The sequence below is a fragment of the Magnolia sinica genome, chromosome 5, assembly GCF_029962835.1.
Source record: "Magnolia sinica isolate HGM2019 chromosome 5, MsV1, whole genome shotgun sequence".
Lineage (NCBI taxonomy): Eukaryota > Viridiplantae > Streptophyta > Magnoliopsida > Magnoliales > Magnoliaceae > Magnolia > Magnolia sinica.
The window spans coordinates 32,525,049-32,669,227 of record NC_080577.1 but is presented as its reverse complement, the minus strand read 5'-3'; the positions used below and the strand labels follow the sequence as shown (position 1 = coordinate 32,669,227).

Here is a 144,179-nt window from a genome sequence, read left to right as displayed (position 1 = left end):
TGGCCTTGTTATGGCCGACATCATTCATGCCTTGCATCGCATAGCCTTGGTACGGCTAACGGCATTCATGGATTCATCAGCATTTCTGCATCACTCTGATACTGCATAATTGTAATACTATCTTATGCACACACTTACACCACCCTCTAAGCTTTCCATAAGCTTATACACGACCGTTGCGTGCAGGTGACATTGGAGCGCAGCAGCGCTGAGGCAGGAGCGCTTTGCAGATCATCTTGGAGCTTTTTGTTCATTATCATTGTATTTCCTTTTATGCTTATTGTACTTGTAAAGTTTTTTATCATAGTAGAAATGTGATGGAGTTTTTGGTTATTGTTTGTGGGTTATGCCTTTGGTTATGCTTATTACGAATTAAACTGATGTTGAAAAATCCTCCTCGTAGCATCCTAGGATCGGAACCTAGCGAATGGGCGCTGGGAGCCGAGAATGGGGTTCTACGGAGGCTGTCGGCGCCGAATTCGACGATCGGAAATTTTGTGAGCCTGGTTTCCGAGTTTGGGGCGTGACACAACATGTCTTAAACAATGGCACCACTATGGCCAATTATAACTCAACCAAGCATGCATATGATGCGTATGGGAGTGGGCCATGAAGATGAATAAAGGTGTCTATGAGGTGAAATGAGAAGGTACACTCTCTAGTGGTAGCCCACGAGACTTCACATACAAGGCTTCGGCCTAGATAATATAGAAACGGGCCTAGCAAAGAACTAAGGTGGGCATTCAACCACCCTTAGATACTAATGGGCCTAAAGGGGTCCAAATGGGGACTTTCATGTCACACAAATGCGAGATGTATAAGTCACACAGTCCAATCATGCATCAATCCTACACATGTTGTGCTCTCATGTGGGGCAACTCCGCCTATCAGGAAGCCCCATGAACAACCTACCATATAGCATATACAATGATCACTCACATCTCATAACAAACATGCAGATGATGTGTATGGGCATGTATCATGATGCTATGCTGTCATTCACTCATAATCGGTATCAAGAACCGGCATCGACAATCGATCTCGTCAATGTGGACATTTACCCAACATTACCCTCAAGGAATGACCCACATAAAGCCCAATATATAGTAGACTCATGGCCTCACACAAGGACCTAATATATAACACCATGGGCCTTACTCAAGGGCCACATATACACAACAGGTGGGCCCTGCTCATGGGGTTCAAATACATGAAATGCGAGCCCTACACATGGGCCACGAATACATCAAATGCATCATACATGATGGGCCTAATACATATCATAATGGCCTTGCCCATAGGCCACGAATACACCACAATCGGCCTTACCCATGGGCCATGAATACATCACAGTAGGCCTCGACTACGGTTCACATATACATCATATAGGTCTCGACAATCGGAATTGACACTCGGAATTGGCCTCAACAATCGGAGTCGGCCTATACCATCGACCTTGACAATCGAAATTGGCTCCAATACTCGGCCTTGACAATCAGGATCGATCGATAATCAAAATCGGTAAATCGGTCAAGATAATCAGCCTCGATCGCTAATCAGAATCGGTAAATCGGTCACGACAATCGGATCGATCGATAATTAGAATCGGCAAATCGGTCACGACAATCGAGATCGATCGATAATCAGAATCGACAAATCAGTCACGACAATCGGATCGATCGATAATCAGAATCGGCAAATCGGTTACGACAATCGAGATCGATCGATAATCAGAGTCGGCAAATCGGTCACGACAATCGGATTGATCGATAATCAGAATAGGCAAAGGGGGTCACGGCAAGGATCGATCGATAATCGAGAGTCGGCAAAGTCGGTCCGGTTAACCGACTATCGATAATCGGTCCGCTACAACGACCACGATATTCGGATCGATCGATAATCTGAATCGGCATCGGTCACGGCGATCGGGATCGATCGATAATCGTAGTCGGCAACCGGTCGAATCCAAGATTGATCTATAATCGATATGCAAATCGGCAAGGATATCGATCGATCGATAATCGCACCGCAATGGCTTGTTGCCGACAATCGGATCGATCGATTATCGGCAAATCGGTCATGATAATCGGTCGATCGATAATCAAATCAACAAATCGGTCACGATAATTTGGACCCCGATCTATAATCTTACACCAATCACCACGACTTTCGGATAATCGATAATCGGACCGTAATCGGTCACGTACATCGGATCGATCGATAATCAGAGTCGACAAATTGGTCGCGACAATCGGATCGATCGATAATCAGAATCGGCAAATCGGTCACGACAATCGGATCGATCGATAATCGACCTCGGCAAATCGATCACGATAATCGTGATTGATCGATAATCGAATCGGCAAATCACCACGACAATCGGATCGATCAATAATCGAAATCGAAAATCAGAATCAGCAAATCGGATCGATCGATAATCAGAATCGGCAAATCGATCACGACAATCAGGATTGATCGATAATCAGAATCGGCAAATCAGTCACGACAATCGGATCGATCGATAATCAGAATCGGCAAATCGGTTACGACAATCGAGATCGATCGATAATCAGAGTCGGCAAATCGGTCACGACAATCGGATCGATCGATAATCAGAATCGGTAAATTGGTCACAACAAAAGGATCGATCGATAATCAGAATCGGCAAATCGGTCACGATAATTGGATCGATCGATAATCAGAATCGGCAAATCAGTCACGACAATCGGATCGATCGATAATCAGAATCGGCAAATCGGTCACGACAATCGGGATCGATCGATAATCAGAGTCGGCAAATCGGTCACGACAATCAAATCGATCGATAATCAGAATCGGCAAATCGGTCACGACAATTGGATCGATCGATAATCGACCTCAATCGGTCTCGACAATCAGATCGATCGATAATCAGAATCGACAAATCGGTTACGACAATCGGGATCGATCGATAATCAGAGTCGGCAAATCAGTCACGACAATCGGATGAATCGATAATCAGAATCGGCAAATCGGTCACGACAATCGGGATCGATCGATAATCAGAGTCGACAAATTGGTCGCGACAATCGGATCGATCGATAATCGAATCGCAAATCGGTCACGACAATTGGATCGATCGATAATCAGATCCGCAAATCGGTCACGATAATCGGGATTGATCGATAATCAGAATCGGCAAATCAGTCACGACAATCGGATCGATCGATAATCAGAATCGGCAAATCGGTCACGACAATCGGATCGATCGATAATCAGAATCGGCAAATCGATCACGACAATCAGGATTGATCGATAATCAGAATCGGCAAATCAGTCACGACAATCGGATCGATCGATAATCAGAATCGGCAAATCAGTCACGACAATCAGGGTCGATCAATAATCAGAGTCGGCAAATCGGTCACGACAATCGGATCGATCGATAATCAGAATCGGCAAATCGGTCACGACAATCGGATCGATCGATAATCAGAGTCGGCAAATCGGTCACGACAATCGGATCGATCGATAATCAGAATCGGCAAATCGGTCACGACAATCGGATCAATCGATAATTAAAATCGGCAAATCGGTCACGACAATCGGATCGATTAATAATCAGAATCGGCAAATCGGTTACGACAATCGGGACCGATCGATAATCAGAGTCGGCAAATCAGTCACGACAATCGAATCAATCGATAATCAGAATCGGTAAATCAGTCACGACAATCGGATCGATCGATAATCAGAATCGGCAAATCGGTCACGACAATCAGGATTGATCGATAATCAGAGTCGGCAAATCAGTTACGATAATCAGGACCGATCGATAATCAGAGTCGGCAAATCAGTCACGACAATCGGATCAATCGATAATCAGAATTGGCAATTCGGTCACGACAATCGGGATCGATCGATAATCAGAGTCGGCAAATCGGTCACGACAATCGGATAGATCGATAATCAGAATCGGCAAATCGGTCATGACAATCAGATCGATCGATAATCATAATCGGCAAATCGGTCACGATAATCAGGATTGATCGATAATCAGAGTCAGCAAATCAGTCATGACAATCGGATCGATCGATAATCAGAATCAGCAAATCGGTCATGATAATCGACCTTGATGGCTAATCGGTCAATCAGCCACGACAATCAAAATCGATCGATACTCAGAATCGGCAAATCGATATCGGTCGATAATCAGAGTCAGCAAATCGGTATCGGTCGATAATCAGAGTCGGCAAATCGGTATCGGTGAGAATGGGCCTAATAAGGCCTAAGGGAAGGTCACAATGTGGACATCCAACTATCATTACCCATCAATGTGGACATTCAACCAACATCAATCCCAAGCAATGACCTACATAGAGCCAAACATAAAATAAGCCCATGGCCTCACACAAAGGCCTAATATACATCACAATGGGCCTCACTCATGGGCCACATATGCATCACATTGGGCCCCACTTATGGGCCTCAAATATATCACAATGGGTCACATCCCCGGGCCGCCCCATTGGGCCTCATATACAACAAGTGGATCGCCTCCACGGCCGCACCAATTATCTATCTATAGAGATCATTTTAGAATATTATCAAAAAAAAGAATTATATCAAGAGATCATATGGACCATACCACACATAACAGCGGTGATAATGATTTCCACCATTAAAATCAAGAGGGCCCACCATAGCGTTTACCTTCCATCTGGTCTGTTCATAAGCCACAAAGACCTGGATAAACAAATATCATGTTGGTCCAAAACTACTGTTACCCAAAGGGTTTCAATGGTAGACATTCAATCCCACTATTTCTGCAGCGTGGTTCACTTGATACTATATCTGTCTTACTTTTAGTCTCAAGCCTTGGGACGTGACACCAAACGGATGAACGGTTTAGATGTAACACATACACCAGCGGGCCCTACAGAATTGCTGGTGTCGTGGGGCCCATCAATGGGCGGTCTAAGTGCAGCACATGCATCAATGGTGGGGTAGCCAGCACATCAAATGGATGGACGGTTTGGATCAAATACATCTAGCAGAGTGAGGGGTCCACGAGAGTGAATGGACGGTTTGCATGAAATACATCCATCAGTGGTGGCCTCATCTGCCACCATCCAAATGGACGGATGAAGTGGATTGTACATACATCACGGTGACCCTTATCCCAGCAGCTACAGGCCCACCGTCCATCAGACGAACGGTGGGGATCAAAAGTACATATATTATGGTGGGCCCCATCTAAATGGACGGCGTGAACGAAGCACACGCATCATGTGGGACCTTGCAAATGTACGGTGTGGATAATACCACAAGACTGGCGCCAATACAGCAGCCCTGGATTGCTCGCCTTTTAGATGGACGGTCTGGATCACCGGACTCATTTCACCTGCTGACGTCACCAGCTGGAGCCCACCGTCCCTGATAATGGACGGTGAGGATAAAGGCATTCATCATGGTGGATCCCACGTGGGGTCCACATGTATAATATATATTATATTAATACATGATATTATATATATATATATATAAAATAGGTGGGTCACGCCGTCCAGGAGACTGGACGGTGTGGATGGTTGCATAACAAGGTGGGCTCCACCATTATATTTATTATAATATTAAATATTATATTATATATACATCTCAGACATCACATGGATTGTCCAGATGGACGCCTGAAGTAACAAAACATCATGGTGGCCTCTCACACAGCTGTCCAGATGGACGATGAGGTGGAGATAGGATACATACATCATCGTGGACCCCACCGTCATTGATGGACGGTTTAGATATAACAATACCTCATGGTGGAGGTCCACGTACCGAGCTAACATCTAACCCAGCAACTATATAGGTGGGATTTCCACCGTCCAGATATCTGGACGGTGTGGATATAAATATAAATCATGGTGGGCCCACGTATGGACAGTTGTCCACTAGAAATTTGAATCTACTTTATAGCCTGGACGGCGTGGATATACTTCACGCCATCAGGGTGGGTCCCACGTCTAGGTTTGGACTGTGTGGATATTCAACACATCATCAACATGATGCCACGCCCAGACCCTGATGGATGACACATGGATGAAACACATGCCTCATGGGAAATTCACAGAACCTGTTGACGTTAATTCATCAGCAAGGTGTTGCTGGCCGTCCAGCAGATGGATGGCCCAGACACATCATATGCACGAGGTGGGTCTCACCAGATGGACGGTGTTGATAATACATCAAGGTGTGTCCAAATGGTGGCCCACCATGGCACTGGATCAACTGATATTTATATTTTTTTTCTTTCATCCAGCCTGTCCATCTGATCAGGTGGGCCCAACACGTGGATGGTCTGGATTAGGTGGGCCACACTCCATCACAAAAAGGGAGAGAGAGAGAGAGAGAGAGAGAGTGCAGATGAGGGACCCCGCCACTATGGGCCCCTCTTAGATCACATCATATATATCAAAGTGGGTCCCATCATAAGTGGGACCTACATCAAGATCATAATTTAGAGTTACGAACACCCACCTTTGATCTCTTCCTCTTCCGTCAATGCATGATAAAGCTCCAAAGGGACAATTTCGACGGTTGAGATCAAACTTGGATGGTGGAGATGGGAGATAGAAGTGGGCCACACAAAGCTCCTCCTATGGAGAGCCATGGACGTTGGGATCTCATGGTTGCTTGAAAATGAAGAAAAATGAGGGAGAGAGAAAATGAGGTGATGGGAGAGAGGGATGGTGGAGTGACATGAGAGGTAAGGTGTTTGTTGACTTTTGGGGAGGGTAGTTGTACTTGGGGATGGAATGGAGTGATGGGTTGTACTTTGATTGATTGATGGATTGATGTGATGTTCGTAGAGATTCTCTTGGGTTTTGCAATGTGCGGCGTTTTCCTCGAACCGAACGCAGGCCCACATCTCCTGGCCTGGGCATCGCCTCACTGCGCGAGATGCAACGTCGAAACCGCGGCAATGATGCGGTCGCACTAGTACAAGTCTCGGGTCAAGCCGACTCTTATACATAGAACACGTCTCAGGATCGTGCGCCAACGCCGATAACAGATCGTGGGTTGCCGGAATTCGACTGGGAGGACCGTATGAGTATACTGAATGGTATGGTCTAGGGTACGGGCCTTACACAGCAATGTTCATGTTGCTATACAAATTTGGGCTCCCCAATGGAGTGGGTCCAAGGTCTCCAAAAATTCTGAAATTGGGGGCCAAGGTCCCTTATCAAGTCTATAATAAAGTGGGAACCAGAAAGGTGGCTCACTATCAGAGAAAATATTTTTAAATTATGGGTCACAACAGCCTGTATTGCTAGAAATTACAGTAGAAATCTAGTTGGACACCCATGTTGGCCCATTCTTTTGGAGGCTCAAATGAGGTCAGTTGGGGCTGAAATTTGGTAGGTTTATAGGTGGGACATACACCTTGAAGAATCACATATTGGATGGTATCAACAGCCCTACCAAATGACCAAAAATCAAGCCCCTGGCCTAAAATCTATCTAAACAGTCTGGACAGCAACATATGTATGATAAAAATAAATTGCAAACATTATTTAAATGGGGATTTGACCCTAGAAAATCATGGTGTGGTCCACCCAAGTGGGCTCCACAAACATCCAAACCATCCCATCATCCAAATCATCCTTGCATGCATCCTATTTTGGTGATTTTAGGGGCCACACGTCCAAGGGATGGACTAAGAAAAACATCATTCCTCTATTAACGGTTTGGATCTTGTCGGTCTACAAGGTGGGCCACACACTCATGATCAGAAACTTCTAACAAGAAAAGGAGAAAAAAACGGCCACAAGATAAGGGTCTCCGCCTCAATGAGGCCCTTCCCTTCATCACACACATACATAGACATTTCATTACCATAAGATGTACAATCTACATGATCAAGGCTATCTATTGAGATCCATGGTGGAAATCCAATCTCCACCAAGGATCAAGGGTCTAGATGACCCAAAGATCCCTAATCTAAGCAAGAAATAAGCATGAAGAGATCCATGGAGAGTGGTCCCTTACATGCACATGCATGCAATGTATGATATACTACAAGCCATATCCATTGAGTCTTGGGGCCACCATCATCACTTGATGGGTCCCACAAGCTCCATCAATGGAAGAAGAATGAATATCAATAAGTAAATAAAAGAAATTTGAATTTTTACAATGGAAGTACACCCACCTAGCAATCAAACTTCAAAGTTTCACCACTAGCATCTAGAAGCTCTAAGGAGAGTGGATCAAAGATCGAGATGAGATGATGAAGGGTGGATTAGGAGGTGTTGGGAGGTGAGAGGGCTGGAATTGGAGGGAAGGTGGGATGGTTTGGAGAGTTGCTAGGGAGAGGAGAGGAGAGAGTAAGAGAGAAATGAGAGGGAGAGAGTTGTAGGATTGCAATCATCACTCTCTCTCCTAGATAAGAGAAAAGTTATCATTGGCCTGGTGATACAAACAATGTGCTAGGTTTTAGTAGGTCTTAGGGTGGTAGGCTAGTAGGCTTCCTACTATAGGGTGACATCATCCATACACAAACACCTAGGAAAACGTGTGGGGTGGGGGTCCACCATCATACATCAAAGGCCCAAATCGAACATTGCCCATAACTCATAATGTACACGTCGGATTCACGCACGGGACGCGACGTTGGAACTGCGGCGCCAATACGGATAAGATGGCACAGGTTTCGGGTTGATCCGAGCCGGGTCAATGTGACCGAACTCAAGGACGACCGCAAACACTACTCAAAGGTCGCGGGTCGCTGGAATTCGACCGGTAGGATCGCTTGACCTAATGAAACGGCATGCACACTTGGGTTAGGGTCTTACAAAAGTACATGTGATTTAAGGGTTTGTGAAGGTGTTTTGTAAGAAGCACTTACATAAATCATACCCTAATGCATTCCTCCCAGACCTCATCAGGGGCGGTAATGCACTCATTATCCCATCCAAACCCACTGGATACCAGCATGTCCTTCACGGCATTATATTTGCGCTTGTAATACCTCAGCTGGTTCTGCACATTCTGCTAATTGACAGTTATGTTTATATGCTTCGCGACCTCTTCATCACTGGTTTACAAGCGCAGAACTGGCAGAATATGCATACTGTGCAACAACCCTTCATCACTGGTTTACCTGATAGGTATAGGATTTCGCATTCCTGTTTGTTGAATGTAACCACATGCTCATTGTCACATATATGAGAAATGCTCAGAAGATTATCGTCAATCCTTTTATGCAAAAGGCATTTTCATTTTTAAGCATATTTATTCCTTTGATAATTTCCTGTCCAATTACCTTAGTGATGCTTCTGTCTCCATAGGTGACTATCCCATCATTAAGATCTGAATAGTTTGAAAAAAGGAATTTGTCACCCGTGACATGTCTTGAGCATCCGCTGTCTAGGTACCACTTAGCATCATTGCCTGTTATATGATTTGAGTGAGTTACAAGGCAATTTTTCTTTTCTTTCACTTCTCATTTTGTGCCAGGATTTCTAATTGTGGTAGTTTTTGTTTCTTTAATCAAGTTCGCCAACTGAATCATGTTTCCTTGTCTCACACATTTATTTATTTTCTTGTTTAATTCTGCCACTTGATTCAATAACTCCTTCATTCTTTTAGTCATTCTGGGTGGTGATGGATGTGTATTTCCTCTATCCATATTGCTTGGTGGACTCCTGACATTTTGTATTGTTCTTCTGGTTGGTCTGTGTTTATTAGTATGATTTTGACCAGAATATGTTGAGTCATCCTAAGTGACATGCATTCAAACTTATAATGACCAGAATCACCACATGAATGACAAACAAGAGTAGTTCTTGTTTTACTTCCTGAAGCAGCAGATTTTTCGGCCATTGGTACTATATTTCCAGTTTTTGTTTTAAACTTATCATATCCTAAGCCACTCTTGTCTTTTTCGGGTCTTCCAATCCCTAAGAGTTTTTCTAATTTTTCACCACTCTGGGAAAATTTATAGTTTAGCTCAGCAGATCTTCTAGATTTTTTTAAATCAAACAGAAGTGTGTGATTTTCATTTTGAAGGAGCATGTTTTTATCCTTTAATAGCTCAACCTGCTTGTTTAGTTTTTCAGACTCGAATTTAAGGAAGATGTTGATTCTTTCGAGTCTATCATTATCTGAGTGGTATTGCTGTAAATCATTAATTAGGTGTGTATTGATTTCCAATGGTTTATCCAGGTCTTTTTGTAGTAATTTATTTTTATTTTCAGTTATTCCAAGTCTTTTAAGGATATTGATGTTATGAATGTAGAGTTGATTGTACGCATCCTGTAGTTTATCATTTTCTTCTTCTTCCTTCTCAGTTTCCTCATTATCTGATGAAAATGATTCAGTGGCCTGCGGTTCTTCAACGTTCTCAGTTTCAATAGGAATGTTTGAGGCAGTAGAGACCATAAGAATTTTCAGAGATTTCTGGTCTCCATCGCTCTCTAAGTCACTACATTCTGAGTTTAACTCTTCCGTGTCATCCCATGTGGCTATCATTGCTTTTCCTTTAGTTTTCCTATTCGGGCATTCGGTGGACAGGTGTCCAAACTTTCGACAGGTATAGCATTGTGGTTCCTTGGTCTTTTTACCACTTTTGCCTATAGAATGTTTGTTGTCCACTTGTCTTCCTTTAAATGGACAGCTACAATTTTTCTGAAAGAACTTTCTGAACTATTGTGCTAACAAGGCTACTTCCTTATCTTCATCTTCTCTTTCACTTTTAATGTCTTCATTTGTTGTATTCTTTGAAGTTTTGAGCACAGTAGTTTTGGATTTAGAGGTTTGTTTGAAGTGTAGTTCAAATATTTGTAGGGAACCTACTAGTTCTTCTACTTTCATTTCATCTATATTTCTACACTCTTCAATGGTTGTTACTTTTGGATTAAACCATTTTGATAATGATCTTAGTATTTTCCTACAGATTTTTAGAACCAGAACTTTTTCACCTAATTCACCCATGGAGTTGCAAATGATGTTCAGTTTGGTGAAAAACTCCATGAAGGTCTCATGCTCTTTCATTCTGAGACTTTCAAACTGTGATGTTAGGAGTTGCAGTTTGGATCTCTTCGCAGTGCTTGTTCCTTCATAGGTTGTTTCCAACAAGTCTGATGTTTCTTTGGTTGTCCCACACATACTGATTTGATTAAAAACTTCTTCGGACACAACACAGTAGATAGCATTCATAGCTTTAGCTTTAGAGGTTTGTTTTTCTTTATCGAATGCTGTCCACATCTCTTGGCTTTTGGTTTAATGATAGTTGTGTCATTTTCAAGTATGATTTGATCAGTTAGTGGCACATATCCTCTTTCAACTATATCCCAAACATCATGATCCAAATATCTCAGAAAGTAATGCATTCTAGCCTTCCAGTATGCATAATTTGATCCATTAAATATTGGAGGTCTAATGACCGATGAGCCCTCTCCTTTGGCCATATTACCAACTTCAGTCAAGATCACTCTCTAGGCGGTGAAGCCCTTAAGAGAAACCGGCTGTGATACCAATTGAAATTGCAGTAATGATTGCTTTAATTAAAGTAAGAATATGTCAACATGTCCTAGAGGGGGTGAATAGGACTTTTTAATATTTTATGGTAATTTAAAATCTTATCAATCTTATCATGACAAAATATGCATGCATCAAGATTTCTTCAAAGTAACTCTAATGGCTTCCAAGCCAATTAGAGGATCCAGTCATAAAACTATTTGAAAGATAAACAAGATGCAACTCATATTTTATGATGGATGTGACTATGTGTGAGGTGTGATCTCAGATAAGCAAATATAAAAATATTTAAGGAAATCACATAAGCAATAACAAATCTCGAACACAGTTGTTTTTATAATGGTTCGACTACTTGTCTACTCCACTTCTGGCGGACGTACTCAACCCTTGAGTATATCGGATCTCACTAACAGAAGTTTCACAACAGGTTCACCTCAAACCGGAGGTTTCAAATCAGGTTCACCTCAAACCAGTACAACCTACACTAGGCCAACTCTAACGTGTCTACACGACACAGTTTATACCCCACACAGGAGCAAGGGTCAACACACAACACCCGAATTTTAGGCCACACAGGCTAAGGATCCACACAAGGAACCTCACCAGTTTATGCTCGCATGAGCAATGGTCAACACACAACACCCAAATTTTAGGCCACACAGGCCAAAGATCCACACAAGGAACCTCACCAGTTTATGCTCCCATGAGCAAGAGTCAACACACAGCACCCGACTTTTAAACCACAAAGGTCAAGGACCTACACAAGGACCTAAGAGTTTATGCTCTCCACAGAGCAAGGGTCAACACAAAGCACCCCCACGTACACTCCCGCTGGAGGCCTCCTATGAGGACTTGAAATGGGTAAGAAACACCTTAGACCCAATCCTATACAAGGAATGATCACAAGGGTTCTTTGGACTCTAATGACTTACAAATAAGTAGATGAGCCTCATTCAGTATGTTGATGAAGATCTCCTCCTTTGATGACGAAGAATCTTCAACTCCCTTGAACCACAACTCAGAAGATGTACCAATATAAGGCGACGGGTTGGGTCAAGGTTATGATGGAATCTTACTCTATTAAATGTTTTCCTGTAAGGGAGATAGAGCGATTCCAATCATATATGCATTCAAGGCATCCCAGCTTAATGATTTGCCATTAAGGTAGTAGTTGTCGGATCCTTAAATGGGAAAGTCTATTCCCCAATCCACTCTCTTGAATGTCAATGATGAGGGTCGATTGAAGGATGAACTTCCATGAGAGAAAAGGCTTAGGGTATATGATATAGGGTTAAACACACAAAAGCACTCTCTATTTTCTCTACCAACAACGAAGGGCAAGCTCTCATTAAATAGGCAAAAGGTTCCAACAGATATAAAATGGTCATATTTTTTACAGGGCTCGATATCATCAAGCAGGGTCGATATCATCGAGCGTATACCCTTGATAGCATCGACTAGCCGCTCGATGACATGAACTCAATTGTCAAATGCTTTTGAAACTTTTTGTCAACTGGTCGAGGAAATTGAACATGCGTCGATGTCATCGGATTTCTAACTCCGATTTCATCGGCGCGAGGTTCGATTTCTTGACATTTAAAAATATGAGAGCACTTTCCTTTGAAACTATTTCAGGTAAGATATGATCGAGCATCACTCAATATCATCGGAATTTGAATATCGATGATATCAATGACAGTATCGATTCATCGATAACTCCAAAAAATTTTCCTATATGCTTACTGGACAGTTTATGTCCTATTTCGATGACATTGATCATGCCTCGATATGATCGATATTTGAATATCAATTTTATCGAGTGACCTTCTGTTGAGGGTCAAATATTGCATATTAGACCCCAGTTATTGCTTGGATTTACGAGCATGATACCGTTTAATGACCCGCTTTAATCATGTTTGTGATGCAGAGTGTATTTACGAGCATGGACTGAAAAGGAAGCTTAAAGCATGGATTTAATGCTCTGATGACACTAAAGGCAGGGGACGGACTCCAGGGGACCAAGATCGATGGAATTACACGCCAGGGATCCGCGAAAATCGAGAAACTGAAGCTCAAGCGGCCTGAAAGTCAGCCAGAATGCAAGATCACGGGGTTCCCACCATCCGTTCAGCTCAAAACTTCATACATGGCCAAGGGCCCACAAATCAACCGTACATGTCAAATTTCAACCCTCAGATCCCTCCGGAAGTGGCCCAACGGACAAATCAGCCCCTTGAATCGTTATGTGGGGCCCGCCTGATATCTGGATATATTTCAATTTTGGTCTCAACCCCTTAAATTGCGTGTCAAAACAGATGGACGAAGTAAATTTCTCACAAACATCACAGTGGCTCTGCTTGTACAGCGCGTGTACATGAGGTACAGCCCCCGCGCCGCACCAGACGGTCAGCCCGATCAAAGCCGGGCTGACCCGCACCTTCTTCCTCACGGAGGCAGCGTCCAACGCTATCCGACCATTTTTTGGCCAGTGGGCCCCACACATCATCCAAATGGATGATCAGTACCATCCATTGTGTCCATAGGGGGGCAAAAACCCTCTCTTAGGTGTCAGTTTGTCCTCATGCAAGCTACCGGAAGATCCTAACTATAAATCGCAGGATGGACGGCAGCGAGCAAAGTTCAGTGGACCACACCAACTACACTCCAAAACCGTCCATTCCTGACTGGTTTTTCGCCAGGAATTCAATGGATGTGGTGGATTTTATCAAAAACATCATTGTGGGGTCCATCAAACATCTTTTATTCTAACGCGGAAACTCTGTTTCGTGTCAGAAGCTGCGGAGAAATCTTGTGGGCCACTACCGTGATTCATCAGTCAGATCTGAACCGTTCATCAGACGCCCATGCTCCCTATAAACATTGCCTAGGTGACAGAATTCCAGAAGGCAGAGAAGAACGATTTTCAATCGTCCAAACGGTAGACAGACGGTGGAATGAAATCATTCATGGGCCACCAAGAAGCTGACCCAAAAACGGTCATGTCCGACCTAATTTTCGTGACTAAGCTAATGGACGGGCTGGATTTCTCAAATAATTATGATCAGGGGCCCCACCAAACACCAGCGCACGAAACGCACAGGCTCTGTTATGCGGACGTCCGAGAAATCCGGGCGAGTCTGTGCATTGCACATCTAAATCAGATGTCAGGGACTTGATCCCGACCGTCCAAGAAGTCGGATTGGGAAAGCAAGCAAATCCTTCAGCTCATATTCACGTCAGGCGCAACAGGTTGCATGTGTTTTTGCTGTGTAAAACAGAGTTACGCAAATCCGGTTTTCAGTTCTGCGTAAACAGGAGTGCATAACTCCTTCTCACGGCCCAGGCCATCTGCCGGACCTTCCTACCTCTATAAAAGAAAGAAAAGATAAGGGAGAGGGGGATTGACTTTTGCAGGGATCGATAGCTGAGAATAGAAGTCGGAGGCAGCCGTGGATGTCCGACTGAGAGAGTATTTTTTTAGAGTTTTATTTGTTTATTTATTTTTTATTGAGGATAGCCTAATTATGGTAGGCTAAACTTCTTAGCCAGGGCTAAGAGGTGAAGCTTGTAGCGTGATGGGGGACTTTTAGCTAGTGCTTTTTATTTATGCTGAATTGAATTTGATATCAGTTTAATTTCAAGGGAATGTTTTTAGTTTTTAATGGTCTGTTGTGACTAAAATTACAATAGGTCTGCGATAGCTTTGAGTATGTTCCTTTCCCTTTATGTTTATGACGTCAAGAAGCCCTATTGTTCACCATCGTCTCCTAGGCATGGTCGGATGATGGTACCTGTCCTAACCTTCATAGCATGTTGATTGGTTGGTAATTAGTTTAATTCTGTTATTCGCCATTGTCTCCTGGGTATGGTTTGGTGATGGAATCCATTCTAATTCATATATTTTTCATCTCTTTAAAATTATATTAGAGAAAGTTCAGTTTAATTTCCATGATTTTTGAAGCAAGGATAAGATCTCCCTGATCTCTACAAGTGGATCCTCTGAATCCCTAATTTCTTATCTCTGATTTCTCTTAAGTTTTACATTAATCTCTCACCATTATTCATCAATTTATATTTGATTTAGATTTCATCGTAGGCTAGTTCTATTTCTACCTAGTTTCAGATTACATACAGGTATCAGTCCCTTAGGATTCGACATCGGTCTCACCGAGTTTATTACTACATCACAACCCTATACTTAGGGAGTGAACACCTTCGATCCAAGAAAGATTAACCTGAAAAGTTGCTGGATAAATTTGTGTCCCAATCCAATATCATCGAAGGTCTTCCGATATCATCGAGATTTGAATTTTGAGGATATCGAGGAGCTCTTCGATATATCGAGGATTACATGATTTTCCTTAGCAGTACTTTCGACACAACAGACCAGATGTCGATGTTATCGAGTCAGCTCGATGGACTCGAGATTCAAACTTCGATGATATCAATGAGTCCATCGATCCATCGATAATTCAGTCCAGATATCTTTATGGTTGCTGAACATCTTAGGTCCTCATTTCGATAAGATCGAGTGAGCTTCAAGGACATCGACAACAAGGTTCGATTCCATCAAACCACTTGTCGATAAATCGACAAAGGTAGAAAACTTTAAAGATTTTCCATATTGTGAAAAAAGTTTTCTAGCCCAAAACCCTAGGGTGTTCTATTCAATTTTAAGGGTTTTATTTACCTGGTGTTTTGGGACATGGGGATGTGAGGCTAAGTTTTACCTGTAACGAGTTCGGGCACACCTCCTATTGAGGCAGATGCTTGATCAATCTTCCTTTGGGGCTCCTTTGTCTAGTTGACTCAACACTCACACTAATTGACAACCAGGGCACTTTCAATGTCAACGTCATGTAGGTCTTGACGAGACTCTTGTTCAGTTCGTATGAACTTGTGTAACACACAACACGATATGACAATTTTTACTTGTGTGTGTAACTCATACCGAATGGTCGTCTTCAATATGAAAATTTTATCTGTCATTACACCAAAACAACGCTCGATTGCATTTCGCAATTGTACATGTCGGTAATTAAATAGCTCTTTCATGTTCATTGGCGCTCTCCCGATTCGATACTCATGTAAGTGGTATTGCACGCCCCAGGATGGAGCCAAAAAATTGGGTGAATGCGCGTATCCAGCGTCGACAATATAATATTTCCCTACACATTTGAATTAATGTTCCATTAAATGGACACTCAAAGATTTTATAAGTATTAAATAAATGGATAACTTTAAAAATCTAACCAGTACCATGCGAGACATGTAATGGATCATCTGTTCAGGTCAGAGCGTTGTGTAGCACCCTCGCATCCGAAGCTAAACCCTCCCAACGGGCCAATACGTATAAAAAATTCATGTCAAATGAACATGCCGCGAGTACATTTTATGAGAGGAATCTTTTTTTATTGCGGAAGCTTGCATGATCCGTTGCTTGTACCTGAGTAGGTATGTGTGTCCCGTCAATTGCATCGACACAATCCTAGATGCATTTCATCAAATTTCTTTTAGGAACGGACTTGTTAGTAGGGGTATGTGAATAACAACGTAGATATACATTGGCTATCAATGAAAATAATACCTAAAAGTATGGAACCCAACTGATATTTGTTTGGATCTCGGAGGGTGTTTCTGATCTTGGTTGTTTAACGAACTCTGGGTATAATGATACAATGGCATCTAATACACGGTGAAAGTGGCGGCTAACGATTTCACCTGATTGAATAAATTTGTGCCCTATGACCCGATTGCGAATATTATGGCCCACGGTGTGGAGGAAAATAACTACTTATTTTTCTAGACTCACATTACGAGTATCGAGCAAATGTGTCTTCTCGTGAAGTTTAGCACACAACTCAAAAAAAGCATTTGGACTCATTCTGAGTTGAGTTACATAATCCTCGTCTGTCGCCCGAATGATAGAGTTGATGAACCTCACCCGCTCATCATCTCTGTGTCGTGCTGGTTGTCTGAACATGTATACGCGATAATATTCTTGTACTTCTTCTATGCAAGTTGTCATCGCTTGCATGACAATAGCCCATTCCATCTCTTCTTCCTCATCATTATCCATTCCAAATCCAACTATGCACCTACATGTGTATCCGATGATTGGATGAAACACTTACATCACGGTGGGCCCATACAGCCTTGCCCGGACGGATTACTATGTCAATGAAATGACAACAAGTGATTGGATATTTATTTTAATCTCAATGGGTTGTATGGCTATGAGAGATTCATAGAAGTAATTCTATTTGAAAGAGATTTTGTCTATCTCTCTATTAACTGTTTTAATAATACAAGAGTGATTCTCATGATTCCAGACATTGTGTTTAAGTACATAAAGTGATTCTCATGATTCTCGTGATTCTCATGCAATATCTCTCTCTTAATTTCATTGACGTTCAGATAAAGTAGACAATCATGCAATTGTGGCATATGTTAAATCTACCAATGAAAAGCATATCTTATTGTGCGGTACATACCTGAATTTTAAATGAAAATAAGCTGTGTGTGATGAATTTCTAAAAAACAGAGTACTAAATCCTGTAACCTGAACTTGTGGAAATATAACAGAAAATTATGAAGAAACCGATTACAATGATATGTAAATATAACAGAATTATTTTTTCTAACTACAAACATGTGTGGATCATAATATATAAAACACCCTATGTCATAAAAGAATCACCAGACGCTAGCAATTCTGTTTACTGCTCAATATCCAATGAGGGTAGAAAATAGAAAACAATAGGATAATCATGTTTTAGAAAATAAAATCCATACACATTTGTTTTCTTGCCTAAATGCCCAATTGGCAATGCACAATACTAAACAACTAGTATATCTAGAGTTTTAAAAATGGGTCGCTTAAGATTTCAAAAACTCAGGAAAAGGACATCCTAAGTATTTGAGTCAAATGGATAAAAAATTGAAGGGACCGCATTAGCGAAGTAGAAGCTTTAGTTGTAGATAGAAGTTACATTTCCTTTCAGTGAAACTTATACGATAAAAGATGCAAAAGTTGAATAAAATAGTCTAGGGACAATAAATCACCAAATACTGTGTAAATAATAGAATTTTAGTAAAGTCAATGTTAAGACAAAACAGCACATGCTTATTGCCAAGTTTCGGTGAGCAGAGAAGATCCTTTGGAGGCTATCGATTATTGCCAAGTTTTGGTCGATTGGGCAGAGCAGAATGATAGATGCTTTAGGAATCAACATATGCTTCCAGATGAGGTGTTCAGGAGACCAAGATTGGACTCATAGCATGGGCCCTGAGTTTAAAGGCCTTTTGCACATTGTACTATAGCATTTTGTTTATTGCTTTAGGGAGTATTGTCCAGCTTTTTGTAGGATTTCTCATTCTCCTTTTTAATAAAATGATTGTGGTCTTTCAAAAAAGCAATCTGTGAATGAGGCAATAACCATAGATATTTTTGAATGGTTAGGCAATTTATTAGAAAAATAGAAGAAGGAAAAAGCAATAAATAGGAAAAGAGATGAGAAGTAAGGAAAGCAATACTGATAGAGATCATATTGTATCGCCAAAAAGCCATGTGACTGGAATTGTATTATGTATGAAATTTTAACAGAAAAACTAGGCAATAAAAATAAAACAAATCACAAATGATAGTGTCTAATATCAGGACATTATAAAATGGTTTTTTCTAAAGCTTTCTCAGCCTAGCTAAACAATACAACACTGGTAAATAGAACCACAGTGGTGGACTCAAATTTTCCCTGCATAGTCTAAATATGCATGTTGGTAGTTGGAATCAAAATAATAGATAAGTCCCCAAGGACTTTTTTATCATGTTAATGGACACAAGATGATTCTGCAAGCTCACTAGGGGTTTGCTTCTTTGAAAGCAAAAGGTTAAAGTGGAGTGAAGAGGATTCTCAGCGAGCCAAATCAAGAAAACATCACATTAGGAATTCGTTGGTTGTATTGATGATAATTAAGATTTTCTTTCTCCATCTTAGCAAACTAGCAGAATCAAACTATCTTGGTTGCTTGCTGAAGATGATAATTGGAGATAGGGATTGAGAACAACTCATGTATTGCCAAGAAAAATTATGTTGCTAGATTGAATAGCAAGTGCTGGAGAGAGAGAAAAAAGAAAACTAGTTATACAGAGCAAGGTAAATAAGTAATATGAAGTTCAGTAGCGCACACACGCAAAGAAGTAAAAAAAAAAACGCATCAAGTTCCATTTAGCCACGGAAGAAATGCTACAATGCTTAATTGTGAGTCCTAGCTATGATTTAAGCAACAATTAATAGCATGTATGCATAGAAAAGTGTCAATAACAGCAGTGCCTACTGCCTAACGCTCATCAATGTTCAAATTATCTCCAATATTATCGAAATATCTCTGATATTATCTTTATTCACATATCAGCGATACCGATAACACTGGATGTAAATATAAATGAGCATATTGTACAACAACAATACCTTCCCTATGGATGAAAAGTGCACAACTGCAACAGCACTCAATTGGCAACTGAAGATTATATAGCAGCAATACCATTCCTTGGACATGAGCAAGATGTACAGCAGCAATTCCATTCACAGCATGGATACAAGAAAAAAGCAATTCAATGGGCCATTCTAATCAAGGCCTTGATGCACCATAGTGTAACGGTGTAGCAATATGCAGGATAACACCATGGATAACTCCATTCATAACGGCATGGATAACAGCAAGGACAATAGCATCGTGTACAGCATGGATAACAACATGGATAAAAGCTTGCATATTGGCAAAAAATCAATATGAAAACTGAACTTCATAATGAATTCTGCAGGGAAAGAGTTTCAGACTTAGTGTGGAATTCCTAACAACAGAATATAGGAACTCTTGAGTACTATAACTTCCCAATACACCAAACCCAGAGTATGAGGATTGCAGCAAGAAACAACAAAAAGAAAGAGAGGAATGTGAAGCACAATTGATAAATGTGGAGGTTAGGAGAGTGTTGCCACTAGGGTTTAAAAGAGTCACTAAAGAATGAGCCCACATTCGAGAACTCAAAAATAAAGCATTTTCTCTTCAAACAGATAAGCATCCCATTGTTTCATACATATGGCCTACAAATAGGCTTCTAAAACTGTATAAAGAGAGTTAGCTTAAGTGCTTAACAAAGAAACCCAGGATTTCTAACTACATAGCTTGCTTTTCAATGCAAAAAATAAAAAAAATAAATAAATAAATAAAAACAAAACAACATGGACGTATCCAATCACAATGCAAATAAAAGAGCGATCAAAATAACAAATAATTCGCAAGGCTAGTCCAAAAAAATAAAATTAAAAATCAATAGTCCATATAGAAAAGAGGAAAGGAATGGACAAACAGTTCATTTACTTGTATATACCTACAAAATTACAAATAATCTATCCACATATAGCACCACATCTATATGCAGATGGATGGATGATAGCAAGCAGAACATTATGTTTTAATCAAAAAGAAGGCATCGACCAATAGCAAAAGGACCACATTTACATGCAGATAATAAAATAGAGAGAGAGAGAGAGAGAGATTGTTGGAAAAACCATAATCCATAACTAAGGTGGGAAGCACAAAAGGGAGAAATGTACAACCATCAAATAACTTAATATTTAAGTGATTAGGGCCACCTGATTTTTCAACATCTTGGGTTATTCTCTAATCCCTTCATCCAAGTGGGGCTCTTTGTTTACACCGACCTAACATTCAAGTCAATTGGCAGCATCACATGGTGGAGATCTTTACATCAATACAATTAACCAAGGAAACATCATAGAGGGCCAACTAAAGACAAAGTCAGGCTAGCTTACCTTAAGTGAGGTATGTTATAGGAAAAAACAAGAGAGATAATAATTGTCATATATACGTGAATAAGTAAATTGATTGATAAATAGTAACTAATTTCTATACCTAATGGAATGTAACAAGCCATAAGTGCTTAATGGCCTAACAGATTGCTCACACATTAGAAGCTTAAAAATCATTTCGAGAATAAATCAAAAGGCCCAAGAATCATAACAAACAAGGCCCCATCTCAAAATTAAAATCCCCTAGTTTGTGGCATCAATCCGTAGTCGGACCCCCAAAAATACTTCAAAAAAAAAAATCCAGTAGACATTATAATGAACAGAACATGATAATCACAACATGCAGATAGCACAACCCCCCAAATTATAGCATAAATCCTTAGTCGGACCAACATGCAGAAAGCAAAACCACCATTAGGATAGCATCAACAGTGAAATCCCTCAAATAAAAACTCCAAATTCCCTTATAATTTCCAAAACAATGGATCACAATATGCAACAAGCAAAACCCTCAATTTCTAGCATCAATCCGTAGTCGGACGATCATGCAGGGAGCAAAACCCCTAATAGGAAAGCATCAATAGTGAAATCCCTTAAAACAAAAGTCCGGATAACATTTTAATTTCCATAACAGGGGATCACAATATGTAGGAAGCAAAACCCCCAATTTCTGGCAGAAATTGGTAGTCGGACCAACATGCAGGAAGCAATCAACTCATTAGGAAAGCATCAACAGTGAAATCAACAGACGAAATACAACTGAGATTAGCAAAGAAGTATACAAAGAAGCTTCAATTCAGACGAAGAGGGAGGCGTACCTCGGCCAAAATGGGTCAGTTCAAACTCACAGGGAGGAAGACGACTACCATGGCCCGGGTATATGTACACATACCTATTCGAACTCTGATCCACTATGATCGAACTCTGCTTGTTTTCAAAACGAGCTGGGTCATATGAAGCTCGGCTCGGCTTGAGTCGTCATTCAAGCTAAGTTAAGTCGAGCTATATGGAGCCAAGTTGAGTGAGATTTTCGAGCTAACTTAGCTTGTGTATAGCCTTAACAGTGAGTGTCATTATCCACAGTGCTTCCTGTGGTATGGTCCACTTAAGATCCGGATCTGCATGGTTTTTGGGTTCATACTATAAAATGAGCTGCAAAAACAGGTAGACGGCGTGGATATAAAACACATAAATCATAATGGGCCTCATGGAGCCCAACACATCAACACACCACCACTTAAGGTAGTGTTGGCAAGATCACCTATTCTGCACCTAGTTATACTATCCAAACTTCTTAGCCTTTGAGTGATAAACATTTACTTGTTAAACTCTAACCATGGATTATGTAAATAGGAACAAAATACGTCCTTGCTATGGGATTTCGAGAAAGAGAGATATTTGATACTCTGGCTGTGTACAGCCCTTGATATGCTGCACTGGATAAACCCTACCATGCGGCATACCTTAATTCAAATTTAACCAGTTAAATTGTGGCATTTAGGCACTCTGATCCATAGCTCAAGTGGTAGACTGAGTGAAAATACCTCGTTTAAACGCTGAGGTCTTAGTATCGATTCCCTAGTGGGGGTGGCTAACAGTGGAGTGTGTACTGACTGTGGGTGTGTACTAACAAGCTAACAAAAAAAAATGTGGAATTCAGTGTCTTTAAGTCCAAGTTTAGAGAATGGATTAGCTAAATAATCATAGCCTTTGATTGATGGACACTTGTTAAAATAGGACCATTAGGTTCTTTTTCTTTTTTGTTTTTAACCATCCAAACAAATGTCCACCCTTTTTCCTTATAACCAAACAGGCATAGTTTTTGGGTCATGATATGTATAAATTGTGACCCATAATTTGGTTAGTTCAATTTGGCTTTTATGAGAAATATGCAATTTTGAAGCAGTTGGTAAGAGTCGTGCATCGCTATAGTCTACTTTTAATTTTGATACATACTTGCCTCGAATGAATAATATATTTGAAAGATCAAGCAGCTCGCCCGCTAGCCCTCACTATGCATATCTCATACAAATATACTCAGGTAAATATGATGTTAGTGCAAATTACAGATTTATAATTTTTGTAAAATAATAAAAGAAACCGAAATGTTAGGATAAGATGAAGCATGTGTGATCACACTATCTTTAAAGCGTTATTCGCCCATTCTCAAAGTGATTGAGACTGTTGATAGGTTGCAGGAAAATAGCTTCTAGGTTACAACGAGCCTGTATGTGGTTCTGCATTCAGCAAGCATGAAGAACTATCAATGGAACTCTGTGTACACAATCTTTTTGGCAAATAAAACTAAAATAAAATCCCATATCAGAGAGAATATTAAAAAAAAATAAAAAAATTAGCCAGTTTAGACCACTACTCTGGTCTATTTCTTGAGAACTGCGGGCTAAGGTTCATATTGAATCTTGCTGACTTGATCACAACTCACTAGCGCTTTTTTTGTTGAGTCGTATGTAAGAGCTATTCGAGTGGTTGGTGATGGTCCAATAAACTATTCATGCATTGTTTATATAGACAAGGATTGCTGGATGTTTTAGTCCAAGGTCATAACTCCATATGACTGTTTATGTCTGTTGGTGGAAAACTAGCCGTATTTTATTGTTTTTTACTGTTATGCATGTGGGACAACCGGCTGCTGCATGGTAGCCATTTAGACTCATTGGCTAGCCGTTTTATGATTGTTGGGCTAGCCATATACAGCAGTTTCTGCATGGTCTAGTTTAATACTGCATGAGAAGTTACACCTCTCTTAAATTGCTAGTTTCCAGCCTCTATAAAAGACTGACTGGTTTCATTCAAACCACTCGCCCATAACACTTTAATCATCTTACTCATAGCCTCTGTCGTACCATGACTCGCATCGTTTCACGAGGGAGCGACCCATCTGCAACACAACGCGCATGTGTGAAGTGCAAAGTGCCTCACTAGCACCTCTACAGCCACATTGTCTCACATGGCCATGTCCTCACACTGAGCCCGAGCCCGAGATCGTGATCATGCCTATGCCCATGCCCATGCCCCCGGGCATGTGTTCCATTTTTTTTGCACTGGAACACACAAATCTCGATACTCTATGGATCGACCAAGCAAATGATAAGGTACTCCACACCCTATATATAAACACAATATTTTCTTCTCTCCTTTTCAATATGGGAATATTCCTAAAACACCAAAAAACCTAAGTTTTTTTTATTTTAAACAAACACTTTTTATATACTTTCTTTTATTTAAAATATTTTTTAATCATTATTTTCACAACATATGATCATTAGGTGGACCACACATGAACATAGAATTTGTGTCATTGATCAATCTCTATTAACTTTTCATTTGTCTTTCTACAAGTGTAGCCCATCGAATGACCACATAAGACTCATCTTAGACATGGCATCTGCATTGCTAGAATCACCAGACGAGCAAGTATGGTCTTGCACTTGTGTCGGTTATTTCCATGCGTACAACACCGTAATCCTCATAGAAATAGGAATAGAAATTCAAGAAATGTGATTTAGTGGCTCATATATGCCAACCAACCAGATTTATGTCAAAATTCAGGACGCCCATCATGCAGCCCTCATTATGCTTTAAAACGTATGAGCACCAATGTGCATTTTACTAATAGGAACTCTAAAACTGTCGAATGGTAGGAATTTCTCAACTCGAACCACTGGCTAGTTAGGAGCATTTTGCATATGATGATGCTCCGATTCATTTTTCTCCTTGATTTCCCCCCTCGACTACTTCGAGAAGGGGCGAGCATCTTTAGAACCAGATTTCCTATTGAAAAGTGGTGCTCCAAGACCATCATTATGGTAAATCCTGCGCTAATATATCTAGGCATGGTGGGCCACTCGGAGGTGCTTCTCATCTAGCCATTCGAGCTAGGCTAGACGGTCTCTATGTCGTTCTGCCTTCTTTTTTTTTTGTTGAAGGGCCCTACTAAAGTACCAAAGGCCATCTGGTCCAAAAATAAGGTTGATTTGCCCATTTGTGGGCCACACATGCACATTAATTATGACTTATTGGCCAATTGCCTGGTCCATTTACCCAGGGCATGTTTGGATAACCCCATTATGATAGTATGTTAACCAATTACGAGCATCATCAGTATGATCTTTCAATGTGTGTTTAAACAAGTAATTTGCCACGTAGTTCAAATGCTAATGGAATAGGAGATATTTAAGGACCTCTTGATTTGCCAAAATTCTTATAAATTAGAGATTATGTCATCATTGTAATTTTATCATGGCCAATTCAAATACTAAAATGATCGGTCAAATGCACTTGTATTTAGGAGACAAGTAATCGAATGTATTATTATACTTTTTCATGTAAATAATATAAAAATCTTAAATTAAACAATGATATCAATATATTCTAATGATAATTTATATTAGAGTTATTTATACATTTTGGGCATATCTTTGGGCCCATGAGATGCCACTACGTGTGGACATTACTTGCTCAATGATAGTAAAATCTTACTCATGAACTGACAGTATTGTTTGCACATGATGTGGCACGCGCAGATCAAATGGTCTAAGAGATGACATGTGGCAATGGTGTAGATAATTTCAAAGATGAATAAGAGACGTGTATATAAGAGAGCATTAAATGCTAGATTCAAAAGCACCCTCTGCCAAAAGCAAGTCTCATTAAAGCAGGTATCTATCTCGTCAAACATTAAATGCTAATTGAAATTACATCAATTGTCTAACACGACACCATGCTACGCAGGAGTTTATGAAACTTAGAATTATGGCTAAGTCTTAGAAAGAGGGGGTGGGGGTGTGAATCGGACTACTTAAAAATATATATCAATTAAAATCAATTAACACTTATACTTTCAAGCCAAGTGGGTCTATATATATATACTACAATAGATTCAACTAATTGAGTGACTAATCTATGAGGTGAGATGTGAAATATCATCTATTCATGCATTCATACTGAACAATTTAAACAAAAGCATAATAAAAATTCATACATATAAGCAATGACAAACACAACGATATATAATGGTTCGGTTAAATACAAACTCTACTCCTGGCAGACGCACTCTCCTCAAATGTACCAGATTTCATAATCTCAGAGGTTTTCAATAGATTCACATCTAACCTTTACACACGTACACTCCCGTTGGAGAGTTATACAAGGTCTTACACACGTACATTGTCGTCGGAAGCTTACATAAGGACTTTTACACCTACACACTTATTAGATACTTGCACAAGGACTTATACATGTACACTCTTGTCAAAGACCTACATAAGGATTTACACATGTACACACCCGTACTTGGTGGCGATACGATCCTACACAAGGACCTATGCGAGTTTGGGTCACAAACTCTATACTCAATCATACATAAGGAAAGAGTACATGGACTTTAAAATAACAACTTTACTTATCAAATTGAGCTCCATTGATGCGCCTTACTTGAAAGCTTCTTCAATCTTGAAATAGTTTATCAATTGCTGTCTCAATCTTTGAAGTCGATTTTCTTCCGCTTTTTTAAATTAGCTACCATGCACTTGATGCTTCAATGAGACTAACAAGGTAATGGGAGGATGGTTGAACTCCAACAACTAATTAATAGTTGGTTTCCAAATGAAGATTAACCTAAATGGATATTCTAGCAGGTTTAAGTAATGATTTACATATAAGTTTAGTATTTAATCTCTATAAAATGGGAGAGAACATAAACACCTTTATAATGGAGCTTGAAATACTCATTAAAGTGATTAATCACAAGAATAATGTTATGAATGTCTTTGGTTTGGAGTCTAGGAGAGGTATCATGATGAAATTACACGTGGAGGGCCTACAGGCTATGTGTAGAAGCTTAGTGGATCTAAGGAATGATGGTTGTGTCATATAAAGGATGATTAGTACCAATTTAAAAATTATATCTTTTAAATATAGTTGTCCGTTTACATTAATTTATAATTTGAACTAAGCAAGATAATTAACTCTAAGTCTTCCAGGCCATTAGAGGGTCCAATCACATAAACTATAAAGGATATAGCAATTAAGCAACTACTCTATAACATGTTAGTGTACATATGTGTAAGGGATATGCTAACTATCAACTCCTAGCATTCATCTAATCATGCTTACATATAATTAAACATTCATCACATATGCATAATTAAATAAGTGCTCAAATGACAATCACAAACACAAGCATATATAGTGATTCGGTTTCCCTATTCGAAATAAGCTGCTTTTTGCGCTAAGTGCTATGTTGGGTGCTTTTTCAAGTGATTTTTTTTTTCCTTCGTTTTCTTTTTCCCCCCTGCTTTGCTCTAGTTGTAGGCCTTTGATAATATTCTCTATCAACCTTTAAAATTTAAATTTAAAAAAAAAATTTGAAAAGATAAAAAACATCTAGACCAGCAGGCGCTACATTCCTGTAAAGACTCTTAAGAGAAAAGGCTAATCAACTTATTGCTCTACATGGGGCAAAGTAGTTGAAATTAAAAAGCAGTAGATTTGGCTATTACAAAAAGTTGATCTATGATGGATATACCAAGTTACCTTGATGTATCTATTCGGTATCCATGCCATCCATCCGTTTTTCCATATCACTTCCCAAAAATGACGAAGATTCAAATCCAATCCCTGGTGGAGCATACTCTAGGAAACAGTGGTGATTGAGACCATTCATCTATTTGTCCGTACTACGGATGGACCATAATCCCAAAATCGAGACAGTCGTGTTATCATAGCCTTTAGTCGGAAGAATTATAGGCAACTAAATATGGATGTTTGTCTTACTTCTCTCCTAATCAATTTATAGTCACTGAATGTCCTCCAAATCAGTGGCTAGGATTAGGGCCGACAAGGACTATATTCACTTACTCAATTACCCAAAAGATCGGATACAGATACGAGCTCAGGACTTTTACCCGATTACCTGACTCCTAAGCGGATTGGAGACGGATATTATCATTGCCATGTCCATTTGCATGATTAACCGAGAAGCATTTAAATAAATTTACACAAAAGCCAAATACATCTAACTAAAATATTAAATTCTATAATGTTGTCTAACATTGACATGGACAAATGATACGCTGATCATTGGTGGTCTTTTGTCAAAGTCTGTAAGTTTTTGCTTTTAAATACTTTTGGAATGTCCAAGTTGGATATCAGATAGAATATTTCAACACCCAACCTTTTTATCTCCATTTAAAAGCCCTAGCTAGGATCATCCTATCCTGTTAGTGAGCCCATTCTATGACCCAGTAGATGAAAGGTCCAGATCTACACATGCACCACATGTACAAAATTAAGGGCTTGCTAACTCAGCGCTCTTACAAACTCAAAATGTGGGAGGATTCTGTCCATGGCTCAGTAAAATCCCAACAGCCCCACAGACTAAACCATCAGCCTCCCATGGAACGAAATCCTAATTCTCGACTGATGGCCATCATCAAATGGATGGTTAAGAAATAAAGTAACCGTTTGCATCCAATTGAAGGGTATCTTCCACCGTAGGAGATTCTCAAGGCATGATCCATTGGCAGTCTGTCAGGCCAATAAAATACACAATCAGCATCACTAGACCATGGGCCCCACTTCTACAAAATGAAAACCTGTGGACCTTTTGAGTCAAGGATCATATAATTCCTTCCCAACCCAATGGCACTTAAGAAGATTCCAGTCATCAACTAGAAAAAATTGTAGAACCTTCAACCAATTCCCACACCCCAACTCACCCACCTGCACACGTGCGCTGCACACACATGTCGCCTCAAGTCCAACCACTTGGACCACCCAGCAGATAAGTTCCAAGCTGTCATGTACACAAGGTGATCGTCATGGTTGGACCAACCTAATGGACAGGTTGGGTGTTGCACACACATAATAGGTTGGAAGCTATTCTCTTGGTGGACACAAATTTTGGTCCCACCAGTTCAACTTGAGACCTCCAAACAAAATCGCCGTATAAGATTGAAAGAGTATGCTGATCAAGCTATCGTCCGCATCGGTCCCATATTCTTATTGAAGAAAAGAAGAAGAAAATTCATTAGAAAATTGGAATTTCGGTTAGAAGCTAAAACATAATCATACAAAGCCTTTCCGGGACTCCAGTACATTATACCCAATAGCTCATTGTTACATGTATGGGGGCAGGCTTTTCTTTTCTTTTTTAATTCTTAGAGCTCTCATTCCTTTCTCTGCTGCGAAGTATATCTCAAGCTACAAAACTGGAAAGCTTACTGTTACAAAGATTGCCTGCGCATGGGAGGGTGCATGGTGAGAACAACTAGGACAGACCTTTTAGCAATAGCCTGCTTCATCTCCTTGATTTAACAGAAAGCACAACCAAGCAGAGCTCTCCATGGCGCCATCCAACGGATTTGAGGCGGAGATCATTTACCCTTTGCAATTCCCACAGCAGTATCACCAAAGCTACAAATTATCCTCTATTTCCTCAGGTACATGTAATTTCTCGATTGCAGACTGCCATAAAAGCAAACAGTGGAGGATGTCATTCACAGAAATTTTCCAAAACCATGTTCTTCTTCTCTTGTTCATCAGTGGTAGTATGTATGACCAGACGTAAATGCAAGGGCATAGCAATTTTTTTATTTGTTTTTGGTTGCACCAAATATCATGAAATTTCAAGATACGTCACCACTAATCAGTCTAATTTGGAGCAAATTTAATGATATTTGGTGCAACCAAACACACCCTAAGCCATGACTAGACATCAACATGCACACACCAATAGACATCGACAGACTGTTTATTACCAACAAAAAACAAGTTTTAGGTACTTGACATTTCCTTCAGGTATTTAACATTTTCAAATACACACACATCTATATATATATATATATATATATATATATATATATATATATATATATATCACGAATTGCTCATGTATGTTTTTTTTTTTTAACTCAACCATCTATTTTATTGCCCTCCTACTGAAGGGTTCGGATTTTTTTCATCTGGGAGAATTTTGCTGCATGGAGCATCACAGCATGGCCTATAATATCAATAGTATGGATCACTGAACACAACCCCACTTGAAAAAACTGAAAATGCAAACATTGTACAAACATTCAGCCCTGGTGTTGTAGAATATCTCAAGTTATGTTGGGAATATCAATGGCGTATTTGATTAGTCGAATGATGTCATAAGTTGTCCATCTCTTTTTTCATCTTTGTATGGATCAAGAGGTCAAAATAGGGAATCACTTGACCGTTTTACTATGGAGTATTGACTGTGCTTGAAGCTTGAGAGCAGATTCCAAATGCCTATAAATCACAGTTTTTGCTATTCTAAAAAAAGAAAGCTTACGTGTGCGAGTAGTACTCAGAATAAGAAAAGGGAAGTAAGTTAGCACCTTGATGGTAGCAACATCAGCTGCAGATGGTTTCAGATCCAAAGCAAGTCCGAAATGAAACATGGCCTTCTCGTGCATGCCAAGTCGTTTATAAATTTTGCCCATCAATGCCCACACACTGCTTTCACGAGGTACATACTCTTTGAGCTCCTCTAGAACTTTCAAGGCTTCATCAAGTTTTTCAAGACTCAGTAATATGTTAGCCTTCTGATACATGGGTAGTGGGTTCTTCTTATCTGCCAAGATGGCCTTCTCCATCATCTCCAATGCCTCCTTATTTCTCTGCCAGATGAAAAAAAAACAAGAATCCTCACAAGCAATTTCCAAAGCTGTACATAAGATTCAAATCCTAAAGATACTGACCAAGAAACTTCAGAATTCTCCACAAAATTGGGAGCAACAATCAGCATTCAGGTAAAAAAGAAGTGTGAAAAGAAGATGATTTAGTGGCAGGAACATCACAAATAATAAATAGGGGGTCAAACCTTTAAAGCATGTAAAGCCATTCCAAGATAACACATGAGAACAGATGAGCGTGGATTGATTTGGAAAGCCTTTCGGAAGTGATGCTCTGCAAACTCACACTTCTCTTGGCGAAGGTATACCATACCAAGGCCATACCAGGCATTATAGTGTCTTGCATCTATTCGAAGAGCACTTTGGTAACACTTTATTCCATTCTCATAATCTTCTAAGGCTGTGTACCTGTTAAGAAAGAAAATGAATTACAGTAAGAATCTAGCCCATAGTTAATGACAGCAGAGACGGAGACAGAAGGCATTTATCGAACAAAATCTCCTCTTCCTTTTTTCCCCTAATGAAAGATAAAACCTCTATATTAAGAGATGAAAAGAAATGATAGACAGGGAATGCCATACTCGTGGCCACAGAGTGTGTGGGCATATGCAAATCTTGAATCTAGATGGACAGCACGCTGGAAATTTTTCAGAGCAGTTTCATGGTCTTTCTGCAAGCTGTAGCAGTTCCCTATAGCACACCTGCATGCCCATCCCAACAAAAGAATGGTAAATGAATTTACATGTAGCAGACATAAAGAAATCATCATTATCATCATCATAGCCTTGTCCAAAATATAATATTTTAAGCTTGTTTTTCAGAGAGCACTTTTACTGCTCAAAATATGTAAAATTTTCTACAAAGCAATACTGGATCCAGATGACAGTATCATGAATTTCTCCAGTAAAATCATTCAATGTGCATGCCAATCAGTATGCACAAATGGCTTCTATAAACACGTTTTTTTAAAGGTAACGATACTTTTAGTAAAAACCAACTGGGAAACAACCGGCAGGAACAACCCTTACAGCCCAAGCAATCTATATTACAACCACCTGCAGCCTTTAAGCAAGAGGCCCAATCTACTGTCCCACTTAACCCTTCTCATCACCCCAGATACCGACCCACTCAAATTCCTAAAACATCAATCATTCATCTCCCCCCAACTGGACCATAAAATGGCCATAATCGCCAACTGCCACACTACCTTGTGCTCTTTTCAGACCAAGGTATTCCATACTCCCATTATGGCCTTTATCTTTTTCTTCTTCTTTCTTTCTTTTTTGAAAAAATCTGTTTCAGCCCCATTGCGGGCCATCTTTTCTGTAACGGCCATTTCAACCCCGTAATTCGTAATGGCTACCACCGTCACCATTTTGGCATATCACATTTCTTACCCCACAATCATGCCATGCCAATAGAAGAGCTCCGATGGATTATGGCATCACCCAATACGTGTTGAAGACTTGAAGGAAACTGTCCCAAACTTCTAGAGCAAAGTAGCAATGAATGAAGAGATGGTTGACTGACTCCGTCTTGTTCATACACAAGAAGCATAGTCAGGGAGCACCATCGACCTTTTTCTGGACATTGTCCAATGTGAGCACCTGATTCTTTCCGCCTAACCACACAAACACCGCGATCATTGGTGGGGAGCCATATGACCACATAAAGTTTGCTCAGAGCCTCTCCCGATGACAAACCCTTTAGAAAGTTGTCGAAAGAACGGACCATGGAGCACCTTGTCTTATAAAAGCTCCAGCTCATAGCATCCCTTCTCCCTGCGTTGGAAAAGAGCCTTGAAGACAATCCAATAGACTTGAGAAGTCTTCCACTTCCTTGTCGGATAACTTCCTACAACATGGTGGAGACCAAACCACTGAGTATTGGCATCTAAAATAGCATTGATTGATCAAAATATTCCTTTCCGAAACAATTCGAGCAAGTCTCACGAATACCAATTGAGGAGGGCTCTCTCTGATCCCCATGTCCCCTCCCAAAACCGAACATGTTCACCATCCCCAATAGTGAAGGAAACACCGCCTCTAAATTTATGAGTCATCTAGTACACCGGCTTCCTCAAAGACGAATTTTATATAAGGATGACTCTCTAACCTACCATCCTACAACCTAGACCCTGTACTTGCTATAACCTCCCTCCACAAATTCCCCTCATCCAAGGCAAACCTCCAAAGCCACTTCCCAAGCAAAGAACAATTCGTATTATCCAAATCCCTGATACCCGCTTCTTCGGTCACTGGCTTGCAAACCTCTCCCAAGTTCAAAAGTTGGAATTCATGATTCTCATCCACTCCTTTCCATAAAAAGTCCTGCATTAAACACTCCAACCTATCAAGTCCTGAGTTCAGGCATCTGAATAGGAACATAAAATAGAGCGGCATATTTGACGAGGCCACCTTCAAAAGTTTCCTCTCCAAGCAAAGAAGGCAGCTCTTCCAATTAGAAAGTTTCCTCTCCATTCTTTCGATTACTTTGTCTCAAAGATGCTTCGCCAGCTTGATGATGCAAAGAGGAAGACCTAGATAGGAAGAAGGGAAATAACCCGCATCACACCCAAACACATCCGCCAACTTCTTAACCCCTTCCTTCGACAAGTAGGCTCCCAACATCTCACATATTGTGAAAAATAGTTACCTGCAGCCAGCTGCATGCTAACCCATCTTTCCCGCCAATTTGTCACTTCTATAGGATATCCGAGCCATGCAAACGGAGGGCCACACCAAGAAGACCACCTCAAACAAAAATCAGGCTGATCTGCTCATCAGGGCAGGTCGGTCACACCATCACCATGAAAATAACCTGGCACAAAATCAAGCCAGTCCACTAATTAGGCAGACCACTGTCACCCTGAAGATCCACTAATTAGCCAGACCACTGTCACCCTGAAGATCCACTAATTAGGCAGGCCACTGTCACCCTGAAGATCACCTGAAACAAAAATCGGGCCAGTCAACTAATCAAGTAGTCTGCATCATCAAAATAAATGGACAGCGGCTCAACACATTGAGTGGATCGGCCTAGTTTTCGAGATAGATCATCCTCATGGTTGGGCCCAACTTTTGCATGGGCCAAATGGCCTACACATGTAACACAATGGTTGGAAATAAGAGATGCATGCTAAGCTGTAGTAGCCAGCTCTCTATTATAGCAACACAAGGAAGGATCAAACCCACAAGTCAAGACCATGGCATCACATCAAAAACCACCTTTTTTCCATTTTTTGCTCGCACAAAGAGAAGCATTACAAATGAAATCAAGAAACTGAAAAGGGTTGTGTCTAGCTTCCTACCAATGGAGAAAGCAACAGCATCCATTCTCTGGAAACAGAGATCCATAGGCCGATAATGCATCTAAATATAAGTAGCAGAAAGCAAGAGCAGAAAAAAGGAAATGGAAGGGGAAAAACAACTGCAAATGCATCTTCTCTAGGAAAAGAAGCAGATAAGAAGCAGATATTCAAATGTGTGCTTTTCTTTCAGTTCTTACCACATTGGCTTAAATTTTGGCAGACGTCAGCTCTGCACAGAGAACTTTGAGCAACAACATGAATGGAGACCATAAATCTCCCATAGTACATGCAACAAAAGTTTGAAGAACATACCAAGATTGAGGAGATAACCGGTCAGTTGATATCAGCTCTTGAGCAAGGTAGCTTAACTTCATCTCTTCCTTCAAATGCTGCAAAAAGAGTATCTTTTTTTCTTATGAAATGAATCTAGAAAGTACAGAACAAAGATAAAATGGTGTCCAAACAAAAACATATTAGTAATTGCCAGTCACCATTTCCATGTAACATAAAATTATTAGCTGGTTGCTTTAAATAGCCTATGCTACATAGCATAGCTTAGCATTCGCACTAAGTAGCTGACGAAAATAGCTTTAAGTCACATATAGCCTATGCTACACACTGATTAGCATAAGCTACAATACAATTTGTTTTTCATACACATCAAAAATAATTTATGTTTTGAATGATTTGGTACATTTTTCTATTTTCAATAAAAATTAGTTAATGCTTCAATGATTTTAATAAAATAACATAAGTGATGGCAATAAAACAGCCCGTTGCTATTTCTCTCTTTACTTGATCTTTGCCCTATTTAATGGCCTTTTTTAAGGCCATTAAATCAGTTCCGTTGCTATTTCTCTCTCTACTTTCTTTGCCCAATTTTTCTTATTATTATGTATTTGGTTGATGAAATTTCATGATATTTAGTGCAACGAAGTGTAACCTTAATTAAAAATCTAGCAGTTGTGTAGCATAGGTGAAGCCACACGCTTCCAACGAAAGAACACTACGCTACACACTATTCGCTGTTTAAAACACTGGTATTAAGCAAACTAAGTTCTCCATATGGACTGAGTTACACATATGATCACATATACAAGTTCTGCCCAACAACTTGACTCTTCCACTATTATTTAGATGAACTTAGGATGGTGAAAGGTCAAGTCAACTGGTAATAGGACCTTATGGAAATAAGCTGATGGACTCATTTTCCCAGAGTGGAGGAAATGATTGTAGGTGGAAATGATTGACTTCAAAATCCTAATTCCTTCTTAGTTTATTTTCTAAATTTCCAATCATTTTAAGATAACTAATCAAAGACTGATCTCCTGACCTCAATGTTATAACTTGGACCATCATGGCAACACCACTAGGTCAAAGGCTCAACTCCTATTCATAGCCTTTCTTCGATCCACTTATACCTTTAAAATAACCAGTTCTAAAAAATAAAAATAAAAACAACTCTTAAAATATACATTTGAATATTGTGATGCGGATTCAAATTACATTAAAAATATATATATAATATAAAAGGAGAAAGCATTGCCCGTGAAACCACTGCACTTTTTCTCTAATACTCAAGTAGAACATGCAATAAAGACTAGAAAAAGAAGAGTCACAACGGTACGTCCGACTTGCACAAACAGGATGAGAAGATTAACATAAACATGACACCAAAAATATTAAACCAAATTGCAAATGAACAAAAGCAACTTACAAAAAGAACTGTAGAATGGATATCCATTCCCTCTAAAGTGTATGGAGATGCTCGGCGAGCTAAACTAAAAGCACGATCAGCCTCAAAATAATCTACCAGTTCAAAATATGCCTTTCCAACCTGTCATTGAACATGTGTATATGTTTTAATGCCAAAAGATAACAAGCATGCATAAAATCCTTGCTTATAGAATCGGAAGCACAACATAATGAGATCAAAAGCATGGTGAGAGACAGAGAAAAAAAAAGGCCCAGGGTGAGGTATCAAATCAATAAGAAATAGAATGAAGAACCATGCATTGTGAATAAATATAATAATAAAATTTTACAAAAAAAAAAAACTAAGGACTTAACTTAGAGGAGCTTCAGTAAGTCAAAGTCAAAGACTACAAGCCCAAGTACTGATGATTTCCATGTCTAACATGATTGCTGTAAGAATTCAACTTATCAATGCAGATACTAGGACAAAACCCATTTTCACAGTCAAACAATGTACTAACACTTTACTACACGAATTAACATTTTCATACAATATATATCTGTCAACATTATCTTATTATTGTGCAGACATGACAATGTGTGACCCACATCACACACCATGCCTGTGAAACCTTTCATCCATGTATAAGTTGCACAGGTACAGACCAAATTCGGGAGTTCATTTTAGAATGAAAACAAAGATGACTGAAATTCCCATAGAGAAGTGCTCGCCAAATAAGCTTAATTATCTTAATTAGGAAAATGTATCCTAAAATTATTATTTACTATTAATGGTGCAATGAATCAAATCCATAACATTAAAATGGCATTTCCAGCTTTCAACATCCAAAATTGAAATAGTTTGCAGATGCTTTTCAGGTCACCTACTTTTACTCTCTCAAAAAAGTGTCCCAGAAGCATGATTCAGATTCCCCCCTTTCTCATTGCAAAGTAGTTCTTAATGTCGTAAAATGACAGATCTTGTATAACCATGTGCCCAAATTTTTCTCCAACTACTGAACTTGTTATATACATTGAAATGTATAAAGCTCGCAGGTCTCATTTGACATGACCTGTTAAATCTATCCATAAGCAATTGAACATTGCATCATCCAACCAGCCTTGATTGAGATAATGTTAAAGTAACAACTTGAACAGGCATCCCAGTCATCAAAAAAGCTCACACAATTATGTTCAGCAGTTTGCAGAAAAAAAAATTACCTGTGAAAGAACCCATCCTGTATTATACTGCCGGTGTGAGAGCTTAAGATAAACTTCCAATGCTTCCTGCTCCAATCAATCGACATATTGGAACACAAAATTCATCAAAAGGTATAACAGTGGTATCTTTCCAATGATGAAAATCACATACCTGGCACCTATACATACAAGAAAGCCTGTAGCCCTCCCCAAGAGTTCGCAAGAGGCCCAATAGCTCTAACACACCACCAGTAACTCTCGATCCATGTGTCAGTGCCCCACACATCTGCATATTTGTTCTTTCCCGTTCAAATGATCTATCATCACCTGATGCTGATGTAGTAGACGAAGTTGTCGCCGTATTATCTGACCGAGCATCGTCAAGAGCCTCAGGCCGTCTCCCTATAACGAGATCAAACTGAGATAAGCTCCCACAGCAATCTTTCAGGGTGCGTGAACAGCAATAACCAGAGAAAAGTAACTAGAAATCCACGAACCTTTTTTAGTACTTTTAGCAACAAAATGAGCAGTAGTGTGAATCTGGACAAAAAAGACTAATATTTGGAATTTCTTGTGCTCAAATTGAACCTCAAACATGGGAAGATTTGAAGTATCGTGGTCCTTCCCCTTTGCGGTTCAAGATCTGTTGGTTGCTTCGCATGGGGTGAATCTAGGCAAGGTGACAAAGTCTATAAGGAGAATGGCTCTCCTAGCTGTGTGGTAGGCTGTGGGGAAGAAAAGAATTGATGCAGGACAATTAACCACTTGCTCTAAAAGCTTGAACTGATAAAGCATGGCGAATTAATCCCTTTATCTCATAGCCCAGGCCCCACATCGCATGTATTAGGACCTCGGCCGAACCCCCCCTCGTGGGCCCCACATCACATGGGTTCCGCCTCACACGGATGGGGCTCGCCTCACATGGGCTGCCCACTCCAAGTGTGCCCCTACATCCCACAGGCAACCTCACTCGAGTCCGGTGTGAAAATGCCACTACATTAGGAACACTAGATGCCTCAAGAATAAATACAAATCAATGGAGGGAATGTCCCAAATGGCAAGGTTACTGGGAACAAAATGGGCATCAGTCTCTTCCAAACTTAAGGGATGCAATTTTGATTTTATTGAAATGTACGTGGGTCGGCTTCTCAGTGTCCCATCTTGTTGTTCTGTTTTTCGTCTTTTTTAATAAAAGTATCGTTATCTTTAATTTTATTTTATTTTTTATAAAAAAAAAAAAAAAAAGGAACATCAAACAGGCAGAAGTAAAAAGTAGGGCTCAATTCACCTGGATTTCCCATGTACCATATATACACAGTAGTTCCAGCAACAAAGAACGCACTTGGGTGTAGGTTCATACCAAACAAAACTTAAGGTATGCATTATTTATAGTGGTCTGATAAATATGCCCAGAAATGTTCATTGTGTGAGATCTTAGGAGTGTATAAAATGTAGGATCTTTTCCAATCAAAGATCCTGCAGAAAAAAATATGTTATCATCATTAACACCCTATCCCAACTAACTGGGGTTGGCTCTGCACAAAAATGCATATAAAGAACCAACATGTCTCTCTTCTATCTATTAAACTAACAAAATATTCATAAAAGGGAACAATCATCTGAAGAGAGGAAAAGGATACCGCACAAGCACCCCCTCAAAAACCAAAAAAAAAAAAAACAGTAGCGTTAACTTCTGTAGGTACATGGGCCGTGCCTGCTGCAAACGTGGGTGATATGACTTATGTGCATGAGATCTCAAAAATCAAGCCAATTCAAAACTCACGTGGGTCACACAATAGGGATCAATGTAAAATCCTTCCTAAAGCAGTTGCATCGACGTGGGATGACCAACTTGCATTTTGGAATAGCTTAATTTTTGGCACGACCCTTTATCCTCACAATGTGTCAGATGAATGGATTGGAAGGCATATCAATGCCATGGTAGAGACCAAACAAAAGAAAGGGTGAGCATCCCCATTCACAGTATTTCCTTATGGTTTGACCTACCTAAGTTTTGGATTAACCTGATTTTGAGTTCTAGAGTGACCATGAGGCAGCATATCTGATGGATAGGATGGATCTCATGCATATTCCTCCCATGTGGAACTTGGTTAATGGTAGTCACAATGCCACCGTGAGTAATAGGGAGGTTATAGAAGGTTATCTTACTTTGGTGCTGCATTGCATAGAGAGTAGGGAGGTCATAGAGATTATCTTACTTTGGTGCTGCATTGCCATGCGGGCAGCCCTATCCAAAAACCAAGTTCTATTCTTTTATTAGATGAATTATGCAGACACTCCTTTAGCCCTCTTGGCTCCTAGTCCCTTTGAGAGCAGCAGCTTCATAGCTCTCTCTTAATGCAATCAACATTCCAAAATACTCCAATCCAGTAGAGTATGTGGTGAACCGAAAGTTGAACCTCTCAAGTCTTAGGCCATCTAAGAAATCCATTGTAAGTTAAAACCGAGCTAAGGCAGGCAGCTCATTCATCACTTACATTAAATCTTGTACTTTAAAAACAAAATGAAGAATAATATGTTGTTACTACTAGCAATTATTCAAACTGGACAAATTCAAGTAAAAAAGCAGAACCAGAGAAAAGGAAAACTAAGCAAGACAACATAAAGACAGAGAACATCAAAGGTCACCATGCAATCACTCAGTTGGAATAATTGTGTTCACATAAACTGCTCTTATCCACAAAAGATCATGATAAGACCATTCACTTGTAAAATTACACAATCTTGGACATAATCAGGTATTAGAATTTTTTACTAATTATGAATTGATGACATGAAAGAAGGACAACCTTCGTCTAAACTTTCAGTGGCCCATGATTGTCCTTTTCGAACTGTCACAGAACGGAATGTTGCTGAGCTCACTTTTGAACTGTCCCTTTCTCGGAATGTACCGAGAAATTTAGTAGAAGAATGATTGGTTCCATTTCCTCCTATTTGGGGGGCATTTGAATTTGAATTTGCTGCTGCTTCTCCAGCAAGCCTGGTACTTCGCCGAGGTGCGGAATCAGAGAATAATCTCCCTGAAACCTGCAACAGAACATTCAGACATGCCTACGTAGCATGAGTAATTGAATATCGATAAAGTTAGAAACATATCATTTGATCATGAGCTTTGCTAGGCCCACATACACCTCATGCAAACCTGTATATGTGCCAAATGTCGAGGAGATACCAGCCATGCATCAGGTGGGCCTCAGTCTGTAGAAGACAATGGGTGGTTTAAAATAATTGTCAAAGATTCATATGGACCAGCTTGAGTTGTCAACCAGGTCCACTGCCCAGTGGGGGGGTGCATGGCTCAGATAACACCCACAAGTGTAGAGATGAGTGTGCACTTAGCAAAACACTAGCATCATATGTGCAGAATGCAATCGCCCAACAGACTCACAAATGTTCTGTGCATTTCAGATGAAGGTTGATGACAAATTAACGGAAAAGCATTGAAGGAACAGTTCGCTAGATTCAGATGGCTCGAGAAGCAAAAAAAAAAAAAAAAAAACGATCAAGCAGATGAGACCATCCTCAACAAACAAAAGAGACACGAGCATGCACCTGGGAATATGCAGCACGGGCAGAAGATGAGCGGAGGCTCTGCACTCAAGTCCAACCAATAGATAATAAGATGGGAACGCAACCAAACTACTTAACTGAAGACTCAGTGAAAGTAAAGACAACAGCTCAAGGGTCCTACAAAACAAGGAGAAATAGAGGATGCCAGAAGTAGAATGTCCACAAATAAGCCATTCAATTGGAAGGCAGCGCAAAGCCAAAAGCATCGAAGAGTATAAGGGAATGAGGAACCAAAGTAACTATAGAGTCCAGAAGTAGCATGTACTGACTAAGCCCGGCCATCTTTTCTGAATTTGCATAGGTCCAACAGCTTTTTTTTTTCTTTTTTCTTGTTCTTTCTTCTTTTTCTGAGATATATGCACAGGTCTGACAGCTCTAGAAGCCCGATATAAACTCATGGTATTTTCTAGTTTATGGACAAAGCATCAAAACTATGACCCGAGACCATAAGGATTGTTGGAAAATGATGAAAGCGCAGAGGCATTACAACCTAGCAATCCAGGATTTTCATTTGATGGGTTGTTGCAACCCAGAATGCTCTCAAGGACAAGTTCTAGAACAGACGTATACATCACTCCAATAAACATTCAACATGGCATCCCAGTTGGTGCCTAAAATAGGCCAGTACTACAGGGAATCCCTTTGACCAGTAATTGGCATGTAAAAATGCATGAACTTTTCCTTTCAAATGAAATGTAAACATATCGCTCACAAAATATCCCAAGTTAAAGCAAATATTAATTGACATTTTCAAACTGGGGATTCCATAATGTTGATTTAAAAGCACCAATACTAAAACAAATAATCAATATTAGACGGAGAGAGAATATCATTATATAGCTATTTTCAATTGATACAAACCAAAAGGAGCATGAAGATAAATACAAGAAAAGACAACCTTTCGTAATTTCCCTTCATCCATGAACTTCCTCCGAGGGGCTTGCATGACTGCATTGACAGTTGACCTGGGAGAGCCTTCACCACCCTGTGTGCTCAGGTTTGGCGGCACATTTCTACATAGAGGTGGTGGGGCAACACCCGATAACTGCAAAGATGATAAAGACAGTGATCAGTCTCACTTCATGAAATATTTGATTTGCATCAGTACAGAAAGAAATGGCCTCTTATAGGGCAACTGCATGCCTACATTAACATAATATATTCTCTTCAATGATAGGCTGAAGGCTCAGAATTCTTTAGAAAGAATCCAAGTTATACATTCCAAACAGGGAATGTAAAAATAAGGTTATGCACTGGGAAATAGAATGGGGTTTTTCTCTGTAAAGATAGGCAACAAGAAAGATGGCGATACCTACACTGGTGCATGAAAGAAGAACAAAGATCTATTAAATTTAAAAATAATATCGCATTTGCAGGAACATTTTGCTGTCAATTCATAAGGAATTACAGGAGGAAAAAAAAATTGCAGACACCCAGGACACAATTAATTTAATAAACACTTGCGTTCGGCATAAAAGATCCATCAGGAAAAATCCACCCTGAAGCCTAACTTAAGGTAGATGGATCAAAAGTCAAAAGGGCGCTGCCCAAATGTGTTATAATGTCCATACATGTATATGGATGGGAATCATGGGATAAAGAACTGGAAGTATGGATCTAGTAATTGAATAAAGGCAAACACCCAACACCATCCTCCCCCTACACTATAGCTTCTGCACAAGAAGGAAAAAAAAAAAATCCAGTTTAAGCTCTAGCTCCACTCCATTATGCAAGCCCGCATGCGAGCATACACATAGACATCAAGGGAAATTGTTGACTTTGCAAGACAGGGACATATGGTGAATAAATCCCAACCATGGGCCAACCCTGCATAAAAATCAGCAACTCGGGGTGAAGATATAAGTGAAACAACAAACAGGTAAGTCAAATGTCTGACATGGTTTCACAACTCAGCAGGTCAATTCTTAGGCCTGAGTTCTCATGATTCAGATGAAGATAATGACTGTGATGATGATTCAAATGGAAACTTCCAGCCGAAACTAAAGATTGGCAGGACATTTGATATCTCTGGTTGAAGCAAGCACCTGTCATCTATCAAAATGAATCAACGATTGTTAGGAAGCTTTTTAATAAACTTCACCTGTACTGGCACTGGTGAAGGAGTATTATACAGTGACACATTATGACCGCTATTTGCTGTCTGAATAGCAGCCCCTGCTGCCACAACTGCTCCATGAGGATGACCAGGGATATCTCTGAGGTTGTTCCCATGTAATTGTTTCACTTGCTTCAGGCTCGTGTCATCCAAGCCCAAGGTCCTACTTGAAGGTACAGAACCATCCTCACTGCCAGTCTGCAAGTTTCTAGAACTTGGTTCAGAATGCAGGTTCTGCTGCTGAAAGCGAAGAGCAGCAGCTACACCAAAGACTCCATTCGCTTCTTCTGCAGCACCTGAAACATGAAGATATCAGGTACCAACTGAGATCGAAAACACACACACACACCCAAAAAAAAAAAACTCAGTTCTGGCATTTGACATGTCCAATCAGATGCACATAGGATGACAAAATTATGACCATATGCAGCCCCATCACTGATCACTCCATAAGTTGCATTCCAGAATCCACAAAATGAATGTATTTAAAACAAAAAAATATATCTGTGATATGGGTAATTCCAGCTGCAAGTTATTGTACTGACGTGAGGTTTAACAACAGAGTTGTAACAATTACCAATTAATGACAGTGAAACGGTATCGGAGGGTCTGGGAGTGATCAAAGATCCTAAGAATCCCTTCCCAAGGGCTATTGGACAGCAGACCATGAGCATAAACATCCCTCTTACTGAGGGAGGCAGATGCAAAACAACAAGCTCACTTAAACCACACCATTACATCAATGACCAAATCACAGATCAGTGTGGCAATCCACAGAATGGTGGTGACTTTTGACAGAAAACCAACCATTTCAGCAGAGAACGAAAAAAAAAAAAAAAAAATTTATTACAGGTTAGAAAGTTACTTTAGGTCAGAAAATCGAACTCTTTTTAAGAATTGTTGCATCAGTAGCAGTGTTTTCAATAGCGCTGTAGCGTAACGTGTAGCATACGCTGCGTAGCGTAGCATAGCGAAAACGCTATCTAGCGTACACAAGCAGCGTAATTCCCTGGTAGCATAAGCTACAGGGTATGTAGCGTAAGCTACAGTGCATGTAGCATAGCATAGTGTGTAGCATGGATAGCGTAAGCTACCTAAAATCTCTTCTTCTTTTTTAAGCATTTTTTCTATGTTTGTTTAACACCTATTTTAAAATGGTGATGACTTAAACCTATGACATATGGCACTACATTAAATTAATCCAGACCATCCAAATTGTGGACCATATTGTAGGTAGAGCACTTAGATCAATCCGAACCATCCAAATTGTGGTCTATATCATGAATTTGTGCTGTTTCAATAAATAAAAAAGAAAAAGTCATACTTAGAGATGTCTAAAGGCAGAGAGAGAGAGAGAGAGAGAGAGAGAGAGAGAGATTTTGCATGGAAATAAGTGGTCGACGATCCAGATTCGTAGTCAAGAACTCATAAAATTATGCATTTTGTAAATTTTATCATATTTTCTATTATTTTAATTAAAAAATATTAAGAATTGTGAAGCTTATGCTACACGCTATAGAGGGCCAAATGCCACGCTATTTAAAACACTGGTCAATAGTAAGGCAAATGGCTTCACTTGAGTTTGAGAGTCAACTTGACTGAGAATCAATGAAATAAACAAAAGAACAAATTGCAGAAATGGCTTCTACTCAAGATACTATAAGTGATGTGCAGTCCACTTGCAAGAGTCCAACACTGAGTCAATTTTAAACTGACCGAGTCAAAATCAAGAAAACGAAAGAAAAAGCCTGCACAGTCCACTTGCACAAGTCCCTCACCAAGTCGCAGAGTTAAAACAAGGTCACAAGCCCCTAAATCGTTTACAGCATCATATATATAACGAATGTAATAGACCATTAGATAGCTCTTGATTGTATAATCAAGCTATGTCATAGTTTATTACATTGTGCCTTAGCATTTTTATGCTCTCATCGCCAGTCCCCAGACCAGATAGAGGAGGGCTGCATCAGATTGGCAGCCAACGTCAAACTTATGCCATAGCTTCCAACACAAATCAGAACAATATGACATTCCAAACTCATGCTAGGGTGTTCCATTATGGCCCTTGATAGAGTGGAATGAGTGTAAAGGATTCATGTAGCCGACCCCAATTAGTTAGGACAAGGCTGAGATGATGATGATGATGATGACATGCGCTCGCACACAACTCATGCTAGGGCGTTCCGCTATGGCCCTTGATAGAGTGGAACGGCTGTCAAGGATTTAGTTAGGAGTTAGGACAAGGCTTAGTTGATGATGATGATGACAACAACAACAACAACAACAACACAACATAACCACATAAAGGTAGGAAGCTTGCATTTAAAGAAACTTAGATGCACTTTGCACTGACCTAGGATACAAAGTTCCTCATAAGCAACCCAGAGAAAAGGATCTATTGACAAAGCCTGCATAAAGTGATCGACCGCACTTTCCCGTCTATCAGTGTACCTAAGAGGACCAAGATACAGACAGATGACATGATGAACTGTTTAAAACGTGACTGAAACAATTAGAACTGACATGAAATTGTAGAAGACGGGTAACAAAATCATTATTATTCAAATGTATGCGAGCTAACTATCCATGATTGATAACTAAATGAAATTAGTCAATTCAACACAAAACAGTAAGAGCGAACATCATCAATATGGCATTGAGCCACAACATCATCTATAGCGGAAGCAGAAATGTAACATTGAGCCATAACATTAGCTATAGCACAAGCAGATGTGTAACTCCTGAATTGACCATTCATCAATGACGTTTGAAAACTTTCTAACAAATAATCAATAAAGAGCTGCAGTGAGCTACAGTACTCACTCTGCTGAGGAGAGGATACCAGCAATTAGTTCATCATACAGCCAATACTGCTGAATCAATCCAGCTATAGAGGCAGCGAGTCTACAAGGAATAGGGATGTTTGGAAGATCATAATTGATAATTACCATCATGGCACCACTAATACCAGAAAATTTCTAATTGATGGATTGCTCCCAGGTCAATATGTAGATATAATAAGGTTTAGGCATGTTCCCGTTTCCAAAATGAGTATGACAGACTATATATCACTTGCAATCTTAAATTCAATCATAAAACTGGATAATAAGTTCTATGGCAGAGATTTAGGAGACAGATTGCTTGACCTATGCAAGCTTGTTGACACCATCCTTGTTTACAAGAAAGCGATAAGGGCAATGAAGAGGTGTCCACATTTCACAATTTCCGATATGATGCCTCTATGCTTTTATGAAGCACGTGTGTTGGATCAATTAAATTACATCTGGAGTTATGATAACACTGCTGTTAAAAAAAAAAAATTTAATGGGGCTACAATTTATGCATTCCGATTGCGTGAAGGGACAGACAGCGCCACTCTCACATCGCACACCTGTAGTCATTGAATCGCTGAAGCCTTATCAATGCCTCACAAAAGGCTACTAGCAAATGATAACTACTATTCACATGGTGGTGGCAACGATGAATTGGCAGATCAATATCATCAATGAATGATATCAATCGGCAGTTTAAACAACCTTTTAGGTTTTAGATGCAATGGAAATGACGAGCTCATGGAGCCTAGATAACAGACCACTTAAATAGCAGTTTCAGAGCGCGACTTGCTCAGAAACCAAAACCAGTAAGAGTCACTCCCACTCATTCCATTTTGGTCATCTCAGTCAAATGAAATTGATAAAGTTTAGGGAAACCGAGTAGTGTTGGACAATAATTTGAAAAATGACTCAATGGAAAGCAACCTATTAGTATTATCAACTGTCAACAAGATTGAATACATGAGGACAGGATCAACCTATAAATAAGCCCAAGAAGGTAATGGCCAGCTGCGCCATTTGGAACCTGCAAAGAAAACACGAGCAACTACAATGAGTATATGTCCTTTAATATGAAAAGCATGTCATATAACCAAAGGAAAAAAAAAAATCATTAGGGTAACGGGTTTTTCTTTTCTTTTTTTTTTTGAAAGGTGAAATTTTATTGAAAAGATAGAAAACAAGAGACAGAGAGAGAGAAGCTGGCGAGGACAGAAAAAGAAAACTAACAGAGACTAGAAAACCCTATAACTAAAAATGCAACAACCAGTGCCATCTCTGGACAACCCAAACCCACCACTGCAAGAACTCCCAAAGACAACTAAACCCAGAAACAAGGAAAGCCCGAAGAGAGTGACATCAGGGTAACAGTTAACAACAGTCAACATCAAACATATCAATTTTTAAACCATATAACCATCAGATGTCCTCCCCATGGGCTTTGAACAATTGCCCCGAGAATCTCTACTATATATTTAGCTTTGGACAATTTTAACCACGCTATTCATCAGTGGAAGAGTCATAAACGTTGGATTTTATAAACTCGTCTCGATTTCTCTGCATCTTCAACCAGGGGTATTTTTTTCATTTAGATTTTTTATGCGAGTAGCCCTGCTTCTGCACCTCTCTCCTCCTTTGCATATGGCCAACACCCCATTCTCACGGACTTGAATTCGTAGGGAATTCGCACAATAAAATGCTGCCGGGCCCCCTCGATGTCTATGTGACGTCGTGAGTCTATCACTTGAGCCAGCTCATGTTAGGACATCAACCGAAAATGAGTCAGCTCTAAAACTCAAGTGGCCCACAACACAGGAAACGATGGAAATGGGGACGCCCATCATTAAAACCTTCCTGGAGCTATGTGATGTTTAGCCACCCAACCCATACATGAGGTGAGTCCAAAGACTCCAAACATGATGAAGGAAAAACAAAAATATCATCTTGATCCAGTAGTTAGGGCCCTAAGAAGGTTTCATTGGTAGGTGTCCCTGTCCCCGTTGTTTCCTGTGTTGTGGCCCATTAGGATTTGCTTGATTCTTGAGATCACGTCCTCACACAATCTGACTCAGATGATGGAAGAAGCAATGCCACACAGACAATAAGGTGGGGCCCACAGACTCTCTGTGTGCATGTAGCTGCACCCTTTCCCTCTATCTCTGCATGTAGCCTGCACCCTTTCCCTCCCAATCTCTCTCTTCCTTCTTTTATCCACATGTATTGCACATGCCATTCCCACTAGTAACTGTAATGACCATATTTAGTAGAATGGTAATCAATTATTTACAGAAAACCATTTGATACCTCTGCATTAGGTTCATTAGCAGGGCACAACGCTGCTTCAGCTTCACGAAGAAGATCCATCTGAAAGCATGATATTGCAAACAAGTAGCGGGATTGAGCCATTTGTGTTCCTTCATATTTTAAGACCAAACGAGAATGAGATGTTATATGTGAGCAGCAATAGATGAATCCACCAAAATATTAACATTAACCTAGTAAGACAATTAAAGATACAATTACGAAATGTAATATGGAGAAACCGTGCAATGAATACCTTTTAAAATATGGTATGCACAGTAAGCTTGATTATTGTGCAAGTAACAGCTAGCCAATAATTGCAAATTCAGCTGCATTTAAGAGCATATCATATGAGTTAGGATATTACAAAGAAGAGAAAATGCAGATGGCAGAGCAGCAAAGACCATACAAAGATATTAGCATGTAAGAAAAACAGGAAACATATTGCACTGCCGGAGAGAGCTAAACAAAGTGCACATCTAGGATTATTGTCAAATGGATGAATATGGATGAAAACCAGAGCGTCAACAAAAACTTGTGGCTTAGTTTTGCTCATGGGATCCCAAAACCTTGGCTCTGAAGGCTTGACCAGGTAGTAGGACAGGTTGTCACTCTTAGACAATATCGATTAAATACAAGATACAAGAAAAAAATATACCAAAAAAAAAAAGAATATTATGCGGAAAATGAGGAATGTAGAAAGCAATGTCTTCAATATCGACAATATAGGCCGATATATCCCACAATATATCTTGTATCTCACATGTGCGATATGAAACGCACATGTAGTGTCGATGTATCCCACATGTTCGATCCGATGAGCATTTTTTATTTTCAATTCATTTTTTGTTATAAATCATGTTAAATCAGTGTCAAATGGTTACAAATACATGATTCTTCATGTTTTGCATAAAAAATCATGGATTTGGAACTTCAATTTTGATATTATGGGGAGATGGACCGAGTCGCAGAAAATTGGGAAAAATCAAATTTTCTCAATTTCTCGCAAATCAGTTGCAATCTTTGTGTCCAAATTGATGGAGGACCGATGCATGAACTAAGTAACATATGAGATCAAATAACCGAATTAAGATATTTAATATATATATATATATATATATACACACACACACACACACACACAGAGAGGCATGCTCTCCTACGCACCTACGCACCTTTCCACACATGTCATGGGTGTCAAATCCGAACGGTCATAAGATGCGGAATCCCATGAAACCTTAGGGGGTGAATTTTCACCCTGATCTAAGATTCTGGTGGGCCATAGTAAAGAGAAATTCAAATCAAGGGAAGAAACTGTTTGCATTTTTATGGCCCACCAAAGTTTTGGTTCAAAGTAAAAATAGGTACCAGAGGGTTTCATGAGGTTCTGCTTCATGTGGACCATTCAGATTTTCGAGAATCATCAGATATGATGAGTTCTCAAATAAGTTCATAGGTAGTCCGTGCGAACTGGTTTGCAGGTGAGCGTTCCGCTATATATATATATAAATATATATATGTATATATATAGAGAGAGAGAGATAGGCATGCTCACCTACGCACATGTGCACCTTTGCACACGTGTCATGGGTGTCGAATCCGAACGGTCCATAAGATGCAGAATCCCATGAAACCTTAGGGGGTGAATTTTCACCCTGATCTAAGATTCTGGTGGGCCATAGCAAAGAGAAATTCAAATCAAGGGAAGAAATTGTTTGCATTTTTCATGGCCCACCGAAGTTTTTGATCAAAGTAAAAATTCATACCAGGGGGTTTCATGAGGTTCTGCTTCATGTGGACCGTTCAAATTTTCGAGACTCATCAGATATGATGAGTTCTCAAAAAAGTTCGTATGTAGTACGTACGAACTGGTTCGCAAGTGAGCGTTTCTATATATATATATATATAAACATCGCTATATTCATCCCAAATATTATGAAAGTCAAAAGAGAATCGTGCATAATCCTGGCCTAAGCTACCAACATTGTAACACAAGATTATTAAATAAAAAGAAACTAGGATCCAATGAATGTAGGGACATCCAATTGGCATATGGTATAGTCTATTTCAAAATAAGAAACCCAATACAACCTAGGGTGAAACTTAGGATTTGGGTAATTTGGGAAAGTATGAAAATTAGGAATTTTAGGTTTAAGGTTAGGGTTTTAGAGATGGAAGAAAGAGGTTTTGATAATGATGATGGGAAACCAAAAGGGGTAGGTGGGATTTACACGCGTGGCCGTACGGTCACATGTGTGGCGTTAGGTCGGTTAGGATTTGGATTGTGGATGGGTATGGGAAAGTTGGGTTTGGGAGAAGACGAAGATCTAGGATGGGAGAATTAAGAACCTGAACAAAAAACCTGTATCGGGAAGAAAAGAGAAAATAGTGTGGGGATAGATGGAGACCTCGCACTTCCGTGGAAGAAGATTAGCCTCGCACCAATCTTCCTTCCAAATTGCATGGAAGTTATCTTCAAATTGCATGAAGACGAGAGAAGAAAGCAAGAGCTTTTCTCCTTTTTTAATCACAAAATTCAATGTGAGAGAGGTCACACACCCCCATCTTTTTATAGATCCAAGAAGTTTCAAAAATTACAAAAAATTCTCATCTTGTGAATTTTAACAAAAATAGACCTAATCTAAATAAAACCAACTAAAACACTCATAATGTGCCCAAATATAAAATAATCAAAAACTAAATAGTAAAATATGATAAAGTCTAAAACTGATGTGGACAATCAACGATCAATGGCCCGATCATGTGATCCATGCGATCCAATGGCCGGATCGTCGCGTCGCTCCGATCCAATAGTCTGGATCACTCCATGCACATGGGGTCTTCAGCACGATCACGGGTACTCGCCTAGCCACAGGGAAATCGGCGCGGCTCACCTCCTCTGATACGTACATAAGGGTGTACGTGACGTGATGTCCTCATCACAAACACAAAATCAAACATGAATGTAACACGATCTAGCGATTCTTAGTAATTTGGAGATTTTTTGGGGAAAATATTATATTTAATTAAAAATATTTAAAAAATATTTTTTTCGAAATTCCACTTCAATCAGCAGTCAATTCAGCCCCCCATTTCAGCATATTCAGGAATGTTTAATGAGATCATCATCATATACACTCTAATTTTGGAATTTGGAGGGAAGATGGGTCGATTAAAAATAATTGGGAAATTTCAAAAATTTTCCAAATTTTCTCAAATCAGAGAGGATGAGTGTCAACGTTATGTTAGAGAGTATCTTCATTGGTATCATTATACTATGACTTGGGTATAGTATTGTTGGTTTGTGGAGCAGCAGTACTATGCCCAACCCCGTCAAGACAGAAATGATGATTTTGAGCCACTGCGTAGCTCTATGTAGAGGAGTACACAAACCAGGCTAGCTCGGTTAGCTCGCTCGACTTGACTCGAAAAAGCTCGATTCGATTCAGTTCAAAGCTGAGTTCAAGCCGAGTCAAGCTGATTTTTTGAGCTCGAAAATAAGTTCGAGCCGACTTCGAGCTGGCCCCAGCTCAAATCATATCGGATCAAACCCAGCTCAAATCGAACTTGGATTGAACCAGTTCGGTGACTCGGTTACTTTGATATTGATGTTGCTCACCAAGTGTTGGATGAAATGCCTTAAAGAAGTGTGGCTGGTGGCAAGGAAGGTATGTATATGAAACCAACACCCTTTTTTCTTGATTTTTATGTTGCTTAGGTGTTTGATAAAATACCTGTAAAACCATTGCTATTGTCTCAAATACAATGAGATTTTGAAGGTGCAATCCAGGTGTTTGTGAAAATATTGTAATGGCGAACTCGGCTTGATCTCGGCTCGAACTAGCCCGAGCTGCTGACCGAGCCTAGCCAAGCTGGCCAGTCAGGCTCAAGGACCGAGCCGAGCCGAGTTCGAGCTGAGGTCAGCTAATGGTCGAGCCAAGTCGAGCTGAGGCCAGCTCGACTCGATGTACACCCCTAACTCTATGTGGGTCTAAGCCAAAGCCACACACATTATTCATGGGGATATTTCTTATTTTGCTTTGGAATGTATTGCTTGTGTTTCCATACATGTCTTCTTACATTTATAAATTATATGAATGGACTTTGAATATACTTGCATCAGTACAGTCAGACAGCGCATAGATGAGGATCCCATACAAAGGAAACCTATTATTGGACTTGTTTTTTGTGATGTTTTTATTTCTAAGTGTATATTAATGTCTTTTTAACAATCATTGAAGTTTCATTTAAAAATTCAACAAATTTCCTAATGTTTTCCCATATTTCCCAACAACAACGATACATTACGTGATACAACTGATGCATCCCATACAATAACCGATATGTATCTATATCCCAAAGGTGTGATACATTACGTAATAACGATACGATAGACATTAGTAGGAAGAAGGATTAGAAGAAAAGCAAATGACTTTTGTGAATCATTACTATAATAAATCGTCCAAACAGAAAATCATTTTTTATTGAATCAATTGAAACTAAAGTTAGCCAAAACCTTAAATCTGGTCGAAGCAAGCTGTGTAATGATGATTCTGACATGAGCTGAAGTGGAAGTGGCACAATGTGATTCCACTTAACGAATCAAATTCTCCAAGTACTAGTAAAAGATCACATGGATAGTTTAGATCAATTAATACAGTCAAACTTGTGAAAAGATCTTTTCTTAATATTCAATTATCCAGGATTTAAGATCGGAATGATCCCCGTCTCCCGAATCCAATCACCAGTCACAACCCTTAGAACCCTCAAAAGACAATCCTAGAAGGCCTAAGAGGCAAGGGGACTGCCAAAGTGGGGGAGAACACCCTTTTATTTTTTGAGCCTCTCAAGGGCACAGAAACCCAATTCCATGCTTGAGTAGGTTTTAAGTTTCATAGCAGTAATTTAGTTTCTTTGACTTTTGACACAGAAATTCAACTTCCTCAACTCTAATAACCCCTATTTTCTGAGTTTTTGCATTCTAAGGATGACCCATATTTTCTAAGCTCTTCACTTTCTGAACCCAAATCACTTTTTCACACACCTTAATTTACATTCCAACCCCCCGAACAACCTTATATTATGTATGTATCGCCCATCAAAAAAGACATTGCATTCTCACAAATTACCAAACAACCACCCCCAATCTCCATAAATGGAGACCCTTCTCTTTGGTCCTAGCCTCAAATCCCTCAAGCCTATTCATTGAAGCTTCTTCTACCTTAGGAACCTAACTACCCTAAAGAAAGATTCCTGCAAAAGGAAAAATAGAAAGTCGAAATGCATTAAGATTGGAGAACATGGAATTCTCCAAGCACTAAGCGGCAAGGAGACCACCACAACCCCTAGGCTTCAAGGAACAAGTTCAATACCCACTTGATAGGAGGATTTTGTTGATCACCCTTTTCCAACCAAACCTCCTAAGATTATTTCTACAAAAAGAGCTCGAACAAGACAAGACCATCAAATGGATAACAATAATACTTCAAGATAGACTTATCAGTGGCAAATCCACCACAACCCCAATCAAGCATTGTTGCACACTCCTCCCTCTCTCCTCAATTCCATTTTTAATCCCCTGATCCACTTATGTTCTTTTCTTTCTTTTTCTTTTCTTTTCTTTTCTTTTCTTTTCTTTTTCATTTCTTTTTTTAGTAAGGTGTTGTTTGGTAAACTGAAAAATAAAGTCTAAAAATTGACTTGAGTGCTGAATTTTAGTACTTAATAAGTACTGAAAATTTTGTTTGGTAGGTTGTCTGGAAAAAGTCCTTGTATCTTAAAATAAGCACTTTTTTCACAAAAACTTGATGGGTGAACACAAGCCATAAATGTCTAAAAATTGGAAGTTTATCATATTTGCCCATATTGTTTCAATTTCCATCTTTTGTAGAGTATGAAACAAAACCTATTATTGCCAATGTACTAAATTTTGCACACATGCATAATCTAATAAAATTTTAATATTTTCCTCTTGTGCATTCCGGCAAGAGAATGTCACTCAATTTATAAGTTTTAATCCTTACTATTTTCAAAAGTTCAACGGTGAATTGCGGATACGGAGGGATTGAAGGTCAATTAGACGCGCATGCGAGACCTACATCAAATATCTCATGAATAACTCATATATCTAGTAGGTGTGCCATGCCAATCAAGACCGCCGAGATATGGGGTTGCATATGGGTTGAATGTGATAGGTCATCCTTTGATCTCGCCATACAAAGCCTAAACGTTCATAGCCCATATCTCCTTGATTGGACTACCATCTGATCATTTTGAACCATCAAATGTGCTTAATGGGTATTCATTGGGATAAAGAATGGTTTTCAGCCCAACCTAACACGAACTGAATCAGATCTATAAAAAACAAGATCGAATGGTGACAATCTCATCAGGCCAGATCTGGTCATGCATGGTCCAATCCGACTAGAACATCTCGAAGAACACATCGAGAAATGCACTGACTAGATTTTGTCCAAATCTGATCAGCGGATGAAGAGATATAATCCACTGAAAGAACATGTCATCTTGAACAGTTGTTGTTGTCGCAACCCATGCTCTGACAAGGTGTTCCGTTGCGGTATCGATGGGCGTAACGATGCCCACCGTTACCGATACGGGGTTGTAACAGCTGATACGAGGTGTGTAATTGTGCCAAAAAAAAAAAGGTCAAAAAATTATAAAAAAATATCCATTAAATCCGAAATATTCTAAATATTCCAAAAATGCATTCATTTATAATTTGGAACATGTTTATGGTGTGTAATGATAAGAATGCTATATCGGGTTATCTAATAGATTTATGAACCTGACAACCTGGAATTAACTGCAAACCTTTTATATTTAGTTTTCTAACAATATAATATCTATATAAATTTACTATAATGAATGTAATACCAAAACATCTTATATTTTCAAGTTTTCCTTTTATTTTTAGTGCTAGTGCATTACATACTTCGTGACTCACATCCATTTCATTTCAATATATAGAGTTTAGGAACTTTTGTATCCTATTATGTAATTCATATACCTAACAATTTGATATCATTTTCCTCAATAGATCTTTTTTTTAAAAAAAATTAAATTAAATTAGGGTAAATAGTGTTGTCAATTTAGGGCTAATTAGGGGACCGTTTGATGCCTTAAACTAGCCTCAAATTAATGCAATCTATTGGCACTAATCCCACTAATGGATTGGTGGACATTTATTGGACAGTGAAAAATGTAATATCAAATGGTCCTATTTCAAAAAAATAGGTGTCTGCAAACTAATAGTGAAAATTGTTCAAACAATTTAATTTTGGGATTGTGACTTAGCAACAATGGTCTCAAAATTTAATTGGTTAATTTTGAGTTGATATATAGCTCATGTATAAATTTTTAGGGCCATGTATGTGGGGTTCACTCGATTATGTATTATATATACATGTCATCCATCCGTTTTGTCAACTCATTCAAGGATATTGGAAAAAAATGAGGTAAATCCAGATCTCGGGTGGACCACTAGTGGAAAAGGCGGGCCACCTCGATGTATTTGTATATCCATGTCGTCAATTCGTTTTGCCAACTCATTTTAAGGCATGGTCCAAAAATTCAGGTAAATCTAAATCTTCAGTGGACCACTAGTGAGCATGCCTTTAAAAGTGGGGCCCACCTCAATGCATTTGTTGTATATCCATGTGGTCCATCCTTTTTGCCTACTTATTTCAGGGCATGGACAAAAAAATGAGGCTGATCCAAATCTTAGGTGGATCACAAAATAATGATTTAATTCCCACCATTAAAAATTTCTAAACACATTTTATTTTGGGATCAAGCTATTATTTGTGTTCTCCCTTCATCAAAGTGAAGGTCCATGTGACCTCATCAATAGGTTGGATGGAAAATAAACATTATAATGGGCCCTAAGAAGATTTTAACGGCGGTCATTCAATCCCAATTGCGTGATCCAATTGAGATTTAGATCCCTTCATTTCAAGGATCATGCCTTAAAATGAACCTGAAAAATTATGGATGGCATGGATTTACTATACATAAATCAAGGTGGGCCCCACCCCACATAATAAAATAGTGTGTGTGCACTATGCAGCGTACACTGCAGAGTATGTATGTATGTATGTGTGTGTGTGTGTATATATATATATATATATATATATATATATATATATATATATATATATATATAGGTATATATATATATAACCTGCATGGTTGTGAAACAACCACGCCAGTCCATTCATTTTTTTGGAAAAAGAAAATAAGAGATGGAGGGGAATGAAAAGAAAAGAGGGAAAGAAGAGAGAGGAGACCGAAACGAGAGAGAGAGAAGGGCAGTATCTACTACCGCCGCAACCGCATCAGTAGCAGCAGCAGCGCCACAACCCAATAATAATAATAAGAAGAAGAAGAAAAGGGGGAAAAAAAAGTATGTTTTTTTCTTCTTTTTTTTTCATTTTTTCCATTTTTCTGTAGGGTTATGGCACGTAACATTTGTTACGGTACCGTAACGGCCGTCACGAACCCAAAAAACAGAGGTGCCCCGTTTCGGGGCCGTATCGCATAACGGTTGATACCGTTACCGTTACGCATCGGTCGTTATGACCGAAACATAATTTTGAATACCTTGTGCTCTGATTTGGACGAGCAACCCCTCGATTTCATAGGGCTCAAAGCATTGGACGTCGTGGAAGGCTCAGATCTCCCAAGGGAGACCAAAAAATGTCAAATTTGAGACAAACAACTAACGTCAGATTTTGCATTTTTTATTTTTTGTCAACATGTGTAACGAAACAATTTTGTACGTCCAAGATCTCGGCGCTCAAATCTCCGTTCAAGACATGCAATTACTTGTTTTAAAGCTATAAATGAGTATTTCAAAATGTGCAGTCCATGTCTCAAAATTAGACTAGAAACATCTCAAAAACTAGGCCATAAAGTCAAATCATTATTACCACAGACGTGGCTCAATGCGCAGCGACACGCTAACTTTGATGTACAAGACATCAGCGATCTAATTATCTTTTGAGATATGTGGCTTGTCTATCAATGAGTATTACAAGTTGTGAGGTCCACTTCTCGAAAGGAGTCCAGAAATATGTCAAATCATTATTACGTCACGTGACCCGAATGCGCAATGACACACTAACTTTGACATACAAGATCTTAGCGCTCCGATCTTCGTTTAGGGCATGTGACCATTTGTTTCAAAGACATCAATGGGTACTACAAAATGTGCAGTCCACAATGTTGTCATAAGCGATCACATAATCAATTATGTGATCACATAATAGCATAATGCCATCCATATGGCATATGCGATGGCCGCATATGCCATACAGATCAAGGTGTTCCAAAACGGTAACAGTGGTCGTAATGGCCACCACCGTTACCGTTATGATACGGGCTGTAACGGCCATTATAGCCCCATATCGGCCATTTTTTTTTGTGTTTTTTTTTTTTGAAAATCGTTGTTACTAGACCGTTACAGGACCATTACGGCCCATTTTTCTGTAACGGCTGTTATGGCCGTTTCGTCCCCGTAACGTGTAACAGTTATGACCGTTACCATTACGTAACGGCCGTTACGTAACCGATTTTGAATACCATGATACAAATAGTATGCGATTATGCGATCGCATACTTTCAATTTTTTATCCAATTGTTTAAAGTTTTTTAAAAATAAAAGTTGTGGGATTACACAAGCGATCAAGAATAAGCAATCGCACCGGAACACTTATGCCATTTGACAACATTGGCAGTCCACTTTACGAAATGAGTCTAAAAACACCTTGAAAAATGGGCCACAATGTCAAATCATTATTACCGCATATGTGGCCCAGATATGTAGCAACACACCAACTTTGATGTTCAAGATCCCAGCACTCCGATCTCCATTCTGGGCGAGTAGCCACTCATTTTGAAAGGCTTGACGGGTACTTCAAGATTAACGGTTTACATCTGTGATCAGACATCATAAGGTGGCCCAAAAGTGTTGTCATTTTTTTAAAAGAGGAAGGGCCGTTTCGTCCCCGTAACGTGTAACAGTTATGACCGTTACCATTACGTAACGGCCGTTACGTAACCGATTTTGAATACCATGATACAAATAGTATGCGATTATGCGATCGCATACTTTCAATTTTTTATCCAATTGTTTAAAGTTTTTTAAAAATAAAAGTTGTGGGATTACACAAGCGATCAAGAATAAGCAATCGCACCGGAACACTTATGCCATTTGACAACATTGGCAGTCCACTTTACGAAATGAGTCTAAAAACACCTTGAAAAATGGGCCACAATGTCAAATCATTATTACCGCATATGTGGCCCAGATATGTAGCAACACACCAACTTTGATGTTCAAGATCCCAGCACTCCGATCTCCATTCTGGGCGAGTAGCCACTCATTTTGAAAGGCTTGACGGGTACTTCAAGATTAACGGTTTACATCTGTGATCAGACATCATAAGGTGGCCCAAAAGTGTTGTCATTTTTTTAAAAGAGGAAGGGCATTGTTGTCCTTTTAAATTAAATTATTGATAATGAGCAAAAGCACTTACCGTATTCCATGTTAAGTGATGAATAAAGAGAGGGAGCTAAAAAGAAAAGAAAAGAAAAAAAAAAAAAAAAAAAAACCCACTTGTCAGTGGAAATCGAAATCAAGCCCTTGCTTATGTGGATTAAACAAATGCCCTGAATAAGGGAAAATCACCGAAAGTACCAAAATTCAGTGATTAGTGCCGAAAAAAACTTTTATCAAACAGGCCCCAAGTAGAGACCATGCATCAACATGCGTGGGGAAGGGTGCCACCTTCCTTCCCCTTTGCCATGCACTTGCTCAAAATCACGAATCCAAGACCACACAATTCAAGTCACTTTTTAAATTTTCAAATTTCTTTTTTTTTAACTTAAACTATTGGTTCCTAGATACCCTTGACATTCAAAATTGGCTAGTAGTGATTAGTAATTTTCCTCAACCTTCCGATGGAGATAGCCAGTCAAATCCATGCACAGAAAAAACAAAACAAAAATAAATAAATATGCATGCATAAAGAAATAAAGCTTAAAAGCTAACACTCCAATTACAGATTAAACAACCCTTCTCATTTATACAACCCCAAGCTACATTCCTATTACACACTCTAATACCCACTCTAATCCCAACCCAAAAAACGTAAAGGGACATTCACTATTATGAAGGCTCCTAATCCTAAACAAACAAAGAAAACACACATTGATCAAATCAACTCCCAAAAAACAAATCCAGCGTACCTTTCTTAATGTGGTTTAACTAATAATAGCCTAGACACGGTAATTCACAAGTTATTGAAATTTAGAAAGTAAACGGGACACTAAGGAAGCAAGAGAAACTCCTAGATTTTTTACAAGCTTTACTGCATCATGTCCCCTGGTTAGGAAGAACTCACCTCTAGTAAATTGGGACTTGCAGCATTGTGTAACGTCCCTCCTGAGAACCAGATTCTCAAACACTTTTTCCTCCACTTACCTATCTTGGTGGGAGAATTATGGTTATAATTCAAACCAATCTCATTTCTAGGCTCTTGAGTCGCAAACTTTAAGAAAGTAGAGAGGAACCTCAAAATCACCACAAACTATTTTTGCAGCTCCATCCATCCATCATTTGCACATCACGTGCATGCTTGTCAAAATCCAACGATTTACAATTTAAGTTGATCTTAGGCAAAAGTGTTGACTCCCACTTTTAAGTCCTTTTTTTATAAATCCTACGAATTGATTTTCTGATTAGCAATTCAAATTATACGTGTTCTCTTCTTTTTAAAGTTTTTAATTTGGCTTTTGATCTTATGCTTTCAAAAGCGTGGGGCTTCAGCTGCTTTATTTCTTCTTTATAACGAGATAAATAATGGATCTTCCGTTCAACATTAAATTGCAAAGCATTTTCTTGTGATTTCTTACCTCTTAACTAGTTGAAAGACTTAAGACCCACGGTGTGCCGTAATGGGCGTTACGTAAAGGTAACGGTGGCAACTAGGGCTGTACACGAACCGGGCTAGCCCGATTAACTAGCTCGACTCGGCCTGACTCGGAACTGAGTTCGGGCCGAGTTTGGATAGGTTCCAATTCGGCCCAACTCGAGCCAAAACCCGACTCGACCTGGCCGGACCCGGCCCGACTCGGCCTATATATATATATATATATATATATATATTCTTACCCAGTTACCCTAATCATTTACAGCAATCCAAGCCGTCCAAATCGTGGGTCCCTTTGTAGATAGAGCAAAGTCCCAAAAATCTATGACAGAAGCCCTTCTCAAAAATCAAGGCCGTTCAAGTTACCTGCCAAAGCCCTTCCCATGGAGTAGATGGAGCAGGGTCAAAAAATCAAGGCCATCCAAATCATAGGTCCGAAACTGGCCCGAACTCGCCCGATTGCTGACCTGACCGGGTTCGGGCTGGACAAGTTGGCCCGGTGACCGGGCCGGGCCGGGCCAGACCGGACCAGGTTCAGGCTGGTTTGGCTGGTGACCAAGTCAGGCCGGGTTGAGCCCAGTTCGACTCGATTCGGCCTGATGTACACCCCTAGTGACAACTATTACACGTTACGGGGTCGTAACAACCGTTATGGAAAAAATGACATGTAATTGCCGTTAACGGCACATTACATCTACTATAAAGGCCATAATAGCCCCATAATGGTCTATTACGAGACATATATAAGTTTTTCATACTTTTTAATCAACATTACGGGCAAATACAGGTTTTTCGGGGGTTTTTTCAATAAATAAAAATAATAAAAAGAGAGACCATAGCGGCCATTACGGGGCCGTAACAGCCGTTATGCCCCGTATCGTAAAGGTAATGGTGGTGGCCGTTACAGCCACCATTACCGTTACAGAACATCTTGCTAAGGCCTCAATGTCGAAAGGCCTCATCTTCCATTACGCTATAGACTCAAACCCAACTGATCGTAACACAAAATTGATCTGTGAATTATCTGGAATATTTTTATTGATGAACGAGATCATGTTGACCTATATGTATTGTGGTAATGGCAAAAACTTGTGCTTTTTTAGTCACATTATTGAATTCAAAATTTTTGTCTATTTACTATGATCTCATTATGTGATTTTAGAATGAAGGGTTTATCTAATTCTCCCACTCCTTGCTTCCTAGAAGTTTATACTTAGGGGTTGTTTGGTTGATGGTAAACAGTTGTAATCAGTGGTAAATGGATGCGCATGGGCAAAAGGGGTCTTTAGGTTGATGGTAAACAATGGTGATTGGAATCAATGTGAAATGGAATACATCAAAATCATGTGAATTGGAATCCTTTCAAAAGGCTCGGAATCGAATGCAAATGCTAGAAACAGTTGGATTTTCGAAAGTAGGCGCACTTTTATGGCCCACCTAAGGCATGGAATTTCCTTATTTTTGGCTAAAGTACATATTTCAATGGGTTTATTACAAATATTATGTCAAATGTCACATATACTAATTTGGGGTATAAAAACTGGTTTACTTATTGCATTCAATTACAGGTATCCAAACACAATTTTTTGGATTCCAGTGTATTCTAAGTACAGACATCCAATCACAACTAAGGATTTCAATTTACATTAATTCCATTTACCATGTGATTTGGAATCCAATGTATTCCAATTACAAGCATCCAAACAACCCCTTAATGACATTTTGAAACAGGCAATTCCACAAACATTTTGAACAGACAGTTCCCGCTCCCATACTTTAGTCTGTCACCATTTCACGCTTCATGCAACTATATTCCAGAATCACAATCTTCATACCCTACAATGCATGCAACTCATTGAATTCACTAAAAAAAAGGCCAATAAACAATACATCTTAAATAAATAAAATCAGAAACCTAAAACTCATCACATCGCGCCCCCCCCCCCCCCCCTTCAGGTTTCATTCATCATTATCAGGAAGCCATTTCTTTTTACCAGTTACAGAATCCCTTTCAGTCGATTGCATTGCTGATTCGATTTTCCAATCAGAAACCCTAACCTGACGGGCGCTACCATTCCGAGCTCCGTCGGGATCGGCAAAAACCCTAGTTCGTGAAAACTCGATTCCGGAATCCGGGATTCTCTCTCCCATTCAAGGGAAGGATAAGGAAGAGAGGGAGAAGGAAGATACCTCGGATGGGAACTCGGCGCAGAGGCGTTCGCAGAGGAAGATGGCGTTTCGGTGCATGAAGAGGCGGAGGTTGCTTTGAACGCATTCGACGAGTAGGGTTTCCATGCCTATTTGTATCTTCTGCTCTCTTCTTCTTCGTCTAGGAAAGCCGACAACGGAGTGAGATGTCGGTGATGGTGTTTGGAGGCTTTTCGGGGCCGGTTGGATGCCTGTCACTTCGGTAAAATGTGAGGAAGTTACAGGTGACTTTCTTATAGTTTGTGTTTGCGGGAGAAATGTTACAGGTAACAAAGTCTCAGCCTGTAACTTTCTATCAGGTAAGATTGCAAGAAATGTAACAGTGGAATTAGGTGTTTTTCAAGTCACGGGTTACTTTGTTACACGCAACGGCTATCCATTTCGAATTTGGGAGAGGGTGGTGGAAACGCAGCTGCATTGAAAGTGCACCTACCTTCTCTGACCCAACGTCTCCTTCTCCCTCTCTCTCCCTCTCTCTCTCTCTCTCTCAGCGTCTCCTTCTCCCTCTCTCAGCGTCTCCTTCTCCCTCTCTCTGCTCTGGCAAGGTAAGCCCTAACCCTTTTTTGTTTTTCTTTTTTCTTTTTTCTTTTTCTTCTTCATCATTTTTTTTCATTTTGTTTAAGCGCGGAACAGGCGCTCTTTGGCCAGAGGCGGTTTCGGAGCCCTACTGCGGGGCCCACCGTGATGTACTTTCCTTACATCCACACCGTCCATCCGTATTGACAGCTCATTTTAGAGCATGATCCAAAATATGAAGCTGATCCAAACCTCAACTGGGCCACACCACAGTAAACAATCTTAACTAAATCCCTATCGTTGAAAACTTCATTGGGGGTCCACTGGAATATTTATTTGCCATCTAACCTGTTAGCAAGGTAACACTGACTTGGCTGAAGATACTACACAAATGTCATCTTGATTCAAAAACTTTTGTAGCCCGTGAGAAGTTTTTAACAGTCAACTACTATTATTTCCGATACTGTGGTCCACCTTTTATTCAAATCTTCTTATCTTTTGGATCAAGTCCTAAGATGAGCTTTCAACACCCATGAATGACACGGATGTAACGAGAACACGTCACAATGAACTTCATAATTTGCGATCCCACCCAGTTTGGCCAGTGACTGTAGCCCATAGCTATATTGTTGGTGGGTGCTTTTTGGGCCCTCTATGTTGCATGTGTTTTATTTATTTTGTCCATCAATTTTTTCCTATCATTTTAGGACTTTATCCCAAATTGAGGAAACTGAAGTAGATCTCAACCTTAGGTGGACCACACCATAGGAAAACAGTGGTGATCAAATGTTCATGATTAAAAACCTCTCAAGCTCACAATAATGTTTATTTAATGTCCTACTTGAAGATTAGGTCATAAAAACGTGGATGAAGGGAAGAACAAATATTAGTTTGATTTTAAACTTTCCAAATAAGTTTTTATGTTACATATAAGTGGGCTCACTTTTACATGTTTTTAAATACGTAAACCTACTTTTAGGACCCACCTAATGATTAATTTAACATAAGAATCGGTTTAACTATTCATCTAAATGGGCTCAATAAAATTATATACTTTTATCCAGGCTTTTTTATATGTCAATTTGATTTTTAAATAATTTTGTATTCCAGATTCAAGTTGATATGAATAGATAACAACTTATAACTAACTTACAGGTTATCCAAACACAGAAACTAAATTACCTATAAGTAAGTTATAGCTTACACACAAATAGAATTACATGTAACTTTTTTTCATATTTAAGTAGGCTACCTGTAACTTACTTATAACTTAAAAAACTTACAAGCATCCAAACGCAACCTAAGTGACTTACAAGTCAACGTTCTAATTTTTCAAAAAGAAAAGAAGATGAGGAAACGCACATTTGTGCTCTCTTGAACTGTGATCGATCGAACATACGTCCCACCAGATGAATGGTGCAGAGAGAGGTGTACGTGGGTTTGGAGAATGGGAATCCAACAATTTCAAGAGAAGGAGAAGAGTTTCTTGCAAGAAGAAGTTGGGATTTCTTACTCATTTCCCTTACTTCCTTCAGATTTGATATTCCCCACCAGAAGGAGTCGAAATAGCAATGATTTGATCCTCCTCCAAATAAATCTAAAGCCTTTCGCTTGAAGTTACTGCATTGGGAAGCTAGGGAGGGGGGCATCGGGAAGCTAGGAAATCTGCACCGTGTGGTTTGAACTCTATGAAGCTCACTATGATTTATGTATTTTATCCACCATGTCCATTCATTTTACCAGATAATTTTGGGGCTTTGGCACGAAAATGAAACGCATCCAAAGCTCAATTAGGTAGTATAAATTAAACGTTTACCTACCATAGAAAATTTCCCAAGAGCAATAGAAGTTTTAGATCAAGTTGATATTTGTGTTTTCCCTTCATCCATGTCTACTTGATCTTATGAACAGGTTAGGTGACAAATAACGTTACCATGGGCCCTAGGAATGTTTCAATGGTGGAAATCAATATTCCCATTGCTTCCTGTGGTGTGGTCCACTTGAGCTTTGAATATGCTACAATTTTGGAATCAACCCTCAAAATGAGCTGGAAAAATAGATGGACAACATGGATAAACCACATTCATTCATAGTGTATCCAACAAAGTTTACATAGTATGATAAAAGCATTATAAGTAACTCAATACACAATTTAATTTACGTGGATCACAAAATTAGAAAAAATGTACAAGGCAACACGCGCTCTCTAAATTGTGTTTCATTGTTTGGCTAACTTAAGTTATAAATATAATTAAAATTAAGTCACATATTTTATATAATTACCACGGTGGTCTCTAAAATAAATCAAGAGTGAATGATCTCCTCTAACTATTTCAAGGGTAAACGTCCCACTCAAACTGTTCGCATTTGAATGGCCCGTCTAAATCATGAATACGGTTGATTTTTATACATTACCGTTAAAATGGAATAATTTAATTGGTGATCGAGGTGAATTTCACTAAAACATTATAGTAGGACCTACTTTAACCAGCCACATGTTAAGACAATAGTCAAGGTTTCATGTAGACCAGTGTAGGAGACTTGGAATACGCGCGCACGCACACACACGTATAGACTATTGTCTTAATATGTATACATATATGTACATATATATTGTTTAGGGTCAAATATTGCATATTAGACCCCAGTTATTACTTGGTTTTATGTACATGATAATGTTTAACGTTATATTTTGATAATGTTTTTGTTGCAAGGTGAATTTAAGATATTGGATTGAAAAAATATACTGAAAGCATGATTTGATGCTCAAGAATCACCAAGGCAAGGGATGGATCCTAGGAGACCGATATCGAAAGATTTAACGCCAAAGATCCGAGAAATCCAAGTGATTAACGATAAAGAGGCCTGAAAATCATCCTAAATGCAAGATAACAAGGTTCCCACCATCCGTTTGGCTTGAAACTTTATATCTAACCTGAGGACCATAAAGTAAATATATACGTAAAATTTCAGTCATTGGATCTTTGTAAAAGTAACCCAACAGACAGATCAGCCACTAAATCACTGATTTAGGGCCCACCTGATATCTTGATATGCTTCAATTTTGGTCTCAACCCCTTAAATTATATGAGAAAGAGGATGGACGGAATGGATTCATCAAAACATCACTCAGGACCCCACCTTGAGGGTGCGCGTGTGCACAACACACATACACAGGCAGTGCACCGAACTAGATTCTTGGTCAAAGTAGAGCTGACCTGACTTTCGCCCGGCTTCACATCCAGCGTCCACACGATAGGACGTTGGGACGTGTAGTGGCCCACCACCATGGACCGGTTTGTTGATCTGGACCGTTCATTATGTCCAGGGGGCGCGACCATATCCATGGTGTCTTTTTGCCACCATGCAAGCTATCGCAAGAAGATAACCGTCAAATGCAGGATGAATGGCAGGAAGATTCAATCGCTTGGGCCGCACTAAACTTGAGAAAAATCATCCATTCCTGACTAAATTTTCACCACGAATCTAATGGACGGGGTGAATTTCTCCTAAAACATCACTATGGGGCCCATCGAGAGCTCAACGCAACTCCCGTGCGCATGGCTTGCGTGGAAGTTGTGGCTCACGATCATCGATCGTTTCAACGATCTAGACCGTCTAGATGATGCACAAGAGGGCCACGACCCTAGCTAAGAAGTCAGAATCAAAGGATGGGTTAATTTAATGTCCCAAAACCCCTCCAAACGCAAGTTGTTTTGCGTTTTGCTGCGCACGCTGTTGTGCTATGTAAAAAGCTTTTGCAGGAGTTTCTCCACCGACTTCCAGCCACCGCCCTACGTTATTTCTATAAAAGGGGGAGTGCAAGATGTGAGAGAGATCATCCTTAGACGTGGGAGGAACGAGCAAGAGAAGAGAGAGAGAGAGAGAGAGAGAGAGAGAGAGAGATCGTGGCCGACGCTAGGAGTCTTCTTCTCCTTCTTAGTTTTCTTCTTTTCTTTGATGTTATTTTTTAGCTTGATCATGTTTGGCTAAACCTCTTAGCCAGGGCTAAGAGGTGAAGCTTGTAGTGTGATTGAGATGTTTGCTTTGTTTTGATTCATGTATTATTAAACTCTCTTGGATTCTAGTTTAATTATGAAGGGATATTTTTAGTGTTTAATAGTTTATTGTGAATCAAATCACAATAGATCTGCGATAGCTTGAAATATCTTATTTTCCTTGAATTGAGATTGTGAAATTAATCCTATTATTCACCATCGTCCCTAAGGCATGGTAGGGTGACGGAATCCTTCCTAACTTTCACAATTCTCCTATGATTAGTTGTAGTATTGGTAAATTGTTGTTGTTTGCCTTGTCTCCTGGGTATGGTTAGGCGACGGAATCACTTCCAAATCTTCACCATTCGCTTCCATTGATGATTAGATTCACGAGAAGTTCAAAGATTTGACAAATCTCTTCTTACCAATTGGATATGATAGGACTTTGATTCCAGTTGTGTCCTTGAATCATTGTAAGGTAGCTTCCTAATTGCTACAAGTGGATCCTTGACACCCTAGTTACCACCTTTAAATTTATTAGTTTTTAATTAATATATTCATCATTACTCTCTTAAGTTTCCTGGTTTAGATTATTACTTCTAGTTCTAGTTCTAATTACTTTCAGATTACGTACAAGGTTCAGTCCCTGTGGATTCGACCTCGGGCTTACTGAGATTATTACTACATTGCGACCCTCCACTTGGGGTTGTGATATATATATATATATATATATATATATAGGGGTGTACACGAGTCGAACGAGTCAAGCTGGCCTCAGCTCGAACTCGGCTCGGCTCTGTCCTCGAGCCTAACTGGCGAGCTTGGCTTGGTTCGGTCAGCAGCTCGGGTCGAGTTCGAGGCAAGATTCGAGTTCGCCATTGAGGCATTTCCACAAACACTTGAACTGTAACTTCAAAATCCCACTGTTCTACAAACAAAAGCAATAGTTTTACAAGTATTTTATCAAACACCTTCTAAGCAACATAAAAACTAAGAAAAACAAAGAGAAAAAGGGTATTTCTTTCATGTACATACCTTCCTTGCCACCAGCCACATTTCGTTGAGTAATTTTATCAAACAGATGGTGAGCAAGATCAATGGCAAAGTAACCGAGTCACCGAACTAGTTCGATCCGAGTTCAATTTAAGCTGGATTCGATCCAAGTTAAGTCGAGCTGGGGCCTGCTTGAACTCGGCTCGAACTCATTTTCAAGCTAAAAAAATCAGCTCGACTCAGCTTGAACTTAGCTTTGAACCGAGTCGAATCGAGCTTTTTTAAGTTGAGTCGAGCGAGCTAACCAAGCTAGCTCGGTTCGTGTACACCCCTATATATATATATATTGGAACGCTCACCTGTGAACCAGTTCGCACGGATTATATACGAACCTTTTTGAGAACTCATCATAGGTGATGAGTATCGAAAATCTGAACGGTCCACATGAAGCAGAACCTCTTGAAACCCCTTGGTACCAATTTTTACTTTGAACCATAACTTCGGTGGGAAATGAAAAATGCAAATAGTTTATTCCCTTGATTTGAATTTCTCTTTTCTATGGTCCACCAGAATCTTAGATCAGGGTGAAAATCCACCCCCTAAGGTTTCATAGGATTTTGCATCTTATGGACAGTTCAGATTCGACACCCATGACATGTGTACAAAGGTACGCACGTGCGTAGGTGCATAGGTGAGCATGTCTATATATATATATCAACCCCATGGGAACTTCCTATGAGGTTAGGCTGTATAGGCCCCACTTTGATGTGTGTCCAACATCTACCCCATTAGTCAGATGCACCATTCCATGGTGGACCATGGGCTTAAAAATCAAGTCAATCCATGACTTGGGTGGGCCACACCATATATAACAATTGAGAGGGGTTGACCTCCCATTAAAACATTCATAATCATTTATTGGGCCCACCTAGATGTGGTTCACAAATCCAACCCATCCATTGTGTGTGTCCCACTTGGATGAGGGGTCACACCAAGTTTCAGCCGCATCCAAAACTAAGGTGGGTCCCACCATGTGCTTTTATATGTTTTAGGCATGTCTTTACATGGTTTTGGATGTTATGGCTCACCTAAGTTCTGTTTACAACTGATTTTTCAAAAATCCAGGGACCCATCAAATGCACGGTATTGATGTTTGACACACATCACAGTGGGGCCCACACAACTCAACCTCATGGAAATTCCCATGAGGTCGACCTTATCGTGCCATTTCCATATGTGTGTGTGTGTGAGAGTGTAACATGTGTGTGTGTGTGTGTGTGTGTGTGTGTGTGTGTGTGTGAGAGTGTAACATATATGTGTGTGTGTGTGTACATATATTTACACATACAAACATACATATATATGCATAGATACTCATAAGGTCACATAGACCTGGATGAAGAGAAAAAATAAATATAAGTCGATCCAAAACTTCTATGGCCCTCGAGAGCTTCTTAATCATATGCATTCAATCCCCACTACTTTCTGTGTTGTGCTCCACTTAAGCATTAGATCTACCTCAATTTTTAAATAATCACTTAAATTGAGTTTTAAGATGTATGAATAGCACAGATAAAACACAAACATTATGGTGAACCTGACAGAGTCTTAATAAGATTGTCCACCTCTAGTTAGGTCTTTGTAGGGCAGTACCCGGTCCGTGCTCATGGGAGTGGATTAGGTGCTGTGCAGGTAACACCTTAATGGATGTTACCCTTACCATGTGGTGCCTATTTTGATGGTTTTTTTTTTTTTTTTTTTTTTTTTGTATATCCACAATGTGCATCTGTTTTCTCATATTATTTTAAGAAGTGATCCCAAAACTTATGTAGATCCAAATCTTAGGTAAACCATGCCACTAGAAATAGTGGTGAATGACCATTAAAAGCTTTTTATGTGCCACAAAAGCAAAAGTTTTGGATCAAGCTTATCCATACATTTTCCCTTCACTTAAGTCTTTATCAACGAGCTTGATAAAGAAGAAACAGCATGATGGAAATTATTGTGGGCCTATAAAGTTTTAATAGTAGGGCATTGTAACACCCTATACTTTCAGTACTCGGGTGTCAACCCGTAAATCTAAATTAACTTACACGTATGTGGTAACCCATGTAATTTACCTTACACGTCACCATCCAACGACTCTCAACCTATCCATCTTAACCCTTAGATTTTGGACTATGATAACTCACAATACCATCGTAAGATTTGAGATCAATCTGTCCATTTGACTATCACAAGTTGACGTCGTACTTAAATAAATGAAAATTCTATTTTTTAAAAATCTTGATCATGATGACATTTCATTATACACCTATTTAGTACAATTGAATCATATAAAATAAATTTAGGGATCAAAATCACAAGATCCACCGTTCATCAGTCTATAACGTCCCGTAGGAAGATCCATCATTTCAAGGCACAAATCTGATTATCTAATTTCATATCCAACTCCCAAATCACACCTAAACATTCGTTAGGACCCCTAAAGTTATCGATAATTAAATACTAGACAATCCAATCGTTGGATCGTTTCAATGCTCAATAAATCGTGATTTGGAAATTAGAGATCCATGTGTTATGGCCCACTTTAATGCAGAGAAACCCTAATATTAGTATGTAGCTAAATGGCACATGGAGGGTAGTTCCGTGTCTTACATATAGGTAATCAAATAATGATGATAAGGGTAATAATAATATAATAATAATTAAATGATTAATAATATAAAATCATGGGATGGATAGTCCTAATAACCTACAGAGCGGGACCCACAACCGAAAATATATGCAGATAATAATAATAACAATAATAAAGTGAACTAAACAATGACAATAATAAATAATAATAGAAATAAAATTAATATTAATATTAGTATTTGGACTAGTGATATACTATGAAGGTCTTGAACGTACATCGAGACCTATGTATTAAAATCATATAAACAACTTAGGGAAAAATAGAATAAAATCTACAAGAATAATAATAGTAGTAGTAATAATAATAATAATAATAATGATAATGATAAATAATAATATTACTAGAAGTACTTTAACACGATATCTAATGTTATAAAAACATAAAAGGTTGCATAATCTATAGTCTAGCCATTGATTTCTAGCTTAAATGGTCCCTTGGACCCTTTTAACCGTTGGCGTCCAACTTTGGAATCATCCGACCATTAGATCGGTGGGAAATCCATAAATAGGGCCCGAATCAAGTTGTGGGCCCCAACTAGGCATTTGATCTGATTGATCTTTGATCAAGGACCCTGGGGCCTCTAAAGTGGAATGGATGGAGTGGATTTCCCACAAACATCACGGTGGGCCCCACACATGCGTTGCATGTGTACTTGGGGTGGTGCACTCGCTGTGCACCGTACCAGCTGGAGCAGTCAAAGCTGCTTTGACCGAGCTTTCTCTTAAAAGAGAGTCTCTCTCTCTTCTTGTTTTCGCAGTGGACGGATAGACGTCCACAACTTTCGATCACGGCCCACTATCTGGTCCCCATATTGATGATCCGAACCGTCCATCTGATTTAGGAAGTGGGCTCGACCAAAACTGAATTGTTACAGCAGATTTTCCTGCACATGTGGACACACTATCTTCGCTGCAAACCAGCCCTACAAACACAACGTTTCAAAAATGGGAAGTGTGCCCTTGCATCCTTCCATCTCAACCGTCCCTTGGAGGGTTATCTTGGCCGCCATTTGGTTTTCAGAAGCTAGGGCTTTGGGTAGAAAACCAGCAACCAAAGAACAGCTCCCCCCTAGCCGTTTCCTTCTTCTCTCAAACCCACCACCCAAAATCCCCATTCCACAAGCACTCTTACATCCATACGAGCAGTCCATAACTGCCAGATTGAAGGAAAACCCTGCGGGCGAGATTCCGCCATTATCAGCCATCTCCTTCTCCGTCACTCTATCGCCCGAGTCCGACTGAGTCTTGGCTTGAGTAGGACGGGTCTGGTCAAGACCAGACCATTTCGTGGAGAGAAAGAGAATGAAGGAAGAGAGAGAGAGAGAGAGAGAGAGAGAGAGAGAGAGAATGAAGGAAGAGAGAGAGAGAGAGAGGGAGAGAGAGTTCAGGGGAGAAGCAGCGGTTGCTGCCGTCTTGGGTGCTGCACCATGCTGGCTCGCCCGAGCCACCAGTCGGGGTAGAGTTTCGGCCATTGCTGGACGTTTCCGGCAGTGAGGAAAATGAAGGAGAAGAAGGAAGAAGAAAGAAAGGGAAGGAGGAAAGAAATAGAGAGAGGAAGGTGGGCCGTTGCACCACCTCGACTCGACTCGCTGGATTGCGAGTTGGGCTTGATGCATGAGGCTGAGTCCAAGTATTGCTGGACCCGTTTAAACAGGAAGGAGGAGGAAAAGAAAAGAAGAAACAGATGGAAAGAAGGAGAGAGTGGGTTTAAGAGTGAGTCAACTCGCTGCCTTTTGTGGCTGGTGAGTTTGGGTTCGAGTTGAGCCTGGACTTGGTCTAGGTCCAGCTGAGCTTGGGTCTAGTCCAGGTATGGCTGGACATTCCAGCAGAAAGAGAGAGAGAGAGAGAGAGAGAGAGAGAGAGAGAGAGAGAGAGAGAGCAAGATGGGTGCTTGTGTTGAGCCGAGTCAACTCGACTCGAACCGAGTCAACAAGGTGAGTCAGCCTTTCCTCTCCATTATAGTCTTGTTTCGATGTACTGTTATCATTTGTTACCATTGTTATTGTTAGGATTATTTATATTATCAATGGTTAGCCATTAGTAGATCATTATGCTAGAACTAGTTATTATAAACAAATTACAATTATTAAATGGTAGTATTTTATCATCCTAAATAATTATTTTGGATGGTAGATTGTACTAATCATGATGATTATTATTGCTACATTAGCTAACATTAGTTGTAACATTGATGTTAATAAATATCTTATAACTATTAAATTAACATTTATTAGAATTATTAATAGCCATTAGTAAGTTACCTATACTAATATCGGTTATTATGTACAGGTTTCAATGGTTAAATAAAAGTGTTTTATTCTTCATTCTTAAAAATCATCCTTAATAGTAGAGCACACTATTTGCTCCCATTACAATGATTATTGGTGTCCTATTAACTAATATTAATTATATCATTACCATAAAATTATTAATATTATTAGCATGGTATCCATCACCTGAAAATATTATCCTTAATAATAGATTTTACTATTTTATTACCACTGTAACACTTATTATTACCAGGGTCATAAAAATTAAAATACATCATTAACATTAAATTTTAATTAACTACATTATTATATTGTGTTTAAACCACATATACATCATGATACAACTCCTAGAACTAAATCCTAAGATGAAACCCTAAGAATAATCAATTCAAACCTTAGGTTAAGACCTTAACCCCAAATAGTGTGTAAGTTGGATCTAACCGTATAACTTTGTAATTTATGGTAGGATTTGATTCTAAGAGAACGCACCTCCTAGTGGTGATGTAAGCGGTTTAAAACATCAGGTGATGATTTCTTCCCCTTGAGCTTTGCATTTTCTCATTAGCTTGATTGATAGTTTCTATTTTAATTTTAATTGATAATTGATATCTTCACTTTATAATTACATGTGTTAATTGTTGGAATTGGCTTGCTAGATTACATGCTTAATATTTATCTTGCATATCTTCCTATGCGTATGGATTACTTGTGGATTGCTTATGGAACTTAGACTGGTACATCAGTAGGAAACCTTCACTTATAAATGTACACTCATACTTGGGATGTAACTCGATTGAATATGATTGTAATGGACCTTCGACTCAGTGGTTATTGAATGGTGGTTTGAATTGAATATTGATGTGGGCCTACCATCCGGAGGTTGTTATGTCTCAGTGGTTTTTAAGGATGGTCTTTTATCGCATGGATTTGATATTGGCCCTATGTGACTTAGTTTTGATAATTGCCCTATGTGTCTTAATTTTGATAATTGTCCTATGTGGCTTAGTTTTGAAATTTGCCCTAGGTGGCTTTATTTTGGTATTTGCCCTATATAGGTTCAATGTTTTATATTGTGCAAATATGTGATGGTAAGCCCCATATACTGTAATATGATTGACCACTAGTCGACGGGTTTCTATTAAACATCCTAAGGTGGTAGTCTCATGAGCCGGGGATGGTGGTATGAGACCTATACCCGAGCTGTCAGCCTACGCTGGGTGACGAGCCCCCTGTAATGACTTTGAGCTTATTATTAAATTGGCTAATTGTAACTGAACTAATAATGGTTTGACTAATCATGCATACATTACACAGACCATCGTCTATCGCTATCGTACGTGATGTACGCACTCTGTCCGTTTGAATGAGCATTCACAGGTCGATGATTGCATGGGTGACGAGCCCAATATCCGCACGGATGAGCATCCTCGGGGTGATGATTGTATTCACGCATTCATAATATAATAAGACTGCATCATGTATTGTTTTGTTATGCTTTTATAAATATGCTTACCTAATGTGGCGGTGTATAATCTTGAGGGGAATTCATACTGAGTTGACTACTCATCCATCAAATATATAACCGTATAGGTAGCACAGGTGGCTTAAGTGATTTTCTGGTTCAAACTAGTGAGGAGTCGGGTGAATGCATAACTGTATTATTACAAGAAGCTGCGCGACCTTGCGGCTTATGTTTGAATGCATTTTAACATTTTTCATGTATTGAATTTTGTAAATCTTGTCTTGTTAATTTCAGAGACATTGGTTGTATAAGTCATTATAGGCAGCTTCTTGTATATTTGAATGATCATGCAACTTTCCTTTACATTTGATTTGTCCATACTACGCCAACTGCTAACTCTGAATGATAAAGAAAAAATATATGGAATTTGACTCTTTATAGGTTAATACTTGGGTCTTTGGGAAACAGGTCATATACTCGGGTCCTACAAACATGGGGCGCTACAGGCATTCAATCACCAATGTTTCCAATAGTATGGTCTACCTGAGATTTGGATCTTCTTCGTTTTTGAGCTCCTACCCTAAAATGATATTGCAAAATGGATGGGTGCTGTAGATATAAAATATATGGATTAAGTTGGGCCCCACGGTAAAGGTCGGATTGCCATTGGTGAGGCCCAGGCCACACTTAATCGGCTCCGTTGAAGACTGATTGCCTGGTGTGCCACACGCCGCCGACCTTCATAGTATGTTGTTATCACTAATTTCTATAGGCCCCACAATGATGTAATTGTTATATCTACACCATTCATCCAATTTACCAGATCATTTTAGGGCACTAGCTCAAAAACGAGGCAGATCCAAAGCTCAATCAAACCACAACACATAAAGCAGTAGGATTGAATGCTTACTAATGAGAACTTCTTGGGGGTACAAAAGTTTTGGATCAAGCTAATATTTGTTGTCCCTTCATCTAAATCTTTGTTACATTATAAATAGGCTGGATAGAAAATAAACATCATGGTGGGCCTTAGAAAGGTTTTAAAAGTGAGCATCATTGTCCTTAATGATCTCAGTGGTGTGGTTCATTTGAACTTTGGATTTGCCTCTTTTTTTTTTTTTTTTCTCGTGCCCTAAAATGATCTCTCTAAATGGATGGACGGTGTGGATATAACATACACATCATAGTGAGGTCTACATAACTTGGTGATGGCAACACACCACCAATGTAATATGAATGTCAATCAACGGGCTTTCCTTCTGTGCCCCCGGGAATTATAGGGACGATTGATTTAATGTGAAGGAAGTTTTTGCGTTGATAAGCAAGGTGAGGACCACCATGATATTTGTTAGAAATCCACTTTGTCCATACGTTTCCCAATCTCATTTTAGGACATACGGTAATAAATGAGGCGGATTCAAAACTCAAGTGGGTGAGGGAAAATTGGAAAATGAAATGCTGACCATTGAAATCCACTCCAAATATTAAATTCCACAAATATTTAGGCATGTGGGCAAAAATCATACCATTCGTGACTCACTCGAGCCACGCTAATTAATGGAACAATTTAAAGGTTAAACATTGCCTGGTAAACTATTTTCAATTATATGGTCCACCTGACTCACAAATGGAGGTGACTTTTGGACACTTTGCCTGTGACACCTTATGGTCAGGGTGAAGTCCACCAAACCACCGACACATTTACTTGCATGGCTGAAGGTAGTTAAATGATAATTATATCAATTGATGAGGTAGGTTTTGACGACTTAGTCATCCACCTGTCTAGATTGCTCGCTAGGGCTACCTCACATTTCATGGGCTAGCATACAAACATCACACAAATCTAACAAATATTAACCATCCAATCAATGACTTTCAATACAACTGTGAAAACTATTGATACAAAAATATGTCAAATCAATAGTTTGCAATCCAATTTTTTGGTGGGCCCATTATGGACTGTTTATGATTCTAAAGAATGGCTTCTGTTAGACAATTTTAACCATTCCATCTGTGGAAAATGGATGGCTATAGACAAAAAGGCCAAATCAAGGATGGATTGGATCATCCAATTAGTGCAATTTCTTTTTTTTTATTTAATGGTAGCACTTAAAATGTGTTTTGGACTTGATGGACGGTTTATATTGGTCGATCAAGTGTCCAAATAGAGCGATGCAACTATGAGCACTATAGAGTATGATGAAGGGACACCCAAAGATCTCCACCGTACACATCCGTGGCACTATATGTGCAGTGATCAGGACAATCGCTTGATTGGGCCATCTTGTCGATGGGTAATCCCGAAAAATGATTGTACCGTTAAATGTTTTTAGATTATCCTGAGAGTGGATGGCAGGGAAAACTTCGAGCCACATGCAAGGATATTTCAAGATCTTCCATGAAACCTACGATGCAGAGTAATTACAATCTCTGCAGGATGATGATCTTACTAGCACATGCTTCTGGTAGACGCTACCCCAAACAGGTTTATCAGGGAAAACAATCCAGGCCACTCATTAGGTGCGGTCCACCATAGATGTGACCATATTCAAAACTCAGGCCAATCAGACGATTCTAAACTGCTGAATTCCAGGAAAAAAAGATAGCCAGCGCTAATTCAAGTGGACCAAAACCAGCCGGAAACGGAGGATATCGAAGCAGATGGGGACCAAGGGTTCTTCCAAGTTCCCACTGATAATCCCAAGCATGTTGTAGTAAATAAGCAACTCCAAGCTGGGCCTAGCAGAACCGTTCTGAAGAACCGTTTCGGCAAACATCTACCGTGCCGAATGCTAGCTGCGCAGCAGTTCACACCGAACTCGTGCAAACGTTTTTGAGAACTCATCATACGTGATGTGAATCCAAAATCTGAACGGTCCAAGTGAAGTATCACCTCATGAAATCCCTTGGGTCCAATTTTTACTTTGATCTAAAACTTTGGTGGGCCATGAAAAATAAAAACATTTTCCACCCTTGATTTTCATTTCTCTTTTTTATGGCCCACAAGAATTTTAGATGAGCGTGAAAATAAATACCATAAGGTTTCATGGGATTCCGCATCACATGGACCATTCAGATTATATGCATATGACATGTGTCCAAAGGTGTGCAGGTGAGCATGACTCACCTTGCCGAATGCTCAGCTGCACACCATCTACCATAACCCGTTCATAACTGCTTCGTGGGCCCCACCAAAAACTGCAATTGGGTCCACAGACATGGTCAAAAATCCCCAACATCCTTTGCTTGAATTTCCAAAGGCTGATGAATTTTAATATCACAGCTTAAAAACAGTACATTAGGTTGTATCATTGCATTGATACTACACGCATACACAACGTGTGGGTATTATCAGGAATAAATTCTTGGCAATTTCTCAGCCCAAAAATTCCTTGGAAGGTTAAATTTGAGGTTTTTCTCGGGATATTATTAGGAAAATCTTGCAGGAAAATAAAAATACTTAAAAATATTAATTGTAAATTAATAAATATATTTAATTTTAAATATATGTTTATATAGAAAATTCTTTAAGATTATTTATTGCAAAATAAAAGGTGACATTTTAACATCGGCTGATATTATTGAAAATCTCGTGATATTATATTTTAGTGTATTTTTTGTGATATTAAAATGAGATTTCTGTGGAGTTCTCCACTACCATGGGCGGAGAGCAAGCTAGCTGCGATTTCAGAAAGCTTGTCCTCTATGATGGATTTACCTTCAGGACTGCAGATTGCACTGATGTTATATTTCAGTTTTATTGATAATAACCACACAAGCAACATCAGAATTTCTACATCGGACTAACATAGTTGCACACGGGGATACATGGAATCTTAGGAAAAAGAAAACAAAAAATAATAATTATGCAGTGATGATTTCCACGAGACCTATTGAAGCACACGGTTATTGTTGGATAACAAGTGGAGATCTCATGTTCCTCTCATAACACTCACCTAGGTTCTTGTGCCAAGAATCCAAAATATAAAAAAGTGTAACCATCCAGGTATTCCATGATGGGTTGTAATTGCTGTAATGGTCGCTGTGGTCTCTTTATTTATTAAAAGAAAAATTCCCAAAAAACTGGTATCTGCCCCATGGCATTGGAAGAAAAACCGGTATCAAAAAATTCTTGTATTTGTCCTGCAATGAATGTTACTAGGCTGTTATGGTCTTTTTAGGGGTGTAATGGGCTGTTAATAACGGTTAGAGATTATTTTTTCTATAATGGTTGTTATGACTATTATGACCTCATAACGCGTAACGGTTGTCATCATTATCTTTACGTAATGGCCTTTACGGCATACCATTGTAATGATTGCTTGGTGGAATTCACCTTTTTCTTAACTATCCATACGACACTTTTTTCTTAACTATCTAAACAACACAAGTTACACGTCAAAGAAAACTCTCTCTCTCTCTCTATCGTTTTTTTAATCCTTTTCTATTGTTTGGCATAGAATCCATTGTTTCCCAACATGGCCTTACGTGGATGCAAGAAAAATTCAGGGGAACAACGGGTGCCGCTCATGCCTAATTTTAAGCAAAGCAGAGAGTAGATTCAAACATAAGAAGGAAGTTCATTCCATGATGGCCCGTAGCTAGTGCATAAGCATAAAAGCAGAGAGATCGGATTAACGAAGTGAACATGGACCCAGATGACTGTAAATCTTACTAAACATCTGCACAATGGCAAGTCCAAATAGCTTCCAATATATCCATAGGCCCTGTTATCCATATAAAGAAATTATCCATATTGGCAACGCAACTGGGAAAAAGGTTTTATGCGGTCCAGCTCATGGGAACTTCCCATGATGTTGAACTGTGTGGGCCCCACCGTGATGCGTGTCGAACATCTACCCCATCAGTCAGATGTACCATTCCATGTTGCGTCTAGGGATTAAAAATCAAGTCAATCCGTGAATTTTGTGGGCCACACCACATACAGAAGTTGATAGGGGCTGACCTCCATTAAAAAATACATAATAATTTTTTGGGCCCACCGGTTCACAAATCCAGACCATCCATTATGTGTTTCCCACTTGGATGAGGGGTCAGATCACGTTTAAGACGCATCCAAATTTCAGGTGGGCCCCACCAAGTGCTTTTATATATTTTAGGTATGTCTTCACATGATTTTAGATGGTATGGCCCACCTGAGTTCCATATACGGCTGATTTTTGGATATCCCATAATTTAAAGGGGACCCATCAAATGCACGGTGTTGATGTTCGACACAAACAACGGTGGGGCCCACACAGCTCGACCTCATGGGAAGTTCCCTGAGCTCGACCGCATAGAACATTTTCCATATATATATATATATATATATATATATATATATATATATATTTCCATTAGTTGTGTCTGTATGCAGGGTGCGGTTAGATGCAACTTTTCATCTGATGGAAGCACTCTTAAATGCTGGCCATTCATCCATCTTTAGCATGCAGGAGGGGAAACATGTCAGGGAAGACCAAAAACTACAGAAAATTTTCCACCAAGAACAGCGGAATAAAGCAAACATAGCTGCAATATGTTATGAGATTAATATAAATTTATCCAAAATTTTAGCGAACAAAGAGAGAGGTGTTCGACATTTTCCGTTCACATTCCATGCTTTAACAATATTTCGAAAAACTAGAAGCTTGTAGGGACCCTGATTAAGATCCTCAAACACAAGTTGTTATACCTCCACAACAACTATATATATATTGTAGGATTAAGTGGTTTGGCAGAGCAAACAACGCATGACACCTTCATTCAGATATCTCAGATTTTTATACCTGTTCATAAATCATGATGCCATACCTATCATCATGTTCAACACTGGAACATGCAAGCGGCATCCTTACAAATAGAGATCACATATCACGCTACGAGGTAAATGCTCTAAAGCTTGAGTTATGAGCAAAATAGAAATTTGGCAGGAGTGATGGTGGAATGTGTTTGAACTATTTATATCAATATTTATATATGGGGCAGCATACACATTCTATGAAATGGGTAAGGATAGACCAATCAAAAAATCCAAAATAGCTTATCCATTTTCTTTGGGTAAGGGTGAAGTTTGAAACCGTTAATACGAAATGAATAAAACATGTTGAATAACATATATGGTAGAATACTTCGAATATATAAATATATATGTGCCTAGATATAGATATTGATATATTGAATGGTAATGAAACTTTTATTAAAACCACCAACTACAAAAATTGCAGACGGGGGAGACAACCACGACCCAAATGCCACTATCCCAAAAGCAGAATTTAAATTACAAACATCAATGGCCTCAGCGCTATAGGCCAATAAGATCGCCAATAAAACCAACCGCCACGCCATCCTGCCTCTTCTCGTCCGACCACACCTTCATGCTAGGCCAATAAGAGAGATTCAATTGACTCCAGTATCACCCAAGGGGTATTAAAGGCTCCAAGGAACCTCTTCCACACTTGGTGAGCAAACTGGCAATGGATGAAAAGATGGTTAACCGATTCTGCCTTTTTCGTGCACATTAAGCACACATTAGGAAGCACCATTTTCCTTTTGTGGAGATTATCAATACTAAGCACCCTGTTCCTTCTGGCCAACCCCACATGTGCCGCAACCTTCAGAGGATCCTTGTAAAACGATGTGGAGGATGTCTGATTCTCAATCTCACCCACTGCTTTGAATTTTTATATATATATATATATATATAACTGTTCACAAATTCCCCATTGTGGGAGTGCAAAATAGCTACGCAAAGGTGCAGTGAGGGGTATGAGTGTGACTGCTTTGCCATGACCAGTTCAGGTGCCCAGGTAAAAGAGGATGGTTGATAACTGGTGAGCAGCCAATTGTAAAACTTTTTCCATTCTACCATTCAAAATCCGACCCCAACTTGATGGGGAAAAGGTTAAGATGATGAGAATGTTCAATAAGCAATAAAGCAAATGAGTTGCATCCAAGACCATGGATTAGGGCAAGCATGAAAAGTAACCATGGCAACCAAGAACAGAAAGCTACAACTAACAAATAGATAAGAAGTTAACTCAAGGCCTTAAAAATGTTATTTTGATGATGCTTCCCACCTTGTAACACTATAAGCATATTCTATCCAAAAAGAAGACAAGCCAAGTTAGCCAAATCAATACAGTCGTCAAAGCCCCCATTGCTCTTACTTTCCTAGTAGTAGTAGTCATTTTGAGTTGCAAATATATGTTCAAAAGATGTTATTTTTCAAATACATATCCTAAAGCTATCATAATGTTCTGACTCATGAAAGCATACGAGTCCCCGCAGTGAACTAGTCAGTAGTCCAACTAAAATTCCTTTGCCAGGAATTCCATCTCAGCTGCTCAAATGCATAGTAACAAACTGAGATTCGAGCAATGGATGCAAAATCCCTATAACAAGACATTTTATCAGTAACTCAAAAGGCCTACATGGCATCATTACTTTTTTCAATTTTTTTTTTTTTTTAATTTTTTTAATTTTTTTTTATCGAGATTACTGGTGCACAGAACCAGTTATGGCCAAGTTATAATAAATACTTTTCAGAGGTTATGTATTTGAACGAACTGCTAGATACTTTAAAATGACTATGACCAACAGCACACTCATGCATGCAAGGTTGAAACTCTCTGTCATCACATGTTCCTTCCAAAACTATTATTGGAAACAAACCAATGACATCATAAGATAAGACACCAGTTTAAACTAAAACATTCATATTGTGAAAGAGGATCATGCCAAAAAAGCAGTGTTTACCTTAGTTTTGTTGAATCAAAGATAACCCCGCTCTTGTTGACACGATGAATTGAGAAATTTTCGACTGTCACCATGACATTTGCATTGAATCAATGGAACTTGACTATACTTAAGGTCTATCCTATTTCATCCTAGCAATCATTAGCATAGGCATCCATGATATTTGTAACAGAAAAGCCAGAAATACTAACCAAGCTGTTCAATGGTGAAAAATTCGTTTTCTGTACCATCACCCCAACCTAAAAGTGCTAGGTAGTTCACCATGGCCTGAGGTAAATACCCCATCTCACTGAACTGCCAAAATTAAGAATTTTTTTAAATAAAAAAAGCGTCCAATCATTAATAATTTACTAGTCTCCATTCAAATTAGAAGAGAGGCAAGGAAGATATTGGAGCTCAATATTTACCAAGGAACTACAGACCCAGGTTGGTATGATCATTAAATACAGGACCCACAGAAGTTGCTCCGTGACGTTTTGATAGTTTACTCCTATCGAGAGCAAGAATTAGAGAGACATGTGCAAAGTAAGGCATTGAAAAACCTAGAGCCTGTAAAATAGCAATGCAACTCAGAACTGGTTACACCTGCATCAGCGACGGAAAAAAAGAACCAATAACAGTAAGAAGATAATTTTAAAAAGTAATCTCCCACAAGATTACTTTGTATATCAATGCCTGCCTCAGGTTATTCGGTAAATGTTCCTCTTCTCTGAAATGCAAGAGGTAAGCAAATAGTAAGTTTACACAATCTGAAAAACTATCAGTCTTAAAAAGGAATGGCACCTAATACTGGCAATTAATTCACAAGGGGGCAGTGGCATTCTAAAGTAGTACAATTTACCTGATAATCTCCAACTGACCTTTATGACACTATCAGACAATTAAAAGAAGAAATATGATTAAATATATAACTGAACACGATGAGGAAAAAGAATAACAGTTAAATGGACATTTATCTCCAGAAAGTGTCAAAGGCCGGTCCCATTTTATGTAGCCCTCAGAAGTGCTAATGTGAGTTGCGACCGTGAGATCATTGATAGGAAGAATAATATATATATATATATATATATATATATATATTAATAACAAGCTCAAGTTAATGGTGGAACTTACTTCACCACAGATAGGTCATCAATTTTCAATGTCCCCCTTCCTTTGGCACCTGAAATCGGTATGTATAAGGCGTCCCCTTCTCCAGCTCCTCTTGTACTGGTCTCTCCGTGGCAATGGCCCACTTTCCTGTATATACTGGTGGAAGCTGTTTTAACTTTGCTATCTCCTTCATTTTTTCTAGTTCCTGTAAACAATCTAAGTGATCACCATCCAATAAGGATAAGATTATTTCTGTTCATCAATCAAATTAAGAAACAGAAACTATGAGCAAGAATGAAAATAAACATTAAGGCTTACAGTATGTAAGTACCTCATTAGAACAAAAACACCTATAAACATCACCAGAGTTCAAAAGCTTCTCAGCATACTGCTTGTACAAATCATTCTGCTCTAATTGCCGAAAAGGACCAAATTCTCCACCAACACCAGGGCCTGCAATTTTAGCACATTACTCTGCTATCTTCCAGTGGATGACCTATTTGTTGTTCCTTTAGACTCAAATCAATGGCAGAAATCATTAGCACTGTATTGCAGTTAATACATGGGCAGGATATGTTCAAAGCTGCAATTGTTGTAGACAACAAGTGCTGGCATTCTAATGACATTAGACAAAAAGGAGGGAGAGAGAGAGACAATGGGTTTCAAATTTTGTCTATGCTATCTTCGAGTTAGGACTAGAGGTGAACATTATTCAATCCGGAGCTACCTGAAAATAACCATGGGTTTCAAATTTCATCTCTGCTATGAATGGCGTTGATATATGCCTCAGAAGTGAAGAAGTATGCCCATGCCATGCCAATCATGTTCTAATGCTCCAGGGAAATGGAACTCAAACATGGAACCTACAAATATGGCTTCAACTACAATGAGCCAGTAAAGAGCTATGACGTAGAGCGGGTCACATACAATTTCACGGCCAAGATGGACCAAAAAAGGGCCGATTAGAGGCAGAAGTAATCCGGACCATCAGAACCTTAAAACGGTCGTATCTCGCAAACCGGAATGAGTTATCCAATGTGCCATATATGATTTTGGGGTAGGACGAGCTACTTTAGCCGCCCAACCCTACTATGTCGGGTTGCCCACACTGAATTTTCGAGATTCCATCAGATCGACGGTCGAATTTCCGTTTTATTTTTGTTTTTACTATTTATAGTAAGTTTTAGTTTGATTATAACTCTTTATCCATTGGGCTTTAGGAGTTGCGTTCAACATGAAAAGTGCTTAGAATAATTAGGAGAATAGCATGGTTGAGCCAAATAGGATACTTACTATTTTTGGCCGAAAACCATGATGTCTAGTAGGAATCATGATTGTCTATAAATAGTAAGTTTAATAATCATAGTAAGTCACAATTTCTAGGAGTTTTAGTTGTAGTTTAATTCCAAACCTTCTTCCTAGGTTTCATGTCATTATTTAAGAAGGTTGTAAGCTCGTTTTAATCATCAATCAATTTATTATTAGGATTTGTGCTGCGGAATCACACAGATATGGATCTAGGAAAATAATCCAAGTGCACTAAACAAACACAAGAGAACATAAAGATTTAACGTGGAAAACCCTTTCGGGAAAAAACTATGGCACAAAGCGACAGATCTTCACTATGAAAATAGAAATTACAAAGAGAAAGGACTTACCCGATTCGAAGAACCTCAAATCTCACCCTTGCTACACCCTTTGATAACCCTAGAACACTTTTAGAAACCCTTGGAATACCTTTAGGAAACCTTTTCCTCCATGAGAATGTCCCTAGGGACTCCTATTTATAGATGGAGAAACCCCACTTACGCACCTCCCTAGAAACCGCTTTAAATTTACGTAGTCTGCACATAAACCGCGCACCATTTGCGTAACTCTCGAGTAGTCGAGCTTGGGCTTCGACTGGTCGAGCCTATCCCTCGATTGGTCGAACATCCCGAAAATTCCAAATACATCGTTGCTAGACTTCGAGTCGAACTGTCTTCGACCAGTCAAAGGGACCTTTGACTAGTCCAGCTAGTCGCTCGACTGGTCAAGCATCTCAATGAACTAAGATTTAAGACATCTGTTTTACAATAATCTCCACCATATCTTCAATCTTTAACCATGTAGCTTCTTGACCCCTTCTCTTATCTCTACATCGCATCATAACTTCAATCAACGCTTCTTGTGCACACTCTGTCCTTCTTTTACACCATCGCCAAGCCTAGAGAAGCCACACAGAACTTGAACTTCTCTGCAGGAATGACCTTGGTGATCATGTCTTCCAGATTCACGCTGGTGTGAATCTTCTCCAGAGTTACGCCTCCTTCCTCAAACACCTGTTGGATAATATGGACATTCAACTAATTGCTCCACCCACTAAGTACAAACGAGTAACCTGAAGTCGACTTCCTGGAATCCACATTGCCTGTGAAATTTGAATCCACATACCCTTCCAACTTTGTTCATGTCTTCCCAAAAGTAAGACGTAGTCTTCTATACCTCGAATGTATCGAAGTAACCCTCTCACCTCCATCCAGTGTTGCTTGCCTGGGTATTTGATCACAACACTGATTGCCTGTGAAATAACCACTCTAATACAGACCATGGCATGTATTGCCAACCTCATTCAAATAAGGCTCATGAGACATATCCTGTTTTTCCTCATCTTTTTGGGGACATGTCTTGAGGAAAACTTGAGGAGAGACGCGCAGGGAACGCTCCCGGCTTTGCCTGGTTGATCACATACTTGATCAATACATACCTAAGGTATTCTACTTGTGATTACCAAAACCTGCTTATCTTTCAGTCTCAATGCTGAGAACCATCTTTACAGCCCCCGATCCTTCACTTGAATGTCCCACTTAACCGAATCTTTAGTATATTGATTTCAGACATGACATGATTGGTAATCTACATATCATCAACATACAATCCCTAACTCACCATAAAGGAATCAAGTTTTATACCACTTTCTAGGCGACAGGTCGTATCACGACCTCATACAAACTTTTTTTTCTCAGCTCCTTTAATCTCTGGTTGCTTCATGTAGATATGCTCTTCCAATTTTCTGTACAAAAGTGCAAACTCCACATCCATCCTCCCAGTTCGAGATCGCATTGGCCAACCAGTACCATTTACAGATCTAATAGACACCTGCTATACCGTTGACACGAATATTTTTGAGAAGCTGATCCCTTCTCTCTGAGCATAACCCTTCTCTACCAATCTCGCTCTGTATCTATGTTGTATCCTCCTGAAAATTCACCTACATCCAACTACTTCCTGACCCACTAGAAGCTCCACCAGCTCCCATGTGTCGATATGATACAATGAGTCCATCACATCGCCTATAGTCACCTTCCACTTCTCAGCACCAGGCTCACCTAGAGCCATCTGAATAGAAGATGGATCTCCTGCGATATTGGAGTCATCCATGTACCTTGCCGATATCCTACGATTATGGTGTGTGATTTTTCTCACAGGTGGCTGCTCCACCTGGTCGTATCCCTATTTGCGCATCTTGGCCTTCAAGCCCTGCCTGCTCATGTGGCCATGCCTAGCATGCCACACATGTGCATATGTGGAATTCGCTACAGCCACTACAACTCCACCTTTTGAAGTACTCTCGATCAACCTGTAAAGATTACCGAGTCGTTGCGCTTTCATGATTACCCATGCCCCCTTATATACTTTAAGAACACCATCAATACCTGTGAATTTACAGCCCATTGCCTCAAGTACACCAAGAGAAATCAGATTCTTTTTCAAATCAGGAACGTGCCTGACATTAGTCAAGATACGCTCCACCTCATCAAACATCTTGATGCGCACCATACTAACAACCACAATGTTACAGGCAATGCCGTTGCCTATAAACACCTATCCACCATCGCACTCTCTGTAGCTGGTGAAACAACTTCGATGAGGAGTCATTTGAAAGGATGCCCTTGTGTCTAGAATTCACTCGCCCTTAAGATCATGGTAAAAGTGTCTGATCATAGACATAGACAAAACATCACCATTACATCCACTCGATCCATATGACATGTCAGCGTTGGCCTCCAAGTAGGAAGCCTCATAATCTTCTCTCTAAGATTTAGGATTTGTACAATCCTTCTTCACATGTCCTCCCATCCCATAATTCCAGCACTTTAATTTACCTTTGCCTTTGTCCATGGATCTAGATCTTGACCTTGACCTTAAAGATCCTGTACCTTGCTAAGAATTCTTGTCTCTTGTAATTAGTGCATCGGAAGATGTCTCCATGTCGTCGTTAAGCTTTCTCATGACCTTCCCTTGAAGGGTTGAGATAATGGTGTCGACACTCAGGGTTTTATTCATGGTGCACATTGTGTCATTGAATGACTCATACAACGTTGGAAAAGAATTCAACAACATACATGCTTGTTCTTCATCTTTCATCACTTCCTACATATCCAGCAATTTGCAAACAAATTTATTAAAGTTGCTGATGTGAGCCTCTAGATATCCACCCTCTGCCATCTTGAAGTTATACCACTGGAGCTTCAAGTGTAGGCATTTTTCAGAGGATTTTTTCACATTGACATCCTCTAACTTTGCCTATAACTTAGCTGCAGTTTTCTCCCTCATGACATTGTAGAGAACCTCATCCATGAGACATAAGCGGATTGAGGATAAGACATTCTTATCAAGAGTATTCCAATTATCATCAGTCATAGTAGACTTTCGCTCCTCAAGAGCACCATCTTCGCCTTGCTTAATTAAGAAACTGATCATCTTAATCTTCCATAACTCAAAGTTATTTTTCCCTTGGTACTTCTCAATATCATACCTAGTGCTTACCATTATTGCTTATCCCTCAGATTTAGATTTGTGCCCCAACGATTTCTCTGATACCACTACTTGTTGGGATTTGTGCTACAGAATCACACAGATATGGATCTAAGATAGCAATCTAAGAGCACCAAGCAAACATAAGAGAATACAAAGATTTAACGTGGAAAACCCTTTTGGGAAAAAACCATGGCATAAAGCAACGTATCTTCACTATGAAAATAGAAATTACAAAGAGAAAGGACTTACCCGATTCGAACAATCTTAAATCTCACCCTTACTACACCCTTTGATAACCTTAAAACCCTTTTAGAAACCCTTGGAATACCTTTAGGAAACCTTTTCCTCCATGAGAATGGCCCCAGGGACTCCTATTTATAGATGGGGAAACCCCACTTACGCACCTCCCTAGAAACCACCTCAAATTTACGCAGTCTGCGCATTGTCTGCGTAACCCTCGACTAGTCGAGCCTGTGTTTCGACTGGTCGAACCTATCCCTCGACTGGTTGAGCATCTCGAAAATTTCAAATACATCGTTGCTGGACTTTGAGTCGAACTGTCTTCGACCAGTCGAAGGGACCTTCGACTAGTCGAGCCACTCCCTTGATTGGTTAAGCATCTCGGTGAACCAAGATTTAAAACATCTGTTTTACAACAATTATTACGAAATTTTGAAATTATTTCTATTTTCTTATTCTCCTTGTGGATTTGAGGTATCTTTATGAGGAGTCCAGAGTAGTTCCATGGATTTTGAATAATTATCCCCCTAAGGAAGGATTCTAAATAATTATCCCCCTAAGGAAGACGTTGCTCGACCTCATCACGTTCACCCCTGTGTCAATATGTTACCAAGTAACCGACACAAGTTGAAATCAAGCTACTAAAACATAGAATCACATAAATGAATGACATTAATTCAAAACAAAACACTAGATACTAATTAAATAAACTCAAGAATTTATGAGTCATCAGTAGTGGAACTACCTTCATCCCAATCAGGACTAAACCAAGTCAGATATTGTAGCATTGCTTCCTTATATTTCTTAGTAGATCTCTCCAAGTTAGTGTCTTTAATTCGAAGAACAAACTTCCCACCCTTGGACCTGAAAAAATGAGTTTATTCAATGTGAAGCCCTTATAAATTAGAGAGTAAGTCCTACTAAGGAGAGAAGTATCATGATGCTACTTGTTTGTACCCTATTTGACCAAACCCTGTTACGGTTAGATCCGTGTGGTTCACACGTGTATGATGATTAACGGTCGAAAGATGGCAATGAGAATGTGTGACTGAATTTTAGGTGACTGTTATCACGTGACTTGCATGAGGCAGATAATCATTGGGGTGTGACCAATTTCAAATGATTGGTTAGCCGATGGTCAAGTCATCACGAACGAATGCTTAGGGAATGCAAATCGTGGGAAGAATTTGGAAGCAGAGCATGGACAAAAACGGTTATGATAATCATCAGATCGTGAGAAGAATCTAGAATTGCTCAGTTAAAATTATAAATAGAAGAAAATTTCGATAGGAAAAGAAGTCTTACACCAACCCAAACAAATCAATTATCTTCAAATTATCTTTCATATATCTTTTCAAATTTACATTCTATAGTGTAATCGTCTTTCAAGTAATTTGTTTCCTTTAGAGTAATCACTTACTTATCCCATTTACTTGCTTTTTCTAGTATAATCTGTAATGTAAAACAGTAGCTGATAGATAGAATTTGAACACTCTTTAGCGGTCAAAATTTTGAATTATCACTCCGCATTCTGTCATTCACGCATTGAGAAAGTCCTTTCGTATGGAAGGCGAGGAGATACTCATCATCAGAGAATGAACCCCACCCTCTAACTATCGCCTGATCAATTTATGCTTTGAGCAACTAGCCGAATAGGCAACCGATCTCCTTAAACTCCTGTCATACCCAATGTATGCCTACTTTGGCACTCGTAGTCATTTTTGTTTGGTTTGAATTGGAACTGCAATCCTAATTCTGACATGCCCGAATATTCATCACCCATGCTAGGAAGAAGAGCGTTGAAACAATGGTGAACAATTTTCTGGCACGCCCGGTGGGACTCCATTGTATGTCACCGATTCGACTACTGTTAGAATGCAACAAAGGAGTGGCAGAATTGCTGGGAACGAACCCGCAATGCCGACTGCACCGCCTCTAGTGGATGAGGTGCAGGTTCATGCACCTCCAAGTGAGATTAATTTTAATCCAGCCAGAAACCAAGCAGGGCTGTCTACAACTCACCTGATTCTTTCGGACGAAGTATCAATGGTACTAAGGGATGTGCATACAAGTATCTAGTTGGTATAGGAAAATACAAGGATTCAAGCGGAATAACTTTGTCAATAGGCCGAGAGTACTAACCGTTATATGGCTAGCCAAACCAAGGCCATGCAACGATTACTGGCCATTGTGATGGAGCGAATGCAACCTATGCAGCAAAATAATGGTAGCTCAGTTGGCAATGTTGTCCCTTTCCCGTCGACACTACCCTTGCAGCATAATCCGTTACCTATTCCTCAGGAGGTGAGGAATATCCTGCCTCTTGCAGAGGTCAAACGACTAGATCAGGAAGCTAGAAATTTTGACAATAGAAATCAGGGACCGCCAATGGGATTCTACCCTCCGCAAGGTCCTAAATTTCAAGAAAATATTAATAGGTTTGGTCAGGATCATCCACCAGCCATGGAAGAGTTGATCGCGACTAGATATTGCAACTGGTGCAAGAAGTTGCAGGCTAGGTATTGGGCCGCAATGTTATTCCTACTTATCATAAGCCTTATTTAGAATGGGTAACTCGGCAACATTCTCTGCTGAGATATTATTGACGGGACTTTACCCTATTTTAAGGGGAGTAACATGTCAACCGATTTACTATGCAATGTGGTGAACTGGCCAATAATGATTATGATAAATTGCCTTTGAAATGAAAGGATTGAAGTTTCCCATTTATCAACGCATAAATAATTTTTTCTTTTTTATAGAAAATGAAACAATTTTAACTAAACGTGAATTATGGAGAACTGTTAAAGTGAAGAACAAAGAAACTCTTTAGCATGCATCGAACATATGCCTTGAACGATTAGTGTCCCTAGGTTGTTAAAATACATTTCATCTTGCAAGTAACAGTACACATCTGATCATACGATTCAATCAAATTATTAAACTGGGAGAAAAACCCAAAGCACATGGGTCTCCAATATCTCTATGACTTTGATGGAACCTGGTTATCAAGTTAATGAGATCTTGACATCCGAATCACAAAGAAATGGACAAGAACATACCCATAAGAATATTTGAGTAGAGAGGGAGAAATAACTTTATCAATTTCTTCTCTTATAATACTTAAGAAAACTCATAACTTAGAAAATATGAAATATTGCCTACCTCTTGCACCCCCTAATGACAATCCCAATGAATCTTTAATGAAAATCCCTCAACTATTAGATTGCTTTCAAATCATTCTTAATTAATTTCAAATTAGTTTATAATTTATTTAAGATAATAAAAATCCCACTAGCAAAATAATAAAAATCTCTCTAGCAAAGATTTGGCCTAAAATAGTAATAACAATCTACTAAATGCCCCCAAAAGCTTTAACTATATCTTTCACATCAGCCCCCCTATCTTTCACTAGCAACAAATGTGATCTTTGACATTGAAGTCCCAAAATTTGCAACAAACTTCCCAAGATTAACATGTGTTGGGCTCTACAGTGGGCCGTGGGCCTACATCACTCTCCCATGTTGGAAAAAACTCAGACTTTAGGGAATTTGACGTTTCATACTAGTAGAGGTATGGATCTAATCTTTTCAATTTGTCGCCCATGACCCATGTGCATTTAGAATAGGTCTTGTTCTTCCATTTCAGCAAATATTACTTGTATTGGCCCATCAAGTGTCAATAGTCATCATGCATAACACTTGTTCATCTTCTTCCTTCTCTCTTTTTCTTCAGGAATTGTTTATCCATATCAATAATGACCTGATCTTGCATGTTAGACATCTAGCCATGGTACTAGAGCAAATGTGCACATTGAAAGTTAGTTGGATAACTAAGTCATCTTGCAACTCAATCTCATTGGCACTGTCACTCAACTTCCTCTTGACTCGACCTGGACCAATCCTCTTAGACTTGAACTTGTTGTAAGTTCCATTCGAAAACCTTTCTTTGCAAAAATAAACTATAACCAAGTTACCTTGTTTATATATATCTTCTCCTGCCAATGTTCATTCGTGGTTTCCCTGTACCCGGCCTTGATCCCTTCAATCTTTGTCAACATTTGAGCTTACAAGTCTTAGATGTGACTTGTGAAAACATCAATATCTTCACTCAATCTCGTACTAGTTATGGTATTAAGTCAAGTGCATGATGTGGACTTTTCCAATTTTTGATCTCAAATGCGGATTTTTTTTTTCAATGGGTGTGATTTATTGAGCTATTGTAGGCAAACTCGGCTTGTGGTAGAACCAAGTCCCACTGAGGTACATTGTTGCTTACGTTACTCTGCAAGAGGTTACCAAGGCTCCTATGGACTACCTCAGTTTGGCCGTCTGTTTGAGGATGATATACACTAGAGACTTGAAGCTTAGTCTCCAACCACTTTCATAAAATGCGCCAAAATTGCCCCACAAACTTCAAGTCGCAGTATAAAGTTATTACTTTCAGTATCCTTGGAAGCTGCATGATCTCCATGATGAATATATAAACAATATGCGTAGCATTTATCCCTCATCCTTTCACATGAAATGAAGTGGTCCATCTTTGAAAAAAGGTCCACCACAAGGAAAATTGAATATGCTCCCTTTGAGTCTGGAAGACCCAAAATGAAGTCCATATAAATGTCCACCCATGGTGTGATTGGAACAAAAACGACATACAAAGACCATTATTCTACACATGACCTTTGAAGACTTGACATCAGTGACATTGTGCTATGAAACGTTCAACGTAATAGTGCATATGAGGCTAGAAGTATTTTCCCCCACCATAGTGAATGTTCATCTTAATATTTTTTTCTCCCTCAGTCAATGTTTTTCTCTTCCAAAATGTCCATTTAGTCCTCTGTGTAGCTCAAATTGGATCTTTTTCTGCAACAATCCTTTCAGGATACTAAGCAAGAAACCTTAAATAAATACCCATCATGTGAGATAAATTCATACTTTGGATCTCGACCATCCACACATTCATTGAGCACTTCGCCAAAAATGGGACCCTCCTATTTCTCTTTTAAAACCACGAATTCCATGACGAACATTCCTAATAGAACCACCCTCCTAATCAAAGCATTTGGCTTTGTTCTTACTTCCAGCTTTGTGCTGTAAAAGGAAAAATATATTCTTGTAGAAAAGCCATTCACTTTACATAACAAGCACTTAGCTTCTTTTAGGAGTTAAAATATTTCAACGCCTTATGGTCCAAGTATAGAATGAATTCCTGCTGAATAAGGTAATGGCTCCAATGTTGTAGCACCTGGACCACTACATGGATCTTGAGATCATACATGAAGTAGTTCTTTTGTGTATCATTAAGCTTTTTGCTAAATAAAAAAATTGGCTTTCCTTCCCAACTCAGCTCCGCAAATGCTAACATTTGAACTGCCGTGTTCTACTTCAAAGACTTTATTAAAGTCTAGAAGTGCAAGGCCCCCACCATTTTTTTAAAATGATATTAAAGTCTAGAAGTCCATTTGACCTTGTTTCCATGGATGCATGGTGACAAGTGTAATGATTGTACTAAAATTTTAGATAAATCTCCACTAAAATGTCACTAACTCATGGAAAGAATGGACCTCTAAAAGGGTTAATGGGGTGTGCTACTCCATAATGGCCTTGATTTTCTCCTGGTAAACCTTGATTCCTTCTACAAACACAATATACCCCCAAAACAAATCACTATCAACAAGAAGCACCTTTTCAAGTTAACGAATAGTGCTTCTTGGTAGTACATTAAATATTTGTTGTAGGCAAGGTGTTTAATAATGGTAATAGTGACTGCAACAACCACCATAATTACCAATAGGATAAAGGTTCTTTAAAAATAAAAAATTCATCAACTTGTAACGGTGGGTTGTAACAACCATTACAATTTAAAGAGTAATGATTCCCGCTGTTATGGTTATGCAATCATTTTTTAATACCTTAGCCATAAGTGATAAAGTGAAGAGATGAATTGGGATAAAAAACAAGAATACATCAAAATAAACAAATAAGAACTTCTCCATAAAAGGGGGGGAATACCCCTATCCTTAGCCCCGTGAAATTGCTTGGCACATTTGAAAGGCCGAATGTCATGACAAGCCGCTCGTACAACCCATCTCGAGTCTTAATGCGGTCTTCCACTTGTCCCTAGGTGTAACGCCTCGAGTTTTTGGAACTCGAGTATATGACTCGTTCTCCAAAAACCCGAGTGTTAACCTTTAAAGATAGTCAAATTCAGGTATTTTTTTATTTTATTTTCTCGGAGTTAGCATTTAGTCGGAATAGGAACAAATCAAACATAAGGGAAAATTTGCACTTACATTAAGAATATACGAGCGACTGTCCACAATGACTTATACAAACCAATGTTTCTATGATAACAAAAATAAAAAATACACAATTTAACACATGAAAAATATTAAAATGCATATGAACTTAAGCCGCAAGATCGCGCAGCTTCTCTTGGCAGATACAACTATGCATCTTTAACAATTGTACTCTACTCCTCATCAGTTTGAACATGAATATCATTTAAGCCACCTGTACTACTTGTACGGTTATATATTCAATGAATGAGTGACCAACTTAGTGTGAATTCCCCTCGAGATTATACATCGCCGCATTAGGTAAGCATAGTTATAAACAAAAAGATACTTAAAACAATTCATGATACAATCTTATTAAATGCGTGGATGCATGAGTACATGTCAACTGGAGATGCTCATCTAGTTGGCTTTTGGGTGAAATCCATGCATGTGACTGGTCACCAGTGAAAGTACATAGTACATACGTAGTGCCAAACTCACCAAAGGTGGGTCAATAGTCGATAGTCTGGGAGCTAACAAAATGATACCATGACTAAGGGCACGTGCTACATCATCTAGAATTAGCCACTCATCATCGTCCATATGCTATGAACGTATGATTAGCCCAACCGTTATTATTACAATTATAACCAGTTAGTTTAATAAAGCTCAAAGATCACTACCGGGGGTTCATCACCCAGCGTAGGCCGATAGCTGGGACATAGTGTCTCATTCCACCATCCCCAACTCATGAGATCTCCACCTTAGGATGTTTAATGGAAGCCTATCGACTAGTGGCCAGTCATAGTTCAACATGTGGAACTTACCATTGCATGGTTATGTAGAAATGAATCATCGAAGCCACATAGGGAAAATACTAAGTCGAAGCCACATAGGGCAAATAATAAATCAAAATCATATAGGGAAAATATCAAATCGAAGCTGTATAGGCAAATATCAAATCGATACAATAAAAAGACCATCCTCAAAAGCCACGTAGACACAATAACCCATGGATGGTAGGCCCACTTTAATATTCACATCATTCAAAGTAACCACTAGATCGAGGGCCCATTATAAACACAATCAATCAAGTTACATTCCAAGTATGGGTGTACATTTATAAGTGAGGTTTCCCACTGATTGATGTACCAATTTAAGTTCCATAAGCAATCTACAAGTAATCCACAAGCATGAGAAAATATGCAGGATAAATATTAAGCATGTTTTTTTTTTCACACACGCACACACACCCCACCCACTCACACTAGTGGAATTTCATGACCCATGGGTACTTGAACCTTTGACCAGGAGTTGAAACTCCTGAGAGTCTACCACCTGAGCAAGAGTAAGGACCCTATTGAGCATGTAATCTAGCATTCAATTCCAACAACTAGCCCATGCAATTATAAGATAAAGATATCAATTATCAGCCGAAATTAAAATAAAAACTATCACTTAAGCTAATAGGAAAATGGAAAGCTCAAGGGAAAGAAATCATCACCTGATGTTTTGAACCGCTTACATTGTTGTTAGAAGTGCATATGCCCTTAGAGTTGAATCCTACCACAAATTATGAGATCGTACGGTTAAATCAAGGTCATATGAACTATCTATGGTTAAGATTATAACCTAGGGTTTGGATTACTTATTTTTAGAGTTTTGATGTAGAATTAGGGTCTCAACCTAGAGCTTAGTCCTGGGCTTAGATTTTAAGATTTGGATGCTAATTGATTTACAGTCGATTGTAATGCTAATAATACTAATGATTTCAAAACAACCATTAATGTTAATAATATACTTGATATTAGCTAACATGACACTAATAATCATTATGATGAAAATACATAGTATGCTCTAACATCAATGATAATATTTAATAATGACAAAATAAAACACTAATATTTAATAATGATAATTTTTATACGTAATAACTAATATTAGTATAGATAATTTACTAAAGGCTATTCATTTCTAATATTAACAATCCTAATAATGATAGAAATGGTAATAATGATAATTGTAATCGAAAGAATTTTAATATGGAGAAAAAAGAGTGGACTCACTTAGTCGACTTGGTAACAAGTCGGGCTCCTGACTTGATCAGTTCTCTCTCTCTCTCTCTCTCTCTCTCCATTTTCCTTTTGGCTAGGAAAAGGTCCAGTAATGGCAGTCAAACCCGTCCTGACTCTGCCCAGACTCGTGACTCGGGTGAGTTTGAGCCAAGTTAACTTGGTAGCACCCCATCTTCTTTGCCTCTATCTTCTTCTTCTTCTTCTTCTTCCTCCATTTCTTGCTTTCTTTTCTTTCTTTCCTTCCTTTCCCTACCCTATTTTTACAACCAGACAGGGTTTGGATTCTCCCAAATGCATGACTCAAACCAAGTTAGCTTGACTTGGTGCAACTTGAATACACAACGGCCCCAACTCTCCCCTCCTTCACTATCTTCTTCCTCTACCTTCTTTTCTCCTTCCTCTTCCTCTTTTCTTCCTCTTTCTCTTCTCTCTTTAGACTTCCCAAAATTCTGGACTGGACCAAACCCGTGCCCAACTCAGACAGACAGCAACCTCGATTCACACAACCCGACCCAGCGACTCGGTTTGGTTCGAGCTGGTGCAGCAACGCACCCACTGTCTCACCCTCTTCCTTCCTCTCTCCCTGAGCCCTGTCTCATGGCCGAACAAGGCCTAGACTCGGTCCCAATTCAGACCAAATTCAGTTGGGTCAGTGTAGTGTGACACCCACCACAAGCAGCGTGGTGCTTGTTCCTCCCTCAAATGCTCTCTCTCCTTTTCTTCTTCTTTTCTTCTTTTCTTCTTGGCCTTTCACAAGGTTTGGAATGGACCACACCCATACGCAGCAGGGTTGCTGGCCTGGACCGGACCGAACTCGATTCGGCTTCGAACGAGGAAGATGATCCGTTATTAATGGCGGAACACGATCTAAATCTTCCTTCTTCATTTTGATTCTTTTGGAGTCCTTGTATATGTTTAGGAGAGCTTCGGGAATACAAGAACTAAAGGTTTGTGAGGATTTAGTGGGTTCGAGCTTGGACGAAAACGGTGAGTTTCTAGGGTTTCTTTGCAATGGATGGGAAGGAGGCATTTATGCTTCCTCCTTATAGAAAATCCTGGCTCTCCTAGCCTGTTGGATGAGAAATCAATGGTATGGATTGATTTACTTGCAACAGCTTCCGTATCTAGCTGATAGAGCCAAACCGGCCGCTGGTTTCTTTCTCTAGTGTTGAGGGAGCCCTAAATCGCTCTGCCTTAAATGGAGGGCTGAGATCCTCCACTAGATGGACGACTAGGATGGGCGGACACAAAAAGACGCGGATTGCCAGCCTGTCGAATGGGAGTTTCCATTTTCGGAATGTGTCACTCGTTGGGGCATCTTTGTGTCAAATTCTAGCGCATGCATGCATTTATGTGGGGTCCACTATCTTGGATGAATTTAAGAGGTCTACAACATGAACAGTTCGGATCGGCTAAAGGTGGCCCACATGAATCACAGTAAGTTGGTTTTGACGGGGTTGGAAACACAACTTCACCTGTAAGCCAGCCTAATCAGCAAGAAACTGTGTGCGTATTCGTGGGTTTCAACATACGAAAATGTTGGGTTTTGGTTAAGCTTGAGAGAAAATCCTTATGAACGGTTCAGATCGTCCAAACAGGTCCCGATGGTGGGCCGCCAACCAACACATTAACAACGTCCGTTTTAAATCCGACCAAGCGGAAAGAAAGGGGGAAGGGATCCTTCCCTTTTTGGAAATTGTCAGGTCAAAACATGATTGACCAACCCTTTGGTCTGGTGCACTGCTAGTGCTCCTATTCTTTGTACACACTCACTCAAACATGGGGTCCACAAGGCGGCTGGACAAACTCTACTCCATTCGCCTACTTTGGAGGTCCTAGCCAGGGTCTCTGACAAAAAATCAGGCAGATCCAAAACTTAGGTGGGCCATACTTTGACTGAATCTTGTCTAATTTGTTAATCTTCATTGATTTAATGGTTAGGTTTACCCCAATTTGAACATCAACGATCAAAAGAACCCTAGGGATCATCTGTGCCTTCAGGACCATCTGTCTCATGTGTTGATAATACCCTTACTGCTATTAAAGTCTTTAATAACATTATTTGTATTATTATACTATTATTACTTATTTTATCTTTGTACATTATTATTATATGTGTATACATAGATATTTACTTATTTTATTAGTAGTAGTTTTTTACGTAGGACCCGCCTTTGATTAGAGTCATCAACGGTTTGAATCACGTCTTGTCAAGCCATGAGTCCAAATCTTAGGCATAGCTACTACTTGAGCAATTTATGGTTAATTTTATAACCCGATGGTCGAGTTATGGGAATTGATTGTTGGATCAATCAACGGAAGCATTGTGCATCTTATGAGTAGTGATGGATTCATGGTTTCTCTAACAATGCGATGGTCCATCTTGAATAACAATGGTTGGATCACTTGATCTATAGATGGGGATCACTTACAATGTTCCTAAGGGTCCTAAACTAGTTTAGGTACTTCCAAATAGTCATCATTACCATCTAATAATCGGATTCACATGATTTAGTGTTGGATCATTGAACAAAATGCCACATACTTGATGGACGGTGGATCTTTAAGCTTAGGCCCTGAAATCGATGTTTCTAAAATCGTGATGGATTATTTCAAAAATTAATCGGATGGATGGCTTGTTATACGAATGAAAGTTGTACTAAGCCATTGAGATGGATTACATGAGATGTGTTGGATGGTGACGTGTAAGGTAAGTTACATGTGTTCGCACACACATGTAAACTAATTTAGATCTCCATGGTAGCACTCGAGTATTGAAAAGTACGGGGTGTTACACTAGGCCGGATACAAATTTGGTGATATCTGCTCCTCAACTTGATCTTTGAAAAAGACCTTTCATCCATGCAACAAGTCCAATATATCATCCAAGCAAGGAATAGGAAACCATTGCTTGATAGTAATTCTATTGATCACACGACTGTCCACACACTTTCTCTATGATCCCATCTTTGTTGGGGGTTAATAATGTAGGAACAACACATGCTGATATATTTTCCCGAATTAAACACTTGTGTAGCAACTTAATAACCTATTGGTGGAGCCCGACATGCTCAACTAGATTCATCGGTGGTGATTAAGATTTGGTAGACTTAAAACCCGACGATAAATCAATGTGGTATTGAATGTTCCTCGTAGGAGGAAGTGCAACTGGGATTTCTTTGGGCAACAAGTCTTCTTCATATTCACGAAGGAGCTCTTTATGGAAGGCGAAACATCTAACTATTTTGTATCTTCTTAAGAAATCAAGATACAAATAATGCCAATCTCCTAGTTTTCCTCTTCAAACTTTTGTACGTTGAGCGATTTCTGACCATTGTCGTTATTAGATTTGTGTGTTGGAAGATGTTTCATTGGAGAGAATATTGTATTAACACCATCTTTGATGAAGGAATATGTGTTAGCCTAAATCAAATGCACCATAAATCAATCCCACAACCATAACTCCTTTACAAAATGTGACATACATATTTGGGGACCACATCACAACACAACTTATTCTTATGCTTAAATCCAATGGAGAAAGAAACTAAGTAGTTAGAGTTAGATAGAAACTTCTTCCACTTTCTTGAACCAAGGAATCTTATATGGGCGTTGATGCTTATGTTCATTGAGCTTTAATTTATCCACCATTTCTTGTGAGTCAATATTTTCATTGCTCCCCCCATCCACCAAAATTGTGCATTTCTCACCAAAGTGCAATGCGGAAAATATAGTGTCACAACCATCGTCCCTCCTCCCTTGTCAATTACTCGAGGTGTCGATAGCAGTCCGTTGGATAACTAGCCATTATCACCTTAAACATATGCTACATCTTCTTCAACATGCGCCTCGTCCATATGCATATTCTTTGTATTCAATTTCATCATCGACTTTCATTTACATGTGGTCATAAGTGTCTTGAACATATTCTCCTGGCTCGGTCAAATTTATTTTAATTGTCAACTGATGTTCATGACAATGAAAATGATGATACCCAGTTGCCCAAACTTAAAGCATAGAGGAGTGTTGTTTTGACCAAAGTATTTAATAAAGGTAATGTTGCCCGTAACAACCTTGCTCATTATTATTATGACACAAGCCGCAATGATCTTTACGACCTTTAAAAAAAACTATATTGGCCATATAACGGGCTATTTGGCCATTACAACTATTTTTCTCTAATAGCTATTATGGCCCCGTAACGTGTAATGTTTCCCATTGTTACCTTTATGTAATGATCATTTTTTTTTAATACCTTAGATTTTGCCTCATTTTGTCGCACTAGCCCCCAAACCCCCCTGGGGTTTGGCTTCATTATTAAACATTGGTCCATCATTCTGCTTATGGGAGGTCCTGTGGTTGCCTTACATTGGAAGTTAGCATGTTGCTCCATCACTGATGTCAGTCCTTGTGAGGCACCAAATCGTGTTCTAAGTCCCCAATTAATTATCATCTCGACTTTTATGCAAGTGTATATGCATTAGACATCTTAAATACATACATCTTTGAAATTTAATTAATTTTTTATGCTCGAGTTAAGGCCATTTCTTGCAGTCTTTTGGTATTCATATTCACAAAACCCTACTCGTGATGTCAATGTATGGAACTCCTCAACATAATCATTTACTAATATATTCCATTGACGTAGTTTGCGAGCATAAGTCCCAGGTAGGAACTTCCTTTTTAACTTCTTTTTTCATCTTTTTCCCAAAGTTTACTTTGTCCTTAATCCTTACATTGACAAATTTTTTCAGCTTAGAGATCATCCCACCATGCTAACGCATGACCGAAAAACTTCATAGCCACTAACTTAACCTTCTGAACATCCGTAATTTCGTTGTACTCGAACACTTCACTACCTTGCTTAGCCAATCGATGAAGTCATCGTGTAAACAACCATGAAATTTTGGATTTTCTACCTTAATTTCAAGTTCTCTATCACTCTCTGACAATCAAATGTGATCATTGGTGTCTTCATAAGTTGGGGCCACTTGTTGTTAGCTAAGACCTTGGTTGGGAGCTTTCCTGCATGTCCACGTGCTCCAACTTTGGTCTCTAGATTCCCTCGATGCCAGAGCTCTCCAACTTGATTAATGAGATTGTCTACCGTGTGTGTGAGTTGGTCTACTCACTTTGTGAATGTGGGGACCAATTAGGTTACTTGCTCAAACTATTCATATGTCACCCCCGTTTAATCCAAATGATCACTCGCTTTAATACTAAAATGGTGCAATCCGGTTATCAAGTCAATGAGATCACAACATTAGAACCACAAAGAAATGGACGAGAGTACTGTTGGTGCATAAAAAATACATTTTTAGACATTCCAGTTCCTGTTGCAACATTTTCATACCTTCCAGTCCCTGTTGCAACATTTTCAGACCTTACAGTCCCTGTTGTAACTTTTCAGACCTCCCAGTCCCTGTTGCAGCATTTTCAGACATTCTAGTCGACGTTGCAACATTTTCAGACCTCCCAGTCCCTCTTGTAGTATTTTAAGACGTTCCAGTCCATGTTGCAACATTTTGAGACGTCTAAAGTGCTGTAGCATGAAAATAGACGTCCAGAGTACTCTTGCACGAAAACAAACTTCCCAGAGAGCTGTTGCATAGAAGAAGACTTCCTAGATTGCTGTTGTGCAGAAACAGACTTCTTAGAGGGTTGTTGTGTTGAAATAGAATTCCCAGAGACCTGTTGGTCGAAAATAGACTTCACACATGTGGTTGCCTATAAATACCCCCCTCTCCTCATTTACGTCATGAGATATTTTGGAGAAGTGCTTGGGAGCTTGGAGAGGAGTTGTTGCGTGGAAGTAGACTTCTATTCACACCCCAAGTATAGGGTTGCGATGTAGTAATAATCTCGGTAAGACTGAGGTCGAATCCACAGGGATAATCTGAAAGTTACTCGAACTAGAAGTAGACTAAGATGTAATCTACATCAGGAAAATTTAAGTGAATAATGGTGAATTATGAAACTAAAACTTGTAAAATTCAAAGGTGGGAAACTAGGGTGCCAAGGATCCACTTGTAGAGATCAGTGAGATCTACGCTTGATTCATAAACACAATTGGATTTAGAGTCCCATCTTCATCCAGTTGGAGGATATTTCATTAAAAATCAATCTGAACTTCCTTTGATCTAGTTTTCAAGAGATGAGAGGTATGAGAATTAGAATTGATTCCATCACAAAACCATGCCCATGCGACAAAGTAAAAAACAAAATTTAGCCAATCCACATCCAATCTAAGGGAGTTATGAATGTTAGGAATGATTCCATCATCCAACCATGCCCAGGAGACGATGGTGAACAACAGGGACTCCTAAGTTCACAATCCCTATAATGCTAAGAACATGCTCAAAGCTATCGCGAATCCATTGTAATTTAAGTCACAACAAACCAATAAAAAACTGAAAGCATTCCTTAATATCAAACTATAATCAAAGAGAGTTCAATGTAACATAAATCAAAGCAATAGAAGACCACCCATCACGCTACAAGCTTCACCTCTTAGCCCTAGCTAAGAGGTTTTAGCCTGACATAATCATGATCAAACTAAAATCTCTTAATGAAAAACATAACAAAGAAAAATAAGTAAGGGAAGGAAGAAAAACTCTTGAAGATGCTTGACCAACACTCCTTCTCTCCTCTTGCCTTTGCTCCCACGTCCAAAAGATTGCCTCCACGGTTGCTTAGAGATGCCTCCCACGTCCTTTTCTTTCATTCTTTTATAGGCAACAGAGAGAAGTTGGTGCTGGATTTGGTTGGTGGCTTTACGCAGCTTGTGTAGCAAAGAAAGAAAATGACTTGCGTTTTGATCACGTTTGTAGCAGGAGGAGCATCGACAAATCGGATTTTTCTCCATGGTTGGGGTAAAGACCCCCCTTTGAAGGTTTTGAACGGTTTGGATCACCTGTCCGACCATAAACAGTGGCCCACAACTCCCCGCAACATCTGGAAAAATCAGACGTGCGTATGGTGTGAATTCTATTACGCTGACGTGTTCGGTCGGCCCCACAGTGATGTTTTCTAGAAAATCCACCCTCTCATTAGATTCCTGGCGAAATTTCAGTCAGAAAGGAGTAGTTTTGGTCGAGTTTTGGTGTGGTCCACTGTATAAAATCAATTTGTCGCCCATCCTACATTTTCTGGTGATCCACATGTGTATGTTTGCATGGGGCCAAAAGGCCACCATGGCCAGGGTCGTGGCCACCCCCTGGATTCAATGGACGGTCTAGATCGTCCGTTTGGATGATGTGTGGGGCCCACTAGCCAAAACCGGCCGGGCCAGCGTCTCTCACTGGAAATTTTGAATTAAAGAAAACTATCGGTCAATGCACGTAGACCGATTTTGGTGGGTTGTGGTGCTCGGCGGGAGTGTGCACGTTGTGCACATGCGCACTTCCAGTTGGGTCCATTATGATGTGTGTGGGAAATCCGCTCCACCCATTCATTCTATCACCCTATTTAAGGGTTGAGACCAAATTTGAAGTATATACAGATATTAAGTGGGCCCCAGATTAAGGATTTATGGGTTGATCTCTCCGTTGGGCCACTTCTACAAAGATCCAATGGTTGAAATTTGACGTGTGAGGTTAATTTATGGTCCTCAGGCCAGATATAAAGTTTCAAGCCGAATGGATGGTAGGAACTCTGTGATCTTGCATTCTGGATGACTTTCAGGCCCGTTTAAACCCAATCACTTGATTTTCTCGGATCTTTGGCATGTAAATTCTTTAATCTCGATCCCCTGGGGTCCTTCCCTTGCCTTGGTGATTTCTGAGCATTAAATCTAGGCTTTTAGCACTCTTTTAAGTCCAAGCTCCAAAATTCACCTTGCAAAGCATGATTAAAATAGGACGTTAAGCATTATCATGTTCATAAAACCATGTGATAATTGGGGTCTAATATGCAATATTTGACCCTCAACAACTTCCAGCCCAGTTGTTGCACGAAAATAGACTTCTAGCCCAGTTGTTGCGTGGAAACAAACTCCATGTTCTAGTTGTTGCACTGAAACAAACTTCCAGCCTTACTGTTGCGCGGAAAGAGACTTCACGTGCCGTCATTGGTGTGAAATAAAGATTTTGGTCCGCACAATTCATATGTCTTCACAATGGACATCTTACACGCCGAAATGCTGCTAAAATTACTATTGAATTCATTTTCCTTCCTCCATTACATTGATTTAATGTACTTTGTTTTGGAATCAAGGGAAACATGAGGATGTAATTGAAACTCAGAATTAATGAAATCTATGATGATGAATGTTCTTCTATTTTCTTCATTAGTATTGAATGATAATTCTTGTATAAAAATACATTCGTTTCTTGTTGAAATAAAACGGCAACTCCATTGGAGAAAGTAACTTAATCAATATTAACTTAGAAATTGTTTGGAGAATGATTATCATCAATCGGTAACGTAATGGCGCCAAAATGGTGACTCTCAACGGGAACATCCTCCCCTTCATATTTAAACCAAAGTATAATTTTATTTAATTAAAGTAATTGATACTCTGTTTTAAATAGCAAGTATTCTATCCTTACATAACCGCAATGGATTTTCTCTCGACTAACGTAGTTGTTTACTTCACACCCAATGGATTCGCTGTGGATTACATTGATAATTCGTGATCATTACTACAGAAAGTACCAGAGGAGGTTAAATCAGTTACGATCAAGGTAGGCAATGTCAGGTGATTTCTGGAATGGTCTTCGCTTCACCGACAACATAGCAGGACAATGAAGGATGGATATCGGCGACATCTAAAAGTCGAAGGGTTTGATCTCCTCCTTCAAGAAGTATCGTCTCGCCAAGTATAGTTAGAGGGTTGGTTATGCAAAATGTCGCGAGACACAGTCTTGTCTCAGTCACGCAATCATCTCATTCGAGGACTGAAAAGCCCATCACTCTAGAAGGTCTTCTAGTACTGCCAACTACAACTGTAAAGACATCCTTTGCAGAATCATTACGAATTTAGAAGAATAAAGGGAAAGTCATTGCGGCAAATGAATATTCACTTACAGCACCCCCTATGAGGGATTTAAAGCAAAATTATGTATTAAGAATGCTACGATCTGAGTCAGGTAGTCCTTTGCAGCGACAGTACACTGGTTTCGCATTAAACAGTAGTTCATTTTCTTCAACAACACTAGTAATGCTGCGCCCGTTTCCTCCTTCAATATCAAGATGATCAAAAAATAATGAAACAGAAGTCTTGTCGGTAGATATTAATGACCTTAATCAGCCTTCACTAGATGAGCACATTGCTGAAAAAATTCATAATCTTCCAGCTGTGATTGCCGTGAACAACATTGAACCACAAGTAGAAAGGCCACAACCACAAGTGGTTAGATTTCACGGGCCTGTGCCTAATATTTCTCAAATCATGGCGCAGGAAGAAATCTGACAGATGCTCATCGAAACCATTCATCTAGAAAAGGAATGAAATAAAAATAAAATATTTCGATATCAAACACCATATCCCCCTGAAATAGAAGAAATGCCATTTCCCACTGATTTCAAACACTTGAACTTTAAGAAGTTTAATGAGGACAGATCACTAGAAAAATATATGATGCACTTCATAACAATGATGGAAAATCTGTCTAAAGTTTCTCAATATTATTTACGATTATTTGGGTCATCTCTAACAGGGAAAGCCTTCAGATGAGATTCAACCTTGAATTTAGAGTTTATTCATACTTGGAAACAGATGCAAGATGCTTTTATGGCAAACTTTTTCTATTCTAACAGAGAAATTAGTTTGACTGAATTAGCCTCTGCTCGCCAACGAGAAGATGAACTAGTTGACGAATTCATCAGTCGATGGAAAGACTTGGGGGGCATCATGTCGATATCTTTTGGGAGAACTGAATCAAGTTAAGTTATGTTTGGAAGGTATAAGACCAGAGGTGACATGTAACCTGAAAGAGGTGAGCTATTAGTCTTAGAGGGGGGGGGGGGGGGGGGTTAATAGGACTATGCCAAATAAAAAATAAAGTACTGAAAGAATAAATAAATCAGAACTTAATCAGAGATCTTAATTGTAATAGTATTGAGAAATTGATTCAAACCATATTCATAGGACAACTTTACCCCAAAAACCGATGTTTTAGGTAGGAGAACCTGATTTCATGAACTAGTAAGGATAAAGATCGCGAACTAAAAAAGAGGAAAAGGAAATGCAGTTATCTATTACAAGCATTCACCACATGTACATAAAGATTTATAAGAATTCACCACATATACATCCTATAAATCATTCACCACATAAACACCAGGAATTATACTGGTTCGGTGTGTACACCAACTGTCCTCAAACAGCCACACCTACTCCACTCCCAATAATCACAACCCACTAATAATCAAGGTTTTCTCAGGTTCGCCTTAAAACTTATATAGTTGTGATTTTAGAAGGGCTATCACAATAAAAAAACACACACTGAGATTTTCTGGTTATCTCAGTCAAAACTAATACATGAGATTTCCTGGATATCTCAAATAAACTAAAAATGAAAAATAGATACTTATCTTCTTCAAAAGACGTTGATTGATGTAGCCCGTAGAATCGCTTCGGTTGATGACGAATGTTCAATGTCCAATATCCAATAACCAAAATAAAGGGTTCTAGGTTCTAGATTAATTTTAATTTAATTCAAACCTGGGCTACTTGTTTGAATTCCTTAGATCTCAAAAGGAAGAACAAAAACTTCCTTTAAAACATAAGATTCATAAAAGGAGATTTAGGAATTACAAAACAAAAGCTATTTAAAAAGAATTTAAAATACTGTTCTATAGCTTGATGAAGATGGAGACTTTTCTCTCTTAAAGTGAAGGCTTTTCATGGCTTGAATGAAGTAATTCGGAGTGAGAAAAGACCTCTATTTATAGGCTGAAAAGTTGTTACTTGGACTGGTCTAAGGTCTCCTTCGACTGGTCTAAGAATCAACCAAATTTCAAATTTTAGGCCCGACCGGGTCAAACCGTCCTTCGACTAGTCGAAGGCCCTGTTCGACTAGTTGAGGGCCCTTTTCGACTAGTCGAGCACAACCTTCGACTAGAACTTGCACTTTCCAATTTCATGTCTTGAAATTGCACTTTCCCACTTCATGTGTTGACCTTGAAGGTGAACTTTCCATCTTGATTCACTTGAAGGTGAACTTTCCATCATTTGAGTGCATCGCATCATAAGTTGTTTTGTCCATTGAAATTTGACAAATAAATGTGCTTTATATATCACAACACTTACATAACCTGATTAGTGCAGATTTGCAGACCTTTCGTTATCTTACTACCAAGGCTCATACTCTTGAAAAGATGGTTGAAAAAGTATCCACTTGTTACATAAAGTCACTATATCGGAATCTTCATGAAACATCAGCCAATGCCGTTAGCAAAGAAGGAAAGAAAAAAGATTAGCAGAATGAAGAAATAAATAGCGATGAAGAAAATTGGAAAGGCCATATGATTGGGATGATATATGAAAAATGTAGACAATAGAAAACTTATAAGAAATGGGCATTCACAAAAGAAGATATACTTCCTATGATGAATCAACTATTGGCTAGAAGGAAAATTAAGCTACCTCAGTTAAAGTACCGTAAAGAAACAGAGAAGAGGAGAGGAAAATAATAATGTCATTATCATCATATGTTAGGTCATCAGACTGAAAATTGCTATGTTATTAAAGATATACTCCAAACGATGATTGGCAATGATGAAGTTGTTATGAAAGAATATGATAGAAAGGGAAGAACGATGAGTCAATATAATTTTTGTTTGAAGCATGGCATCGACAACCCTTCAAGAAATAAGGCATGGTTCTAGTTGTAACACCCCAAACTTTTCAATACTCGAGTATTGAAAGTTTTTGAGTGTTACTGTGAAATTTAACTTAATATGTACATGTATAGGATACCAATCTAGCTATCCTAACCTTACGTCTATTCCCTAACATGAATCTGACCATTGGGAATGATCTCCATTCATAGATCAAGCCATCTGACCGTTGATTTTGAAATACGATCATCATATACCCAAGTATTCTCACTTGTCCATCATAACCAACCGTTCAGTCAACTATTCACCACTAGGTAAAGATATCTGTCCGTCTACGCTGAGTTTGGACCATCTGATCATAGTAATCTAGCTACTTGATCTTAGCATCCACTTGTACACATATCAAATTAAGGTTTTAATCCATTCATATTGTTCACCACATATGAATATGCTAAACCCACCATCAAAACTACAATATGAGAAACTTACACATGTGAATAAGTCACTTGAATCTAACGGTATACATGTTTTACCTCTTGATCACTCCAAAAACTCACTTGTGACCATCCATTATGTTGGTTTTTTTACACATGCACACAAACCCCCACACAGTCATGCTATAGTGGGATTTCACCACCTATGGATAGTCGAACCCTTGATCGGGTGTTAAAACTCCTGAGAGTCTACCATTAGAGCAAGACTAAGGATCCATCTATTATGTTGGTTGATATATATACATTTCCTTAATTAGTTAGGTGAATAATTAATTATTCAAAATGATTTAGATATAAGTTGTTTTTGTAAGAATTACTTAGAAACGTGCCTATAATCATATAAAACCATTAGATTTTTCAGAACTCTCATATCAACAATAGTTACGAAAATGCCATTAACCTAGACCCCTGAATTCTAGATTACATGGTTCCCACGATCCGTTTGATGTGAAATTTTATACCATGCCTATTTATCATAAATTAACCATATATATCAAATTTCGGCCTTTAGATCATTGTAAAAGTGATCCAAATGACAAATTAGCCCCTTAACCGTCGATTTTGGTTTCCATCGAGTGAAGAAACCTCGTGGGTAGTCATAGTAGGATATTTCCCTTCATATGAACGACTTGGATTTTCCATAATATGGACCAAGTATGAAATATGAAGACCCCACTTTGGTAGCCTTTTCTTAGACGCAAAGTTATCCTTTCGAGGCTTACCAACTCCTTATAAATATGAAATTTTCGATTTAACTACTTCTTGCTGTACATCGCAACTCAAATTTGGACCAAACTTTGGTCTCATATGACTATGAGGTTATACAAAATTTAGACCCCGACCTATGATCCTACACCGTTGAATGTTGAAGTCAGTTCTTTGAAATTTTAAATTTACACTTTTTCCACCATTGATCAACAACCTAATTTTGTCCAACCGTTTACCTATCTTGACTACATATTTCTCTCAAAATTGGGCCTTGATCATTAATTGTGGATCGTTGAGATCAAGTTCATTTTGGCACCCGGTAGGAGAATTTTCAGGATATGCCAATTTAAATTTTGGATCACCAAGAAAATCATATACCCTAGCTCTATTCGACGACCCTGACACAATGGACAAACAAGATTTAAAGAAAGATCGTCAGAAATGAAAAATTGGATAAACCCAATCCAAGTGGGATGTGAAACACAGCCCTCTCACACGCTTACTCCTTTTAAAAGGAGTGTGCGTTCCCCTCTCCACTCACATGCCCAATCTCCCAATGCCCAAGGAGAAAGAGAAAAAGAGAGAAATAAAAAGAAAAAGAAATAAAGAGAGAGAGAGAGAGAGAGAGAGAGAGAGAGAGAGAAAGAGAAAGAGAGAGCGAAAGAGAAGCCTAGATGCCCTCTTCCTTCTCCATATGTATGTGTCTCCCTCTTACTTAAGCGATGTCATGATTCATGTGGAAGCTTTTCATGTAGAATTTTACTACATGGATATCTACTTAAGGTTTAGATCTAAGGCTAAGGTAAGGGATTCCTTTAAGCTTACACTAATTTGAGTTGATATGATTTATCTTGTTTTTACATACTTTCATATTACTATGATTTTCTATGCAATCGATTGATTTACCATCATTAATTATTTATCCTTTGAGAATTTTGGTTAAGGTATAATTTTAATTATATGTGATTTTTATTAATTTATGTGGGGTGATGAATATAAGCCTTATCATTTGCCAATTTTGAGAGCGACACGTCTTCCACTTTATATTGAGATGGCCTTTTACTCCTATCCCCTTATTTTTGTTGAGCTAGCCTATTTGCTAATCTTCTCTTTTATGGAGTTATCTTATTGCTACTCTTTTCCTTTATTAGGTCAGCCTTATGCTACATCCCTTTATGGCTTGGGCATGTGTCTTGAAATTTCAAAACCCTCATGGTTCGACTTATTTCTCTATTGATGCAAGTGATGTGTTATAGGCCTAATATATAATGGTTCATATATATTATCGTGGACGTAATGCATTTCGGGTAGCAGCCCTCTTAGTCAGCACGTAATCCTGTGGGTTGGTGAGTGGTGAACAATCAATGTAAATAAATCGTCATACGTGTTACATCACTTCTCAGGATTGTATGTCGCAAATAGTCGCTCTATGAACACATCGTGTCACGCAAATCCCCAATCGTATTGTTGTGCCGCCTTGAGATGTTCGCATAAATCCACATTAACGTTGGATATGCCGGTGAATTTTCGTAGTGTGAGAATGTGGGGCAAGTCAGATTTTCTATAAATTATATTCCACATTGCGATGCTGTAACACCTTGGTTCCCGAAACCCGAGTACATTACTCGTATTCCAAAAATTCGAGTGTTTACCTTTAAAGATACCCAAATTTTACCTACATTTTTTTTGTATTCTTTATCAAAGTTAGTAATCTAGCGGAATAGAAGTAAATCAAGTATAAGAGGAAGTCCAAACATACATAACCAAATATTCGAGTGGTTGCCCAAAAACTTATACAAGCAATGTCTTAAGTTTTTATAAAACGTGACAGTACAAATTAAATACAATTGAAATCAAGAATAAAGAGTCGTAAGATCATCTGGCTCCTCCTATCCACATAAACACCAGCATGCGTGTCATCTATATTTCCTGCACACTGAATACGGTTTGATAGTGTCAATGACTATCCTAGTGAGGTATAACCCCCAGGATTTGTTGTATCATCAAGATAATTAGGCATAGTTATTAGGAACAGTCTATAATGAACATGTCATAATAACTATCATATTAATAAGACAGAGTTTATCAGATACGCATACATTGAATAAATTCCATAAAGATATTCCTATTTAAATGCATGAATGCATGCACATGCTCACAGACCTGGGGATGCACATCTAACTGGCAAAAGGTCGCCCAAGGAGAACTAGCCACCTGGAAAAGAACTTAAATGAACACTCAAAGGAGAACTAGCCACCTGAAAAGATAATGCAATGAGGACACCCAAGGTGAACTAGTCTCTTGAAAAAGTACACACAAGTACACCTTAAGGACTAAAAACTCAGAAAAGTCTATGCGAAAAGGATAGCCCATTGTGGTAAGAATGCACATGATATTAACTTAGGATCATCTGGTAAAATACTCTATGGTACAACCCATAGTGACCCAAGAAACTCTGTGTCTTACATTAACCACTCGGTAAAGTCCGTATGCCATGAAAATGCATGATTAAGCCAATCATTATGAAAAGGCCGAGTGAAACGTCCTTTGGGGGGGGGGGGCAGTGAATAGGACTATATAAAATTAAAAAAATGAATGCAAAATTAAAAGCAAGATAGCACAAGTAAATAACAACATCAAATATACTAGTCTTGGGAGGTTGATACAAACTTAGTTCTAAGGACAACCTAACACCAAAAACCAAAGGCTTATGGCAGGACAACTTTACTAAAACATTTGTAAGTATCAAAAACCCAAACCAAGAAAGAGGCAAAGGAAATAAACTAAGTTATTACAGCATTCCCACAAGTGTATAAAATAAATTACACCATTCACCACAAATGCTTAAAATAAATTATAACATTCACACACATAAGCCCATTCAATCATCCACCACAACTCCGAAAATTATAGTGGTTCGATTGTGTGTACACCAACTATTAGAAAACAGCCATACAACTACTCTACTCCTAATATCCATTCCCTCGGGATATTAGCGTTTATGATGAAAAATATTTTCCAAGATTCACCTAAAACCTTCACAATTGTGTTTTTTATTAGGCTTACACAATTCCAAAAACCCCACACTCTGAGATTTCCTGGATTACCTCAGACAAACCAAAAAGAGATTTTTCTGGCACAACCTCAAAAACCAAAAAGATACAGAATTGTAAATAATACTTATCTGGAAATTCTCCTTTTGAAGAAGCCCGGTAGAACCGATTCGATGTAGACGAAGATGTTTAATGTCCGGTCTCATAGATGAAAAGGTTCTAGTTCTAAATGATTTTTAATTAAATCAACTTGGGCTAACTTGATTTAATTTTGATCTCAAGAAAGGGTAAAACTCAAATCCCTTCTTAAGATACAGAATTGTAAATAATACTTATCTGAAAATTCTCCTTTTGAAGAAGCCCGGTAGAACCGATCCGATGTAGACGAAGATGTTCAATGTCCGGTCTCATAAATGAAAAGGTTCTAGTTCTAAATGATTTTTAATTAAATCAACATGGGCTAACTTGATTTGATTCTGATATCAAGAAAGGGTAAAACTCAAATCCCTTCTTAATGTAAGATTGGAATGAAGATCACAAAATCAAATTATAAAAGCTAATTAAAGAGAATCTAAAATGAGCACAGAATAGCTTAATAAATTCACAAACTTATCTCTTAGAGTGGTGTTATGATTTTGCCTTTTTTGAATAAATAAACTCTGAAATTCGTGCTCTATTTATAGGTAAAAATACTGTTCACTCGACTGGTCTAAGGGTCGGTTCGACTGGTCAAAGGACCAATAAAATTTTAAATTTTCTGGCCCGATAAGATAAAGTTGTTACTCGACTGGTTGAGTGGCTTACTTGATTGGTCGAGTGGCCTGCTCGATTGGTTGAGCACTTCACTCGACTGGTCGAGTGGGACCAGATACTGTTGCTGGACTTTTAGTCGAGCTTGTTCGATTGGTTGAGCACTGTTCACTCGACTAGTTAAGAAGTCTCCAGGACTGGTCGAGAGTTCAATAGAAAATTCTGAAAAATATATAACAAACCTTGGACTGGTTGAGAAAACTCTTAGACTGGTCGAGCTAGTACTTGGACTAGTCGAACAAGGTCTAAGACTAGTCGAGAAAATGACCTATAAACATATGAAATGACCCACATAAAATATGCAATGAATATGATACAATCTAGGGTCATCCAAACCTGTTTGTGAGTCGGAACACTTGAAACATCATTCGCTTCAAATTCTTGAATACTTGTAATACTTGAAGCGTGAGTTTGATTTTTTGAACTTGAGCTTAAGTTACACTTGAGTTCTTGAGTCTTTAGCGTATAGTAGTTGAACTTCAACCTTGAACTTGAGTTCTTGAATTTTAGCTTGAAACCATGAACTTCAACACTTTTCACTTCAACTTGAAGATGCAGGCAAGTTCGATGAAGATCTAGAGAACTTTAAAATGTATGAACCTGATCACTTCAACTCAAAACATGATACAAATACAAAATGGTTTGGCACGACAAAATTTGACAAGACTATGGGTGCTGGATTTACACAATAACATTTACAATCTCCCCCTTTATCAAATTTGTGACAAAATCAAATAAAGAGTCATGCACAAGTTATTAAAAAACAACATGCACAGTAAAGAATCATGCACCAACATGCACAATAAAGAATCATGCATCATTATGAGCAACAAATGATCAATAGTCACATCTCCCCCTCATTCCATTACTCCCCTTAAAACCAGGAGAGTTGATTTGTAGAACCTGTAAAAAGTAAAAAGAATTCCTTCCATACATACTACACTCCAGATTCCACAATCACACAGATCTCTACAATTTCTCCCCCTTTTTGTCACAAAAAGACAAAGGAAAGATATAAAGATATAAAGATAAGAGAAGGAAATGAAATAAGATAGGAAATATTATCACCATGATAATCAAAATATCAATGTAAGACACAATAACATGTCCACATACTTAAAAAGTAAAAGTATGTCCAAGAAATATCCCAACACACAAAGAGTAGAAAGTATTAATACATGTCTAGAATAATAACAAAACTAATCAGATCCAGATGATGGAGTAGGAATAGAAGGATTTATCTAATGGAATCCCTTATTAATGCGCCTAAGATATTTGCACATGTATTTAAATTGATTTTTCTGGGACATATGCAGACCCTCCACCCTCTCCTCAAGGGATCACAAATGCTCATCAAAGTCAGAAGGCTGAAAGTCTAGATCAGTCGTAGAATCTAACTCATCAATCTTATCAAATAAGTCATCCATATTAACATCATCAGGAGGCAAAACATCTTCCTCTTTAGTTGCTTTAGCAGCTCATCCAGCACCCATATCAACTTAGCCAGGAGCTAACCTCAGATTCATCTTATTAATGTTCGAGTTGTTGAAGGGAAGATGATTAATGAGAGCTTCTCTAACAGGCATAACCACAAGACAATAGGTGGCTAGCACAGTTATAAGATAGGCAAACGGAATATCACTATGACCCAGATGGACGAAACTGAATGATAATGTAACAGATAAGAGATGGAAGACATATAAGAACACTAGTAACAATAGAGTGAAGGATGCGAGCCATGAATGAAGTGAGCTCAGTCTTGTTAACAGACCTAGGATAAACATTAGAAATAAAAATATGATGGAGAATCCTATATCTGGGTAACATATATTTGTAGCTGATCGCCACACCTGAGTCACGACCGTAGTCTTAGGTGCCATAGCCATAGGTCTAAAAGCTATGGCTACAGATTTAATCCATAGCTATAGACATCAATAGCTATGGATATAATCCATAGCAATAATTTCTATAACAAAAAGTACATACAGCTACGGATAATATTTGTAGCTAAAAGTACAACTAGATCCGTAGCTATATGCCGAAGTTAGGAATAGCTAAAGTTTTAAATATAGGTCTACAGCTAATAGCTGTAGCATTTTCTATTTTTTTAAAAATGAAACAATAATGGGGTCTCTTACCAGTGCTAGTACATGCCCTGATAGAACAATTCATGTAAAAATTCCAAATTCAACAATAAAAGAAACCAGTGCATGCACCAAAAAATATGATTTGGTTTTTCTTTCCTCTTCTCATTAACCATTGTTTGGATGATCAGATCTTACAATCTTGGGGATCTTTGAAGCATCCTTAGTCAAACTTTAAGCATGCATCATACCGATGGCTTGGATGACTGACCAGAATTACACATATAAAGAATGTTGCACCTCAGTTAGTGTGACATGGGCCAAAACTCATGCTGGTGCATTCATACATCTAGTAAATACTTTTTTTCCCTATGCCTAAATTCCAACTCTTGATTACCATTGCCATACCTCAATTCATCACAAAAATTTTAAAGGCACATGAAGAGAATAAAGCATAATGTAATTAAAAAAAGGTCCCTATACTTTGCATTTCATGAAACAATACAAAACAATAGTAGTACAATGAAGTAAATACCCAAAACAACAATCTATGAATCTAAGAACCCTATCATAGTTTAACTAAAAGGAAACATAGAAATCTCGAATTGAGGAAATGTGATCCTGATGGGAGTGTTTTCACTTACCGGTCAACGATGAAAGAGAAGACGACGTCGTTGGGGAGGCCGGAGATGGAGAGCCGACGAACGAAACTGCAGCTTCTGGTGACAATCATCTAAAGCATTTGATCCAGTTGCTCTAGCTTATGCTGGAAGCTCCATTCCTCAATGTCTATATCTTGCCAACAGTAAGGCCCTGAAATTGCTATAACACAAGACTTGCAGACCAACAAAGATTTTCAAATATCATGCACCCATGTATATTGATCTAACAACTTCTATGTCACGCCTGTAATACTTGCCAATCAAGCTAAGGTGTCAATATCATAAGCGTATTTTCTATTTCCAGTAGTTTATGTTGATAACACAAGGGCAAATTTGAAGCAAAACTTAAAAAAGAAGAAACAATAAGATATATATATATATATATATATATATATATATATATATATAGATATATATATATATATATATATATATATATATATATATATCACACACACCACTGAAGGGAAATCTCACCAGTGAGTGATTGAGAAGTAAAGTTGTAAGCCACAAGTGAGTTCGCTAGAAGCGCAACGGTAAGTCATAGCTTTTCAGCAATTTCACTTATCTGTAAATAACTTACACATGAAACTCACTTTCAGGTAATGTGTTTACAACTCAAAAAAGTTATAGGCATCTAAACAGATGGTGGGTCAGGCTCGGGTTAGAAATGGCTCATTTAAGTAAATGGGTTGGACTTGGGTTGAACTCTACTTGACTTGAACCACCCATATTGCTCATTAATGGGTTGAGCTAGATGACCTGAACTGGCCCAGAAGATCTGAGAATATATATATCTGTGGGTAATAACAATTGCCCCTTCATTATGCTCATTCATAACCTTCCACTATGCACATGGCCTGTTATGACTAGTTTATGATACCATGGTTTCAATGTTGACATGCATTTTATGAGGAAACCCAAACATATCAAACAAAAATTGAGAAAATCTCCATGATACTGGAAAAGCTCTATTTTATGAGGAACCCAAACAGAAATTACAGTAAGTGCTAAATTCTGTAGTGGAAATCTTTTTTGAGATAACATATCTTTGATTGATGAAACAACCAAAGAACAACTGTGAGATCCAAATCGATGGGAAGCACACCATCAACAAATTGAAGCAAGAAATTTTCTAAAATTGAAACAAGAGTCTCAAATCTCATTTACCTGTTTCTAAAAGCATAGGACATACGAAATATCTACAACATCGATTTCATCAATTCCTCATTAAATGGAACAAAAATGGGCTTTACCCGTGTAGTACCAGAACTACAAGAAACAAATATTTTGCCTCAGTTCACTAATCATATGTTCAAAGTAGGTACAGGAAGCAAAAGCAGAATCACAAACAAGACCTTAATGATATGGTTGTTATGGGTCTCCCAGTAAGTATAGGTGACAAGTCTCCATCTGCAATTCTTCGAAAATATGGATCCAAATCTAGATGAGTAGCCCATGGTACACTAGAAATATGAAACAGCTTGCTGTTTGGACACAAATTGCATACTGGAGTTGTTAGTAGCAAGTCGCTACTAGACGGTGCTCTGTGGGCCATTCACTTGTCCTTTTCTGTCTGGAGATCCAAGGATGCAGGTTATAGAAACATATATAATCAATCAGTTTCTTACTTCAAATGCTACAGAATGTTACACAAAACATAAAATGCAGATTTAAAAGCAATGAATAACTTGAAAGAAAAAATAATAGTAATCTGATAGTATTGTTAATGATCTAACATTTTCCTGTTCCTTGGTTAATGTGTTCTGCTCCATTGATGAAGTCAATGTACAGCTGTTGTCTCCAACAAGAACAAGGGGCTGAGAACATGTGGCCAATGAAAATGGTGTACAACTTGTTTCTGTTAAGTAATCCACCTTTAGTTGAAATGATTGGATAGACCATCAATGTCGGACCACGATCAAACAGAAACAAAGAAGCAATCCTTGGAATCAAACCTATCTGATCTGCAACAGATGAGATGTCATTGGCCTCTAAATACTCTACCCCTTCTGAATTTTCAACATCATAACTGTTTACAGTAAAGCTGTCAAGAATTTGAGTCACGGACTGATAGGCAGTTTCACAATGAACTCAATAAAGATGTAGTCTAATGAGGAATTGTAGATGAACAATGCCAATGGAGTTTGGTTAACTTTCCTTTTTTCTTAGTTTACTTCAAGTTTAGTCCATTGTTACTGGATTTACCTAATTGCTCTGTGTTTTGAAGTCCTCTATAGACAATCTTGAATCAAGAACCACCATATCATAACTTTTCACCCAGGGAAAATATAGGCCCCTCCTTTTAGTATGCAAGGAAAATTGGTGGCAATGGTAAATACCAGCTGTCAAAAGATAGCTACTTGCAAAGAAAACTTCCAATTCTGCCCTACAGAGGTGTCCGGTACCTTCACATTAATGCATTCAAAAGCCTTTAGGTTTAGATAACAAGCATCCACACCAAACAAATATGCTGCTCTTACCTTTAATGAAAGAAAAAGAAGAGGAAAAGACAAGTTCTGAGTCTTTACCATTTCAAATGGGTGGCTGAGCATTTGTTATTGGCAAAAGATAATCAAAACTAAAACCATAACCTCCTGACTAAAACAATTGATAATTTATTGCAAACTAATCACTAGTTGCCCTGTTTGTATGATCACCAGATCAGTTCAGATTACTTCACAATAGATCTGAGTTAAGGTTTAGAGAAGAAGCCTATCAAACGAACATCACACATATAGTCACTTAGGAATTGTCATTTTCTTTCTTTTTTCCCATTTTCTTTATTCTAAGCATGTTAACAAGATAAAGGCTGCTTTGATGCATGGAGTTCTAAATCCAACAGAGTCATATCCAGTTTTTATGTTTTTGTTTCAAGATCAAACATCTAGAAGCTTCATAAAATAAAATAAAATAAAAATCAACTTTGTCACATATATCAAATGCTTTATGGCATCATTCCAAAGAGTTATTAGGTCCAATAACATAAGGAAATCAACAGCATTCAAGAAAAATTAAAGAGTTCTTGGAATGGGGATTTCTCTACTATAATTCCCTATTTACAATGGATTTGTTGGTGGAATGAATTTCAAGTGAAAATCTTGCTTTAAGAAAATAACAACAATAATAATCAAAATGACAAAGTAGAACAGCACTGCTGCCAGTAGAGTAGCCACCACTACCAGTAAAGCAACCATACACCCTGCAATCTGGAAATTCAAAAATCACAAAGAATTCGCATTTGCAAATTATTAAAAAAAAACCAACCACTAATAACAAATACACCATCCCAACAAATCAAAAACCTAAAGTGCGGAATGGTAGTTTGATTGTTGAGTTCTCAAGGCCTATTGGAATAATGGATTCTAATTGTGAAAGCTGTAGTGTATCTCCACCAGAAATCCCACAGTCTCTACTGTTGGGACTGGATGATATGATACTTGTATTCATCCAATCCTTTGGTCATTTGCACGCGTTGGATGGAATTTACATGGAACAAGTGCAATTCTATACCACCTAATCCTCCTTAACATGGCACACATACTGCTATTCCAACCATCTAAACTGTGGGGCACACTATGGTGGAGGATTTCTTGAAAATCACACTATTTGGCAATCCTAGCCATCTGATTGGTGGGTGGTTAAAAGAAACACAACGAGTATTACCAATTCAATGACATACATCAGATAGTTATTAGCATCTGCTCAGTCTTACTCCATCCAAGATCGGCTCAGTAGTTTGGCTGGTCTGAATTTCCATACATGTGTGTGGTGGAAGAGATCATCATTTTTGAGATGGTAGTGAACTATAAAACAGGAGTCTAGCCCCTAGTAGTCGCAATAAGGAATCATAATCACCCTCATATTTGCCAAAAATGTTAAGAAAAAAGCAGCCCCGATTACATGAAACGTCGTAGATGAGAGGGGCCTCTCAAAGAATCTGCTAAGTGTAGAGCTGGACACAAGCCTAGCCAACTTATACAAGATCTAACTTGTAGAAGTCAAAACATAGACTAAAAATAGATAAGTAGGACAGCTAGGACTGCTTAAGTTGCTCAAGAAGAAAATTGAAAAAAGATAACTAAGCTGCAAGATGCGAGGCTTCATACAATCCCAGGATGGCAAGAGAAGATTAGACTAATGTGTTTCAACAAATTCTAAATATAACAAATCATTAAAAATATTAAAATCCGAAAGGCACTTCCTCTTTTTTAAAGAGGCAAAAGGTACTTTCTTTTTTTCTTAAGGGAGAAGTACTTTTCTATCAAAAGACTTAAACAATTAAGAATCCTTTATGAATTCACATGTACAGTAGGTCAATTGTTTAAATGTATAATCATACAACTAAAGAATTATTACAGTGCATCCCAGTATTGTCATATAAACATCAATGATGCATGCAAATTAGAATTTAGCAAGTTCTAATGCCAAAGCAGAAAATCCATGAAAGCATACAGGAGACATCCCTGACAACCACTTTGTAACGACAGCAATATCCTACTGCCACTCATGTTCACACTGCCAGCAGGTGGCATCCGTACAAGATGTACAGAACTTGAATAATGCCAGAATAAAATGCATTAAAGGTGGAAGATGTAGCATTAAGAAAACAGATAACACGCATCATGAAAATAAACAAACGTATACCACTCAAGAATAAATAAATAATGTTCCAATTCTAAAAATAAATAAAGAAAAAAAAACTACTATAAAAAAGGAAGAACTCCATCTAGAGTTACAACATACCCAAAACAAACTCTTCACAGTCCACATGTTGAGGTATTCTGACAATTTTAACTATCCATATTCTTTGAAGTACCATGAATAAGCTATGGTCCCATAATCACATTTCAATGATGCACCTGACCTTTGATTTCTAGAGTCAAGCATGAGCCAAAGGAAATTTAAATCTATTAAATTCATCTACACATAGTGATGGTAAGGATCATGCATTCAATGTAAAATGCTCACAATTTCACTAATAAAATAGGACCTAGAAAATAGATTGTTTCGATCATCAGACCAGCACAGCATGTAGGCCCACTAATGGAAGATTTTCAAATGCAGGTAAAAGCTGTAAATCAATTACAAGCTGCATTTACAGGAAATTTCAGCATCCAAACAGGCCCTATAATCCATTTACCAGCAATTGATTTACGTCTTTCAGATTTTACAACATCCAAGTGACCCCTAAATCAAATCGAAACGCCCAAAAAAAAAATCATCTAACACCAAAACATTAAAACCCAAATTAAAAAAATGCATTGTAGAATGGGATATTACTTATAGTCCAAGCTCTTGATGGGGCAAATGTTGGCGCCGATCGGTGGAGGTGGCGGCTTTGGTGGAGTGTAGAGGTTACAACAGTGGATTATAGTGGTGGTGGCTGCGGACGAAGGCTGTGGTAATGGGGGTTGTCTTCATATCTGTGCAATCAACAACAATTACAAATAGGGAGCAAACAAATGCCACAAAGCAGCCACTCCTCCAACCCCATTCCAACTATACTTGAGATCAAAATCACTCTCTCAAATCTGGAAGGTGAAATCCCTAATTCTAAAAATTCTCAGATTCCCAAAATCCTAAAATCCCCAATTTGAAAAATCAGAAAAACCCAAATTCAGGGTCCACATTCAAATCTGTAAGCCTTAAAATCTCCAAATCCCTAAATGCGGGTCCACATTCAAATTAGAAATCCACAAATTACTAAATCCCCAAATTCATAAATCAACATTGGGATTGAGTGGGAGAGAGAGAGAGAGAGAGAGAGAGAGAGAGAGAGAGAGAGAGAGAGAGAGAAGTGGGGAGAAGATGGAGAGTAAGAAGCGAGAGGAGAAATGTCTTTCTGAGTGTGGGCGCGAGAATGAAAAAAGCAAGCGGGACTTGTTTTTTTATGGGTGCGGATGTGCACCAGAGACGAACGGTCATGTTAGGGGCTCCGTGTGGCCCACCATGATGTGTGTCATTTATCTGTACATCCATTCAATTCAACAAATTTTTTAGGTCTTTCTCCCAAAAAATGAGGCAAATAGAAGGCTCACATGGACCACACCACAAATCAACAAAAGACACTTAATCTCCATTGTTTCCTATGGTGTGGTCCACTTAAGATTTGAATTTACTTACTTTTTGGAGCTAATGCATTAAAATGAGTTGTTAAAATGGATGGACGGCTTAGATTAAACACAAAAATTGTGGTGGGCCCCATAAAACTTCTAACGGACCATCAATTTGTACCTTTGGCATGGTGGGGTTAGAGTATTTAGCTTTGGATTAAATACGTAGTAATATAGCTATGGTTTATATCTATAGCTAAAATCTTCAATAATCCGTAGCCTTTTCTTATTTTTTTGGTAGTGCATCAATGTTGCATAACACTCTAGTTAACATCCATTTTTTAGACTCAGAAGGTCTTGCCACTAGAGTAGAAATAGGAATACCATCATCATTAATTGGAAGATCCATCAATCCAGATATTAAGTGATGGTCTACATCAATAGGACTTTCTCTAGTTGTAATAGTAAAAGTCAAATTCTCAGTAGAGAAGTCACTTATGCAAACAAACAAGGCCTGCGTAATGGAACGATGTGCTGGACTGCCCCAATTTAAGATGTTAGCCCAGCCTGCTGCTTGAAGGGGAGGAACAATACTAAAAGGTTCCAAATGATTAGAGTTGATCGTCTATTCAACAATCACGTTGCGTAGACGAATATCCTGCACATACTCAGAATCTTCTTCGGGTGACCGAAGATAGCATACCGTGATTGAAGCGGAACAAGAAGAAGGACCATAATATCCTTTCTTCTTATTTCCACTTTCCATTGCACAAAAAAAGATAAGGAATACAAGCAATGCAAGAAATGAAAAAAGGGTTTTAAGGAAATTAGATTTTTAACTAGAAAATCCAATAAACCACCATAAACCTTGAAATAAATTACAAAAACAAGGAAATGGAAGTGCAAAGAACTTAAATCCATAAGGAAATCGAAAAAGATGCATTAACCATAAAGGAATCGAACGTGGGTTCAACCAGTTGTGGTAGGGCTGGTTGGGGAAGATGAAATAAATGAAGAAAAAATGCTTTTTGCACAATAAAAACCCCAAACCCGAGTGGGTCGACTGGTCGAGTACATACTCGACTGGTCGTGCCACGACTGGTCATGCACCACAAAAATTCTGCAATTTTCTATATTTTTAAAATTTAAAAATTTACAAAAATTAAATAAAATAAAAATATGCAATATATTACAAATAAACACATACAATTTTGATCATATTGTACATACTCATATACAATTTCAACTTAGAAAACCTGTTTCTATCAAGTGATTTTGTAAATATGTCTGCAAGTTGATTTTCAATCTGAATGTAATCCACAGAAATAATCTTATCTTCTACTAATTTACGAATATAATGATATTTAATGTCAATATACTTAGTTCGTGAATGCTGAATTGGATTTTTAGAAATATTAATTTCATTAGAATTGTCACAATACAATACCATAGAATCTTGCGCAAATCCGTAATCACTTAACATCCTTTTCATCCACATAAGCTGGGTGCATGCATTACCGGCTGCAATATTACCAGCCCAATCGGCATCCGAATAACCGGTTAATTGAACATTAGTATCATGAGGATACCCAAGGCCAAGTTTGGCCGAACTTGCGACATATCTCAAAATGCGCTTTATAACAATCAGGTGAGACTCTTTAGGGTCCGATTGATATTTAACACAGATTCCTATGCTGAATACAATATCAGGTCGGCTCGCAGTTAAATATAATAAACTACCTATCATACTACGATACTTAGGATCTACACTTTTACCTGTCAAATCCTTAGAGAGTTTAAGTGTCGTACTCATAAGAGTATCAAAATTTTTACCGCTCTCAAAGCCAAAAAATTTAACCAAATTTAGAGCGTATTTGGTTTGAGAGATAAAGAACCCATCAGTAAGCTGTTTTACTTGCAAACCTAAGAAATAGTTCAGTTCTCCAACCATGCTGATTTCAAATTTAGACTTCATTAAATCTGCAAACTCAACAGTCATGGAACAGGTAGATCCATAGATAATGTCATTAACATATATTTGTACTATCAGTATATGATTATTGTGTTTCTTAACAAAAAGTGTCTTATCAACACTCCCCATTATAAAGTTATGACTTAGTAAAAACTTAGTTAATTTCTCATATCATGCCCTGGGAGCTTGTTTTAATCTGTAGAGTGCCTTTTTCAGGTAATAAACATGATCAATATGTTTAGGGTCTTCAAAACCCTTAGGCTGTTCATCATATACTTTCTCATGTAGATCACTGTTCAAGAACATACACTTAACATCTATTTGATAAATTTTGAACTTTTTGTAAGTAATGGATATAAATAGTCTAACAGATTCAAGATGAGCTACTGGGGTAAAGGTTTCATCATAATCAATGCCTTCTATCTGAGTGTACCCTTGTACAACTGGTCTAGCCTTGTTTCTTATAATATTACTAAGTTCATCAGACTTATTTTTAAAGATCTATTTAGTTCCAATAATGTGTTTATCATTAGGTATAGGAGCTAAGTACCATACATCATTCCTTACAAATTGATTAAGTTCATCTTGTATAACTACAATCTAGTTTTCATCAACAGGTGCTTCTTTTATGTTGGCCGGCTCAATCTGGGATGTGAAGCACATATAATTACAAATGTTTTCTAATTGTTTACGAGTGCTCACACCAGTGAGAAGATTCCCAAGAATTTGATCAGTTGGATGATCTTTAACTGACCTCAGTTCAATGTCATTTTGACTAGATGAAGAGTCTGGTTTATCAAATAAAGAGACTTCATCATCTTCTGAACTTGAGACAATTGTATTCAAGTGATCATGTATAACCATATTAATGGATTCTTAAATTACACCGGTCCTCTTGTTCAAAACATGATACGCTCGACTATTTAGCGCATATCCTATGAAAATACCCTCATCACTTTTAGTGTCAAATTTTTTCATATTTTTCCAGATTTTTCTGGTCAAAAATAGACACCCTTTGGCTATAACCTAAGTATACCATGGCCCTGAGGCCATTGACATCACTTCTAGGCCTATATATAGCCCTTAAACCACCCTCTCTCTCTCTCTCCCATACGAATTTCTCCAAACCCTAAGAGAGAGAAGAGAGAAAAGGAGAGAAAAGGGGAAGAAAGGAAGAAGGATTCTTGGAGTTTGCTGTAGCGATTCCTTCCTACTACTCCACGCACTGGATCGCTTTTGCATCTAGCTAATCGATTCGTTTCAACTATGATTTGGGTAAGAAATCCTAACCCTAATCTTGATTTAGGGATTCAAATAGTATAAACGATGAAATAACTAATCTATTTCAATGTTTAGGTAACCATTGTTCTATATTCGGGAGCGTAGGATTCGAACCACGTCTGAATCGAGTATTCCGATGAAAGGTACGGACTATAAACGTTTAGGTTATGGTTTTCAATGCTCTCAATGTCAGCAATAATTTATGTTTGACTTGATTGCTTCCCTATGATCTTAGTTATGACGTTTTCGATAAATTACACATGTGTGAACTATGTTGAATATTAAATGCATTTCATGTGTTTGTTGAAATGTTTGAATGAACGTGAAATCCTGATTTGTGTTTGACATGATTTCTAATTTAAGATCCATGTATGTTACATGCTTTATGACTGATGTTGTGTAACAAATTCTATGGTACATGTTGTAACTAATTTAGTCTTTGTATTTACTAAGGTGTAGTCTAAGTGTTTGATAAAATGTCTGAATGAGAATTTGTTGATGGATTGTATTTATTAAGGGTATTGAGATAGGATTCTCAATTATCTTATCTATATGTATAGTTCCGTCATGTAATCATAATTTCGATTATGCAATTTATGATGAAATGCAAATATTGGGCAACATGTTCGATGTGTTTGACAAAATGCTCAAATGAGAATTGTATTTGAATTATTTGTTAATTGTTGTTATGATTATCACATGTGTTCTGCCTACTGCACTTGAGTAGGGTTGGGGCCATACCCTGGCCCAGGCAATCGATAACAATTCCTGTTGAGTAGCGGAATTAGTCTCACCACATTTGATACGTTCGGTGAATCCGGGTTGTATGACGATTGTCGACAGTGGTTAGGCCACGTGGAGTGCTTTATGCGCTCCATGTCGATTAATTCAGTGTACGCTTGTACCAATCGCACTTATCCAATAAAATCGATTAGCCTTTTGTATGTTTACCATGCATGGACATCACTGCTTGAATCTAAGGTACCACTTACCAATGTAAGACTGTTTCAACTATGGTACTACGATCCGCTAAGACTCATGAGCCGGACATGGTGGTATTGGACACCGTGGTCGAGTTGTCGGCCTACGCTGGGGTGAGGAGCCTCCCCGTAGTGACCAGTGAGCAACCTAGACTCATGAGCCGAATACAGTGGTATAGGACACTATATTCGAGCTGTCGGCATGCGCGGAGGTGACGAGCCTCCCCGCAGTGACCTCAAGTATAAACTCTTGAATTTACCCATCCACTGTTTTCATTAAGGTGATGCCCTACAACTTATCTATCGTATGTGATTAACTAGGATTGATGACCCTAAATAGATCCTTTGTTTGGGTAAATGATTTAAAGGGAGGTACCTTAGCTTCCCAAATTTGCTATATGAATAAGCCTAATTAAGAACCCGGATAACATGACCATGCACTGCATTGCATGTGCCTTTGTAGATGAGGGGCATGATGAGGGAGTTTGTCATGCATGAATGACTGATGTTGTCACTTGTGAGGGAGCTTTATACGAGTACATGCATCATTACTGCACTCCATTCTTGCATTAACCAGAGTATTTAGGAAGTGATTGTCGTATTGCTTTATCATTACTGCTTGATTGAATTGATAACATGTTAACCTTTGCCTTATACTACCACTGAGTTGATCACTCAGTCCCACTCTGGGATGGTGTTTTAAAACACTAACCAGACTATTTTAGATGCAGGTGAAGAGGATGTATATGCAGCGGAATTGGACTTCGTAGACGAGGAGGAAGAGTTCTCTTATGTTCAGCTCTCTGGCAGGTCTATGTAAACCTTGTACTGCCTCGATGAGATTACAGGGATACATGGATTAGTTGGACATTTACATTTTGAAATTTTGTATATTTTGAAACAACACATATATATTCAGCCTGGTACATTTTCATACTTCAGTTTGTGAAACACTTTCATGTGATATTACATGTACTTCAGTCTTCCGCTTGCTAAATTAAATTGCACCTAGAGTATGATATGCTGATTTAGTATAATCCCTCTCATGTTTAATGCACTAATATGGACAACATTTAAACATCATTATCTATGTTGCATAAGTGATACATTGGGTCTCGAGAGTTGAACTTTGCTTGACCCTCAAAATCCAGGGCGTTACAGTCTTATTATTAGACTTATTAGACTTTCTAGTATAAACACAGTTAGTGATATAACACGCCATGTTCACAGCTTCAGCCCAAAGATTTTTAGAAAGTTTCATACTATTTAACATCACATTGTCCATTTCTTGAAGTACCAAATTTTTTCTTTCAATAACCCCATTCTGTTAAGGTTCTTGGGTGCAAAATACTAATGCAATATTCCATGATCGCTATAGAACTTCTCAAAAATGCTATTATCGAATTTGGAACCATGATCACTACGGATTTTGGTGACATGTGATTCCTTCTCAGTTTGGATACGCTTAAGTACCCTTTTCACTTTATCGAGAGTCTTAGATTTCCCTCTCATAAAAACTACCTATGTATACGTAGTAAAATCATCTACAACTATTCTTACCGCCTCGACTCTCCATTCTAGTTGGTCAAACGAGATCCATGTGGAGGAGTTTAAGAGGTTTAGTGTGGCATTGGAGTTCACTTTCTTGTGAGCACTCCTAGTTTATTTTCCAATCTTACATTTGCCACAAATTTTATCCAATTTCTTTAACTTGGGTAGACCTCTTATTACTTCACTTTTACTCAATCTATAAAGATTACGGTAGTGTACATGTCCTAGGCATTTATGTCATAGTTCAGTCACCATATAACATGATAACTTAGATGAGCTTAAGTCATTGACTATATAACAGTTCTCAGATGTTCTGCGACCAGTTAGTATCACAGAACCATTCTCATTAGAAATCTCACACCCTTGGTGGGTAAATTTGACGCTATGTTTATTATCACAAATTTGAGAAATGCTTAAGAGATTATGAAAGTTCCCTGATTTGTCAATTAGCGTGAGTGTTGAATCAGCTAGACAAAGGAGCCCCATAGGAAGAATGATCAAGCGTCTGCCTCAACTGGATGTGTGCCCGAACTCGCCATAGGTAAGTCTTAGCCTCACATCCCATGTCCCAAAACACCAGATAATTAAAACCCTTAAAATTGAATAGAACACCCTAAAGTTTTTTGGTTAGAAAACTTTCTTCAAAAATAGGAAAATCTTTAAGATTTCTACCTTTGTCGATTTATCGATACCTGGCTCGATGAAATCTAACCATGTTATCGATGTCCTCGAAGCTCACTCGATATTATCGAAATGAGGACATAAGATGTCCAGCAACCACAAAGATCTGTAGACTGAATTATCAATGTATCGATAAACGGTTCGATATCATCGAAATTTGATTCTCGAGTCCATCGAAGTCGACTCGATAAAATGGACATCAGGTCAGTTGTGTCCAAAATGTTACTAAGGTAAATCAAGTAATCCTCGCTATATCGACGGGCTCCTCGATATCCTCAGAATTCAAATCTCGATGATATCGGAAGAACTTCGATGATATCGGATTGGGATACATATTTATCCAGCAAGTTTTCAGGTTATTTTCTCTTGGATCGAGAGTCACTCGATAAAATCAATCTTCAAATATCGATGATATCAAGGTAAGGTCGATGTCATCGAACGTAGACATAAACTGTCTAGCAAGCTTATAGGAAAATTTCTTAAAATTATCGATGAATCGACATTGTCCTCGATATCATCGATATTCAAATTCTGATGATATCGAGTGATGCTCGATCATATCATATACCTGATATATTTCAAAGGCAAGTGCTCTCACATTTTCAAATGTCGAGGAATCGAACCTTGTGTCGATGAAATCGGAGTTCGAAATCCGATGACATCGACGCATGTTCGATTGCCTTGACCAGTTGGAAAAAAGTTTTAAAAGCATTTGACAGTTGAGTTTGTGTTGTCAAACGGCCAGTCGATTCTATCAAGAGTATACGCTTGATGATATCGACTCTTCTCGATGACATCGAACTCTGTCATAAATGTGACCGTTTTATATCTATTGGAACCTTTTGCCTATTTAATAAGAGCTTGCCCTTGGTTGTTTTAGAGAGAAAACAGCGAATGCTTTTGTGTGTTTAACCCTAGATCATATACCCTAAGCCTTTTCTCTTATGGAAGTTCATCCTCCAATCCACCCTCATCATTGACATTCAATAGAGTGGATTGGGAAATGAACTTCTGCATTCAAGGATCCTACAGCTAATACCTTAATGGAAAATCATTAAGCTGGGATGCCTTGAATGCATAGATGATTGGAATCACTCTATGTCCCTTATAGGAAAACATTTAATAAAGTAGGATTCCATCATAACCTTGACCCAACCCGTTGCCTAGTATTCGTACATCTTCTGAGTTGCGGTTCAAGAGAGCTGAAGTTTCTTCATCATCAATGGAGGAGATATTCATCAACATACTGAATGGGGCTCATCTACTTATTTGTAAGTCATTAGAGTCCAGAGGACCCTTGTGATCATTCCTTGTGTAAGATTAGGTCTAAGGTGTTTCTCACCCCTTGCAAGTCTTCATAAGAGGCCTCCGATGGGAGTGTACATTAGTGTGCTTTGTGTTGACTTTTGCTCTACGGAGAGCATAAACTCTTAGGTCCTTAACCTGTGTGGTCTAAAACTTGGTTACTTTGTGTTGACCCTCGCTCATGGGAGCATAAACTGGTGAGGTTCTGTAACGCCCTAAAAATTGGGTTTCGAGTAGAAGCTCTGCTCTCGAGTTCTCATGCATCACTTATGCAACATAGATAATGATGATTAAATGTTGTTCATATTATTGCATTAAACATGAATGGGATTACACTAAATCAGCGTATCATACTCCAAAGATAATTAGATTACGCAAGCGGAAGACTGTGATAAATATATAAAGCATATAAGTAGTTGTAAGTCCCTAGAGTATGAACATGTCACCAGGTTAAATAATTACATATATAGTTCCAAAATTTACAAAATGATACAATGTAATGACATCTAATCCATATCCCTATAAGCTTGTTGACGCAACTCCAGGTCTACAGAGACCCGCTAGAGAGTTGCATGTAGGAGAACTCCTCGTCACTATAAAAGTCTGGCTCTGTCTAGTAAGCCTCGCTATCACCTGTAGCTACAACAGAGTCGGTTGGTATTTTAAAATACCGTCCCAGAGTGGGAGTGAGTGATCAACTCAGTGGAGCTATAAGGTAAAGGTTAACATGTTATCAATTTAGTCAAGCAGTAATAATAAAGCAATACAGCAACCATGTCCTAAGTACTCTTGTTAACGCAAGAATGGTATGCGATAATGATGCATGCCCTCGCCTGCACTCCCTCAGCGACATCATCTCATGATCGCGCATGCACCACTTCAGACAAGTGCACTTTCTCGCCAAAGCAAATGCAATGCAGTGCATGATCATGTTAGCCAATATTTAGTTAGGCTTATTCATACAGCAGACTCGAAAAGCTAAGGTACCTCCCTTTATATCGTTTACCCAAACGATGATCCATCTAGGGTCGTCAATCCTAGTTAATCACATACGATAGGCAAGTTATAGGGCAACATCACCCTTGATTTGGAAAGCAGTGGATAGGCAAGTTCAAGTCACTACGGGGAGGCTAGTCACTAGGCCTAGTTTATACTCGGGGTCACTACGGAAAGGCTCGTCACCATAGCATAGGCCGACAGCTCTAATACGGTATCCCATACCACCGTATTCAGCTCGTGAGTTTGGGTTGCTCAATGGACACTACGGAGAGGCTCGTCACCCCAGCGTAGGCTGATAGCTCGACCACGGTGTCCTATACCACCATCCCCAGCTCATGAGTCTTAGCGGATCGTGGTACCAAGGTTAAACGGGCTTTTCAATAGTAAGTGGTACCTTAGATTCAAGCAGTAGCGTCCATACATGGTGAACATATGTTAGGCCAATCAGGTAACTTGACAAGCTCGACTGGTATGATCGCACGTTAAATTAATCGACATGTAGCACATATGCACTCCTCGTGAACTAACCACTGTCGATAATCACTGTACGACTCGGATTCATCGAATGTATCCGTTGTGGCGAAACTAGTTCAGCTACTGATCGTAAACTATTACCGATTGCCTGGACTACGTATTAGTCCCAAACATACTCAACCACAATAGGCATTCATATGTGATAGTAAAAAATAATATGTGACAACCAATTCAAATATAAATCTCATTTGAGCATTTTAACAAACACATAGTGCACATGTTATCAGACATAGGCATTTCATCCACAAAGCACGTAGTAGCGAGGTAGGTTATATGAAGGAAACTATAACCATAGATAAGGTAATTGAGAATTCTATCTTAACACCCTCATTAAATACATTTTAATAAGCATTTTCTCATTTAGACATTTTATTAAACACTTAGACTACACATATCAACATATATGTAATAAATTAGTTATAACATATATTATAACAAACCCTTTCACAAAGGAGTTGTCACACATACAACAATCATGCATTCTCAATCAATAATCATGACAAGCACAAATCATGATTCCATAATCATTCAAACATTTCAACAAACACATGGAGTGCATTATATTTAACATAGTTCATATATATGTGTAATATGCGGAGAACATCGCATCTAAGTACATGTGACAACAATCAAGTCAGTTATAAATCATTAACTGACATTGAAAGCCTTGAAAACCATAACCTAAATGTTTATATTCCGCACCTTTCGCCGATACGTCAATTATGAACTTGGTTCGTACACTGCGCCTTTGTCTATGGCACAACAGTTACCTAAATCATGAAATAGGTTAGCTATTTCACCGTTTCCCTTATTCGGATTCCTAAAGCAGATTAGGGTTAGGATTTCTTACCAAAAAATGGATTCGGATTCGACGGTGTAGCGACACGGGAGAGATGATTCGGCATGTGGAGTGGTGGGAATGAATCCCAACAACTATCTCTCACTCACTCTTTCTCCTCACTCTTTCCTCCTCTTTCTTCTCTTCTCTCTCCTAGGGTTTAGGAAATTCGTATGGAATGAGAGAGGGGTGTGTTAAGGCCCTTATATAGGCCCAAGACAGGTGCAAATGGTCCCAGGGCCATGGTATACTTAGGTTATACCCAAAGGGTGGCTGTTTCGGGCCAAGGGAGCTCATCTGGAGGTCCATTTGTTGCATACGGTCTGGAGAAATTTTCCTGACCATGGATCTATGTCGGGTTAAGACTTCGGTGCGATCAAATTTGTGGATCGATCGTGGAGGACCAGTTTCAGTTCAACAGTCATCATCTCTCGATCAGGGCCACAAGTACACTGACATGTGTAGGGAAATTTTCCTGATCCAAGGGTGTAGTTGGGTTAGAATCTAACGGTCTGAAACTTTAAATTTGGCTTGCAAACGAACGGCCCAATTCACTTAAGTTTGAGTTCATTTTCTAAAGATATTCGTGTTTCTCACACACTTCGCTCCGGGCTCAAGTTATGTGTTTCTGATACTATTTGGACTTGATTCCTACGAAGGTAGTCAAGCCCAGTAAGGCGGTCATAGCCATATAGTTTCGCGGTAATCGAACTTTCGATGCGTGGTCTAGGTCCGATATGGAGTTTCACTGTGCTCCCAAGAGCAACTGGGTTTTGAGATTTCTCTTAGGTTTTTAGGTAATGTAGAGTTAGCGATTCTACAAATTTTGGGTCTTGCAGTTCGCATAGAAAGTGGTTCAAGCTAATCTACTAATTAATTTAGTTTAGTACTTAGTTAATTTTCATCTAATCTCTACATAATTTGATCCTTAGCGATTTCTGCCTGAGGTGATACTCGGGTCTTTGTACGGATTTTTCTGAGACGTTACAGGTTCCTTGAGTGGATCCTTGGCCTGTGTGGCCTAAAAGTCAGGTGTTGTGTGTTGACCCTTGCTCATGGGAGCATAAATTATGTCGTGTAGACATGTTGTGTCAGCCTAAGTGTATGTTGTACTGGTTAGAGGTGATCCTAATTTAAAACCTCCGGTTTGAGGTGAACCTGTTGTGAAACCTCCTTTAGTGAGATCCGGTACACTCAAGGGATGAGTGCGTCTGTTGGAAGTGGAGTAGACAAGTAGTTGAACCACTATAAAAATATCTGTGTTTGAGATTGTTATTGCTTATGTGATTTCCTTATATATTTTCATATTTGCTTATCTGAGATCACACCTCACTCACAGTCATATCTATCATAAACTATGATTTGCATCTTGTTTATCTTTCAAATAGTTTTATGACTGGATCCTCTATTTGGCTTGGAAGCAATTAGAGTTACTTTGAAGAAATCCTGATATGTAAGTGCTATGGTTTTTAGCTCCTATAATTATCAGATTTTGTAGTGCCAAAACATCTTAGAATCTGTGTCTTATCCAGCGCGTCGATATATTCAAGACAGTACAAGGACAATGGTCTTTACTTCAAGATCTTCAAATGTAAGATTACTTATTCAAAGTTCAAGTATAACATCAAGTGTGAATTTCGCTTTTAAACTTCAAAAGTTCAAGTTTTGCAAGGCTTCGTACAAGTTAAGAAAAAGTTTTTATACTTTGATCCTCAAAGCTCAAGCCTCAATATGTCACAAATTCAAGCTTCTACGAATGACAAGATCTCAAGTATCATGAACGTCAAAGAACATCTTTCAACCGAAGGAAAAGAAGTTTCAATGTTCATACATCATGTATAAGGTATGAATGACCTTAGATTGACCATAGGGTAGGTCATTTTGTATACATAATTTAAATTAGATTATTTTATATGTGGATAGACTGTTTCTCGACTAGTCTTGGAATATGTTCGACTAGTCCTAGCACTGGCTTGACCAGTCCAAGAATTCCTTGACCAGTCCTAAGGTTGTTACTGATTTTTAGAAATTTTTATTAAATCCTCGACCGGTCCTGGAGACTGCTCGACCGGTCGTGTGAACAGTGCTCGACCTGTGCTCGACCAGTCCTATAGCCTCGACTCAAAATCCAGCAACTAAAAATGATTCCACACGACCAGTCGTGGACATGACTCGACCGGTCGTGGAGGCCACTCGACCGGTCGAGCAGAGCCTATGACCAGTCGTGAAACGACTTTATCCTGTCACTCAAAATTTTAAAAATCTGTTGGTCCTATAACCAGTCGTGCAGAACTCAGGACCAATCGAGAGTGCGATTTCTGCAAGTATAAATAGAGCATGAATTTTAGAGCTTGATATTCAATTCAAGCAAAATCAATACGCCACTCTGAGAGATAAGTTAGTGATATTCTTAAGCTATCTAGTGCTCATTTTATATTCTCTTTAATTAGCTTTCTTTGTATTTGATTTTGTATTCTGCATTCCAATTATATTTGAAAGAGGGATTGAAATATTCCCATTTCTTGGAATCAAAATCAAATAAAGCCAGCCCAAGGTGATATAATTTAAAATCAATCTAGAACCTAGAACCATTTCATAAGTGAGTGTGGACATTGAACTTCTATATTGAACTTCTACTCCGATTTGGTTCTTTTGAGCTGCATTTAAAGGAGAATATCCAAGTATTTTACATCATTGTAAATTTTCATCTTTTGGTTTCATTGAGATTGTGCCAGAAAAATTTCTCTGTTTTGGTTTGTCTAAGGTGATCTAGAAAACTCAGAGTGTGGGGTTTTTTGAATTATGTAAGCCCTATTGAATTGTGAAGGTTTTAGGTGAACCTTAAAAAACCTATTTTCATAATGAATGCTAATATCCACTGTGCGAGGATATTAGGAGTGGAGTAGTTGTGTGGCTGTTTTTCTAAACAGTTGGTGCACACACAAGCGAACCACTATAATGTCTGGTCTTGTGGATTAATTGTTTATTTCTTTTTGTAGATGTTTGTAATTTCTTTTATGCAAGTGTGAGAATGTTGTAATAGCTTAGATTTCTTTCCTTGCTATTTATTTCTTTATTCCTCTGTATTAGTTTGAGTTTTTGATACACAGACCTTTCTAGGAATCAGGTTGTCCTACCATAAACCTTTGATTTTTGGTGTAAGGTTGTCCTTAGAACAATATCTATATCAATCTCTCAATATTCGTACATTTGAGGTTATATTTTATTTCAGCATTATCAGATTGTTTATTGTTATTAGTATTTATATTTATTTAAATTTCGTTGTTAATTTTTAATTTGGCATAGTCCTATTCACCCCCCCTCTAGGACTTAATAGCTCGGCCTTTTCAAGTGGTATCAGAGGCTAATAGCTCGCTTTTAATTATTCTTTGTGGATTTATTTCTCGAGCTAATTGATTTGAGTTATTTGAGATATCAAATTTTGATAGCCTTTCAGTCACTAGGCCTCCACCATTTGATGGCTCCAACTATGCTATTGGAAAGCCAGAATGAGGATTTTCTTAAAATCCATGGATGAGAGCGTGTGACAAGCCACAGTGACTAAATAGACCCCTCCTACTACTGAAGTAACTGGTATCGATGGATCCAAATCTATGAAAGTCACACCTTACTTTTCTTGGACCACTCTTCAGAAAAATGAGAGTAGTACCAATGCAAAGGCTTTAAATGCCATTACTTACGTACTATCACCAGATGAATTCAAAAGAATTATATCCTGTGATACTGCAAAGTAAGCCTAGGATATTTTAAAAATGACACACGAGGGAACAATATTTGTTAAGAAATCTAAAGTCCCATTCACCCCCTCTAGGACATATAGGCATATTCCCAATTCAACTAGAGCAGTCATTACGGCAATTTCAATTGGTATCAGAGCGGGTCTCTCTTAAGGGCTTCACCGCCTAGAGAGTGATCTTGACTGAAGTTGGTAATATGACCAAAGGAGAGGGCTCATCGGTCAGTAGACCTCCAGTATTTGATGGATCAAATTATGCATACTAGAAGGGTAGAATGCATTACTTTCTGAGATCTTTGGATCATGATGTTTGAGATATTGTCGAAAAAGGATATGTGCTACCAACTAAACAAATAGTACTTGAAAATGGCACAACTAATCACCAAACCAAAATTCAAAGAAAAGTGGATAACATTCGATAAAGAAAACCAAACTTTTGAGGCTAAAGCTATGAATGTTATCTACTGTGCTGTATCCCAAGAAGTTTTCAATCAAATCAGTATGTGTGGGATAGCCAAAGAAGCATGGGATTTGTTGGAAACAACCCATGAAGCAACAAGCATTGTGAAGAGATCCAAACTGCAACTTCTAACATTAGAGTTTGAAAGTCTCAGAATGGAAGAGCATGAGACCTTTATGGAGTTTTTCATAAAACTGAACATCATTTGCAACTCCATGGGTGGATTAGGTGAGAAAGTTCCGATCCCAAAAATCTTTAGGAAAATACTAAGATCATTACCGGAACGTTTTAATCTTAAAGTAACAACCATTGAAGAATGTAGAAATATAGACGAAATGAAGGTGGAAGAACTAGTAGGTTCCCTACAAACATTTGAACTACACTTCAAACAAACCTCTAAATCTAAAACTACTGTCCTTAAAACCTTAAAGAATACAACAAATGAGGACATTGAAAGTGAAAGAGAAAATGAAGATGAAGAAGTGGCCTTGTTAGCACAACGGTTCAGAAAGTACTTTCAGAAAAATCATGGCCGTCCATTTAAAGGAAGACAGGTGGACAACAAGCATTTCACAGGTAAATCTGGTAAAAATTCCAAGGAACCACAATGTTATACCTGTCGAAAGTTTGGACACCTGTGCATCGAATGATCGAATTGGAAAACAAACGGAAAAGTGATGGCAGTAACATGGGATGACATGGAAGATTCAAACTCAGAATATAGCGACTCAGAGATCGATGGAGACTAGAAATCTCTAAAAATTCTTATGGTCTCCACTGCGTCAACCATTCCCATCGAAACCGAGAACGTTGAAGAACCGCAAGCCACTAAATCATTTCCATCAGATGATGAGGAGATTGAGAAGGAAGAAGAAGAACAGGATAAACTATAGGATGCTTACAATCAACTCTACATTCATAGCATCAATATCCTTAAAAGACTTGGAATAACTGAAAATAAAAATGAATTGTTATAAAAAGATCTGGATAAAACATTGGAAATAAATACGCACTTGATAAATGATCTACAACAATACTACTCTGAAAATGAAAATTTGGAAAGGATCAATCGGTCTCTAAAATCTGAATCATCAAAACATACTAAACGGAATGATCTATTAGAAGAAGAAATTGAGCATCTAAAGAATGAAAATCACACACTTAAGTTTGATGTAGAACAATCCAGGAAGTCAGTTGAACTAAGTTACAAATTCTCCTAGAGTAGTGAAAAACTAGAAAAACTCCTAGGGATGGGAAGATCTGGAAAAGACAAGAGTAGTTTAGGATATAACAAGTCCAAACCAGAAATGCAGCACCAATACTTGAAAAATCAGCTGCATCAGGAAGTAAAACAAAGACAACTCCTGTCTGTCATTCATGTGGAGATTCTGGTCATTATGAATTTGAATGCATATCTCCTAGAAGGACTCAACTCAATTCTCGTCAAAATCATACTAGTAAATACAGACCAACCAGAAGAACAATACAAAATGTCAGGAGTTCGCCTAAGAATATGCGTAGAGGTAATACGCATTTATCACCACCAAGAATAAAGGAATTATTGAATTAGGTAGCTGAATTGAATTAGAGAACTAATGAATTTGTACTACAAGGAAACATGATTTAGTTACCCAACTTGATCAATGGAACATAGACTACCAAAGTCTGAAATCCTGTCATGAAATGGGTAGTGAAAGAGAAGAATAATTGCCTTGTTGCTCACTCAAATCAGATAACAGGCACTAATGCTAAGTGGTGCTTGGATAGTTGGTGCTCCAGACATGTCACAGGTGACAAATCTCTCCTCATAAATTATTCAAATCTTGATGATGGGATAGTTAACTATGGAGATGGAAGCATTGCTACGGTAATAGGTTGTGGAACCATAAAAGGAATGGAACTGCTAAAAAATGAGAGTGTTTTTTACATAAAAAGATTGGCTCATAATCTTTTAAGCATCTCTCAAATATGTGACAACAAACATATGGTTACCTTTAACAAGCAAGAGTTTGAGATCATAGGCCTATCAGGTAAACCAGTAATGAAAGGGTATCGCAAAAGTGACCACTGCTATATAATTAAAGGCAATGGAAACGTTGATCCATATGCTTAGTAACATTTGAGTATAGAAAACATGTCCAGGTCATGCATCTAGATCTGGATAATGGTTGAAATGATGCAATTTTGATAAATTTTCATGATATATCTGAGGTCTCTCTCCTCAATCTTTTTGTATAAACATTCTATTGTTTATAATTTTGGATGGTACAACACTTGTACAAATTTTGATATGCCTACAGACTGATATACATATACATATATGGAAGAATATTGAAAACTAGAGTCAACGTGCTCCATATTTCTCCTCGATAAGTAAATTGTTGAATTAAACTATTTATCGATCTCATTGACAAATACTCGATTCAATCGACGACCTTTGGAGAATCTGAAATGTCAGGACGATTGGTCTGCCCTTTCAATATCATTAAAGCCCTGTTCGATGATAGCGAAGGTCACTACTCTATAGAAGTCAGCCGAATGGAAAAAGAGTTTCACTTGTCCATCTCATTTTGGTGTTGCATCTCCCAGAACATTTTTCCTTATCTTGGCTAGTTGTAAATACCTAGAATCGAAGTCTCCTTTCATCCCAAGCAGAAATGTCTAAAGATAAAGGTCTGGTTCTTCTACAAAGTGCCTCAACTGAGACCAAGAAAGATATTGAAAATGCAACTGCCTCATCTTCATTTTCAGACTTAGAAATCATGGCAGAACGAGCTATTCATAGGAAGTGCATTGAACCCTTTGGGATCATCAATCTCTTGGAACTGATTGGGTGGGGTAATATCATGAATTTTGGAGGAGGATTTCAGTATGATCTTGTGCATCAGTTTATGAACTTAATCTACAATGTTGAAAATAATCCCCCACTCATTTCAGTCGCTGTCATAAATCGGACTGAGTGCATCACCCCTGGATTGATAAGTCGTCTGGTTGGTGTAGAAGTCACTAGGATACCTATATCAGAATGGAATATGAACGATCTTGGAGTATGGGGAGAAGTTACTCGAGCATTATGTAATAGTGCTACAATATCTAGAAATGCAAAGAATGTTCTTCATGTTAAGCATCTCAATCCTGTCTATAAAATTCTTCACAGCATCTTCAGCACAAATGTCTATCCCTGTGAAGTTTCTGGCAACGAGCTTTCTCCATACATTCTCAATATTCTGTATGATGTTCATCAAGGTATTCAAGTGTTTCTACCCACTCTTCTTCTACAACAGTTAATTTGTGTGACTACAGAAGAATACATCACTACACTTCCGTTCCTGTGTCTTATGTCCAAGCTTTCTCAACTGATTGTGCTGCCTCCTACTAATGATCTCCCACACCCTTGTGCCTGGTTCAACTACAAAAACATTTGTAACTTAAATATCATTGACAATGTATTTCATGGTGGTACAACCAATCCAACCTTAGGCAAGGGAAATCCTGTGCATAGCCTCGACTTCGTCAATATCATTAAGGCTTTCACAGAACAAGACATTGTGCAACAACTTCTAGATGGACAATCTCATATGATGAAACGACTTGACACCTGTGAAGCCTGTCTTTCAGAGATTAAACACATGATGATGGCTCTGCAACGTACTACAAAACAAATTCTGGATTCTCTACCTGAGCACTAAGCATACTCAGGCTCTCATTATCTGTAGTGTGTCCTTTCTTTCATCACGTACCTAGAGTCTCCATAGAATGCTTAGGGCATAAATATCTTTTTGAATGCCCCACGATCGTATGAGTGTATGTGATGAATTACTAATTTGCAAAGTCTGACAAGTTTTTTTTTTTGTTGGGATATCCTCTTAGTGAGGACAATACTTTCTTTTATGCCCATAGATGGGCTGGATACTTAGGTTTGTTTTTGGTTTGGGATGGAGGTTATACTATTGCCAACCTTGGGCAGTACATATTTTGGATATTTTGTTTTATGACTGTTTATAATTCCTCTATATTTACTGCCATATTTCTGTGGGCTGCTTCAAATAATGTTTATCCCTGTTTTCCTATTTTATATGGTTTATATCGACTGTGGTTTGTGATGCTTGATGTTTACTCTCATACTTTTAGTCATCACAGCTATTCTTTGAACTGGTATGCTTCTAAGGGATGTTCTTTTACATCTATCTACTATGATTATCCTATCTGAATTTTGGTTCTCCCATATGCTTCAACCTCAGTCAATATCCATTGTTACATTATCCTTTGCCAATGACTGACAAAAAGGGGGAGAACAAATCCACACCCCAAAGGAAAATTGTGTGTATTTGTACTTGTGGATGGTGGTACAGGTGTTAGGGGGAGCAGCTGCAAGAAGACAGGTGGAGATTGCTGTTAAGGGGAGCAGCTACTGAATGACAGAGTCATTTGTGTGTATGAACTAGTTAGCTTTGTAAAATTGTGTAAAGTTCATGTACACACAATTTAGGGTGTTAGTCTAGATGTTGTTCTAGGGTGTTTTGGTGTTTTGTCACGTAATTGATAAAGGGGGAGATTGAAAGTGCCTTGGTTTGTCAATTAACGTGAGTGTTGAGTCAACTAGACAAAGGAGCCCCATAGGAAGTATGATCAAGCGTTTGCCTCAATTGGATGTGTGCCCGAACTCGCCACAGGTAAATCTTAGCCTCACATCCCATGTCTCAAAACACCAGGTAATTAAAACCCTTAAAATTGAATAGAACACCTTATGGTTTTTTGGTTAGAAAACTTTTTTCAAAAACAGAAAAATCTTTAAGTTTTATACCTTTGTCGATTTATCGATACCTGACTCGATGAAATCAAACCCTATTATTGATGTCCTCAAAGCTCACTTGATATTATCGAAATGAGGACATAAGATGTCCAACAACCACAAAGATCTCTAGACTGAATTATCGTTGTATCGATGACGGTTCGGTATCATCAAAATTTGAATCTCGAGTCCATCAAAGTCGACTCGATAAAATCGACATCAGGTCAGTTGTGTCCAAAATGCTACTAAGGCATCATGTAATCCTCGATATATCGATGAGCTCCTCGATATCTGTGGAATTCAAATCTCGATGATATCGGAAGAACTTCTGTCACGCCCCAAACTCGAAAACCATGCTCACAAAATTCTCGATCGCCGAATTCGGCGCCGACAGCCTCCGTAGTAACCCATTCTCGGCTCCCAGAGTCGATACGCCAGATTCCGACCCTGGGATCCTACAAGAAGGATTTTCCAACTTATATTTAACTCGTAATAAGTATAAGCACAAGTTTACCCAAATCACAAAGGCAACATGATCGTCACATATCCACTAATATAAACATTTGAATACAGTGCTGAAAAGGAAATACATATGACAAAATCAAACCTCCAAGCTTAATGCTGTTGCAACCTAACGCCACGTGCAAGCATCTATCGTGCATAAGCTTATAGAAAGCTTAGTGGGTGGTGAAAGTGTGTGCACAAGGTAAGTGCCAAGTAAGCAATATCAGAGTAATCAGAGTAAGCGAAAATACTGATAAACCCATAATCATACGATATTAGAGTAATGCGAAAACATTCTGATTGGACCATAAATACCATCAGACTTATCTAGGCTATGCGATCAAAAAATATAATAAAAACAATATCACATACTGATGAAGTGATGTAGATCAGCTATGCAAATGAGGAGTTATAGAGAACCAAATATCAGATGTCGTATCTAGACCATATAAATGCAGAAACACAGTAACCCAAAATGTCATATACAGCAGATGTAATGCAATATGTGGTGCAAATGGAATGACTATGCTGGAGTGTGAAGTCGGGATGATAGTACGTAATATTGTAGGCTATGGGGTCTATCACAAGGGACTTCTATCTAAACCAGTCCCATACCTAATTTTGGATGGTTAGACTAAATGTGGTAAACTCCTGATCTCAGGTTAGTTGCGCGCCCCAACCAAAATCCTAGCCATTGCGAAGGTACATGTAATAAATAGTTACGCACCACCAGCCCTAGTGGATAGTAAATGAATGAATAAGTATGCAACTCCTACTCAATAAGTTCACATATCAGTATGGTTCCTCTCCGGGATCATCACCGGGGTCTAATACACTCTACATGCAACCGCCGCCCACTGACGCGCGACTATGCAAGTGGAAGAGACCTCACCATCCGCCTGGCCAGTAGTCAGCCAATATCTACCCGGCATGTCGATAGCGAACCCATTTACGAGCTGGTCAAACTCAGCCTAGCTATACCCCCTACCCTCGGGCGAGTAAGGCCACACCCCCTCCCCCAACCGACCACGGCACAGTGGGAGACGCATCCTCTTAGTATTCGGTACTCGGGCGCTTATGTATCCACTCGGTCTTGACGTTGGGGCATCTCCTGGCCTGGAGGTTTAGGGATTTTCACCCAGGGCCATTTATGGCAGGCCGATGCTAATAACATATTTCTAGTGTCCCATCTAGCCATCCACAATATGCTTGTGGAGGCTACGACCCTGATGTCGCTAGGGCGTACAGTAATCACATCATACAATGCAATATGCATGAGTCATACAATCCAGTTATGCATCAATCCTGCGCATACCGTGCGCTCATGTGAGATAACCCCCGCTGATCACGGAGTCTCATAACAACCTACCCAATGACATATGCAATGGTCAACCATATCTCATAACAAACATGTAGATGATACGTATGGGCATGTATCATGATGCTATGCTGTCACATACTCATAATCGGTATCAATAACCGGCCTTGACAATGTGGACATTTAACCAACATTGCCCCTAAGGAATTGTCCACATACAGCCCTACATATAGTGGACCCATGGTCTCACATAAGGACCTAATATATAATACCATGGGCCTCATTCAAGAACTTAATACACCTCACAATGGGCCTCTCACATGGGCTTAATATATATCACAATGGGCCTTAAACACGGGTTGAATACACATCACAACGGGCCTCATATGCATCACATTGGGCCTTAAACACGGGTCGAATGTACATCACAATGGGCCTTAAATACGGGCCGCATATACATCACATTGGGCCTCATTAATCGGCCTCGATATCCATCCTCGACAATCGAAATCAACCTCGATAATTGACCTCGACAATCGAAATCGGAATCGGCCTCGATAATCAGAATCGGCCTCGATAATCAGCTTCGGCCTCGATCATCGGAATCAGCCTTGATAATCAAAATCATCGAAATTGCCTCGATAATCGAAATCAAAAAATCGGTCATGTCAAGCAGAATCAGTAATCGGTCATCGGAATCGGTAATCGGTCATGATATTCGGCAATCGGCCATGACAATTGGAATCAATCGATAATCAAAATCGGCAAATCAGTCATATTAATCAGAATCGGCAATAAGTCATGATAATCAAAATCGGCAATCGGTCATAAAAATCGGTCTTGATCGCTAATCGGCAATCGGTCATGCCAATAGAAATCGACAATCAGTCACGATAATCAGAATCGATCGATAATAAGAATCGGTAAATCCGTCACGTCAATCAGAATCGGTAATTGGTCATGATAATCGACCTCGATCGCTAATTGACAATCGGCCACGACAATTAGAATCAGCCTCGATAATCGAAATCGGCCTCAATAATCAGTACCAATGATCAACATCGACAATCGGCACCGACAATCATCATCGATAATCAGTACCGATAATCAGCATATAAATAAGTCGGGATCCATAG

General features: G+C 38.8%; 3 protein-coding genes across 10 annotated transcripts; all 3 read right to left on the bottom strand.

Annotated features, from left to right (window-relative positions):
• Window positions 1-29,341: 29,341 nt before the first annotated feature.
• On the bottom strand, window positions 29,342-62,741 carry LOC131245909 (cell division cycle protein 27 homolog B). 8 transcript variants are annotated; one of them, XR_009171034.1, is made up of 18 exons: window positions 62,222-62,651; window positions 48,337-48,409; window positions 48,084-48,193; window positions 46,760-46,806; window positions 45,302-45,399; window positions 42,934-43,244; window positions 41,731-41,877; window positions 40,815-40,853; window positions 40,052-40,313; window positions 37,414-37,643; window positions 37,263-37,328; window positions 36,064-36,183; window positions 34,659-34,735; window positions 31,618-31,737; window positions 31,225-31,444; window positions 30,740-31,021; window positions 29,658-29,843; window positions 29,342-29,587 (listed from the first exon to the last, which is right to left on the bottom strand). XR_009171034.1 is itself a non-coding variant. In XM_058245681.1 (18 exons), exons 2-18 carry the CDS (start codon window positions 62,324-62,326, stop codon window positions 29,793-29,795), a joined length of 2,358 nt encoding a protein of 785 aa, XP_058101664.1. In that variant the 5' UTR covers window positions 62,327-62,430; window positions 62,673-62,741; the 3' UTR covers window positions 29,342-29,792. The 8 variants fall into 8 exon arrangements, 7 of the variants coding, with proteins under 7 accessions (XP_058101664.1, XP_058101663.1, XP_058101665.1 ...); XM_058245681.1 differs by adding an exon at window positions 62,673-62,741 and having other exon boundaries at window positions 29,342-29,843; window positions 62,222-62,430; XM_058245680.1 differs by having other exon boundaries at window positions 29,342-29,843.
• Window positions 31,946-34,652, bottom strand: LOC131245910 (uncharacterized). Its single transcript, XM_058245688.1, has 2 exons — window positions 32,995-34,652; window positions 31,946-32,890 (listed from the first exon to the last, which is right to left on the bottom strand). The coding sequence occupies exons 1-2, from the start codon at window positions 33,022-33,024 to the stop codon at window positions 32,441-32,443; spliced, it is 480 nt and encodes a 159-aa protein (XP_058101671.1). The 5' UTR covers window positions 33,025-34,652; the 3' UTR covers window positions 31,946-32,440.
• Window positions 62,742-71,366: 8,625 nt separating the features above from the next.
• LOC131247015 (glutamate--tRNA ligase, chloroplastic/mitochondrial-like) lies at window positions 71,367-88,931 on the bottom strand (the record flags this gene model as incomplete). Its single annotated transcript, XM_058247460.1, has 10 exons — window positions 71,367-71,708; window positions 76,809-76,866; window positions 79,571-79,615; window positions 81,931-81,994; window positions 82,122-82,224; window positions 82,378-82,479; window positions 82,591-82,679; window positions 83,080-83,227; window positions 83,354-83,475; window positions 88,808-88,931. Coding segments are annotated over 10 exons (1,197 nt in total), but the record flags the coding sequence as incomplete, so codon positions are not given.
• Window positions 88,932-144,179: the final 55,248 nt, after the last annotated feature.

Bases quoted from the DNA above. Each gene is read 5' to 3' on its own strand.
- LOC131245909 (XM_058245681.1), bottom strand. From the start codon at position 62,326: ATGGAAACCCTACTCGTCGAATGCGTTCAAAGCAACCTCCGCCTCTTC. The intron at 43,245-45,301 runs GTCAGTGCAAAG...TTCATGTTTCAG, and splicing joins TGAGGAACTTTGTATCCTAG to GTGCTGCAGAAGAAGCGAAT. The intron at 40,314-40,814 runs GTGCATGCTCGT...CATGCTACGTAG, and splicing joins CCCGTGCTGCATATTCCCAG to GCATGTCTGAATGTTCTGTT.
- LOC131245910 (XM_058245688.1), bottom strand. From the start codon at position 33,024: ATGGGGATCAGAGAGAGCCCTCCTCAATTG. The intron at 32,891-32,994 runs GTATTCGTGAGA...ACCATGTTGTAG, and splicing joins GAGAGAGCCCTCCTCAATTG to GAAGTTATCCGACAAGGAAG.